A 144,179-nucleotide genomic window follows, 5' to 3' on the forward strand; every position below is an offset into this window, starting at 1 on the left:
AACCCTAAACAATGGGGTTCAGAGAAGCTGGGTCGCTGACTGCATCTACAAGTGGGAAGGCGGTGCACCCCACCAGAGGGCCCTTCCAGGCTTTCCTGAGGTACCTGTTCATCTCACTGCTCATCTGTATCCTCTATAATATCCTTTATGATAAACAGTAGCCGCAGCAAGTACAGCACTTTTCTGAGTTCCGTGAGCCTTTCTAGCAAGTTATCGAACTTGCTAGAAGTGGGAGCCGCGATTTCTTGCTGCTTGGTCAGAAGAACAGGCAGCGACCAGGGCCTTGCGCCTGGCATCTGAACTGGGGCCGAGCCCTGCGCTGTGGGGTGATACTAACCCTGGATCACAAGCGTCAGAACTGAACTGAATTTCAGCTCAGCGGGCTGCTGTTCAGAGCTGGAGAATTGTTGGTTCGAGAGAAAAAATAACCCCCCTCATTTGATGTGGGACGTGTTGTCAGCAAGAATAGTCCCTCCTGTATCACAAGCCCCTGGGTGAGAGGCTGCCACAAAGTAGGAAACCTCAGCAGCTAGACCAGACCTCACAGAGCCGACTAAGGGGAAAAACAGCCCATTAAAGGGGCGCAGCACCCTGAGACAGGAAGACCAGGCACAGTGACATTTTATTTTTTTATTTTTATTTTTTTAAAGATTTATTTTTATTTATTTATTTATTTATTTATGGAAGCATGTTTTATTTATTTATTTATTTTATGTTTGTTTGTTTTGTTTATACAAGCACTGGGTACAGTCAGAAGCGGGGGAGGGTGAGAGAATTCACCAGAGCCAGAGCGGGGAGCAGAGCAGGCAGAAGGACCGAAGGACACTGCTGAGGGGAGCAGCGGGCGGCAGGAGAGGTCTGCGCGCCATGTGGGACCCTCGCCTGGTGGCCGGGGATCGAACCGGCGCTGCAGAGGCTGCGGGCAGCTTCGCAACCCAGCACTCAACTGCTGCGCCACCGGGGAGGCCCCACAGTGACATTTTAGAGCTAAACTACGTGAGTTGTTTTTCTAAAAATGTTTATTCATTTAGATTTTTATTTATTTATTCATAGAAGAACTGGGGTACAGGCCAGAGGTGAGGGGGTGAAAGGATTCACTAGAGACAGAGTGGGGAGCAGAACAGGTGGATCCACTGAAACACACTGCTGAGAGGAGCAGCGGGGAGGCAGGAGAGGTCTGCTGCAGCCTGTGGGTAGCTCCCTGGCCGGGATCGAACACAGGCCGCAGGAGTGATGGCTCTGAGACTTAACCCCTAGGCCACCAGGGAGCCCCAAATATGTGTGTTTTTTTTTAACTTTGACTCAGTTTATGAGTTAACAGTGAGTAGGGGCTCTACTGAGATCTGTGTGAGCAGCCTGGGAGGTCAAGTGTGAGAACTAACATGGAGCAGAATCAAGAGCTGGCGAGCGGTGGGGGGTGGGGGGGGAGGGTAGGTGAGCTCCTGAGGATGAAGACTCAGAGGAGGGGTTCTTACCTGAGAAAGGCTAACGGGTGAAAAGTCCCCTGAATCTGTAACAGAGTGGTCGCCGGGAAAAGGGGAGCTTCCAGGTTCCCTGCCCCACCCAAGGGAGGGTGGAGCTGAGCAGGGAGGAGAAGCTGGAGAGGAGACAGGAGAGGAAGGAGGAAGGACGCGGAGCCAGGAGACCCGGGGAGGCGCGTGGAGCAGAGGCACGTGAAGAAGCTGCACTTGCTTCTTGGGCCTGGACTGGGCAAGACAGACGCGGGGGAGAGGCCAGAGCAGCGTTTATCTTGATTTTGATTTTGCTCTTTCTGTCCCAGACGTGCTGGGCCCCTTCTGCGCCTTTCCTGTGGGTCCCCACCTGGAGGTGCCTTAGACTGTGACAGGCTTTCGGGCCAACCCTGCTTGGCTGGACATTACCCCATAAGGGGGTGGGTAACTTCCAGTGCTTGCTTTGGAAACTGTTCTTTGTCTTTCCCTTCTTATCTCTTTATTGCACACTAATTGTATTAAAGTTCCTTTTCCATTAAAGGCCTTACGTGCTAAGTATGCTTTGATGTGATGCGTGGCAGAACCTACTTAGAATGAGCAGGTTTGGGGGTTCTGGGGTGCCCCTCACCCTGCCCTGTAACAAACCAGTGTAGGTTAAATGATCTCTGAGTTCCAGATGGGTCTGCTGAGATGAGGTGAACAGATCCTGGTAGAAATTCTGAACCTTAAAGAGAAAGAAAAGCATCTTTCAGAAATGAGAGAAAAACATCCTATTCACAAAGGGAAAACCGCAGAATGGAATCAAGACTCCTCATCTATTGTGCTTCCCGAAGGTGGCGGTGGAGCAGAATCTGCAGAACAGGATCTGTGGCGAAGACACTGGAAGGACTGCCAGCCAGAATCCTCTCTCCAGTTTTCAAAATACATTTCATCTAATGGGCCCAAGGGAATATGGTCAGAGATACCCAAGAACTCAGAGGCTGGAACCCTCAGTACGGCATCTGAGGAAACTAGCTGGGAAAAGACTAACTAAAATACAACTAAGCCCAGAAAGAAAATTCAAGAAGGGCACAAAGAGAGAGAACAGTGTATGCCTGAGACATTTGAAACCTAAATGGATCCAGATAGCTTGGGATTTGGACACACATAAGGATTGTGGAAACCAAATAGACATGCTAGAGGAACATTCTCGCAAGTACTAGATTATCTCAGCTAAACCTCAGAGGTTGGAGAGGGTGGTCGGGAGTAAATGTGTCTCCTGGGTCTCTCCAGGAAACTTGGGGGAAGGAAGGAATAAGGTGAAGAGATAGATGGGGCCTCCCTGGTGGCGCAGGGGTTAAAAGCAATGCTGTCAAGCCATCGCCAGCCACTGTAGCCTGAGTTTGATCCCCAGCCAGTCAGGAAGCTTCCCACGGGGCACAGCAGACCTCTCCTGTCTCCCCACTGCTCCCCTCAGCGGTATATTTCAGTCAATCTGCCTGTTCTGCTCCCCACTCTGTCTCTGGTGAGTCCTCTCACCCCCCACATCTCTGGCCTGCACCCCAGCTCTTGTGTGCATAAATAAATAAATCTTAAAAAAAAAAAAAAGACAAAGAAACAGAACTGGAAAGAAGGGGCACTTCAAATGGCTGGCGAGATGCCTTTGGTTATTGGAATACAGACATTATTCTCCAAGGAGGAAGCGAGCATCTTCTGCTCCAAGCCTGGGAACTCAGATGCTGTAAGAGAAAAAGAAGGATGTAATTGACTATGTAAACATGAAAATGTTTTGTGTGACAAAGGATACCATAAATAAAGCCAGTTTAGACGACGGGGCTGGAAAAATATTTGTAATATAAATAATAGTCACCAGGCACCATCGACCAGCTTGCTGTGTGCCAGGTATATTCTAGTGGCTTTGCACGTATTAACTCGTCTCTGTCTCGAACACCACTGGAAGCAGGAACTCTGATGAGGAAGACTACGGTTTAGATGAGGAAACTGAGGCATCACAAGTTTCAGTGACCGCTGAGGTCCCATGGCCAGGCAGGGACTCAGTTCAGATGTGACCCGGGCGGCTCAATCCAGAGCCGCTGCTCTTAATCATCTGTCAGTGGCCCTGCCGAGGGCCAGATGGACACTATATAAAGAGTTTTTACAAGTTGACCTGAACAAGACAAACAACCATGCAGAAATGGACTTGAATTATTAAAAGACTATTTATGGACGAGCAAAACCAAATGGCTGACATACATGAAAAGACCCCCAAACAGTCAGAAAAACACAAATCCAGGCAGTGAGGACATGTCACTTGCCGTCCACCAGACTGACAAAGCGGACCGAGTCCTGGTGGATGTGCTGGCAGGAATGTGGGGGAAAGAGCTCCCCTCCAGGGAGGCCCTCCCGCCGCTGGGGAAAGCAATCTGGCAGCATCTGCGATCGTTGAAACTAAACATACCCTTTGACCCACTTAGCCCACTCCTGGGAATCTGGCCCAGAGAAATCAAAACACCCATCTTTAGGGACAAGGATGTTTATGGGAGCATTATCTTTATGCCGGAACGCTGGCCACAGGGTGAATGCCCATTGAAAGGGGCATGACCTGGTGAATTGGGTGCACCGCCCTGCGCACATTTTACATTTATTTATTTATACAAGAACCAGGGTACAGGCCAGATGTGCAGGAGGGTGAGAGGACCCACCAGAGACAGAGCGGGGAACAGAACAGCAGACTGACTGAAACAGACTGACTGAAACACACTGCTGAGGGGAGCAGTGGGGTGACAGGAGAGGTCTGCCACGCCATGTGGGTATCTCCACAGCCAGCAGGGACTGAACCGGCACTGCAGAGGCTGCCGACAGCTTCACAGCACTACGCTCAACCCGCTGCGCCACCAGGGAGGCCCCACCTGCGTGCATTTTAATCAAACCAAATCAGCCCAGATCTGCAGCCAGGCAGCCTGCTGGCCTAAGGACTGGCAGATGTGTTTCTGGGGAGCCAGCAGCATTGTTTTTTGTTTTGTTTTGGTTTGGTTTTTAATAGAGTCCTGCGGGCTTCTGAGATGGTGACCCCTAAAATGTTTCCATTACACACAAGAGTCACCCTCCGGAGGACCACAGGGCATAAACAAGCACGGCTAGTCGCAGGCCAGTGAAACTTCATGGTGGGCTGTCGGGTAGGCTGGAGCACTGCTGCGGGCGGGGGGGAGTGTGCAATGGCACAGCTGCTGTGGAAACCAGTCTAGCTGTTCCTCCGTCAGCTGAACAGAGAGTCCCATAGCACCCAGAAATTCCACTCCTACAAATAGACCCCCAAGGACTGAAAATAGGTGTGCAAGCAAACACAGAACACAATATTCCCAGAACACTACTCGCAATTTAGCCAAAGGTCAAGAGATGCATGGCTATACAAACGTGTCACAGCCCGACAAGGGAAAGACAGAGTCCTGCCCCTCACTAAGTGACAGGAGCCAGCTCCAAAGGGACGCACGCTGTGTGACCCCATGGGAGGAAATGCCCCTGTGTCAGGCCAAGCCCTGACAGACAGCCGTTCTGCTGGCCAGGGGCTGGGGAGCGGGGGCGTGGGGAGCCATCGCTAATGAGGCTGTGGTTTCTGTTTGGGGTGATGAACATGTTCTGGAACTAGAGAATGGTGTGATGTAGCTGGTACCACGTTAAAGTGCTTATCACGGTGACTTTTGTGTCATGTGTATGTTATCACAACAAAAAAATTCATGAAGGGGCCTCCCTGGTGGTGCAGGGGTTAAAGTCTCAGCTAGGAAGCTATCTCCAGCCTCTTCAGCATGGGTTTGATCCCTGGCCAGGGAGCTACCCACAGGGTGCAGCAGACCTCTCCTGTCTCCAGCTGCTCCCCTCAGCAGTGGATTTCAGTGGACCCGCCTGTTCTGCTCCCCACTCTGTCTCTGGTGAATCCTCTCACCCCCGCACCTCTGGCCTGTGCCCCAGCTCTTGTATGCATAAATAAATAAAAATAAATCTTTAAAAAAATTTCACAAAGGGGCACAATTTGGGTAAAAAAATGTCCAGGAGGGCAAGGAAAAGGTGGTCATGGGAAATGGGGTTAAGAAACACTGGGATAGGGCCTCCCCGGTGGCGCAGCGGTTGAGCGATGGGTTGCGAAGCTGCCGACGGCCTCAGCGGCGCCCGTTCGATCCCCAGCTGCTCCCCGGCCGCCGGGCGAGGGTCCCACATGGCGCGCAGACCTCTCCTGCCGCCCGCTGCTCCCCTCAGCAGTGTACTTCGGTCCTTCTGCCTGCTCTGCTCCCCGCTCTGGCTCTGGTGAATTCTCTCACCCTCCCGCGCTTCTGACTGTACCCAGTGCATGTATAAACAAAACAAACAAACAAACAAATAAATAAATAAATAAAGCATGCCTCTATAAAAAAAAAAAAATAGTTTAAAAAAAAAAAAAAAAAAAAAAAAAGAAACACTGGGATAAAGACCAGCCTGGAAAGCACCGTAAAGCAAATAGCTAAATGAGTCATCCTTTTTCTTTCTGAACAGTGACAGGGCTTGCTGGCCTTCATGTTAGTCACCCCCAGCCTCTTCCTAACCCGAGAATTGGGGGTGTGTTCTTTCACAGCCCGCAAAGCTTTGACGAATAAACCACTGTTTCAGAGCCAACTTTTGGCCTCAGTCTGTGTTACCCGGAACCTTCGGGGTGATAAGAAACGGAGCATGCGCTCAGGTTACCGGGGGCAACAAAAGTGCTATAGGAATCCCAGCGAAGGGAGAAAATTCAGAATCCATCCCCCCTTCCACACTTTCAGAGCAGAGTATCCTGCACTTTCTCTTTTTTTTTCTTCACAGCATTGATCACAATGTTAATTAAATAATGGCCTGCATAATAATTTATTCATCTCCCCACCACACTGGGAAGTCCGTGAGGACAGGAACTAAGCAGCTCTGGTTTTCTTATCATAGTAGCCGGCACATAGTAGGCGCACAATCAAAATTGACAGAGCAGATGAATAAATACATTCCATGTGCCTCGGTGGAGAGGTCAAGGCCGGTGTGGTACGCAGCCGGAATCCAGAGGACAACCCCTGAAGTGGATGTTCTTTGAATCGCATCCCAGCATCTCTGCAAGGCAGGGGCAGCACAGCCTGGACTTGTCAGGGCCTCCACTCGAGTTTTTAAGAGCTTCCACTTCACAAAGCCTCGATCCTCTCCATGCTGTTAGCCCTGACTGAGCTCCCACACGTCTTGATTAAGAGAGATGCTTACGGAACAAACACACACATGCACGAAGAGAACTACACAATCCCCGAAGAAGAGGCTGCGTGTCATCAGCAACAGACAAGTCCACATCCTTGAGCTCGTCCTAGTAATATGGGGAGGGGCCGTGACCGAGAACTTGCCTACCTGAGCCACGTGTTCACACTCACGGTCACCACCTTCTGACAATGCCCCCCCCCCAGCCCCAGGCACTGGGATGGGCTCCCCGAAGCCGCAGGGGGTGAGTCTTTAGTTTAAGGCCATCAGCTGTGGTGGCCTTGTCCTCCTTGCCAAGACATTGCAGTGGGCATGGAGACGTGACACAGTTCTGGCAGGTGAGATGCCAGGGCAAGTCTTTTAGGGATTTTTTTAGAAAAATTCCCAGCAATTCCATTCCTAGGTATAAGCCTCAAAGGACTGAAAATTGGTCACTCAAACAGATACATGTCCAAGCATATTTATAGCAGTATTATTTTTTAATATTCATTCATTCATTCATTCATTCATTTATTCATATTTATTCATTTATTTATTTATTCATAGACCAGAGGTGCAGGGAGTAAGAGGATTCACCAGAGAGAGTGGGGAGCAGAACAGGCCGATCCACTGAAATCCACTGCTGAGGGAGCAGCGGGGAGACAGGAGAGGGCTGCTGCGCCCTGTGGGTAGCTCCCTGGCCAGGGATCAAACTCAGGGCGCGCTGGGTGGGGTTAGCTTCATAGCGCTGAGACTTAATCCCTGCGCCCCAGGGAGGCCCATAGCAGCATTATTTACAACAGCCAAAAGGTGAAAACAACCCGATGTCCATCGTAGATGAATCAGTAAGCAGCACTTGCCACAGCCACACAACAGAATATCGTAAGCTGAAGCGCTGGCACAGCTCCAATGTGGATAAACCTCAAAAACATCACATTGAGTGAAAAAAGTCACCCAAGAGGCCTGTGTGGTGGGAGCCCAGTCACAGGAAATGTCAGAGCAGGCAACTCCTTTGGGAAGAAAACAGACCAGAGGTGGCCCAGCGGTCAGGCGGGGGGGGGGGGGGGGGGGGGCTCTTCCTGAGGGTGATGACAATGCCCTGGGACTAGATCGAGGTGGTGGTTACACAGCACGGTAAGTGCACTGAAGTGCCACTAAGACGGACCCTTTGAAAGGGTTAACTTTATGTTACATGAATCTCACTTTATATTTAAAAAGCCTCTTTGGAAAGTCTTGCCCGTGGATGCAGCAGGAAAACAAGCTGCAGGCAAAGCAGCAACGGGAAGGAGGCTGAGCCGAGCCGGCCGGAACCGCCCGTGTGAGGAGACGGGCGAGTCCCAGAGCCCCTCTCTGCACACCCACCACGCACGGCCGTCACTGCCGCTTTGCTCAAAGCCATGTCTAGTTGGGTTCTTATTACTGGCACCTAAAGCACGTTGGTTGACAGACTTCAAGAGTCTGAAAAAGCAAGGCAAAGCAAAGGCATTCATTTTATTGAAATGGAAGCAAAAATTGCAAGGGTTCCAGTAACACAATTGGCTTCTCTCACAGGAGAGAAAAGACAAGATGCCTCCCTACAGCTAGAGGAGACACAAACCCTTTCAGCTTGTAAATAAAGTAATGATGAAGAATCCTCCATAATAGGGCCTCCCTGGTGGTGCAAGGGTTAAATCTCAGCACAATGAAGCAGCCTCTGCAGCACGAGTTTGATCCCCGGTCAGGGAGCTACCCACATGGTGCAGCAGACCTCTCCTGCCTCCCTGCTGCTCCCCTCAGCAGTGGATTTCAGTAGATCTGCCTGTTCTGCTCCCCACTCTGCCTCTGGTGAATACTTTCACCCCCATACCTCTGGTCTGCACCCCAGTTCTTGTATGTATAAGTAAATAAAATGAATCTTTAAAAAAAACCCGTAAACATAGGGAAAAAATTTTTTTAAAATTCTCCTTAGTACTTCATTCTCAGGGCTAGGCGAGGGGGCGGTGTGTGTGCGCGTGTGTGTGTGTGTGTGTGTGTGTGTTCTCCTGGGTGCACCCAGGTCTTATACACCTATTGTTTCTTGCCAGTCTCAGTGTTGCAAAAACAGGATGGACTCACTTCACGAGCAATATGTTAACAATGCTGGAGTCGTAATCTCTGAGAACCACAGGCCTTACAGAGCTGGCAGGGCTCAGGGCATGGGCTTCTTGAGTTCCTCTGGAAGAGATGTCAATAGACACTGCCCTGAGCAGCACACAGCAAGTTGATTCAGGAAAAGAGAACAGGGAAAAGAGACGCCCGCATGGACACAGGGCAGGGGGCTGCATCGTGCGGGAGCCAGGGGTGGCTTTATGCGGTGTTCTTTGGGGGGGACGCACTCCTTCCTGGAATTTGTGTCTGGCTTTGTGTCTGCTGGGTTGGTTCTCTGTAACAGATAATCCTTTCTGACACCCGCACCCCCACCTCATATTCATGAAATGACTGTGGAATTTACTGCTTTGGGGTCCAGTGGGGTTGGTTTTCTGCCCTGACCTCAGATTCCTGGAACCTTCATAGCTGGTTTAAGGACTGGTTAATTGTCACTGCTCCCATCTCTGGAAGGTCCTTGTGAGACCTTCCCTCTAAATTTTTCTACTCGAAGCTTCTACCAGACTCCGAAAGTCTGTGTCACTTCTCTCAGGGGATTTGAGAGCTTCGTCGTGAGCACAGAAAGCCTTGAAGCCATGCATTCCCTCGCTGTGGAGATGTCAGTTCTGTGGGTGAAAGGGCCACTGACCTTCCAAGGTCAGGTTGACTTTCCTGCCTCCCCAGCTGTGCTTGAGAGAAAGCAGGGGAAGATCCGGGGGCCCCTTTCCTGGCCTTTCCCTCACTTTTCCACGGTTCTGAAAATCCCGTCATGGCCTACAAGGTTCCTGCTCTCCTCCACGCAGAGGATGGTTGCAGAGAAAGGATGATACAGCCGGGCGGACTTTTGTAAGGGCATCTAAGGGCTAATCGCAGGGCTGGATGCCTGAAGTGTGGCTGGATTGGGTGTTGCTGGTACTGTATTTCTTGGCACTTGGTTCCAAGTCATTGTGTAACGTGTAAACTATGAAAATAAACGACAAATCTCCTACAGTGAAAATCTGATTCACAACAAGTGGATTAAGGGAACTAGGCTCTGTCTATGGTGATGGAGGCAGCCCATTTATCTAGAAAGATCGTAGGAAATTAGCCACGGTGACTACGAATGTAGACGGACCCCTCTGGGAGTACCTCATGGGGATAAGGAAGTAGATTCCTCTCTGTCTCCCCATGCTGATTGGGTTCCCCCCCCACCCCCAACTGGAAATTCATAAACTCAATGGGTCTTGTCTAGAAAGAGGTGAGTTGTTTATTCGAGAAGTCTTGAAGTGCCTGGAATGTGAAGTATTTCCAAAACAATGAGTAAGTGCTTCAAATAAAGGGAAACAAAACAGAAAATCCTGCTGACTTCCCGAGGGCTGCCCAGTGAGGACTCAAAGTCAAGTCTAAGAGACATCCAAGGTCCTGGGGCGGGGCCTGCCAGCCAGCTGCACAGCAAGGACAGGGAAGAGGAATCAAACATTGTTCTTTGACAACTGCCCCTCCGGTCACCTCCTCGCCGTCTGGCATCTGCGACTCCTTAGCTCGCTCTAGATTCAGCAGGCAAGTTCACATGCAAGTGGGGTTGGTTGACAAGGTCAAACCTCAGAAGTCAGAGCAGAGGAAAACAGCAAAGAAGTAAACATGGATGAAAGTTATTAAGTCAGGGATGAAAATCAGGAAAAGCATCAACAGCCATCGGCTCCCGGATCACCTTCCACGAGAAGGCTTCCTCTAGTATTTAACCTTCAAAAAGAGGGAAATTGTGACACACGTGACAACGTGGATGAACCTGGAGACGCGGTGCTAAGTGAAATAAGCCCGTCACGAAAGTAGGACGGCGTGAGCACCGCTGCAGTCAATTTCGTAAAGACGGAAAGTAGGCTGGAGGCGGCCAGGGGCTGGGGGGTGGGGGTGCGGAGAAGGGAGAGTTAGTGTTTGATGGGGACAGAGTTTGAGTTTTGCAAGATGGAAAATCCTGGAGCTGGAGCGGGGGAGAGCGGCACAGCAGCGTGGCTGTGCTTACTGCCAGGGAACCGTGCATTTAGAAATGGTTAAGATGGCAAACTCCGGGGGCCTCCCTGGCGGCCCAGGGGTTAAGGCTCAGCGCTATCACCACTATGCCCTGAGTTTGATCCCCAGCAGGGCTCTAACCTACATATGGCACAGCAGACCTTTCACGTCTCAGTCTCACCCGCTGCTCCCCTCAGCAGGATATCTCAGTAGATCCGCCTGTTCTGCTCCCCACTCTGTCTCTGGTGGATCCTCTGATCCCCCCACACCTCTGGCCTATACGCCAGTTCTTGTATGCATAAATAAATCTTTAAAAAAAAAACCTGTATTATTATATTTTCACTTAGTTAACATTGGCTTACACAACATTTGTTTACAGGTCACACAGAGCCGTTTTTAAAAGACAGAAACAATAGCACGAGTATTTGTATTACTTGATGACGACAGTTTTCCTGGACATTCAGCCTCCATGTGACTGAAGCCACCACACACAGAGGGTATGTGACTTATCGGTGTGGGGAGGAGGGGAGAGATGTGGTAAGTTGCCACTTCTTCTTTTGAGGTTATGAGTAACCCTTTTCAGACTAAAAAAAAAAATCAAATCTATTTAAAGAATATTGGAAAAAATGAGTTGACAAATAATCTTGGTTTTGAAACGATGCCATCCCTCCTGCTCCTTACGTTATCTCTTTGAATAAATTATTTCAATACGTCATATGAGATATTCTCTTAAGTAAGTCAAGTAATTTGGAAACTGAGTAAATATCATTATAAAGAATAAGTGGGCATTAAGTAGGCAATGAGTGATTGAGAGCAAAGACTTGAAACCACATGATAGGTGCAAAGAATTGCCTCCAGAGACAAGGCAGGGAGTGGAAAAAATCTGACCATGGGGTCTCCAGTGACTTTTTTTTTTTTAAGATTTATTTATTTATTTATCCAAGCACTGGGTACAGTCAGAAGCACGGGAGGGTGAGAGAACTCACCAGAGTCAGAGCAGGGAACAAAACAGGCAGACTGAGGAAACACACTGCTGAGGGGAGCAGTGGGCGGGCAGGAGAGGTCTGCACACCATGTGGGACCCCCGCCGGCGGCCGGGGATCGAACAGGTGCTGCAGAGGCTGCAGGCAGCCTCGCAGCCCAGCGCTCAACCGCTGCACCATCAGGGGAGGCCCTCCACTGACTTTTAAGGATGAATAAGTTAATAATCCTTTAAAGTATGAAGATAGTTTAAAAATGATAGGATAGGGCCTCCCTGGTGGTGCAGGCGGTTGAGCGCAGTGCTGTGTAGCTGTCAGCAGACTCAGCAGTACCAGTTTGATCCCTGCCTGCCTCGGAGGAACCCACATGGCGAGCAGACCTCTCCTCTCTCCCCCGCTGCTCCCCTCAGCAGTGTTTTCCGTCTTTCTGCCTGTTCTGTTCCCCACTCTGTCTCTGTTGAATCCTCTTGCCCTCCCACACATCTGGTCTGTACCCTGGTTCTTGTATAAATAAAATAAATCTTTAAAAAAATAAAATAAAATAAAAATGATCGGATAATAGTAATATTTTTCATGATAGCTAAATGGTAGAAACCACCCAAATTTACCTCAATGGACAAATGGATGAACAAAACATGGTCTATCCACACAGCTGAATATTATTCTGCCATAAAAAAGAATGAAGCGTTGATACCTGCTAGAACGTGGAGGAAACTTGAAAACATGATGCTGCATGAAAGCAGTGACACAAAAGGCCACAAATTGTACGATCCTGTTCACAGGAGATGTCCAGAACAGATAAAACCAGAGACAAAAGGGGTTGCTAAGGATGGGGTGGAAACTGAAGGGGGTTGTAGGGGGATGGGAGCTAAAGGGTCTAGGGGTTCTTTTAGAGTAGATGAAATGTTCTAAAATTGACTGTGATGATGTGATGATGGGTATTAAGAACATTGAGTTGTGCACTTTAAGTGGGTGAATGTTATGGTATGTGAACACTAAAAGCTGTTGTTTTTTTTTTTTTAAGTTATATACGTTCTTATCAAGGGTAAGTCAGTTTAGAGATCTGGTTCTTGAGTCTATGGGACACTGGAGGGAGAGTTCAGAGAAAGGAAAAATTGCTCTAGAAATTGACTTATTCCCTGTTGAAAAAGTCCAGCCCTGGTTTTTCTTGTTTCCTATTGCTTTTGAAAATGTAAAAGTGGGGCCTCCTTGGTGGTGCAAGGGGTTAAGCACCACACTATGAAGCGGTCCCCATCAGTACGCAGCCCAGCCAGCCAGGGAGCAGCCCACATGGCGCAGCAGACCTCTCCTGTCTCGCCCGCTGCTCCCTTCAGCAGTGTGTTTCAGTCATTCTGACTGTTCTGTTCCCTGTTCTGTCTCTGGTGAGTCCTCTCACCCCCTGCATCTCTGGCCTGTGCCCTGGCTCTTGTATGCATAAATAAATAAATCTGTAAAAAAAGAAAAAAAAAGAAAATGTAAAAGTGCCTGGAAAAATAATCCACTGTGCATTTCTCTAATTGTTTGAAAAGTGTATGGTAAGACTTAGCTGCTGTGAATTGTTTAGACTCTTCCTGTGTATTCCCCACTGAGGTCATATGTGATGAGCTGGACACATATGACCAGGTGATGGGTGCTGGACTCTGACATGGGCAGGTGCACTGTGGGTTCAACTCATCCAAAAATCTCAAGTGGGAAAAGGGGAGAATGAAGGACAAGGCAAGATTTTTGTTCTTGTATTTTTCTCTTCAAAGTGTTGTCAGGGCTCTCAACAGAAACACTAACATCGAAAGAACTGACAGTTCCAAGTGTCAAGGGTGTGGAGAAAGTACACAGCTGGTGGGACTAAAGAGTGGTACAGCCACTTGGGAAAAGTTTGCCAGTATGTGCGAGGGCATTTCCACTCCTGGAAATGCATCAACACAAACGAGTGCCGTGTCACCAAAAGACATGGACGAGACTATTCATAGCTGTTAAAGACTGGTTATAACTCAAACATCCGTCAAAGTAGAATGGCTAAATTAAGGTAGAGTAATACAATGGAATACTCACAATGGAAAAGAATTAAGTACTACTGTGAATGTTACACAAAATAACATAGAGGTATCGAGTCTCATAATGGTCAAGATTCAGGCTCGAGGGAATATTCTACATTAGTTCTTGTATAGAAAGTTCCAACTAAATAAATAAGCAAAGGCACTCACTATTTGTCACTTCCATGACTCGCAGGCATGATTTCATCATCTCTTGATTTGGATGAGGTGGCTAAATCATGCCTTTGACTCGAGTAGATTTCAATTGGTGGGGTGCTGTCCCTCCAGCTCTAGGGATGGAAAACCTAGTCTGATGAAATGTGGGATATCCAGCCTGCTTTCCAGAGTTTCACCACCATAGCACTTGTGAACCATGACCTCAGTCCCTTGTGCCCTTTAGTCCTTTTTTGACCCTTCTCCCAACCCCTCCCCTGCTGGATCCCCTGTGGTTTGCCTGTAAAAAGTTTTATCTTTTTCCTGATCCTTTGTTCGCTTGCCCTGCATTCCACCTGTAAGTAAGACCATTCTGATAGTTTTGTTTTTCCTTCTGATTTCTCTGAGCATCATCCCTTCCAGCTCCACTGGGTAGGATTATACAGATGTATAATATGTAAAAAGGACTCCAGCTTCACACTTAAGATTTGTGTGTTGTATCATATGCAAATTATACCTCAACATTCAGAGTATTGTAAGGAGAAGCATGCACAGGACCACCCGCAGGGCATGGGAAGATTAGAATTTTGACTTTTCATTTCTTCTTTCTACAATTTTGACTGAAGGCATATATATTGGGAGAATGCACCCAAAAGTTCATCTGAGGGAATGCAATAAAAAGTTGGGGGGCCACTGGCCTGTCCACCTAGGACACCAGCAACGAAAAAGAACCCACTCTTTATTCCAAGCAAGCTATATACTCACCTGGCCACTCCCATCTGGATAGACGTGCTCGCCAGAAGGATGCCGTCTTACTGTCTTGCTCAAGGATAGCTGTCAAAAACTACCCCAGGAAGGACCCAATGGATTCCAACTCTCTGAACCCCAGAAGAAACACTGAAAATTAGACGGAACATCCCACATCTCGTCAGAGGTTTTCCATCCCTAGAACTGCAAAGAGCCCCCCACCAGCTGAAATCTCTACTCCAAGTAGAGGTATGAGTTAGCCTCCTCATCCAAATCAAGTCATGACCTCCCTGGTGGCCTATGGGTTAAGTCTCAGTGCTATCACCTCTATGGCCTGAGTTTGACCCCCAGCTGGGGAGCTACCCACATGACACAGCAGACCTCTTCTGTCTCCCTGCTGCTCCCCTCAGCAGTGGATTTCAATCTGCCTGTTCTCTCTGGTGAATCCTCTCATCCCCTGCACCTCTGGCCTATGACCGAGTTCTACACAAATAAAAAACAAAACAAAAACAAATCAAAAGATGATGAAACCATGCATGTGAGTCATGCAAATGACAAAATAGAGCTTTAACTTAGATGCTGCTAACTTCCCTTTTCCCTTATTCACATGATTGTTGTGCCAAGGAAGGCGTTTTTCCTCTGAACACGGCTGGCTAAGACTCACTTATTTCACACATATTTATTAATAGTGTGCACAAGGAGCACTGTCCTCAGGTCTGAGGATGAAGGATGAATAGTGAGAGAGTGAACAAGTCAACTAAGACTACTTCGTGCAGGAGGAGGCGGAGGATGTGCTAATCTGCTAACAAGTGACTGGGGCTGGGTGGTAACTACCTGGCTGGCCAGGAAAGGCTGGTTGGAGAAAGGGCACCGGTAGGAAGGTAGGGAGGGCGGGTCCTGCGGGACCTTCTAAGTCATGGTGTGGACCAGCAGGTCGCACTCGGCTGTAACCGGCTAGTGCTTTTTTGAAATGGGGACCCTCCTCTGGGGGTGCCTGTTTATATTAGATCTAGGGAAAGGAGAACCTTTTTCTAATTCATCTTCGTGGGGTGGGCCCGGTTTCAAGTTCAACAAGGGTGTCGTCATGGCGAGCCGGGGTTATGCTCAGTGAAAGGAGAGCTAGCGGAAGGCGGGAGGCGGCTTGTTCTCTCTCAGGGACAGCATGAGGAAGGGCTACAATTAAAATAAAGCACATAAAATATACCAGCCAGAAGGATCCTGGGTAATTGTCTAACACCTTAAGACAAGTTCACATATTTATGTTCCCAGAAAGTGCTTCTCTGGCGTACCAAAAACTAAACTTTCACCTATCAGAATTTTACTCTGAACAGACACCAGAGTTAAAAGAACTCCAGGTCAATTTAGTGGGAATCCCTCCAGCGCGCAGATTCATCCCCATTTGTTACGTTCTAGCGCCCCCCTTTGGCCCCTGCATTCCTTGCACATTCAGGCCCAAGAACACAAGAGCCGGCCCTACCGGTAATTCCAGCCGTAGCCTGACTTTGTGAAAGAAATACAAGCATGAAGAGTGAGATCACCATTTTCACTTATCAAATTAACAGGAAGGCTTTAAAAGTAAGGCTGCTCGACGTTGGGTTTTGGTGGGTTTTTTTGGCTTGTTTTATATAATTTTTGGGTTCTCGATGCTGGAGCGAAGGCAGGACAGCTGACCGTCACTGAGCTGGCAGGAATGGGGATGTGAAGATTTGAAATGCATCTTGTATTTGAGCATTCAAGATGTTCTTCATTCCCTATTACTGGCAAATCCATTCCTTTACATGTATCTTAAGGAAATAATTCCAAATGTATAGACACGTAACATCTTCCGGGGACCGCATCCCTGGGCTGGCAGGCAGGAGAGCAAAGCAGCCTTCACAGGCTCCCTCCCGTGCGAAGGAATCTGCTGCCAAGATTGTAGAGCAAAGGGAGACCTGTCAGTGGGAATGTGGCCTGGTGCAGCCCGTATGGAGAGCAGCATGGAGGCGTCTCAAAAGTATGAAAGACACACCCACTGTATGATCCAGCAACTACACGCCTAGATGTTTATCTAAAGAATGCAAAACCACTAATTTGAGGGGTTACACGCTCTTCTGTGTTCGCTGCAGCACTACTTACAACAGCCAAGATACCAAAATAGCCTAAGTGCCCAGCAACAGATGAGTGGCCGTGGTCTGGACACACAATGGAATGCCACTCAGCTCACAGAACACAGGAAATCTTGCCATTCTTGACAACATGGACAGAACTGGAGGGGATGATGTACGTGAAGTCTGGAGGAGAAAGGCAAATACAGGGTGATTTCACGCATGTGGAATATGGAGAAACAAAGCAAGGAAAAGATGAAATTAAACCAAAACAAACTCTTGAAACCTGGCTGCAGAACTGAGGCGACCAGATGGGGAGAGCGAGAGGGAGCAGGAGAAAGGCCTCGAGCAGTCACATAAGGTCAAGACATGAGTGCCAAGATTAACCTCCAGGCTTGTTCTACTCGAAAACCCATGTTGGTCTTTTTCCCCCTTACATCACTGTAGCCCCCCCCAGCTCTCCCACCACCACAGCCCCTGTGAGCCATCACCACTGTCCCTTGCGCGCGTCCCTCCCGTTCTGACGCCCCTCCCTCCCCTACCCGGCTGTATGCCTGCTCTGAGGTTAGCTTGCAGGTTCTTTTTCTTGAACTTTGTTTGCTTTCTCTATATTCCGCCTCTTAAGGGGAAATCAGCCGCTATTTTTCTTTTTCCTTGTGACATTTCACTGAGCACAATCCCTTCCAGCTCCATCCATGTGGCTGCAAATGGCATGAGCTTGTCTTTTTTGCTGGCTGAGTAGTGTTCTATTGTGTATAGAGACCACATCTTCCTGATCCATTCACCTATTTTTGGGCATTTAAGTTAATTCCATGTCTTGGCTGTTGTAAATAGTGCTGGAATGAACATAGAAGTGCAGGTTTCCTTTTGAATGAATGTTTTTGTGTCCTTTGGGTGGAAATCTCTGGGTCATACAGTAGATCCATTTTTAGCAGTTTGAGGGCCCTCCACATAGCTTTCCAGAGTGGCTGGACCAGTTTGCATTCCCATCAGCAGCTTAAGAGGTTCCTTTCTCTCCAAATCCTCATAAGCATTTATTGTTTCTAGCTTTATTTATTTAAAGATTTATTTATTTTTATACAAGAGCTGGGGTACAGGCCAGAGGTGCAGGAGGCTGAGAGGATTCACCACAGACACAGCTGAGAGCAGAACAGGTGGATGACTGAAATACACGGCTGAGGGGAGCAGTGGGCGCGACAGGAGAGGTCTGCTGCTCCACATAGGACCCTTACCAGCCGGCCGGGAACGAACCTTGAGGCTGCCGAGAGCTTCACAGCGCTCAACCTGCTGCACCACCGGGGAGGCCCTCTAGTATTTTTTTTAATGTGGGATATTCTCACTGGAGTGAGATGGTATCTCATTGTGGTTTTGATTTGAATTTCCCTGATAATTAGTGATGCTGAATATTTTTTCATATGCTTGTTGGCCATTTGCACTTCTTCTTTGTTTTTGTTTTTTTTTTTAAAGATTTATTTATTTATTTATTTATACAAGCACTGGGTACAGTCAGAAGCGCGGGAGGGTGAGAGAATTCACCAGAGCCAGAGCGGGGAGCAGAGCAGGCAGGAGGACCGAAGTACACTGCTGAGGGGAGCAGCGGGCGGCAGGAGAGGTCTGCGCGTCATGTGGGACCCTCCTCTGGTGGCCAGGGAGCAGCCGGGGATCGAACCGGCGCGTCTTTAGTTCTTCTGCCCATTTCTTGATTGGGCTGTTTGCTTGGTTTTTGTTGAGTTGTGTGAGCTCTTGTAGATCTTTGATATCAGTCCCTTATCCATCACGTGGTGCACAAATATTTTCTCCCATTCAGCAGGACCTCTCTTCATCCTGGTTATTCTTTCTTGCTGTGCAGAAGCCTTTAGCCTGATGTGGCCCCAGCTGTTTATCTCCTTGGTTTTCCTTGCTTCTGGAGAAGACTCCTCAAAGGTGTTTCTGAAGTTTGTGTCAGAGTGTAAAACCCATGTTTTTAATCACAAAGCTACCCTGCATTTTCTGTATAGAAACACTTTTTCTCAACTGGCAAATAAAGGAAAATGAAATCGAGCTTTAACAGATTCAGTTTATTCTTGTTAGTCACAAGCATAATGGAAGATGGTAAATGTCAGTAAGAGGGAGCTGTCATTTCTCATCAGTGGCATAAGACTGAGGAGGTGGGACAAAGGCGGTGGCCTGGCAGAGGCCGAGGGAGCTGAGGTGAAGAGGGCAATGGGGTGGCAGAGAACTAAGTTTTCAGCAGCGTTGGTGGGGGTGCTCAGCATTTCTGGTGGCAGGGCAGCTCCAACAGCTCTGGCCAACAAGGGTTCAGGGCTCCAACTGAGGGTTAGGACTAGCAGCTTCCTGATCAGCAGCTAACAAGCCCTGTCCCCTTGGGCTTTTGGTGCCCCCACTGCATCCCCCCCCATCTCTCTAATGACTTCAGGCCTTTTAACACCTTTGTAACCAATGCCTACCATTAAACCTTTCTGGCCTGAAATACCTAGAGTGGTTTCTCTTTTTTTGGCTGGCCACTGAGTGGTACATCCTGCAGCAAAAATTATATACACAGTCCCTGGAATACATTTAAAAGGCTGATGTTCTTACTTGCATATGTGAACGAAGTAGGTTGTTTTTCTTGTGGGAGTGGCACAAAATATTTTTGCATGTTGCTTCCTTCATATTTGCAGCAGAAAATCGACAGCCTCGCTACATGATACAAGTAACAGGCAAAGATTTATAATTCAGAAATGAGTTCTTTATGGCATCATTGTGCTGCTATAAAGAATCTTCATTATTGGTTGGCTGACAGCCGTAACTTGTAGCTCACACAATTTAAAAAGCTTAATAAACATGGTCAGTTAATAGCAGACTGCAAACTTCTTGTTCTTCTTGAATAAAGGTTTGATGATTTACAATGACCCATTAAGAAACATCTAAATGGGAAAAAACACAGAAGCATTTTTTTAATGAGTGCCATTTAGCTTTTTAAGTAGAGAACAGTCAGGTCAACTACAGAACTTAACTGTATTGCTAAAAATCCACATAGAAAATTATTTGGCATTTTATTTAAAGATTTTATTTATTTTTGCATAGAACTGGGGTGTAGGCCAGAGGTGCGGAGGTGGGGGGTGTGAGTGTGTGAAAGGATTCACCAGAGACAGTAGGGAGCAGAACAGGCAGATCTACTGAAATACACTACTGAGGGGAGCAGTGGGGAGGCAGGAGAGGTCTGCTGAACCATGTGGGTAGCTCCCCGGCTGGGGATTGAACTCCTGCCATTGTAGTGATAGCCTGAGACTTAACCCCTAGGCTACCAGGGAGGCCCTATTGGGCATTTTAGACAGAAATGACTACAGTAAAACATTTTAAAGGCTATAATTTGTCTCCTGAATCAATATTCTCCCTTTTCCCAAAAAAGTAATGTCATATCATAGAGCAAAACAGACTGCAAGTAACAACTGAAGTTCAAAGGAGACGCCTACACAGTGTGAATTCATTTTAACATGCGTGATCGGGACCAGCAGCATAAACACCACCACTGAGGTCTGCTGAGACTACCAATCCACCATCAAGGTGAAAGAATTACCTTATATTTAAGTTCCGAAAAGTAATTTATGTGCAGAAAATATGACAAAGTGTGAACACTGACCCCACCTACAGGCAGTGAGATTTCAGCAGATTAGCTGGGGTTTTCTTCCTTCCATATATGTATGTATATATGTATGTATGTGTGTGTGTGTGTGTATATATGGTAATTAAAGACAAATGACTACAGTAATTAAAAAATAAATAAAAGCAACTAATACCCAAGCACAACATTAACCAATGCCTTTTAAAATTCAGCTTTTCACTTGCTTCAACATGAACAAGACTCTCTGAGGACTCCAAATGCCGGGAGCACCCAGAGACCACGCGAGGCCACGCCTGGCCAGGGAGACCCTGCTGCTGGTGGAGAGGAGGCAAGGCCTCCTGATTTCTGGTCTTGGACTCTCATATGCAAAAAGCAAAACAAGAAAGCATACACAATCATGCATAAAAAGCACATTGCTCCCCAGAACACTGAGTAAACATGCTGCCTTTACCTTCAGAACCTCACAGGGAACAGAGTCAGGTGGTATCAGCTTCCCGTGATGCTTTGAGTACTCGGTGATAAAGGCAGATGCTTCCTCCAAACTATGGACAGAAAAAGAGGGGCACGAGAAAGCTTTTGGGGGTGATAAATGTGCTCATTATCTGGACTGTGATGCCTTCACAGGTTATACGTCAGTCAAAACGTACCCAATTGCACACCTGAAACGTGAGTTTTATTGTACCTCAACAAATAACACTTGTTCACAAACCAGATGGCTCGGGATTATGCTCGGTCACAGGTGGTGGGGGAGCAGAGGGATTCTTGGCGAGGCTGTGGGGGCGTCTCCCAGGCCACCAGGTAGTCACACCAAACGTCAGGAGCAGCCGCTCACATCTCAGTGTGGACTGAGCTTGCCCACTTCTTCCTTCTCCTTTTCACCTCCCATCTCCGTCCCCAGCCCAGCCCAAGCAGCTTACTGTTTTTGAACTTTTGTGTGCTGGACCGTTCGATAACCAGGCTCAGCAAAAATTATGTTCCACCAAGTCATCAATTCTCTGAGCAAGTGCCTATCTCAGGAATAAAGTTTGTAACTTAGCATGACTGTGAGACACCTTTTTTGGGGTGCAGACTACCTGTTTAATTGTATGGTTCTAGGTTCATGTTCCAAGGAGTGGGGGTTACAAGACAGCTCACCTCTGAGGATGTGCAGTAAGGCTACTGCTAAACACTCAGAATCTTTAATTATAAGCCAATACCCTGACAACTGTTTGATATTGTCCTCCAAAATAGACAAAGGTTTATGAAATTCTAGAGTAAGGTTTTTTTTGTTTTGTTTTGCTTTTGATTAACTTACCTTAAGTCATTTGCCAAATAGTTCACTAGGTCAGCGACGCTGCTGGAATTCACCATGTGTGATTTCAACACCGAAAAATATTTTGTCTTGGCCAAAATTCCAAATTCCTTTTTATTTATGATATCATTCAGAACCAGACTTCTAATCTATAGAAAGACAGGTTTCGTCAGTCAAATGGGTTCAATTTCAAGTCCTTATTTAATAAAGAAACATTTCTGATATTAGAAGTTAAATTATCACTGCATGGTGACTAGGCCTCCCTTTTGCTCGAGATGGGAGGGTGGGGATGGGGTGGCGTGTGAGGGGTGGACCCCCCACCTTGGCCCAATTCAGTAGTTTATGGACAGCAATTAAGTACTGTTAAGCACTTTGGGGTCTTTTATGAGGAACATAAATTTATGTTTACAATTACAAGCATCTAAGGCTACAAAGACAATTTACTGATGTTTTAATGAAAGCAATTTAGATATTAATAAAAAGAGTTTTTAGCTTAATCTTGGTTTTAGGGACAATTACTATTTTCTAATATCAAATTTTTCATAGCAAAATGGAGAGAAATTGCCTCTTACTTGATGTGAAAATCCTGCTAACTGGCCAGTATTCATGTGCTCTTCTAACTGTTGTAAAATGATCTGAGGATTGCATGAGCCCAGAAAGTTCTAGAGAAAAAAAATAAAACATAATTAATGAAAAAGCATAATTACTGGTAATTATGGAAATCTGGAAAGTTTTCCTTTTCAAATCTGAACTATCTTAAAGAATTTCCATTATAGGAAAAAAATCCCCCTCTCAATGACAAGAGACTGAAATAAGGAAAAAGCATTTTTTTTATAAATATCTATCCCTCCAGCGAGAGCTGTTTAGCAAGCATTCTGTCATTTTAAGTGCCAAAAGGAATCTATTTAAATACTAAACCTTGAGAAACATCAGCAGATAAGTTGATGAATAAGTCAAGAAAGACAAAAGTCAAACACAGATGGCTTGGGAAAAAAATGCAGTGAATAGACCAAAGGACCCATAAAAAAGATACTCCCTCATTGGTGCAGCTGCCGACTGGCCTGTCTACCTGTGGGGAAATGACAGGAACCTCCCCAAATGCTTTGTTCTGTGTGTTCTAGATTATAAAGGGAATGCAAGTTATTTTAAAAAGTTCTGTCCTTGAAATGCTGAGGTACCCACACACGGATGCCAGCTCTTCCCTCTTCCATCGCCCACACCCAGTCGCTAAGTCAGGCCACCGCCTTCCTCCTCGTAGTTTTCACCACCAAGCTCCTGTTCATTGCCACCACCCTCTTTGGGGGCTAACCCCATGGAGCTTTCCTGGCCTGTTACAGGTTACCTGTGCGTGCAGGGGCATGGAACCCTATCCCGAGGTGTCCCTTCTTGCCTCCTCCCTCCTCTGGACCAAGCCTATATGGGTCATGCCTTCTAAAATGCTCTACTCTTGTTAGAAAAGCCACTGTCTCCACTGGTAGAGAACAAGGCCACACCCCTCTCAAGGCTCCCCTCAGACTTCCTGAATCTGGTTTTCGGCCTTAGTTCCCACTCAACCCCACACCCATGACGCCCCGGCCCTGACGGGCTCAGGTTCTTCTGCCTGGTGAAGGAAAAAGGCCACTTATGGCAAGGTACGTGCCAGGCGAGGCCCCTGTTTCTACGGCAGCCCCAGAGGAATGCTTTGCGGCCACCTTAATTTGCTGGTGTCTTCTCTCCGAGTGGGGCATGAGCATCAGGCAGGCGACCGCGAAGGCTGGCAGCCCCAGCTGGGCATACAGCCTGGCAACGCCAACCATGTCGAGGTCGCCGGAGACAGGACACCTTCGAGAGAGCATAGCCATGGTTAACAGCCCGTCAGACGCCTCAGACTCCACTGGCCTGCCCACCTCTCCCAGGGATCACCCATCTGTGCTTTCGCTCATTTACCACACGAAAGTGCTGGAGCGTCACCCCCACTAGTCTTTTAGAGCTTCTCCAATGAATGAGAGTCTATTCCCAGGTACATCAGTTACTGGGGGTGGCTGAGATCACATCTAAACGCCTACATGTGTCTAAAAAGAAGACTCAGAATTTATGAGACAACACTACCTGACTGGGGACACTCACATGAGATACCCTGTTCTGACACTGAAACTGGGGACTGACTTTAGACCAGTTAGCTGCATGTGGAAAACAGACATTGTGAAACAACAGATGCTTTCTTAGAAGTGGATGCCTGACTTCCCCAGGAGAAGGAACTGCTTCGAAGGGGATGCTTATTAGAAAGGGGTTGGATCAACAACACGATGAATTTCTGTGGCAGGAAAGCAAGTATTTTACTTACTCCAGCACAGCGATGAGACTCTCGCAACACTCTGACAATTGACTGGGGCTTAAGGGACATGAGGCTGAAAATAAGAGACAACAGTGACACAGCCGCACGCACACACCTATTAAATGCTACGGCCAGCGCTTGGAGGAGGCGCCTACCTGAGAGAAGTGGTATCTGCACCACGTGCTGCCAGGCCTTGCTGAAGTAGGGAACCTGGGGAGGGAAACACACAGGAGAGCTCACAGCCGGGACACTGAATGTTCTTTAACGCCCTGTGCTCACAGCTGACATTATGTGATTGCATTTACATGTGCAAAATGTATTGATACACACGTGCATATTTTTATACTAACAGGAAAGCTCTAGGAAAAAAATATGAAATTGTAAACAGCTTTTACCTCCCAGAGATAATTATCAAGGGGAACAGTAAAGGAGAATATCCTAGTTTTAGCTGGCATATTTTCTAGAATGTTTTAATTTAATAAACTAAGAGCAAGTTAGAGATTTCTCTATATATTATATTAAAATGGCTATGTGGGCACACAACTTGGGTATTTAGAAAAGAGTAAGATCCGGTCTCTGACTTTAAAGTTAAGACGGGCAGTCGGATGTGTGTTAGAGAATTACACTGGCAGACATTTCAGTAGAACAAGTGTCTGAAGCGCGTAAATGAGATGTGACTCTTGAGCCCAGAGAACTGGGGACAGGAAAGTCCTGGAGGAGGCTATGCCTGGGTGAGTGCTGCGGGCCCAGGCACACATTAAGGGAACCCCCTCCTGCAGCAGATGGTTCTGTTCTCCCCCATGTGCCCAGCAGACACAAGGTCGCTGAGTACAAAGGTGAAATTCTAACAAGCTGAATTTTAAAATACCACTTACCTGCCACAGAGAATGGACACTGGAAATGGTTGTTAAAACTTTCCTTAGGTAAGGAATCTGTAAAACAGGTAAAATAAAGGTTTTGGGGACCACCAAAATGGAAAATTTTGAGATGAAATATTAAGCCTGCACGTTCTTTGGTCCACCACCAAGTTCTTTATGCTGGCGGCACAATCACAATTACAAACCCCTGCCTGACGATTGGGATGAGCTGGGGTGGGTGGAGCAGCTGGGCCAAGGCGTTGGGCCCCACTGCTGGCTCGTGAGGACGCCGAGTCTCACTCACCATATGAAAGCCAAGAAGTTTTTGCAAGAGTCCGTTCCAAAGCTGCAGGTCAAAGATCTTGTATTCCAGACAAAGTTCCGTCACCAACCTTACCGCCTATCGGAGACAAAAATAACACTGCTTCAAGACACCAGGAAATCAAACCACCTTGGGAAAAGGTGGGGCAGCTTCCTCACAAACTTATCATCTCAGTATGCGGCTGCCCAGGCGCTGTCAACACCCCCAACTTTCTAAGAAAAAGGGGCAAAAAGAGGTTAAGATTATTCTTTTTCTTTCTTGCTGTCATGGATCACCAATATTACGTCAGGCTCCTGCCCCCCTTTCTTCCTTCTGTCCAAGAACTGTTTGCCTGCAGAGCCCAAGCCCTTCCTTCCCTGGGCTCCAACTGCCTCAGAGTCTGAATTCCCAAAGGGAAGCTGGGTTGGGGGATTGGGCAGACAGGCCTTGGGAAGGTATGGCTCTCTCTCGGGAGGGGTGCTTTAGGCCGTGGGCTTTAGGGGGGAGCGCAAGGGCGCTCCCAGGTTGCACTGACACCTGGCAGATGGGGCAGGGAAGGGTCAGAGGCAGAAGAGCGTCTCTGCGTCTGTCTTCCAGGTGACTGAGTGAGGACGCTGTGCAGATGGGGGCGACCCGGCACTTACCATGGCTTCGTGGCTGTGGTTCTTCCACAGACCCTTAATCATTCCTTCCTTAGGACTGTTGCAAAATAATTCATATGTGATGGGGATGTTCAAAGCCTCAAAGGATGCCAGGAAAGTTATACATTTCATGTACGATCTGGAAAACAGGTAGGTGGGGGATCGTTCTCAAGGGCCACATTCCCAGGGAGAGCAAAAGCACCAGGTGGGACGCGAGGCAGTGCGTTTCCAGGGCTCTCTCTTCGGCTTCAGAATACATTCACCAGAGGTAACGTTAGAGAGAAAGCAGTTTGAGCAGGATGAAGAAAACATTCAGTTTCTCAGCGTCTCCGAGACAGGAGCCCAACAAGCTCTTCTCCAAGGTCTGCCCTCTGCTACGAGGTCAAGGACATTCAGGGCAAGGACTGGCGTCTGCGGCCACTCCAGGAACTTCCACAAAGGGAGAGCTTGGATGTTCTCAAAAAGCCCTCTGTCCCCTATTGCTTAAAACAATTTCAAAAATTCTACCTGCTAGAATGAAGAAAGTTAAAAATAACGGTAGTTTGAAGGTAGTGCGGTGTAGAGAAGCGAACTGGGCAGTGAGCCACGAGAGACGCAGGTGATGGAATTTGCTGATGGCGCCCCCCGCCCCCACCGAGGGACCACCACCGTGCGTGCGTGCGTGTGGCCATTCTCAGGATGGCACCTGTGACGCACGTCGTGAAGTACATGAGGCTACGGGGCAACGTGACTTCAATAAATACATTTAAAAGTCCACTTACTTCACTTTCTCAAGGGGCTTTTTGAAGAGGGATTCTACTGTTTCCTTGTCAGCCAAAGAGAGGAGGCACTGAAGAGCTCGCGTCCTGTGGGCAAAGGTCAACTGGCACGTACCCAGCGTCTGCAAGACCAAAGAGGGCATGGGTCGCACTCCTTCTTTTCAAAAATGTTTAAAAAATTAGTTGATAAAAATGCAATAAACAATTATTGTTATATATTTAAACAAAAACAAAGACAAAAACAAAAACAAACTAGAGTCGATCGCTGCCCTTTGAGAACCCAGAGCTTGGAACAGTGATTCTCCAAGTGTGGTCCATGGACGCTGGCGTGGACCTCAGACTCTCGGGAGGGAAAGGGTCAAAACTGTTTTCCTGATAATACAAAGAAGCTCCGCCCTAGACGCGGTGCTGCTCTCTATGTTGGCCGCTGAGTGCCCCAGGCCACCAGAGGCTTCTGTCTCTGCCACGCTGGAACCAGGCCACCAGAGGCTTCTGTCTCTGCCACGCTGGAACCAGGCGACTTTCACTCAAGGAAGCTCTTGATGAAGTGGTGAAATTTAATTTTATTAAACCCCACCCCTGACACTGACTGAATTCACACTGATCCCACACTGGGAGTAGTCAGAGCGGGTTCCCCATTCTCCTGGGCTGTCTCTGTGGCTTCTCAAGGAAATCACTTGTGCGACTGGGGGTGAGCTGAAGAGCCAGTTTTCAGGGAACATCATTTTTACTAAAAAAAAAAGGGGGGGGATCCCTCCCTGGTGGCACAAGGGGCTAAGCACAGCACTGTGAAACTATCTGCAGCCTCTGCAACACAAGTTCTATCCCCGGCCAACCCTGAGCCCCACATGGTGCAGCAGACCTCTCCTGTCTCCCCGCTGCTCCCCTCAGCAGTGTATTTCAATCAGTCTGCCTGTTCTGTTCCCCACTCTGTCTCTGGTGAATCTTCTCAACCCCCCCATACCTCTGGCTTACACACTAAGTATTGTGTACATAATACATAAAGTATTGTGTACATAAATAAATAAATCTTTAAGAAAAGGGGGGGCCTCCCCGGTGGCGCAGCGGTTGAGCGCTGGGCTACGAAGCTGCCCGCAGCCTCTGCAGCGCCGGTTCGATCCCGGCCGCTCCCCAGCTCCGGAGGAGGGTCCCGCATGGCGTGCAGACCTCTCTTGCCACCCACTGCTCCCCTCAGCAGTGTGCTTCGGTCCTTCTGCCTGTTCCGCTCCCCGCTCTGGCTCTGGTGAAATCTCTCCCCCTCCTGCGCTTCTGACTGTACCCAGTGCTCGTATAAATAAATAAATAAATCTTTTTAAAAAAAAAGGCTGTTTAAAAGAAATGGATGCCTTTTAAAAAGAAAAAAAAGAAAAGGGGGGTGGTGGCTGTCAGATAAACTAATATGCAAAGAATAAGGAGAGGAGTCCCCCGGCCCCTTGCTGTCAAGGACATACAGTTGGCATCGCAGATTTTACTTTCCCCCTTCTTCCTAGGCCCATTTGCCTCTTGGCTGCAGCCCTTCCACTTCCTGCTCCAAGGCCCAGGCTCCTATTGCTCAAGCCTGAAGGATGTGTTGACTTCATGGGGAGGGAGTCTGAGTTCAGGGGGAGGGAGAAGGGGAGCTGCTGACTGGAGAGAGAGACCAGGTCACGCAGAGCTGCCGGCTGGAGTGGGGTCTTCTCCCTGGGCGGATGGGTTTGACCCTGGTCCTTGAATGGCGACTAACCCACTAAGCTGGGAGTAACTGTGAAGTGGGGGAGCTGCGGGACGGCCCCCCGTGCACAGTGGACTAGCCCACAAGCAGGATGTGACAGGCCACTGGCAGTGGAGCGTGCCAGGCATTACCATCCTGGTGTGTGAGGGATGTGAGGGATCATTATCTTAGTCATCTGTTAATAAGGGCAAGCGTGGTGAAGAGGCAGGAAAAGATGTTAAGCTGAGATGCAAAGATGAGCCTTGACCACAGTTTCTGGACTTACAGTCGTAGCTGATGTGGCCAGAAGAAAGAGAATCCTTGAACTGTGATCCATCGGCCAAGACTGGAGGAGATACAGGACTCTGGAAACAAAACACAGGTACACGCGTCAGAAGGTAGCGACCAGCCCTGTCTCAGTGTCCACAGGAAGTCATGAGCCACCCCAAACTGGAGGGCGATGGCACAAGGGAATGTTTGCTTCCCCCTTTAAAGGCTGCTTAGCCGTCCCCAACAACTCATGCCCAAAAGCGGGTGATAAACACCAGCAACCAGCAACGCTCAGTCGCATCCCCTCATCTAAGAAAGGCTTGCGAGCTCTGATTAAATTCTATTTAAGAAATTCATACACACCACAGCTGCTAAGGATGCAGAACCCTATGCACGCAGGATCCCCGTTCCCAGGACCTCAAGATCAGCCTACGGGCCCCCACAGAGATGGGCACCCAACGGGCCCAGCAAGGCAGGTGGAGCTCTTGTGGGAAAGGCAGGAAGTCACAACACTGGCATGGGATACCCTTGGGGGTTTCTATCTTGGTGTTGGGGGGGAAAGGATGTCCTGAGCAAACTCCATACAGGCTTGTGGACTCCACCCCCACGACACTGGGAACTACAAATCCCATGATCACCAAAGGGAAGGCTGCAAGGACCTGAGGGCGGAGTTAAGCAACCAGGCTCTCCATTTGAGTATTTAACCGGCCATGTGGCCAGGGTGGGGGTTCGCCCTCTTGGCCACATGGCATGCTAGGTTTTTCGTGAGCTCGGTGGGTCACTGGGATTCCAGGTCAGCGGAACAGGTAGGGATACATTTACAAACTCATCTCCCTCTTTTCTCCCTGAGTTATTCATTTCTCCATTTCCCCTTCCCTTGTAAATAAACCTTTTATCAACCTTTTGTGTGTGTCTGCAGTTTAGCATTAATAAGTCCCCTTTAAGGACTTATTAATGCGGGTGAGGACCCACTCAGGCAACCCATTTTATATCAGGGTGTGCCCTGTAACATTGGCATTTTCTCTCTCTCTTTAAATTGTTCCTCTCTGAGGCTTTCCATTTGGCCGGCACAGTAGATACAGAAGGCAACTCCTTTAAGAGACTAAGCAAGAACGGGGTGGGAGGAGGAAAGGAAGGGCAGAGTGGGTGGGGCCGGCTCTGCCCCAAACCAGGAGGACTTCTTTTCTGGGGGTTGTCTTCCTGCATTCTTTCTCGCTATCAGATCTGCAGGGTTGATGTATGGTGCAGGGCTTCACGGGTGGCTTGTCCTGCTCTGGGTCTGGCCAGGACTGGCACAGCACTGGCTTGCATGCCGCCACTCCCTCTGCCAGTGTCATGAATGCATCACCACATTCTTTTTGATTTGGGCCCAGATATGGTCTTCTTGAAAGGGCAAGCGCGACCAGCCAGGTCAAGCACAGCCGAGGAAACCAGCTTGCCTCTCTTGGTTTCATTGTGAGGTCAGAAGGGGAAAGGGGTGTGGAGGCCCACTCTGAAGCAGCCCAGTTCACCAGGATGAGCGAGCAGACAGGGCCCAGGGCCAGAGTCCCAGCTAATAACAGGGCTTCCTTCTGCCACAGAGGTTCCAGGAACCCAAGGCATTCTAGATCCTGGCTGTTTCTTATTTATTCTCTGGAGATAGTGGGACAGACCCATAGCCAACTGTCCATGAATCCATTCTCAGAGGTTCTGACTCAAGTTATAATAAGAGTCTTTTTAAAAAACCAACTTCTGATAAATTGTTAAGATGTCTACCAGGGCTACGCAGACAAAAGTCAAGTAAAGGAAGAATACCTCTGTAGTGCTTCATCTTCTTGAAGTTCAAATAGTTCTGACAATTTCTTTGAAAAAAGTAAAAAAGAAATAAATTGAGGAATTGTTAGTTTTGTAAGTTTATGAAAACCTATTAGATGAACACCCAACATACAAAATTATGAAATACCAAAGAAATCACAGTGTAATTAATCACAGTATGTAGCGATTTTTGCCTAAGGATGGGTTTGCTCACATTCAAGTATTTCCTGAGCACTTACTATGTACCAGTCATGAGGCGGCCTAAGTGAACAAAACAAATGTCCTTATCTTCCTGGACCTTAAATTCATTGGACATTTTAAAAAAAGATAGATTTATTTATTTATTTATTTATTTGTACAGACCAGAGGTGCAGGGGGTGAGAGGATTCACCAGACAGAATGGGGAACAGACCAGGCAGATTGAACAAAGTATACTGCTGAGGGGAGCAGTTGGCAAGAAGGAGAGGTCTGCTGGCCAGGGATCAAACTCATGATAGCATGGAGACTTAACCCCTATGCCACCAGGGAAGCCCCCATCAGATAATTTTTTTTTTAATTTTTTTGGTAAATTTTTTAAAAGATTTATTTATTTATACAAGCACTGGGTACAGTCAGAAGCATGGGGGGGGGGGGTGAGAGAATTCACCAGAGCCAGAGGGGAGAGCAGAACAGGCAGACAGACGGAGGACACTGCTGAGGGGAGCAGTGGGCGGCAGATGTCTGCATACCATGTGGGACCCTCGCCGGTGGCCGGGGATCGAACTGATGCTGCAGAAGCTGTGGGCAGCTTCGCAACCCAGCGCTCAACTGCTGCGCCACCGGGGAGGCCCGATCAGATAATTTTTAAAAGAGAAGGTCTCCCTTGATTTTACATGAGTCATTCATGAATTCTGTATACATTTACGGAGATATGCACAGCAATGCGCCAGATGCAGGCACAGCATCTTACCTCAAAAAACTCTCTTTATACCCCAGACTTACATACAAGTTAAATACACTGGCTCTGAGTGAATCACAGATTCCACATGGCTGAGATGTGCTTCTGATGCCTCAGTTTCCATTCAAGCACCATCCCTGCACTTGGTAGATACGTAAAAAATGCTTTTTTAAATTTAATGCCAAGTGATATAAAAACTAATTAAAAAATCTAACATCAAGTAAGTTTTACTATTATAAAAACAATTACAAAAATTTTTATCAAGGCCATTGATGGGCCTAAGTGGATAAAGGAATTATGGATCACCCTAATTAAGTTCTACAGAAAATGCAGATAAAACAATGCAGAAAACTCTGTCATCGGATTGCTGAGTTGCATTTAAGTTTAGATGTTAATGATACTATTTTTTTTTTTTTTTTTTTTAGAGGCATGCTTTATTTATTTATTTGTTTGTTTGTTTTTGTTTATACATGCACTGGGCACAGTCAGAAGCGCGGGAGGGTGAGAGAATTCACCAGAGCCAGAGCGGGGAGCAGAGCAGGCAGAAGGACCGAAGTACACTGCTGAGGGGAGCAGCGGGCGGCAGGAGAGGTCTGCGAGCCATGTGGGACCCTCCTCCGGTGGCCGGGGTGCAGCCGGGGATCGAATCGGCGCCGCAGAGGTCGCGGGCAGCTTCGCAACCCAGCGCTCAACCACTGCGCCACCAGGGAGGCCCATTGATACTATTTTTAAAGTCTCCCATCACTGAAAAGAACTTATCACCTATATAAAATTCTTATCAAAAACACATAACCGGTGGTCTAGGGGTTAAGTCTCAGTGCTATCACCCCAACGGCCTGAGTTCAATCCCTGGCCAGGGAGCTGACCCACAGGGCACAGTAGACCTCTCCTGTTTCGCCCGTTGCTCCCCTCAGCAGTGCATTTCGGTAGATCCACCTGTTCTGTTCCCCGCTCTGTCTCCGGTGAATCCTCTCACCCCTAGGGCCTCCCCGGTGGCGCAGCGGTTGAGCGCTGGGTTGCGAAGCTGCCCGCAGCCTCTGCGGCGCCGGTTCGATCCCCGGCTGCTCCCCGGCCACCAGAGGAGGGTCCCGCATGGCGCGCAGACCTCTCCTACTGCCCGCTGCTCCCCTCAGCAGTGTACTTCGGTCCTTCTGCCTGTTCTGTTCCCTGCTCTGGCTCTGGTGAATTCTCTCACCCTCCCGCGCTTCTGACTGTACCCAGTGCTTGTATAAATAAATAAATAAAAATAAAATAAAATAAATCTTGGGGAAAAAAAAGAGTTTTCAGTAAAAAAAAAAAAAAAATTGAATCCTCTCACCCCTTCACCCCCTGCACATCTGACCTATACCTCAGTTCTTCTGTGCAAAAACAAATAATCTTAAAAAAAAAAGTCATAAAAGACAAGGAAAAGTCAGAGTGTTTCCAGATCAAGAGATTAGAGACCCTGATCCCAGGGACCAGGAGGAAGTTGCTGTGAATAGCGTCAGGATAACTGTAACGTTACATGTTAAATAATAACATTTTCACCAGTTTGTACTGGTTACAATACAGGTGCCAGGCTGCCTTTGTATTGTATCAACATTAAAGGATCCAACTTTGATAAACATACTGTGGTTAAGTAAGAGAAAAACCTTGTTTTTAGGACATACACACTTAATGGGTAAAAGGATGCAACTGACTCTCAAATGGTTCAGAAAAATATGAGTATGTATATATAGGGATAATGATAAAGTCTAGGGATAATGATAAAGCAAATATGGAGGGATCTGGGTAAAGGATAGGCAGAATTTCTCTGATATTACCGCTACTTTTCTGTACATTAAAAATTATTTTAAAATAAAGACATGAATCTGAATCTAAGCACAGGCCACTTCTGTTATGCAAGAATTCATCTGGAATCAATTAAAAGGTGAGAAAATTGCAAAACAATATTCAAACAAAAAGGTAAGCCACCCCATTAGACCTTGTCAGGTAACAGCACGCATTAAAATGAACAAAGGATCCTTTTCAAGATTCTGAGCTGTGTCCAGAAGGGGCACAGATGTGGACTAATTACCAGCCTCTGAGGCGAGGCCATCAGCTCAGACTCCACAGACAGCCTGGGCAACACGGACTCACTTCAGGGTTCAGGGACGGGCACAGCCACCTCTCCAGCAACATGTCCCAGATTTTCTCCAAGTTAATGTCGTTCACGTCAGCTATTTCCTTAGCTGCTGCATGAATATCTGAGATAGTCAAGACGAAGAATTAAGAGAAGAAAAATCCAAACTCTCCACAAAAAAGATAACAAGATCAAAATGATCCCTTTCCTGGCACAGAAAGGTAAAGGGTCTTGTGCTCACCGGGATAGTCTCTGCCAGACGAATTCTGGATCCTCTGGCTGATGCTGCGGTGCTCGTACAGGCTGACAATGAGGTGCGCTGGCTTCCCGATGGCTTGTAGGTACTCGGTGGTGTTCAGCTTGTGGGCGATGAGCACAGCCTCGGTGCCCGACCGCCGGTACTGGATGTGAAGCTTCTTCAGCAAAGCCTCCGCCTTCTCGTGCTTCTCACCCTGATAAGAAATTCCAAGAGAAACTCTCATTTTCTAAAATCTCCAGGCTGAGATGAGGCAAGCAGCCATCTGTGTCCATCAAGGGCCTCCCTGTCTGGTTACATCCCTCAGCATCTACACAAAGCCTCGTGGTTCTTCATTTTGGACATCTAGCCCCTGGAAGGGGGCGTCGCAGAGGGCAGCGAGGTTTGCTAGGAGAATGCAGTGGACATGGAGAAGGAAGCGGAGCCTCCAGTCTCAGGCTCATACACACCTGAGGTGGGACATTCTGTAGCCACCGCTTGGCCAAGTACAGGCAGAATTTCAGACTGGACATCTTGAAGGAACCTAAGAAGAGAAAGAAAAGATTAACAAGCAAATTCTAGTCAAATTAGGTAAGCCACCTCGATCATTTTTTAAAATGATAGAGCTGTAAAGTCATAGTAAAAAGCAATTTAGGCCGGATGGGTGGAGACCAAGTAAGACGTGGAAGTCCAGCAGCTCCTGTAGTGTCTGTTCCTCTACTGGAGATTCCATGGACTCCTGGAAGGTCCCACCTGTGTGTGTCATAACTGGGTGGGACCCCTTGTGCTGTGGGACGACCTGCTGCTCTCACAGAGCATACACCTTGGATACCTTTGCAGATCAACTGCTCACACTCTAGTCTACGAATATGCTCTATTTTTAAAGACCAGTTCCTGGGCCTCCTTGGTGTTGCAAGGGGTCAAGTCTCAGCACTACAAAGCTACCCGCAGCCACTGTAGCACGAGTTCAATCTCCAGCCAGGGAGCTGACCCACAGGGTGCAGCAGATCTCTCCTGTCTCCCCGCTGCTCTCCTCAACAATGGATTTCAGTTGATCCTCCTGTTCTGCTCCCCACTGTTTCTGGTGAATCCTTTCATCCCTTGCACCTTGGCTTGTACTCCAATTCTTCTATGCATAAATAAATAAATCTTTAAAAAAAAAAAAAAACCAGCTCCTGGCCAAAGGTGATTTTTAAGTTATTTTCATTTTGCTAACCCCAACCTAGGGCAATCAGTGTCTGTGTTTGCACCTGCTTGATAATGTGGGAAGAGTGAGGGGCTCACTTCTGAGTGCTTGCTTGGCTGTTAGGCAGTAGTTGCTGATGTGCATTCCCACTGATGGGTGGATTGTGGGCATCCCTGTGGGGTGCTGGCGTCCCTGCAGGCTGATCAGCCAGCAAGGGGATTCGCTTAGTTGGCCTGAGCCTTTTCAACCCTTAGCAATGCCACAAGCGCAGAGACAGCACCCACGCTTCATACCCACTTGGAGACAAGTTCAAAGAATAACAAGCCCGCCACCTTTAAGCCCAATTATAGGAAGGATCCATACCTTCTGGGATTTCTTGGGCCAGGCTGATGGCAATAGCAACAGCCCACTCTGGGTTAACGATAGACAGTAAGTAGGACTCAATGGTTTGTGTGATCTTGGTTAATTCCTTGTTCATCAGGAGTGAGGGTTTAGCTTGTGTTAACTTCAGGAGTTTGGGCTTCAGCTTTTTTTCAAACACATGTTTGGCTATGGACACATACAAAGTATCCAAAGAGAACTTTAAAGAGAAGGAGAGAAAAGTTAAGGCTTCTTTGGATGCTTACTTTTCAGGGCTTTACACAAAAGCTTTCAATAACCCTTCTAGCCAGGGTCTGAGTTAGAGGATCAAGATAAGTCTTGCAAAGTTTTAAACCATTACCTTCATTAATTTAGAAATTAAGAGCAAGGTGGGGAAGGATTCTTCGCCGAGTTCTGTGGCTAGAAAGGAAACAAGGAAAGTCATGATTTGGTTAAGAAAAAGTTTTGAGGGCCTCCCTGGTGGCGCAAGGGATTTAGATGCAACCTATGAAACTATCCACAGCCACTGCAGCCCGAGTTCGATCCCTGGTCAGGGAGCTACCCACATGGTGCAGTAGACCTCTCTTGACTCCCCGCTGCTCTCCTCAGTAATGTATTTCAGTGGATGTGCCTGTTCTGTTCCCCACTCTGTCTCTGGTGAATCCTCTCACCCCCCACACCTCTGGCCTGTACCCCAGTTCTTGTATACATAAATTAAATAAATCTTTAAAAAAAAGAAGTTTTGACTATTCAGTAAAATGTGTAAGAAGTTCATGAACATACAGAGAATTTTCCAGAAGTTCTGTGCTGTGCCAAAGAATATCAGGTGAAAAGGCAGTCTAGTTTGGGCAGCTGCAGGCAGTGTTATCATGTGTTCCAACATATACTGGTATTCTAGGTCCACTGGGGGGGAGATTCTTCTGTACGACTTCAAATGCTTCAGAAGACTCAATGCCTACAAGAAAAAAAAAACAGTATGTTCCTGTTTTAAACAGCGATTAATCCAATCCACCTAGTTTTATGCCACGGTCGGTCTCCATTGTGAGAAGGTTTCATTTTCACCAAAATGATCTAAAGTTTTTCTAGTTTTACTTGGTGCTTTTCTTCTAATGCATAATTTCTGTGATTGTTAAAAAGACACAAGGAGAAAACCAAACCAATCTTGTTGGTGGGACGTTTGTAAGCAAGAGTTTGGCAACAGTTCTCTGTACTCTCTTCAAACAGCTTGAGATATACCTTAAAAAACTTGTTTATTTTCTTAATATGACTTTTTACTTTCCCATACAGTACAAATTTATGTAAAATTGTATGACATGTGACATGCCTAATCTCCGTAATGTTACCTAGCATAAAAATCTTAATATATTTTTCACTAGTGTAGGAGTACATTATAATTTAAAAGACCAAGAATTAAAGAACATTATCTTCAGAGATGTTTTTCCCATCCAGACAGGAATGAGTATCTAAAACAAGAGATAACATACACATTGAACTGAATATTATGAATAGTCTCAATCCCTTAGCTTTGAAGTTATTTTTACTCTTTTTTTTTTTAAATTAATTAATTATTTATTTATACAAGCACTGGGTATAGTCAGAAGCGCGGGTGGGTGAGAGAATTCACCAGAGCCAGACTGGGGAGCAGAGCAGGCAGAAGGACCGAAGCACACTGCTGAGGGGAGCAGCGGGCGGCAGGAGAGGTCTGCGCGCCATGTGGGACCCTCCCTCAGGTGGCCGGGGAGCAGCCGGGGATCAAACCGGCGCTGCAGAGGCTGCAGGCAGCTTCACAGCCCAGCGCTCAACCGCTGCGCCACCAGGGGAGGCCCTATTTTTACTCTTTATTACCTAATTAGTACATGTGGTTTTAATTAGGAAACACTTGAAACAAAACTACTGATATTTGGAATGTAACTCCAGAAGTTTTTTAAATTTGTATACTAATATAAATACATTCTTTTCAAAATATTAATTTCATTTTAAATACACAGGCAGTAGATCTAAAATTTATCATCTGTATCCCTTATCTTAAGTTAAATCTTACATTTTCAACCATTTTCATTTAATTTTTAATATCCCATTAAAAGATATAAAAGCTACTAGAGCCAAAATTCAGAAAAGACTAAAAAGTTCCTCAAAGTACTAAAGTGCAAGTGACACACTCCTGGATTTACCTACAACACAGGAAGCTAAATCTAACCTTGCTTTTTAGAAACTGTCCTTTCCCAGATGACAGATAATTTTGCCTTAATTCTTACAAATCAGTCTTTTGATGGCTTCATACCCTTGGGCAGATTTAAATTGCTTCAGGAAAGCAAAAATAGGACTAAGATAAATGATAAAACAGAGAACATGAACAATCTTTACTTTTCCTTTTTTAAAGAAAAGAAACTAGATAGGAGCTAATATTCAAAATCTACAAAGAATTCATAAGACTCAACAAAAAGAAAACCAATAACCCAATCAAAAAATGGGCTAAAGAGCTAAACAGATACTTCTCTAAAGAAGGCATACAGACGGTCCCCAGGCACATGAAAAAAATGCTCGCCACTCATCATCAAGGAGATGCAAATCAAAGCTCCAATGAGACACCACTTCATATCTCTGTGGCTCTGAGATGTCCCACATCAAATAAGACCAGAAGCCACAAGTGCCGTTGAGGGTGTAGAGGAAAGGAGCCCTTGTACACAGTTGGGAACATAGACTAGTCCAGTCCAGACAGTATGGAATTTTCTCAAAATATTAAAAACAGATCTCAAAATATTAAAACCAGAAAGTCCACTCTAGGTATCTACCCAAGGAATACAAAACACTAGTTTGAATGGATATATGTACTCCTATGTTTATTACAGCACTACTCACAATAGCCAAGCTATGGAAATAAACTAAGTACCCAACAGAAGATGGGTAGATTAAGAAAATGTGGTACATATACATAAAGGACTACTACACAGCTATTAAAAAGATGAACTCTTGCCATTTTCCACAACACTGATAGAACTGGAAGAGATTATACTAAACGAAGTAAGTCTGAAGGAAGAAGATAGGAGAAAGAAGAAGGATGATTTCATTCACAGGTAGAACAAAGAAATAAAGCAAAAAGAACAGACAAATAAAACCAAAACAGATTCTTGAAATTTGACAGCAGAAATGAGGCTACCTGAAGGGGAAGGTAGGTATTTGGAGCAAAGTGGGGATGGGGTTCAGTGGACTATGGTGAAGGATTACTGGGGCTTTGGTGGTGGGTGCAGAGGTGTGACTTGGTACTCCTAAAACATATACAGTCCTATAATCCAACACTACCTCACTAAACATAATTATAAAAATAATGAAAAGGAAACAGAATAAAATGTGGAATTTAAAGGGAGCTCAAATATCATCCAGAAAGACATTAGATTTTTCCAATAAAAATATAATTTTAAAGTATAAAATATGGGGCTTCCCCAGTGGCGCAGTGGTTGAGCGCTGGGTTGCGAAGCTGCCTAGCCGCCGGGCGAGGGTCCCACATGGCGCTCAGACCTCTCCTGCTGCCCGCTGCTCCCCTAAGCAGTGTACTTTGTCAGTCTGCCTGTTCTGCTCTCCGCTCTGGCTCTAGTGAATTCTCTCACCCTCCCGTGCTTCCGACTGTACCCAGTGCTTGTATAAATAAATAAATCTTAAAAAAAAAGAAGTATAAAATATGTTTTACCTGATTAATATTAATGTTGGTTATCTTTTCATCGGCTCTTTCTATAACTTTCAGGACAACTTCAATCATTTCATAATCATAGGGATTCAACTGTATAAAGACAAAAAATCAAAACTTGAGATGATGCAATTCTGATAGGATTTATTCAGTTATGTTCATCAGCACAGATTACAATATAAAATCTTAGTGTATTACAATATTAAACTAGACTGTTCTTTAAAAATGAATGGACATTTTCTGATCTCTAAAATTAGCTCAATTAGGTAAAAACACATGCTTTAGAATGTCTCAAAAACTACCAGGCAATATTGTTTTAACAAAGAACTGTTCTCAGGGCACTGAAAACAAAGAGTAATCGTCCGATTTTCATAATTCCTTAAGATTTTTACATTAAAATTCTATTTCTCCCATTTATGATGTGAAAACCAGAATAGGAAGAAATTGACCTTTTCTTGGAAATGACATAACCCAAAGTGTGGGTCTCCAAGCAAAAACTTCTAGAAGGATTTCATTCCAGCCCTAACCATATAGTAACATGTGAGGATTAATAGTGTGGCATCTAGACATGCTTAAAAAGAAACGAAGTATTCTCTTTGGTCTTTGTTTCTTTCTACACATCATTACTTTCCCCCCATTTTTTAAAATGCCAACTAAAGTTCACAAGAATAATGCTAAGTAAAAGAATGATTGAAGGTGATCTCTATGGCTCCTAGAAATCTTGAGCAAGTTAGAATTTTTTATAGAATTATATACAGGATATAAAATGGAGTATTTCTTGGGATCTGATTTTTTTTCAATATTTTATTTTATATAATTCTTACATCATTTTTCATTTTTGCACAATGTATGCATTTTCATTTTGGTTATATTCCCCATACAATTGCACCCCCCTTATTTTGACCCTAATCCTTCCTCTCCCCGCCTACCCCCAACCCCTGGAAGTGTGTCTCTGGTGGCTCTGGTGGGTCTGATCATTTTATTTCTCCTCCCACCCACCTAATTCCCTACCACACCACCCTTAAAGGTTGTAGTTCTCAGGTCTCCCAAAAAATATAATCAGACAAGAGGGCAGATATGTATGTATGGAGATATTCATTGTAATGATTTATAAGAAAATTAACAAAATAAGTGCCCATCTAAAAAGGCCGGATGATGCATAGTCGAGTCCATCTATTTAATGGAATCATAAATATGCACGTCACACCTGAGACAGATGCGTATGCACTTACGTGTGATGACAATGGAAGTGAAAAGCGAGGACAACAGGATAGCATGGTTGTCTGGACAGTCACCAAACTGCTGACATTTTTATGTATGGGGAGTGGGGTGATAAGAAAATTTCACTCCAATTTACACTTTTCTCTCTAGTTTGACCTTCTCCAAAGCAAGTGTGCGTGTCTCAAATATCTGAGGAAAACGGGGCTATTTCTATTTTTTAGAAAAAGGTAAGTATGGACAGAGAAAATTACTTCAAAATTAAAAATGTATGAGCAGTGCGGGCCTTACATTCTCAATATGTCACTACTACCAAGGGCAGGAGGGAGACGTGACCAACAGGTGCATCCCACCACGCCTACCTTACACAGGATCCCACTCAGGCTGATGACCAGATCTTTCGTGCTCATCAGCAAAGGCACCATCTCCACCGCTTTGGCCAGGAGTTTGGGATGCTGCTGCTCTGTGGCTTCCCTGCTGGCGTCTCCCTGGCCCTGGCTGGCGTTTGAGTTGCGAAGCAGCGTCTCGATGAACAGCTGGAGAGCCGCGTCACAGTCCAGCTGAAAGGTGCTAAAAAGGGGTGTGCAAGGTCAGGCTGGCGTCCACAGGGGCAACCACACAGACTTGGTCCTGCTCCATTGCTGCACCTCATCCTCCCACTGTGCTGTCTCTCCCTCCATCATCTACCGTCAGCAGACGACTGCTTTGAGACAGCAAATGTTCCTAGTGGGCTCGAGGCTGGGGTGGTTTGTAATAAACTGGAAAACTTTATGCCCTTCAGTAGAGCACTTCCATGTTCACACCTTTCACACAGCAGCCAGGACACACATGAGGCAGCGCTTGCAGTCACTGCCGGGGACAGCTGGATGGCCAGTGATGCCACCCTCCTCTGCAGGAACTGGGGAATAGCTCATCCACACAGAGGAACACCAGGCGGGAAATGGGGGGGTCAAGGGCGCTCATCTCAGAGGGAGCATTAGGAAATGCATGATGTAAGCGCCCAAATGGGGTGTGAAATATGATGGCATTTTGATAAATTAAAAAAAAACCAACACATCACGACCATAGAACTGAGGCATACAGCAAAGACAGGGTGGGGGGAGAAGGGTCAAAACAGGGACGGGAAGAACACAAGGGAACATGTGATGTTCGTGGGTGATAAGGCGACGGGACAACTATGGGGACTAAAATGATGTAATAAAAAACAAAACACATGTCAGTATACATGCAGGGAAAAACCATGAACAATGTAGATCAAACTCTTTCAACAGGGATTACTCCCTAAAAGGGGTGGGGAGCATGTGGGTTTTAATATGTTCGACCTGGATCAGCAAAAATGATAGATTTTACAATTAAAAATCAGGCTAGTAGAGACCCACTGATAATGGAAATGCCTTTCCACTTTTCTATTAAGATAGTGATGGTGTGATTTACTATAAAGTGACTGACATGTCAGTCATTAAATATTAAAATCATTCACTGAAAACCTAAAGGTCATCTAAAATTATTCCAATGGGCCCCTTGAGGCAAGGATGACACCCCCCTGGGAACACAGCCGGGACCCCGGGACTACAGCCTGGCTATCTGCAGCTCAGAAAAGGGGCCAGTAGCACTAAAACAACAAACACCTGCACAGAGATCAAAGAGACAGCGTCAGCGCCCACTTTGGGTCTGCAGCAGCCCCATGTGAAGGACCTATTTTTGTTATTGCAGAATGGTCAGTGTCTGGGTGTCATCACTAAATTTATTATTTTTTTTTTTTGGCAAAGAGTTATTTTATTTACTTATTTATTTAAACAAGCACTGGGTACAGGCAGAAGCGCGGGAGGGTGAGAGAATTCACCAGAGCAGGGAGCAGAGCAGGCAGAAGGACCAAAGTACACTGCTGAGGGGAGCAGCGGGCGGCAGGAGAGGTCTGCGCGCCATGTGGGACCCTCCTCCGGGATCAAACCAGCACCGCAGAGGCTGCGGGCAGCTTCGCAACCCAGCGCTCAACCGCTGCGCCACCGGGGAGGCCCTCATCACTAAATTTAAAAGCTAATTCCCCATTTCCTGCCCAGCAGGAAAGTCTGGGAGGCCTGAATGGGTAAGGGAGTAGACGGGACTGCCCTAGGCACCTGGACATTAAGCTGATGACCCGAAGAGCTGGAGCTCCTTTATGCTAATTCACATCATCAGTCAGGACATGCCCAACAGTAGTCACCCCAACTGATCAGTGATGCCTGGAGTATAAATAAAGCCTCTGTCCAGCAGACCCTCTTGTCTCGCCCACTGTTCTCCTTAGCAGTGTATTTTAATAAATCTACCTGTTCTGCTCCCCAAGCTGTCTCTGGTGAATTCTTTCACTCCGTCCCTCTGGCCTACCACCCGATTCTCCTCTAGAGGGCCACCTCTGGTCCCTGAAACAAGCCAAGAAGCCTCATTATCAGTGACTTCTATTTCACTGACCTGTCAACAGTTGGCTGAGGCCCTCATACCCTTAGTATTTTGGAAGTGGTCACTTCCTGTTGGACCTGGAGCAGGTCAAACACATGGGTTGTTTCCTCATGCACATATTGGTGATAATATGGACAGAAATTATAAGAGTAAAATGATGTGCGTGAAGGCACTTTGAAATTCACAATGTGTCAGCAAACCGGTTATCCTATTTACTAGAAACATCTGAGATAGACATTGAAAATCAATTATTCCTCCTCATCACGGTAAACTGTACCTGTAAGTTGCACACTCAGCCCTAATTGTTTTAATTCACTAACGATTTTTAAAAATTCTCCCTAAATTGTATTTTCCACTAATTTTTACTTTAAGATGACCTGGCTATAAGTTGATCTGATTTAGAAGTTTAATTGCTCATGAGAATCAGCTGGAGCTTGCAGTAAGGCTTTCTACACAATGTCTCCATCCAGACCTGGTGTAACCACCAGGGAGGGGCCCAGGAACCTCTATTTTTAACCTAGTGCCCAGGTGATGCCTATCATGAGGCAAGTTTGGGAAACACTAAACAGAGAATTAAAGCAGAGGGTTTAATCTGTTTTGGATTTATTCGTTGGGGGTAAGCAAAAGGAAGCAGCAGCATCTATGGAACCCAGGCAATTATCCTTCTAACACTGTGTTCTTGCAAGATAGGATTCTTCACAGTCAGCTAGCAGCAGAAACACCATAAAAATTTAGGGAACTTACTTGCAATATTCTAGAATGAGGCTTGTGTCCATATCTACATTCTCCACAAGAGCTTTAATGAGGTTTTTCTTGGTGAGAAAATGTTGTCTGAAAACTGGTTGAAAAGAAATCTAGGAATAAAAAGAGCAAAACACAAAAGCCCACTAAGCCAAAAGATAACAGGAGACTCCTTCGTCACTGGCCTGTGTACTGGCTTTTTTTTTTTTTTTTTTTTTTATGATTTGTTTATTTATACAAGAACCGGAGTACAGGCCAGATGTGTGGGAAGGTGAGAGGATTCACCAGAGACAGCTGGGAGCAGAACAGGCAGACCTTTTTGACTGAAATACACTGCTGAGGGGAGCAGTGGGTGAAACAGGAGAGGTCTGCTGCACCATGTGGGTATCTCCCTGGCTGGCCAGGATCGAACCTGTGCTGCAGAGGCTGCGGACAGCTTCACAGCGCAGCGCTCACCCGCCTGTACCACCAGGGAGGCCCTGGCTTTTTTTTTTTATAGCTCAATATTGTATCCCAGCTCCTCCAACTTTAATTTTTTTTTAAAAGATTTATTTATTTATTTATACAAGCACTGGGTACAGACAGAAGCACGGGAGGGTGACAGAATTCACTAGAGCCAGAGGGGAGAGCAGAGCAGGCAGATTGACTAAGTACATTGCTGAGGGGAGCAGCAGGCGGCAGGAGAGGTCTGCGCGCCATGTGGGACCCTCGCCAGCGGTTGGGGATCGAATCGGCGCTGCAGAGGCTGTGGGCAGCTTTGCAACCCAGCGCTCAACCGCTGCGCCACCGGGGAGGCCCTCCAACTTTAATTTTTATAACACTCCTCAAATTGTTCTGAGATTCCAGGTATATCTGGCTGAGGGTCCAAACACCGCTCTTAGTCACACCAACGTCTCCCTGGCTTTTCATCAATAAACGTGGTTGTTAGGCACGAGGGAATACCAGTCCCGTTCCTGCAGTGGGAAGAGGCTAGAAAACATACACCATTTTTTGAAAAATTATATTCCTGATGAGCCAACTCTTCGCAAAGAATACAGGAGTGTCTGTGTTTGTTTTTGCGAAGTGAAAAATGAGGACCACTCACACTTTTCTAGTAGTTCTTAAAGCTTGGTGCAGCTGGATGTCCATTTTAACATTGATATTTAACCAAATATAGTAGAACAAAACAAAAATATGAGGCTAAGAAAAAAGTTAGGCCTAAAATAGTATAGATGTCAATAAATACTTGATATATCCCTAGAACTGAAAAAGCTAAGCAGATGAAAATGTCAAACCTCCTTGGATTTCCTTAAAAATACAGAAAAAAGGAGCCTCCCTGGTGGCGCAAGGGGTTAAGTCGCAGCACTATAAAGCTATCAGCAGCCACTGCAGAATGAGTTCAATCCCCGCGACCTCTCCTGTCTCCCCGAGGCTCCCCTCAACAGTGTATATCAGTAGATCTGCCTGTTCTGCTCCCTACTCTGTCTCTGGTGAATCTTCTCACCCCTTGCACCTCTGGCCTGTACCACAGTTTTTGTATTCATAAAAAAATAAATCTTTGAAAAAAGGAAACACAGCAAAAGGTCCTTATTTGAGAGAGCCAATGTGTGCACTTAATACGACTCAAATGTTTAAGTCAGTTTACAGACATCTACTCTCCCAAAGTAAAGGACAATGAGACCTTTGTTTTCAATTTTCCAGCTGGGTGATCATCAGATTGGCTGAAACCAAGAATACTCACACCAAGTTTACCGAGACGGATACCCCACAGAGCATCGGTACTGAGCTCACGGAACTTCAGCTCCATTTCTATGTCCTGACAGAGACTGGCCAGCTGAGCGCCCACCAGAGATATTGCCTGAAAAATTAAAATAGAATTAAAATTCAATTGCAAGCAGAATACATCCTAACCTTTTAGATGAAACCCAGCACAAGAGCCGTCCCTTTCTGAGTGGTAGGCGTGTTACGTATTGCTCTGTGCACCGTCACAGCATATAACAGAGGTCATTCTGCTTTTCCTCGGATGCTATAAATTTAGAACAACTTTCCTTCTTAAAAAAAGGTCACATCTTAGCTAGCCTGCTAGCAAAACCCCCACAAAAGGCGTATTTTAAAACAAACAACATCAGAGAGTTTTGTATTCAATAAACACCCTACAGGAAAGAACTGGCTGGCAGGTCTAAGGTGTCAAGCACACAAGCCTAAGTGCAAGGAGGGAGGATCTATGGCTGCACGTGGATCGTAAGGAGTGAAAAATACTGTGACTCTTTGGGTTGAAGAATGCTGTTGACCTGCACGTACATTCACCCGCATGTCACTGGCCACAGAAGAGCCGGCAGAACACGAGTGGGTGAGCTCGCCACTTCCTCTGCTAAACCTTTAAGGTCTGGCAGCAGAGTCAACTTCATTTCTTCCCTAAATCTTTAAATCTTTGACAATGGAAGGTGTGTCCTTGGGTCATACCAAAATTTTGTCGTAATTCTGCCAAGCTTTATCGATGAGCTTCCAGAGATTTTCGAACACTTCTTTTTGGGGTAGGAGAGTGCAGTAACCCAATGCCAAGTCAAGGTCCACCAGGCGGCAGTTAAATACCTGTAGGAAGAGAGCACCGAGAGAGGCCAATTCTTTACCAACGGAGCAGAATTAAATCTCTAACAGCTTGTCACTAAGCTTGATCACAAACCCACCAGGGACCAGCCTTTCCATGAAGTTACTTGGAGTAACAGTTTCAACTGGTCTGCTTAGTTTCAATGTCCTTTATTGCTTTTGTTGTAAATTTAAGCAAAGTGGCTGACAAGTTCTATAGGCAGAGAACCACCATTAATGTTTCCCTCTTTGTTGAATGCCTAGGAGTTCCCACCTCTTGAAAGTAAAAAGGGAATTTCTCCTGTTATGATCCTATTTCTCTGTTCCCCTTCAGAGAAAATGACTGTGGAAGACTATCTCCTGTCCAAGAGGCTCAAAAATTATTTGTTGATGACTCACACTTAGTGACTTTAAGAGACTAATGTACTACCTACTGCGCTGATAAGGCACCTACACTTCGATTTTAAAACATTACAAAAAACTATAATAATCAAAACAGTGTAGTAGCGGCATAGAGACAAATAGGCCAATAGAATTGAATAGAGCACCCAGGGATAATACATATATGATCAAATGATGGTCAACAATGGCACCAAGATCACTTAATGGGTAGCTAAGTCTCTTCAACCAATAGCGATGAGAAAACTAGATATCCACATGCCACAAAAAATGACATTGGACTCTTCCTTATCTGACAACACTTAAAAATTAACTCAAAACAGACTAAAAATAGAACCATGATCTTGTTTGGCACAAGATTCATTAGTAAGGACAGTTTTACTTCATCATGAATGAGCATCAGAAGGCAAAATGTGATGTCGCAAAGTCAGACCTGCTAGGCACTGAAAATGCACAAAACAGAAATTCTAGAAAATAAGCATGCTGAATAAGTATTTCCCATGAAGTCACAGGGAAAAGATTCAGGAAATGCAACAAGAAATGATCGTTGTTACTGTCAGACCCTGTCCTCACTCCGTAACCTGAAGAGGAAAGACTTGCAGATTAAAGGAGACTAAGAGATGGTTGCGAAACAGAACACACATTTATGTTTCCACGCGTATCTATCTCATGGGTGCGTATGCTAGGCTCATTGGAAGGCTTTTATCCTTCAAATGAGAAGCTAAAATGGGGACAGACGTGGGAAAAATTGGCTATCATTTCATAAGTGGTCAACGGATTATCAACGATTATAGTTAAAAAACCCGCCAGCAACAATGAGCAATGAAGGTTTTGAAGTTTTGAACGGAATGCTATGGGACTAAAGCACATGCACTGCTGACTGAGACAAAAGCAAAACACAAAAGAGCAGGTGTCAAGAACGCACTCACCTTGTGCAGCAGTCTCGTAGCGTTTCCCCTGATAAATGTGACCGCCTTTTCTTTCAAGTCCATCACAACACGCCTTGAAGTGATCAAGGTGGCCTCTCCAAATAACTTTTAGAAAAGAACAAAAAAGAATCTTTAGGTATTTCTAGGTATCAGTCTGAAAACTCTTCTTAAAGCTCAAGAAACTTTGAGAAGTCATCAATATATGCAAAAAGTCCAATCTACCAATCTGCAAGGACAAGAAGCTGGGGCTGAGGGAGAATTGACAGGGAAAAGGCAAAAAGAACCTTCTTAAGTCTTGATTGTGGTGCTGATGGGCACTGAATATATTGGTTGACACACTTAAAATATGTGCATTTTATTTTTGAAAGCTATCCTTTCAATAAAGTTGACTAAATAAAATGTTCAGGCATTCAATAAATATTAATAGAGTAGTAGAAATGAACATAATGCCTCTGAGACCAGTTTCATAAGACAGTCATCAACAGGCAGGTTGTATTCTAGAATCCTCTCAAGGATACTGTCAGGTATCAGACAGTAGACAGAGTTGTGACCCAGTGTGGTCACCCAGGGTGGACTGGGGGGAACTCACAACAGAAAACTGCAAGTGACTTAATGCACTCCCTGAATCATTATCCTCACTTGAGAAATGGAGATTCGGGGTTGTTGTAAAGATCGGGCGTGAAAACATGGCCAAGCACCTTGAACTACACCTGAATCTCAGTAGAGGCTCAACAGATGTTTCTTAAATTGGACGCAAGACTGATTTCCTTGCTAGCAATTTGCAAGTAGGAGACTGTGGGCTCTAATTTCTCTGTTTGGCAATGCCTTTGTGTCTCTCTCTTCACCCAGAATGAAAGCATTTTTCCTCGAAACTATACCTTTTCACTCAAACTGGCATTCATGAAGTTTGACACCGAGTGCTGCAGACAGATACCAAAAGAGCACACTAAAAATCCCAGGGCCAGCTCCCACTGGCTGGATTCCTGAAGGTTCTGAAGCAGGGCGGAGATGGAACTTATAATAGGTAAGATAAGGTTGTCTCCTGTAAGATGATGAAAATGTATCAATTAGTGCTCAGATTTCTTAAAGAAAGATCTTATTGGAAACTTTTTAAGGACAGCCTACTACTTCAAAGAACGGTCATAGCATTTGGACTTAAAGTTAGCAAATGAGAGCATTCACCTGAGGCTTGAATTACATCAGATCATAACTTAAGTCGAGTAGATAATGAGTCATTTGGATGGTAACTTGTCTATTCTTACTGAGATGCTTCCACCATTTGTTGAGGAAGATCATCTCTCCCTTTGGAAGACCAAAGCTTAAGGACAGATTCACAAACCTTAAGGTTGTAAGAGAAAGGACATAATTTCCTGACCCTCTGGAAGATAACAATGTAATAGTAATAAGCAGTAAGTACACTTGGACTTTAAGTTAGGCTGATGTTCAGGATTCATATTCACACTTAGGAATTTACAAAATCTTAACACAATGCTTTACATTTCCGTTGTCAAATACCTTCACTGATGGAGCAGTATGGCAAACTTGTGGAATTCAGGGGATGTCGCTTGCCTTCTGCAGTTGAGAACAAATAAATAAATAATACAAAGTAAAATAACTTTTCTCAGATGCATGTTCCTGGAGATATTTAAATTTTGTGCTATTATTAATATTCTAAAGCAAAGTGCTACTGAAAGGTCAAATACAGAACACAGTTAAAAGTGCAACTTGATCCAGCTCTGTAAATGGAACACATCCGTGCAATGGCATCCTAATCAGAAAACCGAACATTAGCAGCATCCCTGGAGTCCCCTCATATCCTCCTGCAGACATCACCCACCCCAAGTCGTTACCCAGCACCCCGACTTTCACCACGGCTTCATTCATTCTCCCCTGTCCTTATGCCTTCTGGCACTGAACCCTACGTGAGGCCTGCTTTATGTCTGCATTTTTGGTCAACCTTATGCCTGTGGGATTCTTCCACATCACTGTGTGTATTGCAAGTTCCAAACCTCTGGCGCTTAAACTTGTAAAAGGCAAATTACGATACAGATGAGAGTTACCAGCTGCAGGCGTGAGTGATGAAATCAATTCATAAATGACAGGCAGCACCACGTGGGACTCGAGAACGATCCCATCCTCGCTGAAGAAGTCATTGTAGGACCACTCCTCATAGGGGTCTTTCTGAGTTCCCAACGCAGTCTAAATACCAAGCCATGCAGAGAAGAGACAAATGAGGGCACTCCAAGGCACACAGATCAGCAGCTTGGGGCAAGAGCCAATGTACTAGAGCCAAACACAGTCTGTATGGTGACATACAGCTGTGTAGTCTGTTTCTTCCGGTCAATGGCTTGTCGCCAGGCCAGTTTAAATGAAATTGCTAGGGGGGCTCCCGGGTGGCCTAGGGGTTAAGTCTCAGCACTACCACCTCGAAGGCCTGTGTTTGATCCCTGGCCAGGGAGCAGACCCACATGGCGCAGCAGACCTTTCCTGTCTCCCCGCTGCTTCCCTCAGCAGTGGATTTCAGTAAATCCCCTTGTTCTGCTCCCCACACTGTCTCCGATGAATACTCTCACGCCCCTACACCCTAGTTCTACACAAAAACAAATAAAAGTCTTTTTAAAAAAATAAATACAGGGCCTCCCCGGTGGCACAGCGGGTTGAGCGCAGTGCTATGGAGCTGTCTGCAGCCTCTGCGGTGCAGGTTCGATTCCCAGTCAGCCAGGGAGATACCCACATGGTGTGACAGACCTCTCCTGTCTCGCCTGCTGCTCCCCTCAGCAGTGTTTTTAGTTGTCTGCCTGTTCTGCTTCCCGCTCTGTCTCTGGTGAAGTCTCTCACCCTCCTGTGCCTCGGCCTATACCCCGCTTCTTGTATAAATAAATAAATCTTTAAAATATATATATATATATATATATATATATATATATAAAAATACATAAATGAAACTGCTACTCTGGGGTGATGACAACATCAGGAAAGGCCTTGTTTGAGGCCCACTGTTACAAAAGATGGTGTAAACTGAAGCCAATAATGCCAATAACATGACTGGGAAAGAGAAATGGACTTGTGCCCTTAAGCTGCTTTTTAGCATAAGAAAGCACAAGGGGTGGAGTTGGTGTTTTGTAAGTTATGCAGGAGATATGAAGCATAATGGATTTGGGGCTGGGGGGTTGGGTTGTTTAAGGAAAAGAAATTCGAGGGCAACTTACTTTCATCAGAATGCCACAGTCATCCATCTGGCACTGCTGGGAAAGCTGGACAGCCGTCAAGGTGTATTTACACAGTTCTAGAGCATCGAGTAACATATCTGAAGGAAAGAGGAAAAACTGAACTAACACTGTTTTCGATTAATAAAAAAAACCTTTTAATTATTGTTAACAATTCTAAGGAAGGCCACAGAGAAAGGCCCGTAGCTTTAACTGCCCTACACAGCACGACTCGATTCTCCACCAGCAACTGGCTAGAAAGTGAGATGGGTCATGGCATCACAAATTCACAGTCCCCTGAAAAATCATCCACCGTCAGAAATGACACTGGCGGTTTCAGAAACACTGCCGAACAATAATCCCCACTGAGAACGTGTGACAACGGTCCCTTTGTAAGCCTGAGGTGATGCCTCCAGTCCTCCAGTCACTGCCGTGTCCTGCCATCACAGACAGGCATTTGGGAGAAGCCTGCGATGAGGCATGCACACGAAGCCGTGCCCAGGGGACCCGCACCTGGACTGCAGATGGTGGCGGCCTGGCATGCCAGGTCATGGATCTCGGAAGGGAGATTCAGTCCCACTGGGGTCACCATCGGGATGTCATTGGCCAACATGTGACACAGTTTCTGACACGTCAGGAACAGCCACCTCCCGGTGTTGGCGACGCAGTGATACTGAAACAGGTCCCTGCAGGGAGGAAAGCGCCAGAAGTCAGAACACCCGGAACAAAAGCAGGTGCAGCCGCCTTTCTTGGACTTAAATCAAATCCCTATCAGTATTTAAAATGCTTCTAGAATGTTCTCGCTTCCTGTATACAGTGCACTTTTTGGACTCACTGGACACCATGCAGGCCAGGGTGCACGGCATGGCCATGTCAGTGGTTCTGCTGCCCACGGCACCCTGGTCACTACTTGCCTCCTGTCTGTCGCTTTCTGGCCCATACGTGCAGAAGCACTTTCATGACAACGCAAGTGTCCGGGACCCTCCCCTCATCACCGTGGGAGTAAAGGAAGTTAAGGTTACTTTTGGACGGACGAGCTATGAGGCAGAGTCTGCAAGGTCACCTGCATTTTTCCAGCACCGTTTTGACATTCCCATCCTTCAAGGCCCTCCAGGCCAGCTCGGCCTCCAGCTCGGGTGTGGACACCTGCAGGGCCAGCGCCTGTCTGTGCAGCCTTGCCCAGGCGCTCGGGCCACTCCCTGCCATGGCCCCGGGCTCGGAGGTGCTGCTGGGTTTGTGTTCAGCCCGCACCACCTGGTGAGCTTTTATGTGCCGTTCTCGGAGCTCGGCCACCAGGGAGCTGCTGCTGTAGTCTCCAAATGCCAGGAAGACCTCAAAGTTCTCCTGCGCAAGGCAACGGGACAGAGGAGCAAGGGCGTTGGAAGAAGCATCCATGTGTGTCTTAAACTGCCCCTACCTCTCCCTCAAAGACCCACTATGAAAAGGCTGGAAAATAGAACTAAGAAAGAACCAAAAACAAAAAATAGAACCAAAAACGCTCTTGACAAGCACTGTGAACACAAGGTAATGGTAAAAGGCAGAAGTGAAATCTCTGATGATGTCAGTTACCTTCTGGAGAAAAGTGACTGCGCAGTAAGTCTTTCAACTAAGTGTTGAACTCTCAGAGTTGGAAGAAGTTTTCTTAGAACAGACAAGAAAATGAAAAACCCATCACTTTAACCCACTTGAGGTGATGGAAAGCAGGGTGATGGGGATGGCTGCGTGAAACTGCAATTATAATGAACGCTGCTGAATTACACACTGAAAAACAGGTAACAGCAAATTTCATGGAGCGTATATTTTGCCACCATTTAAAATAGTAATGCAGTACACCAACAGCCACTGAATTACACACTTTAAATGGATGAAATGTATGGTGTGTGAATTTCATCTCAAGAGTTGTTTTAAAAGAGAGACAGAGAAGGAACACCAGCCTATCTAAAGCACTCCAAGGCTAGCACAGAAAATTTTAAGGAGGGACTGATCACTATGTCAAGTGCACGTAGCCAAGAGATTACGGCCACTGCAGCTGAACATCTTTACCTGTAGGCTAGCAATCGTTTTAAGCAGTTTTAAGTTGTCTTCACATTCATCCTTCTTCTGCAGATTGTCTATAAGTGAATTTTTAAAAGTTACATCAGACATCAAATTCCCACATACACAGAATTCCTAAAAGCCAAGATTTTAATTAGTTTTGGTTTTCTGAAGTTTCCACTAGTTCTTTTCAGTTGCTGATATAAGACAATTTTAACACAAAATGAAATCTGATTATTTTTTCTGTGGGTAAAAAAGAGACGTGTTTGGGATACAAGAGAAATGGCAAATTTTCTGAAATAAAGTGTGGCTTTTCTTTTTCCAAGAGAGTTACCTTGTTGATTGTTTAAGTTCAAGTTAAATGAGCTTTTTCCACAGGTCACTCAGAAATGAGAAGTGACCAAATGAGAGGTGAAATTTGAGTCATAAATGCAAGGTACCCGGAGGGAGCTAGCCCACATTAAACAGCTTCCAGAGCATACCAACAAGGGATAGGCTATCTTTAGAGGCTTCTGTTCTTATACTGGGGATCAAAATGATAAGGGAAGCCCTTCCTACCTGCAGGGAAGACTTTTCCTGCTAGAAAACAGGTGAAATGAATAAGAACCATTGGAGCCACAAAAGCCGTGGGCGAGGATAGACAGTCACTGACGCCCCTTCTGAAAAGATTTACTTCCTACCCGAGAAGAGGAAACAGGCAGAACCTACCTTTTTGGCTGTCACACAGCATTTTAAGAATGTCCACCGCTGTCTTTGCTACAGACATCCTCCAGGCCTTGTCCTAAAAAGTACAAAATGAAACCGACTCTTCATTCGCCATTTCCGTGGAAGCACACACACAGAAAATCCAGAGAACCAGAAAAAAAAATAATAAAAATGGCTGCAAAATGAAAGGTCCATGTTAGAGAGGGTTGGACAGCTGAGAAGTGGCTCATAATTGAAAAAAATATATAAGCTGAACATGAAAAACGCCAGGATGGACTCTTAGATGTGTGACTTAGGACAAGGACAGAATAGGCAAATCTCCCAAAAGTCCTTCAAGCTACACTATAATCAACAGGCACTTGGGTAACTTCTTTTTGTTGTTTTTTTTTAACAGTTGTATTTATTATTTGAGAAAACATTTTGGGGGGGCCTCCCTGGTGGCTCAAGCGATTAAGAATACAACCTATGAACTCATCCACAGCCTCTGCAGTACGAGTTCGATCCCCCGGCCAGGGAGCTACCCACATGGCACAACAGAACCTCTCCTGTCTCGCCCGCTGCTCCCCTCAACAGGGTATTTCAGTTAATCTACCTGTTCTGTTCCCCACTCTGTCTCTAGTGAATCCTCTCACCCCCCTGCACCTCTGGCCTATACCCCGGTTCTTGTATGCATAAATAAATCTTAAAAAAAACAAAAAACATTTTGGAAGTTCTCTGGAAAAGTCAAAAAGAACTGAACTTGTTGAGTCTAGAGAATAGAAGTCTTTGAAACCACCATTATTTATCTCCAAGACAAAGATTTAAAAAAGAGAGAAGAAAAACCAAAGACGGAAAGGCTGTCATTAAAACACAGGAGGTGTATAAAATCCTTGTCAGGGTCAGGACCGTACAAAGCTCTCAAACGTTTGCACATGGGATGCAGTTCACGCTGGCGGTGGAAACAGACTCTGCTGCCCCACTGATTAGAGCTGAGATTCTCCTCCTTTCTGAGAACCTTGGGAAAGTCACTTACCTTCAGATTTTAGTTTCTGAACTTAATCTATAAGGATCTAATAGTACATAGTCCACTTAGAGTATTTAACCTAATACCTACCACATAACAATAAAAACATAGTGTTAGAAGTTGGAGAAAAACCTCATTTCTCTAGAGGTTAAAAAAATGACCAAATTGAACCACTGAGAAAAGTGAGGGGATACCTGAAAGAATTAAAAAAAAAACTCAACTGTCCTGAATAATTTAGGTGTGGCTCATCTCTACAAAGAAGTGAGTTGGGGCCTCTTTGGTAGCACAGGGGTTAAGTCTCAGCGCTATCAAGCTATTGCCAGCCACTGTGGCCTAAATTCAATCCTGAGCCAGAGAGCTGACCCACATGGTGCAGCAGACCACTCCTGTCTCCCCGCTGCTCCCCTCAGCAGTGTATTTCAGCCAATCTGCCCATTCTGCTCCATACTCTGTCTCTGATGAATCCTCATACCCCAACCCCACGCACCTCTGGCCTGCACCCCAGTTCTTATATGCATAAATAAATAAAATAAAATAAACATTAAAAAAAAGTCGGCTCTCTGGAAACCATTTCTCAGTTTCAAGGCTCTAACTCCTTTAGATTTACTTGGTTCTGGGGCTGACTGCCTGGTAGTAATGACGATGTCCTATGCCATGTGAAACATGCTTATACAGCAAGGGAGTATTGAAAATCCTTTCTGGGCAGCAAGTCCAATTAGTCCTTCCGATTTGCAGATCTTGAGTTATTCAGGGCAGACACAGCCACTGCTCCAAAGCAGCTGTATTTGTTTTTTCCTATGTAGCAAATTTACACAGGAGTTTTTACACGAGGACATTCTAGCAGTGCCCATCTTTTCTGTCCTACTGATGAATATCCATAAAAATTAGATCTGTCGACATTTATTCAGTGAAAATCTCACCTCTTCAGAATTATCTGGTTCTTCTTGTAATGCCAGTCGTGCCCAGATGATGACTCTTTCTGCAGTTTTCTCAGCCTGGGCAGGAGGCAGAGACCTCAACAGAGATATACAGTCTTCACCCTACAGGATTAGAAAGGAAGAAAGTGCAGCTGGCGCCTGCAAGGACAGTTTCTTTTCTACCTAAGAAGATCAGAAAGATCGTTCTGAAAATAAATAGGAAAAAAAGAAAAGGAAAATGGTACATTTTAAAAATGTGAAAATTGGGTTTTAATGATGGCAAGCTGAAAAAATATAATAAAAATACCACCCTTTGTGCAAAAGAGAGGCTGATTTCCTAAGCATGCCTATGGTTACAGTAATACATAAAATAAAGACACTTAAGAAACACCAAAAGAAAACCACTAACCATTCTGGAATCAAAGGGTCCTACTGTATTTACAAAACATAAGCCTGAGTTTGTTAATTGCCAGAGCACAAAAGTGTGTGAGCTTCACAAGATACTGTCAGAAAAACCCATGGCCAATCTAACACCTGATGTTTTCATCTTGGTATAACTTTACTTTTTGGCTGATCTATTTGAATAATTTGATTGTTTTAAGTTCTTCGGACTTTAATTAACACAGAAGCCATGAGAAAGGAAAGTATAAAGCTTCCATACCTGCTCTCTGTCCATCAGGTCAATCATCCTCAGACTGTAGATTTCATCATCAGGCAACATATAGGCCTGGGCCACCTTTAAAGCATCTTCCAACGAAGATGGGATGTCTTGTTTGAGAATGTAGCGGACCACCCTCTGAAACAGAAGCAAAAATATGTGTATATACATTTCTGTTATGAAATCTCAAAGAACCCAGAAATCATGTTCATAAGGGCAAAGTACTCATTAAAATAATGCAGAAAAAAACTATAAGCTGTATGAAAATGAAAACATGATTTATGTTTCAAAATTTTGACCATCCTATCCAAATCTCTCCCCCTCATTTTATTAAGGTGTAAAAAATAACAAATATAGATATTTAAGGTACGCAACATGATTTGATATACTTCTTTGGCTTCTGAGTCCACAATTTTTTATCCTTATTGCTCTAAACAACCAGTGACCCTACTTACATTCTGAGGTAGAATAACAGAGACACTAGCTCCGTTAACCTTTAAGCACATAAAGTCCTCATGGAAATTCCCATGTTGCCTCAGAGAAGGAACAGAGGGTTTACAGAGCACAAGTGGTGTCCTCACCATTATATCCTTGTTTAAGAGATTCACCTCCCTTATTCCATAGCCGCGTAAAAGTTTTTTCATCTCCATTAGTTTGTAACTTTCCTGCAATAATTTGACTCTGAAAATAAAGTTATTATTATTAACATAGATTGTCTTTTTTTTTTTTTTTAGAGGCATGTTTTATTTATTTATTTTATTTGTTTGTTTGTTTTATTTATACAAGCACTGGGTACAGTCAGAAGCGCGGGAGGGTGAGAGAATTCACCATAGCCAGAGCGGGGAGCAGAGAAGGCAGAAGGACCGAAGTACACTGCTGAGGGGAGCAGCGGGCGGCAGGAGAGGTCTGTGCGCCATGTGGGATCCTCCTCCGGTGGCTGGGGAGCAGCCGGGGATTGAACCGGTACTGCAGAGGCCGCGGGCAGCTTTGCAACCCAGCGCTCAACCGCTGCGCCACCGGGGAGGCCCAACATAGATTGTCTTTTTATAAAATACTAAGGGGCAGGGTGAAGGCTATAAAACCATCAATGTTTTCTTTTTGTGTAGAGAACTGGGGTGTAGGCCAGAGGTGTTGGGGGGGGTGAGAGGATTTACCAGAGACAGAGTGGGGAGCAGAACAGACAGATCTACTGAAATCCACTGCTGAGGGGAGCAGCAGGGAGACAGGAGAGGTCTGCTGCACCATGAGGGTCAGCTCCCTGGCCAGGGACTAAACCAGGCCTCAGTGGTATTAGCTTGAAGACTCAACCGCTAGAGCACCAGGGAATCCCTTAAACCATCATCACCCTTGCCAGAGAGTGCTCTTACTTGGGATGGTCCATTTCTAAGTGCTGCTTCACCAGCTGCTCCACAGCTGCACTCCAGGGCACCACAGCTGCGTACATGATCTTCAGCACAGCATCGAATATGAGCTGCAATGACACACAGTCACCACGAACGGCCCTCAGAGTCACGCTTCATGGGAATGCACAACACCGCCTCGTCTACACCAGAGATCTCACACCTATCTTGGTAGCTTGGGAATATTTTCTTCTATCTGCAGAAGCAGCTATTCCTTGTAATTCTCACAAATATCAGTAAGTTCACCACCAATGCTATCCTTCACCCCTCTTTTCCCAAAAAGAGTCATTTTACCATTTAACAAAATTTAGAAAAGTATTTCCTCTGCTGAAAGCTAAGTCATATAGCTCTAGTTCCACTGTCTCTGTGTTTGAAAACATATTTCATGATTTTATTCACATTTTAAAATGGTAGCTAATAACAGTGTGGTCATAATAAACGTTTTTAAATGTTTCAGGGCTTGTCGAGCTATAGAAAAGACTGGAAATATAGGCACCCGAATGTCTGTGGTGGTCTTTTTAGGAGCGCAAGTGAGATTTTTTATTTTCATAATTAACAAATTAGGGTTTTTCTTTCTTTTTCTTCCTTTTTCACATTATACAGATTCTCCTTAACAAATAAACTATGTATAGTGATCAGAAAAAAGGCTTTAAGAAAAGCAGAGGGCAGCAGTCACTCCACACTTGGTTACTCTGCACTCACATCTGTGTCTGACAAACACCCAATGACCGCCATGGCCTTCGCTTCCCACGCTGTCTCAAAGAGCGATGTGGACTTGGAGCTACATCTCTTCAGCAAATCCTAAGGAGGCACAGTCACTTTTTGAAACTGAAACTCTCACGAAAACAAAGTAAACACACAAACAGACACCAACAAACAGCTCTTCTGGGTGGGTAAAATAAACAAAAACTCCTACTTAGCGGTGACAGTTGAACAGCAGTCAAAAACTGCAAAATTGCCAAAATTTGGTATTCTGTCTCATGTGGTACAGAAAACTTAAAAAGGAAACATTCTTGGAGAGTTTGCGAATAAGACGATCACAGTTTATTCAAGTTGGCAAGGAAAGAACTGCTACTATGCACTGAGTTCATGCTCCTCCTATCTCACAATAACAGTTTGGACAAAATCCTAATTATTACCCCATTTTGCTCAGGGTTGCCAGTCAATTACCAGCAGTGCTAACCAGCATTCTCCACCAATACCATATGCCCCATAAGTCCTAATGGCAAAGCATTGTATTCCACAAAGACGTACACTTAATACAACATACTGAAGAGAAACAAGAAAAGACTTGGTCTAGAAAACACGTCACCTCTATGTACAGTAAGAGAAGTTCTTCCTCTTGCAAGTCATGTTCCCTCATGTAAACTCTTATAAACTTCTCCAGGACAGAAGGGATGAGCTCTGGGGCCAGCACTTTATCAAACATTCGGAACACAATGGTGGTCGTGTTCTCCTGGATGCCGAAAAGAAAAGGCACAAGGGCAACTTTGAGCCACATGGCCGTGATTAAAAAAAAAAAAAAAAAGGTCTGGGCTTCCCCGGTGGTGCAGCAGTTGAACACTGGGCTGCGAAGCTGCCCGCAGCCTCTACAGTGTCGGTTCGATCCCGGGCCACCGGCGAGGGTCCCACATGTCTCTTCTGCAGACCTCTCCTGCCGCGCCCGCTGCTCCCCTCAACAGTGTACTTCATCAGTCTGCCTGTTCTGTTCCCTGCTCTAGCTCTGATGGATTCTCACCCTCCCGTGCTTCTGACCGTACCCAGGGCTCGTATAAATAAATAAATAAATCTTTAAATTAAAAAAAAAAAAAAATTTCTAAGAAATCTCGACTTTTACCTTCTCAAAATCAGAGAGAGCCAGTTTGCAGTTGTATTTCCTGTGCAAGGTGATCAACTCCCGCATGTTATTCACCAAAGTCCGTAACTGACAAACTTCCTCTGTGTTTTGATAATCCTTCTAAAACAAAAGCAAGGGTTGCAGTTGCTAATGATGATCTAGGGTGAAGGGTGATGGGGCCTTTGTGGGTTAGGTCACATGCATCTGCAGAGGTGTGACCTATTCCCCTGAGTCATGTAACCAAATTCAGGATTATAAACCAATTTTACCTCAGTTGAAAAAAACAAACAGGAACTTACAGGAAAATAAAAAAAGAAAAAAACTTGATTGATATGCCTTTGAGAACCAATCCCAGGGCCGTGCTGCTAGTGCAGAAAATCCCACTGATGCTATTTAGGAGTATGGTGATAGGCTGTTTTCCTTTGGATAGGTGATAGAGACAAGCAGTGCATTGTAACAAGTTGAAGTGGTAACAGAAGTTTCACTACTAAAAATTCATTTTGCATATCATACCAAGGAAATCCAGTGCCAAGAGGATGCCAATCCCAACTCATTTGGTTTTTCTGCTGTAAAAAATATCTCTGTCAACTGAAGCCCATTTTCTGGCCAGTTTGCCTTTAAAGAAATAATAGAATCCATTAAAAGTAATGTTTTATGCCCTTGGGAATTTTCAAGATAGCTTTTCAGTGCTGTTATTACCTTATCAGTTAATTCAAGGTTCCTGGCTGCCTGCTCCAACCATTTTGCAAGAATTTTCTGAAATAGATAAATCATGTGAAAATAAGATAATCCATAGTGATTTAAATCACCTAAGCGATTTAAAACCTCTATGATAACCTTTCAAAAGATCATGACAATGAACTAACTAACGTTAATGTGACTTCATCTTCACTGAGACAAAGCAGACAATCAAACCGAATCACTGAGAGAGGAAATAGTGAAGGTGTCTTACCTGTCCTTCAGGTATAGTCCTTCTCACAAATGGGATCACATCATTTTTAAGCCAGGGACAAAGCTTTTGCAAAGAGACTGGTGTAGAAATTGAGTTGAGCAAGTGCTCAAGCATTTTCACATCAAATCGGCTTTCAAAGTTTGCCTAGATTACACAGAGAGGGAAATCAAGATTTATCCAACAAATTCAAGCTGACAATCCCCCAGAAGGGACAAGACCTGTTAGAATGTCATTTCAAGAAAGGATTTTCTCATTTAATGAGTCCTAAGGGTGATTTACTCTATGCAAATGATCCAAGTCGGAAGCCACCTAGGAAAGCCCATTAATAAACCACTTAATAAAATGTTGCCATTTGAGCTAAGTTTAGGTTTAGACACTGTTGAGATAAAACACATTTTTATTCTACTTTTTACAGCATTCCCTCTAATTTAATGACATCGGAGGATAATTTTCTCTGGGTTTGGCTCTGTTTTAATGGACCATCTGAAAACCTCCCATTACCCAGTCACATTTCCACCCTGCTAGGTCCCACCGCTAATCCGATCACCTTCTCAGGAGCTATGGAGACATTCAGGGAGAAAAAAAAAAAAAGCAGAATGTCTTACCCGATTTCTAAGCCAAAGGTACTGTGCACAAACCAGGTTCCCTTCTCTCAGCTGCAGGAAGATATCCCTCAGATCATCTTCATTATTCAGAAATTCAATCCAAGAACTACCACTGGGAAGGCAAAGAGCAAAAAAAGTTAGTAATTTAAAAAATTTTCAGGTTTTATATCACAACTGGATATCGTTATGCATTTCAACTAATTTTTTTCCCCTCAAAATGTAAAAAAATCTCAACAATTATATATTGAAAAGTAAGTTTCTTTTTATCCCAGACCTGTAGAATTACTGCTTTCCCCAGAAGTCATGCTCTATTTCTAGGTCCTTTCTGAGATAGTCACTACATATACAAAAACCATCTTTAATTTTCAACAAATGGGAGTTTTCTCCCTATATACTTAAAAAACTCATTTTATGTTACTTTAGAGCCTGCACCAAATAAGCACATGTAAACCTTTCTTTTTAAGGACTACACAATATTCCCTGAAGTGGGTTTACTATTATTTATTTACTTAGTCCCTGATATATTGAATTTTAGTTTTTTGCTATGCAAGTACCAATTCCATAGATGCAGGAAGTGCCCAAAGTTTAGGCACATTTAGGAAAATCATTTTTCATCAGTCAAGTTCCCAGAAACATGAATTCAATCAGTACGATATTCTTTTATGAATATCCAAACATTTGTTTCGTAGTCTAAAAATTAGAGATGAGAAATGCAAACACCTGAATTTTTCTGGTCCAAATGCTCCATAAAAAGTGGTCAACTTTGCTTGAGCTTTTAGTACCTAAAAAGAAAGAACTTGATAATGTGAAGGTTGTGTGCAATAATATTAAAATTAAAAGCACAAAAAATTAGGAATCCTGTTTCAGCAGTTTTGCACACATTCTCATTCTATTTCATATTACAGATCAATTTCCATAAACATGACTGCTTTTATTTAACACAACACAAAACACTTGGAATAATGAAAACATGCCTCATCATATTCAACCAAAAAAAAGTGTAAGAGAAGAAGGCATTTTCCTATTAGTTGCAGGTGCCCTTCAGATCATTTATAAAGCACTGATTTATAAATGCCTTTATGGTAAAGGATAGCTGGATTATACCAAACAATTACTTTGAGAGATGTTAAGAAATACACACGCACAAGTGTGTGTCTGTGGCACTATCATAGCCATCATCACAGTTTACATTTATTTGAGCCACTATGCAGTTTATAGAAATTATTTGCCCTCAGAACAATCCTATAAAATACCACTACTATTCTTGTTTTACAGATAAGGAAACAAGTATTAAAACAAATTGTTCTTATTATGTCAGGCACTCAGATGCCTGAAAAATGATTTTCAAATGCTGCCTGTGTTGCAGGTGGTGTGAGTCCACGAAGAATGAAATGACAGATGGCCTGCTGACAAATGAGACATTACTGAATCCAGTCTCCCTTTTTGCTACCAGGTCTGCCAAATTTCTTCCTCTTAAAAGAGGAGCCTTTATCAGTGTTCAACGCCATCCTCTGAATACCCCACCAACTTACAGTTTTAGAAACTGTTTCCTCATCTGTACCTTCCATTTCTTTTCAAAGGCTCTCCAAAAATCCCTTGAAAGCACTTCACATAATTATTGCTATACCACTGCTCATTTTTTAGTAAAATATAGACACCATAATATGTTTTAAATTTTTTTAATTAAAAATAAAAACCATAGGAAAAAAAAAAACAAAAACAAATTGTTCTTCTAAATGACACTTGTCCAAAAACAACACACACACACACACACACAGCGCACAGGCACATGGAAAAGGCTCGAAAAAGGCTCATCATCATTTATGAGGGAGATGCCCATCAAAACTACAATGAGGGGCCTCACTGGTGGCGCAGTGGTTGAGCACTGGGTTGCAAAGCTGCCCGTCAGTCTCTGCAGCGCAGGTTCGATACCCGGCCACCGGAGGAGGGTCCCACATGGCGCGCAGACCTCTCCTGCCGCCCGCTGCTCCCCTCAGCAGTGTGTTTCATCAGTCTGCCTGCTCTGCCCTCCGCTCTGACTCCGGTGAATTCTCTCACCCTCCCGCGCTTCTGACTGTACCCAGTGCTTGTATAAATAAATAAATAAATCCAAAAAAAAAAAAAAAAAAAAAAAAACCCCACAATGAGAATGCACCTCATATCTCAGTGTCACTAAGATGGCCCAAATGAGTAAGAGCAGTAACAAGTGCTGGCGAGGGTGCGGAGGAAAAGGAAACACATACTCTGAGAATACAGACCAGTGCAGCCCCTACAAAAAGAGTATGGAAGTTCCTCAAAATATTACAAATAGCTCTACCCGATGATCCAGCAAGCCTAATCCTAGGTATCTACCCAAAGAATACTAAGACATAGATTTGAACGAACAGACATACTCCTGCGTTCATCGCAGCACTAGTTACAGCAGTCAAGCTATGGAAACAGCCTCAGTATCCAGCAACAGAGGAGTGGATTAAGATTGGTACATATACAAAATGGAATACTACTCAGCAACAAAAAAAGGTAAAATTTTGTCCTTTGCAACAAGATGGATGGAACTGGAGGTGATAACTTTGGATAAAGTAGGTCAGAAGGAGAAAGGCAAATACCAGATGATCTCACACATAAGTGGGATTTTAAAAAACAAAGCAAAGGAACAGATCAAAACAAATGCTTAAAATTCACAGCCAAACTGATGCTACAGGGGCAAGGAGAGGGGAGAGTGATGCGATGGGATTAAAGGAGGAAAGAGGTTGAGTGGACGACAGTGGAAGATTTTTGGAGCTTCAGTGATGGGAACAACACGAGAATATACATTTGCAGAGGCACGAACCTGTGCCCAACACATACAATGTTATAAACCAACACTACCTCCATAAACATAAGCAAATAAATAACTTGCTCTAGGAAAAAGGAGACTTATCTTGAATGGGAGAACATATTGTAAAGGCACATTCTCACCCAAAATAACCTGTAAACTGAATGCAATTACCTCTTTTAAGCCATCAGAATAGACAGGAACAGTTTTATCTTCTTTCTTCAAAAGCTACGATGAACAATAAGAAACAAGGTTAGAACATTACTGTATTAGGATGTTCATAAAAGATGGATTTTTCTGTGACTTTAAAAGGAAAAAACTATCTTTAGAAATGAAACTGCATTGGGCCTCCCCTGGTGGCACAGGCAGTTGAGCGCCGCACCCTGTATCTATCCGCAGCCTCCACAGCGCCGGTTCAATTCCAGCCAGCCGGCGAGGGTCCCACATGGCGTGGCGGACCTCTCCTGTCGTGCCTGCTGCTCCCCTCAGCAGTGTATTTCGTCAGTCTGTCTGTTCTGTTCCCCGCTCTGTCTCCGGTGAATCCTCTCACCCTCCCGCACATCTGGCCTGTACCCTGGTTCTTGTATAAATAAATAAATAAATCTTTAAAAAAAAAAATGAAAGTGTATTGCTCTCTGAGATAAAAACTGAACACTATATCTTTTTAAAAATCAACATATCTTTAAAGATAGTGCATTTTATAAACAGCTCACAACATTCTGTGCATGTTACTGCCTGTAAACAGGACTCTAACTAGCAATGGCATCAAAGGTCATGGCCAGGAACACACAGCAAAACTGGCATTATTGGGGCCTCCCCAGTGGCGCAGCAGGTTGAGCACAGTGCTGTGAAATCTGTCTGCAACCTCTGCAGCGCAGGTTCGATTCCTGGCTGGCCAGGGAGATACCCACATGGTGCGGCAGACCTCTTCTGTCTCGCCTGCTGCTCCCATCAGCAGTGCTTTCAGTCTGTCTTCCTGTTCTGCTCCCTGCGCTGTCTCTGGAGAATCTTCTTGCCCTCCCATGCCTCTGGCCTGTACCCCAGCTCTTGTATGGATAAATAAATCTTTAAAAAAAAAAAAAGGCATTCTTTGTAATAGCTACAAAAAAAAAAAAGCACCTTCTAAAAGGTTTATGATGGAAAAAGTTCATTTCTTTTTTTATTTTTTATTTTTTTATTTTATTTTTTTTTATAGAGGCATGTTTTATTTATTTATTTATTTGTTTGTTTGTTTTGTTTATACATGCACTGGGTACAGTCAGAAGCGCGGGAGGGTGAGAGAATCCACCAGAGCCAGAGCGGGGAGCAGAGCAGGCAGAAGGACCGAAGTACACTGCTGAGGGGAGCAGCGGGCGGCAGGAGAGGTCTGCACACCATGTGGGACCCTCCTCCGGTGGCCGGGGAGCAGCCGGGGATCAAACCGGCGCCGCAGAGGCCGGGCAGCTTCGCAACCCAGCGCTCAACCGCTGCGCCACCGGGGAGGCCCTCATTTCTTTTTTTAAAAGCAGTCATTTCTTTTGTGCAAGACAAACCAAAATGTAGAGATGTTAAGAAAACTTACCCTGGCTTTGGCATAACTGAGCATTTCCTGGGTCGTTTCATAGGTTACCCACTGAGCCTCCAGACAGTAGTTCACCACGAACTCATCATCCTGTTTCACAAATGCCAGACACAGTGAGAAGCCTGAATGTGGCCCAATCCAGCAGCCCCAGCACTCTCTACATGGGGGGGAACACACACCTGGATCTTACATAGGTTTTCCTTAGCTTCATCTACAAGGTCCTGCCACCTGCACTGCTCGCTGGTGTCCACAGAAGTCAAAGCTAATTTCTCCAGGATATCATTTGCTTTTACCTTGTAAACAAGCTGGAACATGAACACACCACATCAAGCAACGTAAGGCACAATAATGCTTGTGGATGATTTCCCGGACTGCATGCAACAAACTGATATGAAAAGTGAATCCTCATGTATCAGAGACTGTTGAGGAGGTAACATGTAGGTAACTGAAAGGTAATCCAGGTGATGAAGAGTGATTTCTATTGAGTACTTATTAAATGTGTCAAGCAGTATACTAAGAGCTTTAAGCTTATGTAATTCTCATAAAAACCTAAGTGAGGATGTACATGCCATCCTAACCCAAGGGGTCAGCACTAAAACCCCCACTTTGCAATCAGGGACATTGACACTAGAGAGTAAGTAATGTGTGACATGACACAGTTCCAAAGCAGTGGCACTGGTGTCAAAAGATGACCATACAATGGACTCCAGTCAGGCTCCCCCCGTCATTACTCCCCAGGATTTTTCAAGGGATGCCCTTGACCTAGCAGACAAATCCAGCATCTTTCTGGTTCTATATTTGACTTTGTCTGTAGAACCTGAAGCTGCTGCTTGCACCCCACTGACCTGGCAAGTTTCTCCCTCTTTGGTTTCTATGATTGTACATTCCTGTGCTTTCCTTCCTCTGCTTCTTCCCAAACATATTTTTAGTCTATTTTCCTCTAGCCCCCACATGCTGGTGCCCCTTGATCTCATCTACGGCTCTTTTCTCACCCTACACATGGCCTGAGTCATTTCCCCAGTGTCAGCTGTCTAGATTTAGCTCACCTCACAAGATCCCTTACGGCTTCTGCCGTGTAAAAGAAGCATCTTTTACTCCTCACCAGCTCTCCCCCTTTCAGGGGATGCCATCCAGCTAAAATGCCAAGCCAGCCGCGCTTGTCTGTTCCCTGCACGCATCCCTGCCCTGACTGGATCACCACACCCGACCGCATCCCCTCCCGCCTGCCCCTCTCACCAGCTCTTGCTCGCACAGCACGCCTCACTGCTCTTGGTCCAGTCACCCAGACAGAGTCTCCCAGCTGGTCTTTGCATGCCCAGATTTGCCCTTCTCTAAACAATTCTCCCTCTTTATGAAAAATGACAGCTGAATCAAGACATTCTCCTGCCTAAAATGCTCAGTAGCTCCCCAACACCAGCAAATAAAATCTAAATCCTCTGCGAAGCATTGAGGAACCTCCAGGCATTGACCCTCAACTTCATCATCACCTCCACTCATGCCTTCACATATATAACCCACCTCCAGTCCCACCTGAGTACTAGGAATTCCTGGAAGCACCACAGACCTCCCCGTCCTTTATTTATGCTGTCCTTATCCCTCGAATTCCCTTCCTCTCTTTCTGGACTATCCAGAACATCTTCAAGATCTGAGATAAAAATTTACCTCCTCAGTGGAATCTCCCCACCCCACCATGGGACAATGTTCCCTCTGAATCCCTGCTCTACCTTGGCCTTATCTTAGTCATGGGCTGGTCGCACTAAATTGCAATTGTTTTGTGTGTTCGTCTCCCCAGCCTCTTATACCCAAGGAGACATTTGTGCGATGGGAAGTGAATCCATGAATAATTACCTCCACATCTAGTCCAAACTGAATGGCAAAGCTCTCAGCTTCCGCAAATCTGTGTTTGTGCAGTAACCGACTCAACCTGTTGAGGAGAAAAAGAGATTTGGGTAAAAGCTTCAATTATCAGGGAATTTGAGTTTTTCATTAATGGGTAAGGCTTAAAAAAATGGGAAGCTGGTTACCTATTTTCTGGTAAAGCTTCTGTAAGACATCTGAGGACTAAAACAGACACTGAGTCTTCAGATGGTCTGAAAAAAAAATTTTCTGAAGTTTATCTGTCACTTAACAAGTAAATGGAACAAAGCTATTACTTAACAACTTATCTGATAAAGTAAAACATGACCTACTGTGGATCACTTTTGTAAATTCCTTCCAGAAGGTATATGGTATCCTACAACAACAGCAAAAGCATATTTAAAATTGGAATAAAAAAATAATTCATCATATAGTTACCAGAGCAGGAATTGTCCATTAGTGGATTCTAAAAAACAGTGGGAGAAACTATTGGGCAAATAGTCTATTAGTCTCAAGAAAGCATGACAGAAACACCTTACTAGTTACAAAAGGGCTGATGCACCTGTACCATGGAGAAATTGGGCAAAAGCGCCATATCCCGCTGATCAAATTTTTTTTTAAAGATTTATTTATTTATGCATACAATAATGGGGGTACAGGCCAGAAGTGTGAGGGGTGAGAGGATTCACCAGAGCCAGAAGAGAACAGAACAGGCAGATTGACTGAAATACACTGCTGAGGGGAGCAGTGGGAAAGTCAGGATAGGTCTGCTGCGCCATGTGGGTTGCTCCCTGGCCGGGGATCGAACTCGTGCTGCAGTGGCTGCGGTAAGCTTCATAGGTTGCATCTTAACCTCTTGTGCCACCAAGGAGGCCCCCGCAAATCAAATTTACCACCACCAATAACGGGGCAAATGGACATTAGCCCCTTAACTCAATGCAGTTAGGACAGTTTTTTGTACTCAGTGTTCTTGCCCCCAAAAAGCCTGGCGTGAATCTGATTGTGAAACAGTCAAACAAATCCAAATAGATTCTACTCCACACAGACTAGGACTTGCGAAAAATGTCAACGTCGTAGGAGACAAAAACTGCTCTAGCCTAAAGGAGTCGACCGTGTGACACGCCAACTAAAGTTGAGGCTGGATTCTGGATCAGGCAAAGAAATAGCTTTAAGGTAAAGAGAGAGCTTTAAGATTTAAATGTGGATGGTGTAATTCATATCAGTGTTGTATTCCTCTTAAAATTTTCTGAGTTCGATTATTGTGGTGTAGAATGATATCCTTCTTAAGTGGGTTGTTTGGGGTGAAGAGAATAGGGGTGCCAAGTAATTTCCAAATGGTTTGGAAAAACTGCATGTGCACATGTGCGTGTGTATAAAGAGCTGAAACAAATGTAGTAGTGTTTTTTACAAATTTGATTAATTTGCTTTTCTCTGTCTCTTATTTTAATATGAAGACTGACCTTGAGGAAGCATACCTGAGGAGCTCTGATTATAACAAATACAGTGATCAAGCTGGATCTACCCAGGTATTCCACTAGGTTTCACTCATGCTTAACTTAAACACTAATTTCTTTTTTTGTTATAAAGTACTTCAAAATATAATGAAACTTACTGTGCTAATTCCTGTTTGGACCAGAGAAGAAACACCAGATACTTCCAAAGAATAGAGGATTTCCATTGTAGGTAATGAATAAACCATGAAGTTTTTCACCTAAGAAAAAACAGTAAAGCAATTTAATTCAGCAGTCAGTATAAACCTCCGAGCACAAGACAGCACTTCATAAATCAAGGACACAGATTAAAATACTTGGTACAAAGCTAAATGCAGAACACAACTTTGTAAGTAAATCTGTTACATGAGATTATGTTGTACTCCACCTTTCAAATCTTTTGAAGGAAAACCCAGATACCCAAGGTCCATTTTATAATTAGTATTTAAGGTGAATGTAATTCCTTAGAACCAGAACTATATAAGATTACTCTTAAGAAAAGTTTTCTTGGTGATATCTCTATTCTTGAAATGCTACTTAAAATGGGAAGCTGAGATTTATATCCTTTTTTAAAAAAGATTTTTATTTATTTACTTATTTTTGCATAGAAGAACTGGGGTGTAGGCAGAGGTGTGGGGGGGTGAGAGGATTCACCAGAGACAGAGTGGGAAGATCTACTGAAATACACTGCTGAGGGGAGCAGTGGGCGAGATAGGAGACATCTGCTGCACCACATGGGTCAGATCCCTGGCGAGGGATCAAACTCAGGTTGCAGTGGCTGGACATAGCTTGATAGCACTGAGACTTTAACCCCTGTGCCACCAGGGAAGCCCAATCCTTTTTTTTTAAATAGATAAAAGGGCCTGCAGGATTCTTTCTGCTTTGTCAATTATCTGTGTGGCTAAAGAGCTAATTTGCTGTGAATACTTTTGTATTAGTTAATGAATTTCTTTTTACATTTTTGAGATACAGTTGACATATAACATTTTAGTTTCAGTAATTCATGCTCTTTTATCACATATGGACAAACATGAAAAAAAAATTTTAATACCTTCTTATTAGTAGTAGTTGTCAGAGCTACTAATTTGAGATTTGTAATTCCTTGCCTAAAAGAGAAAAGAGGTTTAAGTGTATTAGATAAGCTTTGCCGACTGTTAGACAAAAGCTAAAACAAAGTGATTCTTGTATAAAAGTTAAAATTGATTCACATAGTGACAATAAACTTGATTTCTGCATGTTCATGGCCCGAGTGGACACTCTTTCTTTTTTTAAAAAAGATTTATTTACTTATGCATACAAGAGCTGGAATACAGGCCAGAGGTGCAGGGGTTGAGAGGATTCACCAGAAACAGAGTGGGAAATAGAACAGGCAGATCTACTGAAATACACCGCTGAGGGCAGCAGCGGGGAAATAGGAGAGGTCTGCTGTGCCATGTGGGCAGCTCCCTGGCCAGCAGGGGATTGAACTTGTGCTGCAGAGGATGCGGATAGCGTCACAGTGCTGTGCTTAACCCACTGAGCTACCAGGGAGGCCCAGACACTCTAATACAATTGCTGGGAGGTTTGTATTGCCTGTTTGTTCTCGATGAATTGGAGCAACAATGAAATTGTGATTTGCCACTAGTGTGCTCAGTGTTATTCAAAACACGATACCTAATGAGCAAACAGAGCCAGGCAAGAAACCTGTACCTAACAGTAGGGATATCACTCCAGCATCATAACGTACCAGGTAACTGATGAAGGTGAATCTGCTTCCGTGGTGAGAAGAAACTCTTCCACGGAAAGAGAGGGCCAGTTCCATATGGGAGTCAGAGTGTAAACATCCCATAAGCTCAGCACATTCTGCAAAAAACACATTTCCTTTAGTCTGGATGACTAAGAATTTACATTTCAGGATATGTTTTTTGAAATGCATATGGAAATAAACCACAGGATGCAGAATTTGTAAACCACCCTGGCTAAAGCCTATGTGTTTGCACAATGTTGGACTATTGACATAATACCAAGTAAAAACATTGAAGGAAAATTAACAGAAACATACATCGGTATCAAGAACAAAAAGTAGATTGTCTATCAGCTGGAACTTCTTTGCACCTGCAAAAGAGAGTAGGAGGTGTGAGGTTACATTTCTGTATTACACAGAGCCACATATCAACAGTAAACCAAGGTATTTATGGAACGGCAGAACTATATTTAAGCAAAAAGCTGCCATCTCATTAAATCCTGCTTCTATATCTTAAAATTTTTTTTTTAATTTTTTAAAGACTTATTTATTTATTTATTTATACAAGCACTAGGTACAGTCAGAAGAGAGTGGGGAGCAGAACAGGCAGACTGATGAAATACACTGCTGAGGGGAGCAGCGGGTGCGGCAGGAGAGGTCTGTCGCGCCATGTGGGACCCTCGCCGGTGGCCGGGGATTGAACTGGCGCTGCAGAGGCCGCGGGCAGCTTCACAGCCCAGTGCTCAATCGCTGCGCCACCAGGGGAGGCCCCTATATCTTAAAATTTTTTAGGTGACACTAAAAGCTAAACCCCATCCCCTCATGGAGAGTAATTACAGTAACATATCAACAACAACAATGGTGATGTAAGGGGGCAATTATCAGATTCATCTGGCTTATTCCAAAGAATGATCTAGTAAATTAGGTCAAATGCCAGACTTAATATATTGACATGAAAATTACAATTCACCAATAATGATCAAAAGTGGGTTCATTAACTTATTTTACCTTTAATAATCTCTGCATCAATAACATTCTTAACTGTCATTCCTTTTCTGGAAGAAACCGGTTCCCATTTTGAGAATGCACAATTGCCAGTTCCCTACAGAAGTGAAAAGGGAACATCAAATGCAAATTTGGTTCTTAACGTTTGTATCCTCCTCCAAGTAGAAACACCTAAGTTGTACTTATTACTCCAAAACATATTTATGTATTCAAGTCCAACAAGCTTTTACCAGTTCCTCTCTTAGCTTGTTTTAAGCAGAACAGAATGGCAAGAATATAGAACTGGTGCTATTTGTTACTGTCACGTGAGTAGTTAATAAGGAGTAGGCACATTCAGGCAATGTGCCCTTAAGACTTAGGGTAGGGTCTCCCTGTTGTCAGCCAGAGAGCTGACCCACATGACGCAGCAGACCTCTCCTGTCTCGCCCACTACTCCCTTTAGCAGTGTATTTCAGTAGATCAGCCTGTTTTGCTCCCCACTCTGTTTCTGGTGGAACTTCTCACCCCCTCCCCCCACCTCTGGCTCACACCCCAGTTTTTTTATGCAATAAATAAATAAATAAATAAATAAATAAATCTTTAAAAAAAAGACACAGGGTAAACTCTAGACCCCTTCCAGGATATAATATATATATGTGTAGAGGGAACAAGCCTCTGATGAAAATTATTCATTAAAATAATCACAAATATTTGGGCAAAATATAGTTCTAATTATCTGAGACCTTGATGAAATATTAAACTACATATAGAAAATGGGGAAAGGTGACTGTTTAATATATAATACAAATTCAGCAAGTCAAAATGCTGTAATGATACTAAATTTTTTGTCAGCTCCTTGAATAAAATATTACTTGTTTTACTCCCAAATCCGAAGAAATTATGACTAAAGTAATCCCAAGTTACACATAAATAATAAAATGCCACTTTTAAAAAAATTATTTATTTATTTTTATGTAGAAGAACTGGGGTGTAGGCCAGAGCTACAGTGAGTGAGAAAAATCACCAGAGAGAGTGGGGAGCAGAACAGGTGAATCTATTGATACACTGCTGAGTGGAACAGTTGGTGAGACAGGAGAGGTCTGCTGCGCCATGGGGGTCAGCTCCCTGGATGGGGATTAAACTCAGGCCTTCATGGTGACAGTGCTAAGACAACGCACAGGCCACGAGGGAGGCCCAAATGCTACTTTTCATATATAACATTAGACATCCCACAGAGTTCTTTCTGACAGCAGTGGGTGAAGGATGCTTCTCGATGCCTTCCTATACAGTTTTCCACTTTACTAATAACATGTACTTGCAAGATGTGAGCTAGTCCACACTAAGAATAATGCAGGATCATTTATCAAAGAGAGCTTAAACTAAAGCCCTTTTCCTCCTTAGGACTCTTCTCTAATATAGAGGATATTAACATGGTTTGTCTCAGGGTTCAAGGAACCCATGACCTCAGACAGGAAAAAAAATTACAGCTTTATTTTCACTACTCTCTATCTGAAATTTAACATTTCTTTTAACTATGAATGTGGGCAAAATGACACAGATCAGTAGTACTTCTGACTTTGTCACTGATGGTCATCACACCTCCTGCCACGTGTGTTGTAAAAAAAAGCAGTGGGACATAAACAATATTTCAAGACAGCTGCAATGATGTGATTTTTATTACTTTATTTATCTTCGACATTTAATACTGAAAAATCGCATTACTGCCAAAACTGCAAGGGTTTTGTTTTTGCTAGTTTTGCCTACCCTTGTAATTAAAAGAAATTCTAAATTTCGGGTGGGGATTACTAAAAATAAAGACAAGATCTTTTTTCCAATACAGAAACTTAGGTTTACTTTCTGTGTTAACCTGAGCTTAACTTTATGATTTCTTTGTTTCTGTTAAATATTACAAATGAGTTCATAATTCAACCAAAACTGCTTTAATGAAGGAACTTTGCAGACAACAAAAAAGTGAAATGTCAGAAAAAGAATTACCCCAATTATCACAGGAATTTCACTAGTTAAATCGCCAGCCACAAGATTGAGACAACCAAGAGGATGATACTTTTCAGTGGAAATAAAACTGGACTTGATTTCTCCTTGTAACTACAAAATTAAAAAAAAAAAAAATCAAGAATGTTACAGCTATACACCACAGTCCAAATTCCTGGGGAAGGTTGACAAAAAACAGTTTATATCAATCAGTTATAGATTTTTAAATAGCAATACTAAAATGTTATCTGCTGGTAAATTCCCAAAATACCAATCAAGACCATTGCGATTCAGAAACACTCTCTTCAACTCACATTCGATGTTTAAGCTTCAAGAAGACAACATGTTTTCTTACCTTCTTTGCGGCATTGAAGTCAGCATTCTCGATTGCTGCATTGGAAAAAGAGAGCAGGCTACAGTATATAGTATTGACCTATAAAATATACAAGTCACCCCTTCTGGGTTAAGGTGAAATTATATACAATCTAGCGAAAAGAACGCTGGTCAGAAATTGAGGCAGCGGTGACTTTCCAGGTTTGCCCTTGACCACAGGCTGTGCTCAGGACAACTCCAAGGCTGCCCTCTAGGGCGCAGAATTTCCCCTGACTTTCCCTTACCACGGTTCTTCCTACCAAGAGGGCATTCTCCCAGCTCCTACTCTCCTACTGCTGTTCAAGCTCAGAAGTTCAAGACCTGCGGAGCCATCATCACTTGCTCTCGTCTTGCAGTGTTCCTTCGTGAAACTACGGAGAACTATGTATCTGAAATCTTGTGTCGCCCCAGAATCTTGCATATTCTTGGCATGTAGCAAATTAATTCTTTTGTTGTTGTTGAATATATTCCCTGCTCCCACTCCTCAATCTCTCTCAGCTCAGAGGGACATAAAGTCACAGCACTCACTCAGCACAAGCGCAGATTTTTGCTCTGTTCCCTTAGCGCTCAATCACTTGGGTTTCCAGGTTCATTCCCTCAAAACACAGCTGTTTATTACTGTACTAGGTTTGTCTTGTTTTCCCAACTGAGCTATAAACTCCCCGAAGGCTATGAACAAACTAGATTTCTTTGGATTCTCTAGCAGCCTGAACAGCACAGAAGTAGATGACAAATACTCAAAATTATACTGAGTATCATAGAACGTAATAAAGAGAAATATTCTTAAAGAAAATACTTTAAAGTTAACCTAGAAAAATAAGAAATATAGCTTCAAATCAATAACAATGATGCATTACTTACCTTGTTGAATTCCTACAAGCTGGAGGTTTGTAATATAAAAAAATCCACTGTTTGTCAGAAGCAGCATGGAATAGGAACCTATTAAAATAAAATTGAACCCAGTTTTTCTAAATGGATACAAAATGGAGCCCAGTATCTGGAATTAGCTTAACAGTATGTCAATTTGCTCACTTAAATTCTTTTTTTTTTTTTAATTTTTTTTTTTTAGAGGCATGTTTATTTATTTATTTATTTGTTTGTTTGTTTGTTTGTTTGTTTATACATGCACTGGGTACAGTCAGAAGCGCAGGAGGGTGAGAGAATTCACCAGAGCCAGAGCGGGGAGCAGAGCAGGCAGAAGGACCGAAGTACACTGCTGAGGGGAGCAGCGGGCGGCAGGAGAGGTCTGCGCGCCATGTGGGACCCTCCTCCGGTGGCCGGGGAGCAGCCGGGGATTGAACCGGCGCCGCAGAGGCCGCGGGCAGCTTCGCAACCCAGCGCTCAACCGCTGCGCCACTGGGGAGGCCCTTGCTCACTTAAATTCTAATTATCAGTAATATAGTAGTGATATAGTTAAGGCTTATTTATAAAGAATTGGTAAGTTACTTGCAAAAACAATGTTAACTTCTTTGAGATTTTTATTAAAAAAACTTTTTTTTCCAAGAAAATAATCTTAAGATGTATCAAAATAAATTAAGGTTTGGCTAACATTGCTGAAGTAAAAATGTGACAAAAATGTCAAAACCCACAAAGGCATTTTTAAAAAATTTAAGATCTCCTTGATGATCTACAGAACTCACAAAAACATAAAAATTAGTTTAGAATAATACATGTAGGAAAAGCGTATTTTAACCCCTGAAAAGAGTTAAAAAACATGTTACAGTGATGTTAATTGCATCAGTAGAAAACTTAATATTGTATAAGTAGTACAATAATGAATTTATACAATGTATTAACTATAACCCGATTTTTCAATCAAGTATCAAGCAGAAGCCATTCCAAAAAATTTACCTTCACTTGAATCATCTTTCTCAATAACAAGACTCTGGTAAGTGCGTTGCTTCTCATCATCAGTCTTCTGAACAAATGCCTAATTGCAAAATAATTTCAAGTGATAAAATTAAACCCCCAAAAAATATAATCAAGTCTTATATTCTTCAAGCCCAAGGGTTATCAACTAAATTAGCAATAATTCCACCTATATACCAAACATTTTAATTTTAAAGTGGACAATCCTACTATTTATATCTTTGAAGCTCAATTTATCAGTTATGCATTTACCCCCTGCGTCTCTAAGGTACGATTCTTCAATGTAAAGAAACATCCTTTTAACTGAAAGCAAAGTAACGGTTTTTCTGGAGTTTTAGGTGTTTTCAGAGATCATTAGAATTGAAGAGAAAATGAAAAACATAGCAGGGTCTTACGGTAGTGAGTAAGGTTTGCTTTGAGGTTACATGAACGAGATGTAAGTTGCCACTTCTTTCCCCAACCAAAAGAAACTTTCCTTCTTGACAAAGGCCAACTACATCCACTGCAGTATCTGAAAATTTAAAGTCAAAGTTACAAGCTTACTTCGAAAGTGTTTCTTTCAATACAAAAAAATCACAAATTTTGTCATTAAAAATCAACTACTTAAGCTTCTTTTAAATATTTCAAAAATGTGGGGATTGAGGTAAAAAAGATGCCACTGACTCTCATTCAGTCAACAAATATTTACTGAGTGCTTATTATTTGCTAAGTATTGTTCCAGGCTTTTTGCATAAATTGAGAGTAATAAAAGATTTCATGGAACTCACATTCTAAGGCAGAAACAGATGATAAACAATTCACATGATAAATTATATGACATGTAAGAAAACAAAGGAAAAGTAAAGCCCGGTAAGAGCTCAGAAGAGGCATACAAATCACTGAGGACAGTGCTCTTCCCAAGGTGCAGAAGTTACCGTTTACGCAATAGCAAAAAGGCTAAGGGGAGTGAAATGGAAGCAGAGGGGGAAAAGTAAGAAACAAGGGAATTATTGTGATGGAATACTACGCAGCTATAAAAAATGATAAACTCTTGCCATATGCGACAACATAGGCAGAACTGGAAGGGAAGAAAATACTAAGCAAAATAAGTCAGAAGAAGAAAGAAAAATACTGGTTTCACTCATTTGTGAAATACAGAGAAACAACAAAGGGTCAAATTCAAACCAAGAACAAACCCTAGAAATCTGCAGAATTGAGGCAACTAGAGAGGGAATGGGGAGGTAGGGAGCCCAATGGACTATAGTAGAGGACTATGGGTCTTCTTGGTGGTGGGTGTGGTGTGGTAACATACATCTGAAGAGATGTGAACCTGTACCTCTGAATCATATACTGGGTTGTAAACCATTGTTAGTTCAATCAAAAAAAAAGTGTAAATGGCTTCTGAAGGAGAATTATTCAGCAGTAAATATTTTTTACAAATGTACTACATACTAACACACTACGATTTCTTAGTGAAAACGTGAGTCTTATGACTGATCCATAGATACAACAAATTCCACAAAACATGAGTTTCTTGCCTCCATATATCCATCAAGACTTGTGTTCTCAAAAGCATGCCTTCTGATTCCTTGTCATTTGTTTCAGTTCTCATGAAAACACCTCAACAATCAGCCTTTCTCAAAATTTCTACTCAAGGCAGAAAAGGTTTTTGCAATATTTTCACCTGTTTCTCAGCACAATCACTGACCTGTCCCCACATTTATCCTCCCGAGATTAGATGAGGTTGGCCACATTCAGAGTAGTGTGGCTGCCGACTAATTTACTCATATCCATGTTGGCATAAACTTGAAGCCCTCTAACTCAATGAATTCCTAACTATTGGGGCCTCCCCGGTGGCGCAGCAGTTGAGCGCTGGTTTGTGAAGCTGCCCGCAGCCTCTGCAGCGCCTGTTTGAGCCCCGGCTGCTCCCCAGCCACCGGAGGAGGGTCCCACATGGCGCGCAGACCTCTCCTGCCACCCGCTGCTCCCCTCAGCAGTGTACCTCGGTCCTTCTGCCTGCTCTGCTCCCCGCTCTGCCTCTGGTGAATTCTCTCACCCTCCCACGCTTCTGACTGTACCCAGTGCTTGTATAAATAAATAAATCTTTGAAAAAAAAAAAAAAACTTAAAAAAAGAATTCAAATATCTGTTGATTTCAAAATTATGTACAAGATTCAGGACTGTTTTCTACAGTCTTATAACACAAAACCATGCAATTCAAGTGTATGTCTCGCCTGAGACTTATAGAGAGAAGGGTTCATCTCAGCATCTTTTGTGTCTGGCACTCAACACAAAAAGGGCACTCAAGATCAACTTCTTTAAATTAGTTCAGTCTCAAGTCTTAAAAATAATGGGGCAAAGAAAAGACAAAGTGATAGAAACTGGTAGCAAAATACATTTGACTTCCAATTAATTTTATTGCTTGACATTCGACTTACCAAATATAAGATGCAACTGAAGTGACCTACAAGTGCTGTCCAGCAATATCACCGACTGGTCGGCTACAACAATAAACCCATCATTTAAGCTGCTCGCTTGTATTTTTGGATTGAAAGAGGCCTGTGAGAGGGAAAAGCATGAGGGAAACAAAACATTTTTGGTAGGCCCTTAACTGAGTCTCAACAGCTAGCCTACATGGTGTGTACTAAACATGTACAGAGCCTTTCCTTGTCATTGATCCCTAGACAATACAGTGTAATGACTCTCTATAGGAGATACATTGTGTTGGGTCTGATAGCTGGTCTAGACATGACTTAAGTATGTGAGAGGTTGTGCAGAGCTGACATGCAAATACTATGCCACTGTATATAAGGGTCTTAAGTATTTGAGGATCTGGTATCACCGGGTGTCCTGGAACCAATCTCCTGCTGACACAGAGGGTTGGCTGTACTTATCAATAGTGTCATCATACTCCAGAGCATCCATCTTAAGCCCGTATTTTATTTCTAATTTCTCTTTGTAAGGTATATCCTGAACGCATCTAGGGCCCAAGATAAGAGTCGAAGATTGCGAGGGATAGGTGAAGGATCCCAGTGTACAAGCCTGGGGCCAGCAGGCCTCCTGCAGGAATGAGCCAATGCTGGCATAAAGTCTGTGTCTGGGATGCAACAGGGAAGTCATGTGGGTCACTGTGAGCCAGAAGGGACACCCCTGCACAAATTAAAGAGAGCAGAACCCACCAGGATACTGTGGGAGACTCGAGCAGTGGGAATGCCTGCCTGCCGTGGTCACACCTTCCAAAGTATCAAGAAAACCTGGATCTTTATGGGAAATGTTCGAACTTTAAAATATTGGCAGGTAAGTCAACATTTTTCAAAACACTGTACAAGCCCATGAGTCTCCAGAGCTTCAGCTCCCGTAGCTTAGATCTTCCCACACACACTTCTGCCTTGAAGTAGCCGGGCAGCGCAGTGGTTGCGAATGCCCATTCGCTAGCTAAGTAACTTTGGGCAAATGCCTCAGGATTTCCCCGTAAACAATGGTGACAATAACAAGACCCACCACACCAACTTGGATGGAGAAGAAATGGATGCACGGAAAAGGCGCAGAGGAGAGCCTCGCACCGGGATAGCACTGTAAATGTTGGCTGCACTTACTCTTCCCTGACAAACTAAGCCAATCACCTCATTGTGTGCCCATGTCAGTGGTCCTTTTCTCCAGGTGTAATTCTGGAAAAGTCTACATTCTGATCCCTCTTAGAAGTTTTTTTAAAAGATTTATTTTTATTTATGCATACAAGAACTGGGGGGTAGGCCAGAGGTGTGAGGAGTGAGAGGATTCACCAGAGACAGAGTGGGGAGCAGAACAGGCAGATCTACTGAAATACACTGCTGAGGGGAGCAGCGGGTGAGTCAGGAGAGGTCTGCTGCGCCATGTGGGTCAGCTCCCTGGCCGGGGATCGAACTCACGCTGTACTGGATGCGGACAGCTCCATAGTGCAGAGACTTAACTAACCCTGTGCCACCAGGGAGGACCGCTCTCAGACATTTTAAAATTGCTTCCCTGACTAATGATAAGTCACAACACGCACTGCAAAAGAACTATGCTATCCCTCCCAGGAACTGACTGGCTGTTCTCTCTGCCTGGATCGCTCTCCCCTGCCCCTCTCCATTATCATCATCCATTATCATCATCATCTCTGCACAGTCTCCTAACCAGCACAGTCTAAACAGCCACATGTTGTCATTTAATTTTCTTTGACTCTTCTCCCTTCTGTGTTTGGAAAAATTCCTATCTTCAAATCCATCTCAAATGCTTCCTGGTCTGTGAAGTCTTCCCTGCAGCCACCCCAGGGAGTTATAGAAGCCCTCCCCCGGTTCACAGCTTCTCAAGATGTGGCTCTTAGGCCTACTTGATGATAATTTTCTGAAAATTACTTGACTATCCGCTCACTTTCAAAATGAAACTCAGTTATTTAATATCAGGACGAGACTATCTTTAAAAATGTGGCTTTATGTCCATGGCTGACATTGATAAAGGCCAGAGGACACTGCTTCTTACCATCCAAGTCCCTGCTTGGATGGGGTGGCCCCCAGGGAAAGGGGAGCTTCCAGGTTCCCTGCCCCACCCAAGGAAAGGTGGAGCTGAGCAGGGAGAAGCTGGAGAGAAGGAAGAAGGAAGAAGAACAAGGAGGAGGCCTGGAGGAGGCGCAGAGAGACATGAAGAAACTGCACTTGTGTCTCAGCCATGGACTTGGAAGATGGAAGGAGACAGTTGAAACGGACGGGGCGGGGTGGGGTAAACAATGCCAGTGTTTATCTTGAATTCGATTTTAATTTTTCTTATCCGGCTCCTTCTGCCCCTTTCCTACGTGTCCCCACCAGAACGCGCTTTAGAGAATTAAATGCTATATTGTCTTACTAGGGTCCCTGGGTTCTATTACTGTGACTGAAGATCATTTGTACAGAAACCTTTACTTACCAAGATCATCAATACATTATCAGAAACAATTACTAAAAAGGAAAATCTAAGACAAAAAAAAATCTTAACAGCACTACTTTCTATAAGAGGCAAAAAATAAGGTTTCAAGGAAAATAGTGGAATTTTTTTTTTTTTTTTTTAATTAAAATGGGGCCTCGGTGGCACAAGGGGTTGGGGCAACCTATGAAGCTATCTGTGGCCACTGTGGCACGAGTTTGATCCCTGGCAAGGGGTCTACCCATATGGTGCAGCAGACCTCTCCTGCCTCTCCGCTGCTCCTTCCCCTCAGCAGTGTGTTCCATTCAATCCACCTGTTCTGCTCCCCAATCCGTCTCTGGTGAAACCTCTCACCCCCTGCACTTCTGGCCTGTACCCAGTTCTTGTTTATATAAATAAATCTTTAAAAAATACTAATAATTAATTAATTAATTAAAACGGAGAAAGAAATGCATGGAAAGGATAAAACTCAACTCTAGCAGAGTCCTTACCATGGGGGTGGTGTGGGGGAAGAGCCTGTGATCAGGAAAGGCCCCCAGGGGTTATTATAAAGTTTTATTTCCTAAACCTATGGTAGATATTCTTTGTATCATTTTATTTTTTTTTTCCTTCAGGTGCTTTATCCTTATTTTATAATTTAATTTAATTTTATATATATTTTACATCATTCTTCCTTTTTATACAATGCATGCTTTCTCCTCTCAGGCATAGTCCCTCCAAAATTTCTATCACCAACTCACCAGTGCACCATCATAGTCCCCTGCATAAGAACACATTCCCTCCCCTGTTTTGATTCCTCTTCCTCCTCCACCCCTGCAGAGTATCTCTGATTGATAGTTAGTTGCCTGTTTATTTTGTTTTTTAATTTTTTTTTTTCCTGGCCCCTTATTTGATTCCCCTGTACATTCTGCATGTCCAAAATGTCAACAGGAGCTATGAAAAATCCTACTTTGGAAATAGCAAATGGAAATTTCAAGTAATTTGAGAGTAAAACTTGACTTCTTTAGAAAGTGCTATATTCAGGCCTCCCCGGTGGCGCAAGGGGTTGAACGCAGCACTGTGAAGCTGTCCGCAGCCTCTGCAGCACAGGTTCGATTCCCGGCCAGCCAGGGAGAGTCCCACATGGCACAGCAGACTTCTCCTGCCCCGCCCGCTTCTCCCCTCAGCAGTGTTTTTGGTCCGTCTGCCTGTTCTGCTCCCTGCTCTGTCTCTGGTGAATTCTCTCACCCTCCAGTGCTTCTGGCCTGTACCCCAGTTCTTGTATAAATAAATAAATCTTTAAAAAACAAAAAAATGCTATATTCATTCACAAAACATGGGTCATCCAGCTACTTGCCCCCCCCCCCCCCCCCCCGAAGCACTTAGTACCCATTATGTGAATAAAAACAGCAGCATAATTGTTACCTTTTCAGAGCCTCCCTGGTGGCACAGGGGTTGAGATGCAAAGCAATCAGCAGCCACTGCAGCCCAAGTTCAATTCCCGGCCAGCAGGGGAGCAACCCACATGGTGCAGCAGACCTCTCCTGACTCCCCCGCTGCTCCCCTCAGCTGTGTACTTCAGTCAATCTGCCTGTTCTGTTCCCCACTCTGTCTCTAGTGAATCCTCTCACCACCCACACCTCTGGCCTGTACCCCAGCTCTTGTATGCATAAATAAATAAATCTTTAAAAAAAAAATCGTTACCTTTTCCGAGGAGATCTTCGCTAGTAAATCTACTTGATATAAAGCAGTTCCGTGTTCTTTTCTTGAACCAACACTGAGGTACCCACTTCCTGTATCATCACTAGTTAGCAGCTCAATATCGTTCCACATGTTCCTCAGATTGTGTTCCTAAATCAGGAACCACTGCCTTCCCTGTGACAAAAACAAAATTACAGACCAAATCATACTGCTGCAGAGTGCAGCTCCTTGAGAAATAAAATGACTTATGCAAAAATAATAAGTATTTATTGTGGAGGTATGATTTAATAGTTAAAACTTAGTGTCTCTGCACTTTGCTAAGTTAAACAATGCTGGGAGACACAAGATAGCTAAGGAAGGGAAACTATAGAATCTCCACGGGAACCTGGCCATGGGGCCACATGACCAATGGGGGCCATCTAGATTCCCAGCAAACGAATCCAGCAGGACACCTCCAAAGCAGAAGGCCCAGCAAAACCTGATGTCCTAGAGCAACTGGCAGAGACCATTCCCCAGTCATGAAAAACCGTAAAAGGGAACCCCCAAATCCTCCATGACATGCAGACTTCTCCCACCTCACCCACTCCTTCTCTTAGCAGTGTATTTCAGAAAATCCACCTTTTCGGTTCTCTGTCTCTGGTGAATTCTTTCACCCTCACACCTCTACCTTATCCCTGATATCCTTCCCACAACATGTATCAATAAAGTCTTGTTTGTCTTCATGTTATTTCTGCAGTCACAAGAAACTAGACACATTGGTTTAAGAATATAAACTATAATGACCTTACCAGGTATCTTGGAGCACTTTGTATTGTGTGTGCCTAGCTTGAATTTATAACAAGTTTTCATTTGAAATAAACTTTTAATCATGGTAGCAATTAATAGTGAAGGCTCTGAAGTCAGACTGGAATATTTTAGGATGGTAGGTTCCAGTTGAGCTTTAAAAAAAAAAAAGTCCAATAATGTGTCCATAGAATAGTTGTTACACTAAATGAAACTGATCAGGGGAGTAGAAAAAAAAAACTGGATTAGGGATCTGATTGGAACAAGAGGATAAAAACATGTAACCTTAGGAGATGTAACCATTTTCTCAGCAAAGATCTATGTAACTCATTTTGGGTATGTTATTTTGGTGGTAGTAGAATAATAAAATGAAAAGCAATCGCTGGACCAAGACTAGGGGAGAAACACTAACCAAATAATTTCAATTGTTTTTGAGGAGGAAGGGCTGGTTTTTGATTTAGAACTCTTTCACATTTACTAGTCTGTTATCCTTGAGCAAGAAACTTAATCTTTGTGTTCCTCAATTCTCCAGTCCATAAAAAAGGAATTTAGTTGTACTATAAAAAAAAAAAAGCAGTTATGAGTTTCAGAAGTTCATAAAACAATGCTTGGTTCATGGCAATCACTCATTGTAAAATTATTTATTATTATTATTGGTGGAAGCAGATAACACTTGGGTTAGGAATTTGGGGTCACAGTGAGGCAGAGCAGGAATTTAGCACAATGGTTGCAACCCACTTCCACCTCCCCCCATGTAGCATTTCTAAAAAACAGCCATGCACATTCCAAAACCAAGTAGATTTAAATCCTATTAGTTTATCTCACAACAGGTGCCACTAGTTGTAAATATGTCTCCTATCTTATCTTACTAACAGGAGGTTAGGGTCCAGTGGTTCTTTTTTTTTAAAGATTTATTTATTTATTATTTATTTATACAAGCACTGGGTACAGCCAGAAGCGCGGGAGGGTGAGAGAATTCACCAGAGCCAGAGCGGGGAGCAGAGCAGGCAGAAGGACCGAAGTACAATGCTGAGGGGAGCAGCGGGCGGTAGGAGAGGTCTGCGTGCCATGTGGGACCCCCCTCCAGTGGCCGGGGAGCAGCGGGGGATCGAACCGGCGCTGCAGAGGCTGTGGGCAGCTTCACAACCCAGCGTTCAACCCAGCATTCAACCGCTGCGCCACCGGGAAGGCCCTCCAGTGGTTCTTAAACAAACTGACCAAATCTCATCCCATCTGTAACATCTCCCTTCAACCTCAAGGTGCAAATTTCTCCATTGAAACCTGCCTGCACTATCTTGAGTGTGTACTAGCCCTACAAAAAGCGTCACTTCTAACTCAACTACACTGATTCCCATATGAATTCTTTACTGCAAAGAAGAATCTCAGGAGGGACCTCTCAACACCCCTGAGCCTCATCAATAGGAGCTTTAAAATGTAAGGGGAAAAGTTCTTTCTAAGAGTGTAAGTAAAGATGCAGAAACAAAGCATTTCAGGAGGATAGAAAATAGTTTTAGTGGCTGGTTTTGGGGTGGGAATTGGGACATTAAGACAGGAGGGACTGGATGGAGTGAACACTTCAATGGGTCTCAGTGTTTCTCATCTGTAAAAAGAGGAAAATATCAGCCTTCAGGGCTGCCACGCCCAACTCTTTCAACAAATGCCTACTGAATGTCACCATGTGACAGGCACTAGTCCAGGAGCTGTGAACCAGACAGAGGTCTTTGCCATTGTGAAGTTTATATTCTTGCAGTAAGGACAAAAATAACAGCCCGTATTGGGTGTTGTTTCTTGGGTGTCTAGCAATTTTCAATGCTTTACTCATTTAATCTACTCAACCCATTTTACAGTGAAGGACAGGAGTCAGGGATCAAACAAACACCGAGGCCACCTAAAGCGAGTTAAGTGATGTAACTAGACACCGCCTCCTACGAAAAAAAATGAGCAAACACACAAATCATTACAAGCGGGGCTCAAATGGACGGGAGGGGTGGGGGTCGCCGAAGAAGGAACTGTTTGGAAGGAACAGGTTACACCTGAGCTGAGAGCCAAAGAAACCAGTTATGCAAAACTCGGGGGTTGCGGGGGGAGGGTTCGCAACGCCGGCAAAGGTTGGAAGGAGTCTAGGGGGGCTCCCGGGCACCGCAAGGGTGGAGTCCAATAATGCGTCCATAGAATAGTTGTTACAGTAAATGAAACTGATCAGGGGAGTAGAAAAACAACTGGATTAGGGGTCTGATTGGAACAAGAGGATAAAAACGTGTAACCTTAGGAGAGGTAACCATCTCCTCAGCTAAGATCTAGGTAACTCATTTTGGGTATGTTATTTTGGTGGTAGTAGGATCCTAAAATGAAAAGCAATCCCTGGACCAAGAGGATTGGGGAGGCAGACGGGGCTAAAGGAAGCCTCGACGTCAAAGGACGGGTTTATTCTCGGCGCCAGGGAGGAGAACACCAAGCAGGCGAGGGACGTGACGTGATTCATAACCTTCTGAAACCACTCAGGCCGGGAAGCGAACGTGCGCCCACGGGCGAGAAGAGAAGCGTCAGGCCCCCGAGCACCCACGGCCCGAGCCGACCCCGGCCAGAGCCGGACTGTCCGGGGGGAAACACCCGACGGGGCCGAGGCCGCTGCCGCCTCGACCCGAACCCACCCCCAGCTCCTCAGGGCAGCGCGGCTCCCCCTTCTCACCTGCAGCTGAAGAAACTAAAGAGGAACGGGGGTCGCGCCCCTCTTCCTGACTCCCCAAACCGCCACTAATCTCATTACATTCCAAGCCACGATTTGAATTGGCGGGAGAACACCAAGCCCAACCCCTTTGACGGCGGCCGGAGCGGGCCAAGATGGCTTGAGACGCGAAGCAGGAAGTCGCCCCACCCCTTCGGTTCTCTACGCTTTCGAGCGTCCTCTCGACCCCGCCCTCTTCCCTGGCGTTACACGCCCCTTCGGAACAACAACCAATCACCGCCTCTAACAGCGTTACTATAGAAACCCTTATCCCCACCCCCTTTCCTCCCAGCAAGCTGTGCGACGCGCCGGGCCTCAGCCCCTTTGTGCCATCCGGGTCTCTTGTGCGAGCGATTTAGTCTGTGGCGAAGCTTCGGAGCGGCCGGTACTGTTGAAAAACGGCGAGTGGAGGCGCCGCCCTAGCGGCCGGAACTCTGGACGATGGCGGTAGGTGCTGAATCTGTGTTCAAAGTCAGGGATGTTTTTCTGCTCCTCTCCAAAGAGCGAGTGAACGGCTCCCGAAGCTGTTGTCGGCGCGCGTGTGTGGACAAAATGGCGCCGCGGCCTTCTTCTGCGCCCGCCATCATGGCTGCCTGCTGGAGGGAGGGGGCCTAGGCGGTGTCGGTGGGGGCGGGGAGCTGCCGGGAGTCTCTTTTCTAGAACTTTCCTCATCTCTTACCCAGGCTGATTTCCTTTCTGCCCACTGAACTGTCTCTCTCTTTAGCCGACTCCGTCTGGGTAGCGTTTTAGATTAAGCCTCTTTAGGTTTGGGGGATGTGTGCTGGCAGTGGAGGAGGGATGGGGAGGAGGGAAGAGAGATCGGGGGTCGCCTTTGAAGAGTGTTGGCTCTAAAAGGCGGTGTTTGTAGGGTTAGAATGTGAGAAGATGGCAGTTCTTCACACTTTTTTTTTAACCTGCACGCAGTGAGATGATAGTGTTTAATTTCGATCATGACCCGCCTGTGTAAACCTTGTTTTATGAAATCCCAGTGAGGAGCTGGAGAAGGTATTGCTGAAGAGGAGTAAAAATCGGCTTAATGAGGGGAAAGCTTTGGAATTACGAATTCTGATGGATGCTTGGTTTCCAAGCGATTCGTGATGTAATCATCTTGAAGACTTCGGAAAGCAGCATCACATCGTATCCTTAGCGATGTTCCTTTAAATTTAAGGACTCCCCCCCCCCTTTGACCTATTTAATTTTTTAACAAAAATTAGTTCCTGAATTCTCTCTTCTAAGCAATAAGCTTGCCATCCTGATGGATCCAGTTGTGTGGTTACTTTATTTTTACTTAATCTCTTCGAAAGAAACACAAACATTTTGCATTCCTTCCACTGACTAAAAAGTTATGTATTTTCGAAGATAAATAGAAGTATTAAACAGTGAAATTTTTATAGTTTACTCTTCCTAAGAATTGCGATATTAGAATTATAAAGAATGGTTTCTCTCCCCAGCTACCCCCTGCACGCACCTCATTGATTGAATTTAGAAGTAGCTTTCAAACAGCCAGCAAGCTATTTGGTATGTGTGCAGCTCATCCATTTAGCATTTTCCTTTAAGTATTGTTTTGATCTCAATATAAATATATGGGAGGGTATCGTTTTACTTGGGCTGAAATGATCATTTGTTTCTGCAGTACCTACTTCAGTGAAAAGACAGTCCCCTAGAGAAGTGACCTAGTATTAAACCCAGTACCTTCTTTGTTCTGGGAAAGGTTTATATAATGTGTCTTGAGTGTTAGATTTTTTTAAAGGTTGCAAAGTTTAAGGTACCCTGTTAGAGCAAATGCTAGAGTAAAGGAGTTTTGCTTTGGTGTTTTAAGTTTCATATGTACATTCCTACTAAATTGAAAGTTTAGCAATTTTTCGAGAAATTTCAATATTCTCTTGAAATTTTTTTGATACTTTATCATTATGCCATTATAAAATTATCCTCATGGAAATAGTTTTGCTTGGGCTAACTGACTACCTATTGTTGTTCATAGCTGTTTCGTGACAGCTTAGTTTTTACAGATGAAAGTGACCGTTTGGTGCAAGTAACTATCCTGGATCAGGGTTGCCTTCCTTAAGCCACGGACTTCCCTATATCCCAGGCTACTGTGGCATTAAACCATTAACAGAAAAATATATGACTAATGTTTAGTCAACTAGTGTTGACTAAAGTCACCTAAATTCTGACTTTTCCATGGACATTGTTTTCAATTCTAATCATGATCTCTGTGAAAGGACTATCTTGTCAGTGGTTCAGAAATGCTGTATAGCAGAAATGTGGCAGAAGATGGCGTAGGCTAAGAGAAGTGAGAGCAGTGCTTTAAGTTTGTGCAGTTGCTTTTATTCAGACAAATCTGATATAGTCGTGGATAATGATGAGAACATGAGTTAAAATGATCAATGTTATTTGTGAAAATCAGAATCCTTAATTGTATGATATATGGGTTCATTTATTAATAGTTGGCACAGCAGAGTGATGGAGACATGGCCTGTTGTCCTAGATGAGTTCAGTTATGTTGCTGGATCTCATTTGTAAAGCGAGATATGGAATGAGTATCTTTGAGCGCAAAAATGTTGTGATGGCAGAAATCACCAGTGCACAGAAAACCAGAGAAGCCATGTATGTTTGAGCTAGAGCCTCTCCAGTAATTAGTTGTATCACTCATTGCTGCAGGCTTAACAGATAATACATCTTTCATCCCCAACTGAATTGTTTAATTTATCATTTTATTACTGGAAGAGTTTGGCACATTTGGGACCCTGTTTAAATAGTTGTTGAAATAATGTAACCTCTCCCAACATTTGTTAAAATATTCCCCAATCTACTTGGTATTTGCTTTCTGGACTAATCTTCCTAAGGGAAAAAGAAATGCCTGTTTTCATGTGATGTATTCTTCCCGCTGAATATGTGTATGATTCCTTATTTATCCAATCCCAATTTCTTCTGATAGCCTGTGTCAGAAGTTAATAAAGTAGTGTAAATATTTTAGACTCTGGACTACAATACAAGCAGCCGTTGCTTGCTTGATGTAACAACTCTTTTGTAAATGTAAAAACATTTCTTAGATCAAAGGTCATAGTTTGCCTAAGTAATCAGCTCATTTCCTGCTGAGATAACAGCACTGAACACCTTCCCTGCATTACTAAATCTTTCCCTTACCTTTTATCAACATATGACTGAAAATGTTCAGGTTATGGTGTCTTCTTGAATTTTTTTTTTTTCATGCTATTGTAGTTTGGATCACACAGGTCAGATCCATAAAAACACTTTCATAGGGCCTCCCTGGTGGCGCAAAGTGTTAAGCACCACACTGTGAAACAATCTGCAGCCTCTCCAGACAGCCAGGGAGCAACCCACATGGCGCAGCAGACCTTTCCTGTCTGCCTGCTTCTCCCCTCAGTGTGTTTCAGTCAGTCAACCTGTTCTGTTCCCGCCTCTGTCTCTGATGAATCCTCTCAACCCCCTGCATCTCTGGCCTGTACCCCAGCTCTTACATGCATAAGTAAATAAATCTTTTAAAAAAAAACACACACACCTTTATAAATGGAAAACAAGTAATAACCAGAACTCATTTCTTCATTTGATTGATTTCAGTACTGAGTATATTATAAAGAAGGCAGGTGAAATTGCTTTCTCTAAAATGCAAAGCTGGGCCTCCCTGGTGGCCTAGGGATTTAGTCTTAGTGCTAGCACCTCAACGACCAGAGTTTGATTCCTGACCAAGGATCTAACCTACCTATGGTGCAGCAGACATCTCCTGTCCAGCCTGCTCTTCTCCCCACTCTGTCTCTGTGACCCCTCTCTCCCCTCCACACCTCTGCCCTATACCCCAGTTCTACACAAAACTAAATAAATAAAATCTTGTTTAAAAATGAAGTGCAAATCAGAATTAAGACGAAGGAACCGACCTTTTTAGATAAATCATGTCTCTGGGAAAGTGTGTGTGTACACTTGGCTATTGTTTAGACTTATAAATTTTCATATTGTAATAACTTATAAAATGATTTAAAGCAGAAACATCTTGATATTTCCATAGCCCAGAGTAAATTGGGGAGAGGCAGATCATATTTTGCAGCACCATTGTGCCAAGGGTTAAGAGGGTTAGTGAAATTAAGATTGGGTTCTCAGGTAAGTTAATTTATTTCACAATATTTTAGAAGATGCTTTGTATTGTTTTAAGGCTTTATAGTCTTGAGTCTCTAACCTTTGACAGTTGATGAAATTATTTTTACGTAATTTAAGATAAAAATATTGGTTAAGTCAGTTAAATGAGTTCACAAATCTAAAATGAACTATAGTTTCTCTTCTACATTTATTGGAAATACTTGGTGCTCTAACTTCATTGTTTTGAAAGTTATAAAAATAATGATTTTGAACATTAGAGACATGTCGGTCTAGTTACATATTAATCGTAATTACATATGTCTCTTTGTATTGGGTTAGTTATTTCAATTTATTCAAGCCTATTTTGGTTATGAAGTACATTTACTTGGAGATCAGCCATTCGGATTTATTGGGTTCTTTATTATTTTGTAAAACTCAAGGATTTTTTTTCTTTTTTTTTAAGATTTATTTCTTATTTATGCAATAGCTGGGGTACAGGCCAGAGGCACGGGAGGGTGAGAGGATTCACCAGAGACAGAGTGGGATGCAGAACAGGCAGACAGACCGAAAGCACTGCTGAGGGGAGCAGCGGGTGAGACAAGAGAGGTCTGCCCCGCCATGTGGGAATTTCCCTTGCCGGCTGGGAATCGAACCTGCACTGCAGAGGCTGTGGACAGCTTCGCAGCACTACTCAACCCGCTGCGTTGCGTAAGGGTGATATTCTTACATCCCTTATTGACTCACTACTAAGAAGGGGGGGGGATTTATTTATTTATGCATACAAGCCCTGGGGTGTACGCCAGACGTGCAGGGAGTGAGAGGACTCACCAGAGACAAAGTGGGGAACAGATGATTGCCTGAAATACGCAACTGAGGGGAGCAGCAGGGACACAGGAGAGGTCTGCTGTATCATGAGGGTTGTTCCCTGGCTGGCCAGGAATCGAACTCTTGATGCAGTGGCTGGTGAGAGCTTCACAGTGCTGTCTTTAGCCCCTGCACTGCCAGGGAGGCCCGAAGTTGGAAACTTTTTAAATGTAAATTAATTACTATAATTATTTTTCTTTGAACTTTTAGGCTAGTGATACAGAACGAGATGGACTAGCCCCAGAAAAGACATCCCCAGATAGAGATAAGAAAAAAGAGCAGTCAGATGTATCTGTTTCTCCTAGAACCTCAAAACATCATTATTCAAGATCCCGATCAAGGTCAAGAGAAAGAAAACGAAAGTCAGGTATGAATTGATGAAAATGATCATTACTATTAGCATTTGTTAGTCTGTGTCAATGTGTAAGACATTTTTTGAACATGTGCAAAGTAATATTTTGAAAGCTAGGCAGTGGTATATTGTAAACTTAAACATCCTTGGACATAAGTTGCAAGAGCATTTTTAGAAAATTTTCTAAACTATAACATCCTTTTGACCATTTATAATCTACCAAAAATAATGAAACTTGTTTATTTTCTCTTGGGCCCCATTATGTCAATGTCATAGTTTGCGTTTGAGATGTGCCTTTGTTTATGGTGCATTTTTTGTATGTGTTTTCAGATAATGAAGGAAGAAAACACAGGAGCCGGAGCAGAAGCAAAGAGGTAATTAGCACTTTGTAGTGAATAGGTACTTTAAAATACTTATAAAGTATCTGGTAGAAATGTTTGTGTGAATATGATATTGTAAAGGTAAGTACCAAAACTTGAAATTTAAAAGGTTAATTGGGTTATAAAATAAGCATGATTTGGATTCATCCTTTTTTTTTTTCAAGAAGATATTTATATGAAAAGTTCATTCGAAAACTATTAATTTTATTGTGTTGTGAAAATATTCACAATAGAGATTTCATATGAAGAATATAATTGGTTTTTTTAGGCCTGTCACACAGAGCTTCCATTAATCTGAGGTCCCGGGTCTCCTTATTCCTGATAACCGCTCAGGATTTTTAAATAGCAGTCACTTTCAAGTACAATACCCCTAGATATCTGTGGGCTACTTTTTCTTTATGGAAGATAACCTGAATCCTCTTTTCATTAATAAACTAGTTTGATTTCCCTAATGGTACTGTTGAATTTTGAAATAGAAATGGTCAGTGAGGAACAGTTGGAAAGGTGGTGGCAAAAAACCCCCAAAAACTTGAGGAAAAAACAACTGTATTGCAGAGAAGTTAACTTGCTCACCCCACCTGAGAAGACAAGGAATGAGCCATCGAGGAAGAGCAGAAGTAGCAGCCAAAAAGGGAGGAGAGGAGTCTTGTGGGGGCTGGGCAAGGGACTCCTAAACCTAATGTGGGCAGGGACTTCACCTCTTCCCCTAATGGAAGCTCTGTTAAATTTTTAATTTAGGAGAGTTTTTGTGAAAATGACTATTTTGTTTAGCTCACATGATAACATTTCTATAATAAATCATACTCAGCGTGCTAATGCGCGAAGAGACTGAACTGAAGACGCTGCAGACTCAGATAGCAAAATAATAAGCCTACTTCATGATAAGGTAACTATTAGTCATTCAAACTCCTATTTCCCTTAAGTATATCTTAAATCAGTTAAGGGTTTTAATGGCTTGGTTTTTTTTTTTCTTTTTTTTTTTAAATAGTAATGTTATGTTTGGAAACTGGTTTGAAATAAACTCTTAAAACCTTTGAAACTTGAAACACTTAAAAGTTTTCCCGGTTTGCCACTACATGGCAAAATCAAGGACATTTCTTTTATAAGCGCATATTGTAGAGAACTGGCAATGAAACAAAAATCTTGCTGTTTTTCCATTTCTCTTTTCTGCAAAATACTTTCATATTATGAGTCTTTTCAGATAGATCGTCATGCATGTTCCCAAATGTTGGGCAAGCTTTTATTTTTAAAAAAAGTTAATCTTGAGTGGAAAGAAATACTAGGCCATTTTGGGAAACATTAGATAAAAGTCCTATCCTGGTGGGAAAGCCTGGGCATCAGAAGAACATGGGATATGGGTTCGACTGCTACTGTGTAGCTCTGTGACTGGGTGCTAGTTTAGTTATACGTTAACGAGGGGATTGAATTCAAAGGTCTGAGTTTCCTTCCAGCTTTATAATTGTGATTCTGAAATGTCCAGGATTTTAAGCTTCTACAACAAGATGAATTTGGCAGATATCAATATGGGGAAATCTAATGTTTAACACTTCAAATTTGGTATGTAAATGATAGGATGGAGACTTGATCATACCGTTAATTTCACCTGAGTCTCTGCATATATTGTGAAAGTGAAAGCCTTGGTTTTTAATTTTTCAGAGTATGGGGGAGGTGTGTATTTTATAATGATAATAGAAATTGTATCTAGTTTGAGTTCATAAAAATTTGAAACAGATATGGTTGCCATTCTCTACCCTAGGTATATGAAATGTAATAGACCTCCAAGCTACTGTGCTCATAGAATGAAAAGTGATTGCTTCACAGTTTAAACATTGTAGGGGGCAAAGTCAGGCGCCATCTTTTGGAAATATTCAGCTATAAAACAGACACTTAAACTCGGTGTGAAGTAATTTAAAGTTGTAGAAAATATTACTTACATCAGGTTTACTTAGCTACCTTATTTGAAATGCATTTTTTAGTGCATTTATTTGTGCCTTTGTTATCTTCATTATTAACATTTTAAACTTACTATTATATACTCTGAAGTTAGAAGTTACTGAATATACTTTGTTTCTCTATAAAAAGTTTGTTGAAAGAATTTGAAAGTTTCATGTACATTCTTATTTTAGAAAAAAAAAATCAGGGATTCCTCATTTTCTGACATGGTTTTTCAGTATTTCAACATTGAAAATCATTGTTTTAATTGTGGTAATGAAAATATTTGGGGGAGGGTACTACCGGGGGTTTTATAAAGGAAAAATAAAATTAGTAATAGACATCCTCAACATTTGGGTGACGTGAAATAGATCATTATTTGCTGCACACTCCTAAGGTTACTAATGTTGCATCACAACATTTTTGTCTACTGTTACCCATACTAACTCTCTTTGTTGCACTATTTTCCTGAAAGAACCAACTTCTTCTTAAAACAGGCAAGAAGACACGAATCCAAAGATAAATCCTCTAAGAAACACAAGTCTGAGGAACATAATGACAAAGAACATTCTTCTGACAAAGGAAGAGAGCGACTGAATTCATCTGAAAATGGTGAGGACAGACACAAACGCAAAGAAAGAAAGTCATCAAGAGGCAGAAGTCACTCAAGATCTAGGTCTCGTGAAAGGTAAGTAGCTTCTGTGTTTATAAGAATGCCTTTTAAAGAGCTTCTAAATTAAATAAAAACATCATTAATTATAAATGCCCATAAAATCCTAGAAAATTGATAGTTTTTACTTAGTTTACCCATGCTTTTGCCTGCTAGTGTTCATTAGCAGCTGGAGTCTTTTGTACTTTATTTTCTGGCGAAGGCAAAAAAACAAAATGTGATTGGGAGATAAATTAAGAACTTTATTAAGAACTTATTAATTTATGTCTTGCAATGAGAAAAATACTGTTAACTATGTTTATATATTTTCAGTCAACGTAACAGTTCTTTTACATTTCTTATATAGAATGTTCGCTGTTAAATTCTAGATTTTCCTTCAGAGTACACATTAAAGATTTTTGAGAAACCGGGTCTAGCTCAGAATTGTGAAATTTTTCTTTTGTACTATGAAGCCAGTGTTTAATGATCCTTTGGAGAAATCTGAGGCATATATGTATGCTGTCAGATTTCAGTGAAAATTTTTTTAAGTAGTAGAGTAACGATACTGAGTTTCCTTAAATTTCATACGTTTATATATTGTACTAAAATAATTACTGAATACTTTTTTATTTGGCAGATAAACTTTTTGCCAAGTAATACAAGCAGAAACTTAAATTTAGTCAGATGGTATTGCATTTTTGACAAGCTAGAGCTTTACTTTGTTCCCTAGGGGAGGTTATCATCAAACAAGAACAGAGGACCATTTTTGGTTCTAACTCCTCCATTCAAAAAGAAGTCAATGTTACAAAAAAAAAAGGCCTATCCTCCTTGCCCCAGGCCCTCCCCCCACCAAAAAAAAGGGCCATTTGTTTTTTCTGTACACAATACAGAGTAGTGTATTTGTGTTATCTTTCTTGACAGTGTGTACTATAGGTAGCTAACTCATGATGTCTTCAATTGAAAAGACAACTACCAATTTGTGTGCTATAATTCCAGGCGTCATCGTAGTAGAAGCAGGGAGCGGAAGAAGTCTCGGTCTAGGAGTAGGGAACGAAAGAAGTCAAGATCCAGAAGCAGAGAGAGGAAGAAATCACGATCCAGAAGCAGGGAAAGAAAACGTAGGATCCGGTCTCGTTCCCGCTCAAGGTCAAGACACAGGCATAGGAGTAGAAGCAGGAGTAGGACTCGGAGTAGAAGTCGGTACGTAGTCTTCATCTTAAATGAAAGCAAACAGGCCACTCATATGGTCTGTTTAGCTTCTGTCAACCCAAGAATGTTGATTAATGAATCAATTTTATTTGGAGATTATAACCTACTTTAAGTATATCCTAACAAGTAAAGAACAAACCTAAATACTTGCATAGCACTTATACATATTCTTATTTGGTCGATAGATCTGTGAAATGCAGGTTTGACTACCCCTGTTAAAATTGGTTGTTTTAAACACTGACATCACTGTTAATTTTATGATCATGCTAGTTAATGTTTGCTGTCTACCACGTCATATATGTTATGCCAAAGTTCTTTGTGTTAATTCATCTCATTCTCAGAACGGCACTTTTTTTTTTTTAAACATTATAAGAACGTTTTTTATTATTATTATTATTTTTTAAATTATTATTTTTTTTAAGATCTTCATTTATTTATTTATACAAGCACTGGGTACGGTCAGAAGCTCGGGAGGGTGAGAGAATTCACCAGAGCCAGAGCGGGGAGCAGAGCAGGCAGAAGGACCGAAGTACACTGCTGAGGGGAGCAGCGGGCGGCAGGAGAGGTCTGCGCGTCATGTGGGACCCCCCTCCGGTGGCCGGGGAGCAGCCGGGGATTGAACCGGCGCTGCAGAGGCTGCGGGCAGCTTAGCAACCCAGCGCCCAACCACTGCGCCACCGGGGAGGCCCTCAGAACGGCACTTTTGCAAGCAAGGTTCTTCAGGTTTAGAAAAGTTAAATAACTTGCCTAAGAAGCCCAAAACCATAGTTAATAAATGGTAAAGCCAGGGCTGGGTCCCAGATACGTCTGAATGCAAAGTCGGTCATGTATTGACCCTGTTGTGCTGTTGGTGCACTCTCAGATACTCACACAGATGAACTTCATTCAAACCTGTCTTGACTGGGAAGAGCTTTAACTTTTTGCAATAGTAGTAGAGTAAAGAACACAGGAGAGCATTTTGTAAATACTCAGAGAACACATTCTCTATAAAGACAATAACTATGTCTTCACAAAAACCGATGATAAAAGTTATGGAGAAGCTCTTTTTGTTAATTGATTACTTAAGTCCAACTATAAAAGACTAAAATGTGCGTAAGGATGGACTTAACTAACTTAGCGTACTGCTGTTGGGTCACTTTAGCAGTTTTTTTTTTTTTTTTAAAGATTTATTTATTTATACAAGAGCTGAGGTGTAGGCATAGGCCAGAGGCGCGGGAGAGTAAGAGGTTTCACCAGAAACAGCGGGGAACAGAAGAGGCAGACGGACCAAAAGCACTGCTGAGGGTAGCAGTGGGTGAGACAGGAGAGGTCTGCCACGCCATGTGGATATCTCCCTGGCCGGCTGGGAATCACACCTATGTTGCAGAGGCTGTAGACAGCTTCACAGCGGTGCGGTCAACCTGCTGTGCCACTGGGGAGGCCCTTAGCAGTTCTCCATTGGTGGTTTCAATTTGTAGTACTGTACTAATTTGAACTTTACATTGTGAGAGTTAATCTAAAATAAGTGAAAATTTTCTCATTAATTACCATAATTCTGTCATTACTTTTGGGACAATTCAGGTCATTATTTCTAGTTGGAACATTGATAGTTTCTATTCTAACCAATACCTGTCACTTTATCTTTTACTTTTTTAATTCCTTTGTTTTAGTGATTCATACTTTGTATTTTTTTTAAACATTACAAACTTGTAGATTTAAATACTGGAAACAGTTTACCAATTGATCACACTGCTAGGAATTTATCCTACACGTTGATCTACCAAGTGTGAAATAACTGATAAATGAGATTAGTCTTGGAACATGAGGTTTAACACCAAAGGATTGGAAACAACATAAACATCTGCCTGTAATGGAGATGCTTAAATAAACTTACTGGAAAACTGACAACATACACAAAGAACTTGTGGTACCTATGGAAGCTGTGGCAGAGGTGAAAGGGGGATTCAAAATACATTTCCTGTGCTGTTTTTTATTTTGTTGAACTGTGTAAATGTAGATTATTATTCAATAACATTATTTTGGCAATACTGACACGTAAAATATAATTTATTACAGAGATAGAAAGAAGAGAATCGAAAAACCAAGAAGATTTAGCAGAAGTTTAAGCCGAACTCCTAGTCCACCTCCCTTCAGAGGCAGAAACACAGCAATGGATGCACAAGAAGCTTTAGCTAGGAGGTGTGTGCACTTACTGTTCATTGTGGTGTTCCCTTTTTGTGGCAAATGTGTGCCTTTTTAAAAAAAAAAAAAAAATCGACTCCAATTATAACTGTTAACTTTTCCTTTTAAATTGCTTTGTCTTTTCTTACTCAAGATAACAATATCTGAAGCATTAAGTAGAATTCTAATTGTTTTCTTACTTTGAAGTGGCAAATAATATCTCTTACAGGCCAGTTTATTTGATCTTGCAAATTTTACTGCCATTAGCAGAGGAAAATCATTGTATTTTTTAATTTTCTGAATTTACCAAGATGGGTGATTGTGGGACCACACGCAGCAGGACTAATCTGACTGAAATCTGCAAAACTTTTGAAAGAACTGCGTCATGTAGAGAGTCATGAATTAAAGTAAAATCCAAACAATTGCTTGCAGGTTTTCCCATATTCTGAAATTATACTCTTGAATTTTTCTTTATGAAATTGAGTTTGTATTTTTTTTTCATTGCAAAAATACAGTTATCACAATGTAACCTGATGGGCTGCTGCCCTGTGAACCCAGCCTGGCAGAAACTCCAGCTGAACAGCAGCAGCAGCAAAGGTGTGAGCTCACCCCTTCTTCATTCCATTCACCTTAGTGAATGGTGTTAATTCCAAACCTGCACTGGCCATTTTAATGCAACCGGTAGAATAGTAATCAATCATATTTTCTTGCTGAAACTAAAATCAGCAGAATTAGGGAACAATTTCCTGCAGTATCTTAACTAATTAATAAAGAACGGTCTGTTAACTCTTGACAGGTGCTTTTTAAAGCTTTAAAAGTCTATTATATGGTTTATATGTTTATTGTGTTTTAATTTTTTGGGTTTTATTAAAGTTGAAGCTGTTACTAGCATCTAACACTTGATTAAAAAAAGTAAGTCTACTTAGTAATTTCCAGATGACAAGTTTATATGAAATGCTCTAATTTCAGAATACCAGATTACTCCTTGGCTACCTTGAAATTTGAAGGGGGAGGTTTGTTAATAAGAAACTACAGTATGTAGAACTTTTTTTGTTTGTTCTGGCCTTTTTTGTATTGAAGTGTGAACAGAATTTTAAAACTACTTTGGAAATATTTTTTCTATCTGTGAGCCCACATTTTAATGTTACTCTTAATCAAAAAATTTTATTTCCAAGGACAAATTCAAGTCTGTTTTGTGTGTGTTTCTTGCTTATGTGCTTAATGAAATAACTTGTATTCCTTTTATGTAAATTTCAATAATTGTTATATACCAATTTGCTACCACTGTATTTTACTTCCCATAGTGCCCCCCAGCAAAATCCTTTTCCTCAATCCTTGCTCCTTTAAGAATACCATTAAAGGAGGAAGGATGGTGGTTATTGGTAGATAGATCAAGTAAATCTTAAGAAAGGGGACCTTCTTTTGCAGGAACTCACTGTGGAGATGATATTGGTTATTATTTGCTACATAGGAAATACATAACTGACTTGACAGCACATTGCATATTTAATTAGTAAAATTATTTGAGTTAATCACTAGTGAATTTATTGTGAACTAGAATTTGGTTTTTCTTTTGGGATAAATCTGTTTTTCCTGTTTCCAGCTCCTTCGTTAATGATAAATTTTTTGAGCTGCTAAAAGTAATTTCCAGGTATAGCGGTTTTCTCATTTTATTAGATGTTAAAGAAGGGCAGTTAAAGCTGGCTTGCTTTTTAGTTTGCGTTAACTTGAAGACTAATAAAGTCTTTCAGAAATCTTCTGCATGTCTTAATTGATCTTATTCTGTGTCACCTTCACCCAAGAAGTATTTAGGTATTACTGTGTACATTGTTTACTGCCTAACGTGCCCTAAGGGTTATTTAGCTCTCAATAAATTATTTGTAAGGTTTAATGTTATCGCTACTCCTGAGCAGCCAGCGGTTATTAAAGATTTGATAATTTTCTTTTTTTTTACCATTCTCTATGGAAACTTAAATATTGTTTCAGCCTTTGATTAACCAGTAAATTCATAAATATTTAAAACCAGAATTGGGGTATTATTTGTAATAGATAACATCTTAAGAATAATTACTTCCTTTCCCCCTCACCCCCCATACAGATACCAGTTTGGGGAGGGTATTAAATAAGAACTTAATTTAAAATTCTAAGTGTTTAATGTCTATACATATATACATGTAGAAAAATACAAAGATGCATATTGATTTTTATATTGCTACTTTTAAATAAATCTAAATTGTCTTTGACAGGTTGGAAAGGGCAAAGAAATTACAAGAACAGCGAGAAAAGGAAATGGTTGAAAAACAAAAACAACAAGAAATGGCTGCAGGTAATTTGTTTCTTGATTATATCATATTTGTTGAAAATTGGCAAAGCACAGAAAAGTAATAAAATTACCTATAATCTCTACAACCCATCAGTATGCTGTGAACATCTTAATTTTCAGATTAACTTTCCCATCATAAAACCTTTATCTTTCTGTCTCTAGTTTTTGGTTGGTGCAGAGAAATTTTTTTTTTTTTTTTTTAAGATTTAGTTATTTTTATACAAGAAGCGGGGTATAGGCCAGATGTGCGGGAGGGTAAGAGGATTCACCAGGGACAGAGTGGGGAACAAAACAGGCAGACTAAAGAAATACACTGCTGAGGGGAGCAGTGGGCAAGACAGGAGAGGTCTGCTATACCATGTGGAACTCTCGCCGGCCAGCCGGGATCAAACCCATGCTGCAGAGGCTACGGACAGCTTCACAGTGCAGCGCTCAACCGCCTGTGCCACCAGGGAGGCCCTGGTACAGATAATTTGACAAGTCACTAGATTATTCTTCAACCATCACTGCACATGTCTCTTCATTATGAATTTGGAAATAAAGTTTATTAAAGATGATGAAGTGGAATGTGTATATGTATTATGTCTTGATGTTTAAAAACTTAAATTTCCCAGTCTCTGGATAATTGAAGATGGTGAGAATTTACAGTTAGGGGCCTCCCTGATAGTACAAAGGGTTAAGTCTCAGCACTATGAAGCTGTCAGGGAGCTGACCCACATAGGACGAAGCAGACCTCTCTTGCCTCACCTGCTGATCCCCTCAGCAGTGTATTTCAGTGGATCTGCCTCTTCTGCTCCCCACTCTGTCTCTGGTGAATCCTCTTACCCCCCCCCCCCCCACACACACACACACCTCTGGCCTACATCCCAGCTCCTGTATGCATAAATAAATCTTTTTTAAAAAAAGAATTTACTGTTACACTGTATGTAGTGTAATTAGGTGTTGTTTCTGTTTCCTGCTATTCCTAGTTAATAGTAGAACTTTGTGAAGAAAAATCTAGAACTTGACAAACTGCCAATTTGTTTTATCACATAATTTTCGCAAACTTTTCAGAAATGTGTTCCCATAATGGTAGTAATTTAAGAACTTTCAAAGTTTATCTCTGGACTAACAAAAATCATTCACCAGAATAGCATTTTAGTTTACAGAAGATTGACTCAATTCCTGACTCACCCACTTAAAGTGGAAACATCAGGTGTGCTACTTTATAGGACTTCTGTTTAGTGTCTACTAAATATGCATAATACCTATACGTTATCTTAAATATTTGTTGTGCATTTCAAATGAAGTGCCTGTAATTTCATAAACTATAAAGAACCATAAAAATACAAGTTATAATTTTTTTGTTTAGCTACAGGCACCTTAGTTCACTATTATTGAAATCACGTTATTTTTTTTGTTGTTGTTAAAGATTTATTTATGCATACAAGAACTGAGGTGTAGGCCATCAGTGCAGGGAGTGAGAGAATTCACCAAAGAGAGTGGAGAGCACAGCAGGCAGAATACTGAAATACACTGATGAGGGGAGCAGTGGGCAAGGCAGAACAGGTCTGCTGCACCATGTAGGTTGCTCCCTGGCAGGCTGGGAATCGAACTCGTGCTGCAGTGGCTGGCGATAGCTTGATAGTGCTGTCTTTAATCCCTGCGCCACCAGGAAGGACCTGAAATCACCTTTTTATTGTTTATAGAATTCTTTTCATCCTCAGAGAAGTAAATGAAGTTGTAATATATATGAAATCATATACCGAAATGTGTCTGTAGGTGAATACATCCAGTAATTGCTGAAACATTGCGGCTTTATAAATTATCATCGCCTTCTAGTTAGTGAAAAAGTCCTGCCTTTTTGCATGTTTCTAGCTCATGTATAAGTGATGTTTGTTTAGTCTTAAAATCCATGTTCATCTCTTCAGCAGCTGCAGCTTCTGGAGGTTCTGTTCTCAATGTTGCTGCTCTGTTGGCATCAGGAACGCAAGTAACTCCTCAGATAGCCATGGCCGCTCAGATGGCAGCCCTGCAGGCTAAAGCTTTGGCAGAGACCGGAATAGCTGTACCAAGCTACTACAACCCAGCAGCTGTGAATCCAATGAAATTTGCTGAGCAAGAGAAAAAAAGGAAAATGCTTTGGCAAGGCAAGAAAGAAGGGGTAAGTTCCTTCATTTGCCTTATTCTGTCATTTATTCCCAATTAGCAGTTATTTTTTAAAAAAGCATATTTGGATTAGAAAAGATTGGTTTGGGTAATTATAAACTCCACTGAGAAACACTGTTTTACTTAAGCTATGTATGGAGATTGAATATCCTAACGATAATTTAACTTTTTACAAAATTCTAAAAGTTCACTATTCCTAACAGGACAAATCCCAGTCTGCTGAAATATGGGAAAAGTTGAATTTTGGAAACAAGGACCAAAATGTCAAATTTAGGAAGTTAATGGGTATTAAGGTGAGTGTTTTGTATTAAAATGCATTAATATTTTCAGGTTAACAATTCTCAACTTAAAAGGAACTTCAGTGATATATCAACTTTAGGTACATTCTGGTGTTTTTAAATGTTCTCCAGATAAAGTTCACAATTAACTAAACCAGAGTGTTGTCACTATTTGACAGTATAAATTATTTTACTTAACACATTTGTCTTTTGACTGCTACAGAGTATACCAATAGGTAAACCTTGTTTGAGCTCATAAACTTGTCCTAGTAAATAAAAAGGAAAGTGCATAAAAGAATGAATTTGCTTTAAAAAATTCTGGTGTGATAGGAACTTCAAGTTTTAAAGTTTCAAGATGTCTTTTTTTCTTTAAGATTTGCCGGAGCCTTTGCATTTGCTGTTAGATTAGCCCTCCCTACACCAGTCATTCCTTCAGCTGCCTGCTTGATTTTTTTTTTCTTTTTAAAGATTTGTTCATGTATACAAGAGCTGGCATGCAGGCCAGAGGTACAGGGTTGGGTGGGGATGGGGGGGTGAGAGGATTTATTAGAGTCAGTGGGGAGCAGAACGGGCAGATCTGAAAACTGCTGAGGGGAGCAGTGGGTGAGACAGGAGAGGTCTGCTGCGGTGTGGGTCCTCTCCCTGGCCGGGGATCGAACTCATACTGCAGTGGCTGCAGATAGCTTCATAGTGCTGTGACTTAACCCTTTGTGTCACCAGGGAGGCCCCTGGTACATTTTTTTTTATGGCTGGTCTCTGTTCACAGGTCACCTTGTTTTAACTTATCTTTTGTAAAATAAATACTCCATCGTGTTTTCTACTTCATTTTTCTCCATGGCATTTATTTATATACTTTGTAGCATATTCTACAAGTTCTTTTTTTGCCCACTAAAATAAAATTGATTTTTGATACTTGCTATTCTAACCCATTACCTAGAAAGAATATTGCCTTGAACTCCATGGGTGCTTAAGTGAATTGAATGTAAACAAAGTTAACTGAAGTAAAATTTGTACCCTAAAAATTGGCTGCTACTGTCAAGTGAAAACAGCACTTTTTATTTCTACCTGAATTCATCCTGATTTTATATCTGATGTTTAGAGCGAAGATGAAGCTGGATGTAGCTCAGTTGATGAAGAAAGTTATAAGACTTTGAAGCAACAGGAAGAAGTATTTAGAAATCTGGATGCCCAGTATGAAATGGCAAGATCGCAGACCCACACGCAGAGAGGAATGGGGCTGGGGTTCACGTCATCAATGCGAGGAATGGACACAGTTTGAAAAGAGATCACACTTGCCATTTGGGACTTTATAGACTTCTGATTCTGATGGCAGGTCCTTGTTCACCAAACAGCTAGCATTCTAGCTTGCATGGGTGTTGCATTGACTTTAATTTATTGAAAAATACGATTTTTTTGTAAATATCAGATCAGTGATACTGGTGTTAGTGTTGTAATCAGGTTAAACCCACTTCCATTAAACTTGACAGAACTATATAGAAGGACAATATTTTTTAGTTCATGAATTCTACTTTTCAAATATATAAAAGCTGCAGGTGGGATAAAATGTCATACATGGATTTTTTGTGTCCGCTGTCTTGTGTACTTTTGTACTTAACCTTGTACAGTTATTTTCATCTCTTGAAACATGAAAGAAATGTTATGTAGATGTTCTTTAGAAGATCTGGCCATTTGGTACATAATCCAGCACAAATATGCTGGGTGGTGATAATAAAAATGGTTTTCTCAAAACTGGTGTTAATTTAAGTTACCTGGAATTCTTGATTGAATTTGTTTTATGGTTTCTGTAGCATTTTGCAATTGCTATTGGAAAACACTGGCCTAGAAATTTTTTTTAGGAACAATTAACGTTGCTATAAAGGCAATACCATGGTGAGCAAAAATGTAAAAGTGAGGTGGGAGGTATATACAAACTTACTAAATAATACTGTTTTCCTACTATTATAAGGGATAGAATCGGTGTACAGTATTTGTTAAATATTCCTTGTTATTCAGGAAATAGATTAATACATTAAAGGGATGTAAGCACTTTTATTTTAATAAAGTGCCTTATAACAAGTTCTTTGTATGCCCTTTGCTCATTATCCCTTTGAAATCTTCTAACATTAACTAGACTACAGTGTTGAAGCTTGAGAAAACCTGTGTCACTAAACCGAAGAGGGCGTGAATTTGGCAGAGGGGATGGGGCTATAGAAGCTGTAGTTATTTGCTTTCATTACAGCAGTCATGAGTTTCAACTTTGCCTAGAAAAACTCTTTGGAAAACATCTTCACAGTGTAGCAGCACAAGTGGGAACGCTGCTTAGAGTGATAAAACTTCCCATGTTTCTAAAACTGGTTATGAAGTCTTGTCAACTTGCTTGTTAGGCATGTTTTTTTCAAAATGAAAAATATATTTAAGACTTTCAATGTATTTGATAAAATGCAAATGTTTCTCAAGACATTTTGGTAATTTTGTAGGTGCTTTAGTAACATAGCCAATTTTGGGGGAAATGACACTGAATTTTCATTATCACAATCCACACTCCAGCTCTACCTTATAAATCAGTTGCATTTCTTTTCTTTTTTTTTTTTAAACTCTGAATTTTTTTTTTAATTTTATTTATTTGCTTGCTTGTTTGTTTTGTTTTTGTTTTTTTTTATACATGCACTGGGTACAGTCAGAAGTGCGGGAGGGTGAGAGAATTCACCAGAGCCAGAGCAGGGAGCAGAACAGGCAGAAGGACTGAAGTACACTGCTGAGGGGAGCAGCGGGCGGCAGGAGAGGTCTGCGCGCCATGTGGGACCCTCCGCCGGGGAGCAGCTGGGCATCGAACCGGCGCTGCAGAGACTGCGGGCAGCTTCGCAACCCAGCTTCGCAACCCACTACGCCACCGGGGAGGCCCAGTTGCATTTATTTTCAAGGGCTTGTGTAGGTATGAAAGCACACATTAAGTGCTTCCTATGTCTTAGCTTTCAGGAGCTGGCCATATGCGAATGAATATAATGCATGTTACACTCTTCTAGAGCAGTAGTGTCACCAAAAATAAACACAAGTTAGAGATTTTTAAAAATTTGGTAGCCAGATATAAACATGAAATTTTGACAGTATATCAAAAATAAAGATTTATTTATGCATACAAGAACTGGAGTACAGGCCAGAAGTGTGTGTGTCGGGGTGGGGTGGGGTGAGGATTTACCAGAGACAGTGGGGAACAGAACAGGCAGACTGAAATACACTGCTGAGGGGAGCAGCAGACGAGTCAGGAGAGATCTGCACCATGTGGGTAGCTCCCTAGCCTGGGATCAAACTTGTGCTGCAGTGGCTGCAGCGGCTGCAGATAGCTTCATAGGTTTCTTCTTAAACCCTTGTGCCACCAGGAGGGCCCTCATAATTTTAAAACTCATTTTGTATTTTGTATTTTAACATCTCAGAACTAGCCATATTTAAATACCAATAGCCACCATGCAGCTAAGGACAACCACATTGGACAATGCAGATCTAGAGGGAGGCACATAAGTAATTCTAAGTTGTTTGATTAAACTAAGAATTACTGGAATTCTCCGGAAAAAAGTTAACTGGCTCAATTTGGGAACAAGTAGGGGGAATGTTTTTATTTGCTTAAAACCTTGTTATCCCCTTAGGCTGTTATTATGCTGCTTTTCAGTTCAAAATCTTGCACTACATGATCGTTTTCCATATTACCCTTGTAAACAATCACCATAATGCATAGGCAGTGCAATAAGGCTAGAATATTTAAAGCAAGATAAGTGTCGGAGCAATAGCTTTGAGGACAATTTAGAAGGTAGAATAGGATTTGGTAGCTGTGTTTACATGTTGACAAAAAATGCAAATTGAAAAATGAGGTTTCCTTTTGGCTTGGGTGATGGTGTGTTTTGATTTGTTAAACTTAGAAAATAAATCGGCTTTCTAAGAAGATTGGTGGGAGGAAATGGAAGCAAAGTCAATTTCACAAGCCAAAAGATGATTCAAATATATATAAATTCTAGGGACCCACTCCCAGATCTCCCATTCTGGCTATTCAATATCTGTAGTTGTCCAAGCCTTCTCAATGTCTCAACATCCTTCTCAAAACCCTTTGTGTTTTTCAAAATGGACTCTTCTTCCTTATGCAATCTCAACTATCAGTTAAGTTACTTTCCATAAAAACTCAGACTACACAAATGTTAACCTATTTAGTTCAGAACTTTACCCAAAATCCAACTGCCTAAACTATCTCCACTGGGGCTTCAAGTTTTACCTTCAGCATAGCAGTGATATCTAACAAAAATGTTTCAGAAATTTCTTCCCCATGTCCAGTTACTTCCCTATAAAGTTACCTACAAGAATAAGATTGTCTCACGGTACCACATGACCAAAATGGAGCTCCCTCTGTACTCCCAAGCCCTGTCCACATCTATTGTCTATCTCAAATGATAACCAGTTTCTTAAGTCAGAACCTGGCAAATATTCACAACCCCTTTTTTATCATTCCTCATAGCCAATACTTCAACTAGCCCTGTTGTTTATCTTTCAAATATTCTCCACAGGGCCTCCCCTGGTGGCACAGTGGTTGAGCGCTGGTCTGCAAAGCTGCCCGCAGCCTCTGCAGCGCCGGTTCCATCCCCAGGCCATCAGCGAGGGTCCCACATGGTGCAACAGACCTCTCCTGCCACGCCCGCTGCTCCCCTCAGTAGTGTATTTCGCCAGTCTGCCTGTTCTGTTCCCTGCGCTGGCTCTGGTGAATTCTCTCACCCTCCCGCACTTCTGACTATCCAGTGCTTGTATAAATAAATAAATTTAAATAAATATTCTCCACGTCTATAATTATCGACCCCACTAGCACTTCTGTAATCCAAACATTTATTGGTTTGAATACTATGAAAATGTATCACTATGTCTACCGAGTCAAAATTCTAGTTTGGCACCATCTCCAGTGCTTTTTATGTCATGCAATCAACACTATCTTTGACAAAGTGAAAGTGTGTGGGTCAAAAACCTGCTTAAAATAACTTCCCGATTTGGTGGGTGGAAACAGGAAACCTAACAGGTCCGTGAGCACTGAGCTAAGTTCCAGGCTCTTCTTGCTTCACTCTGCCTTTTCACAAGAGGGTTCCTGAGCCTGGAGGACTCTGAATCCCATCCTCCCCCATACTCACCGCCAACTTTGCCCTGCTAACACTTCATGTTTCAGCTCAAACCTCAATGCCTTAAATAACTCCCCAAAGTATACAAAATTTATTGCCTGTAACTTGTCCGTAACTTACTGTTTTCACATATTTCCTGTAATGAATGTCCATCAACATCCACCTCGCCTCAAGAGTAAGAAAATTGAGGGGTGCTTTTCTTTACCTCCCTCCTTTCGTCTTTTTCCAAGACTCGGCTGTCATGAGAGCAGGAATTATTTTACTCTTTCGTATCCACAGGTCTTAGAACAGTGCCTGGCACACTGAACGTGGTAATAAATATTACCAAATGAACGAGTAACTGAACGAGAGCAATCCTGAAAGTCACCAGAAACATTTAAAATGCTCTAATGAACTGATTTTTCATTCCCTGGTGGCGCAAGGGGTTAAGCACCCCACTATGAAGCAATCCAGACCCTCAGCAGCACGAGTTTGATCCCCGGCCTGCCAGGGAGATACCCCCGTGGCACAGCAGACCTCTCCTGACTCGCCTACTGCTCCCCTCAGCAGTGTACTTCAGTCAGTCTGCCTGTTCTGCTCCCCACTGTGTCTCTGGTGAATCCTCTCACCACCTGCACCTCTGGCCTAGACCCCAGCTCTTGTATGCTTAAATAAAATAAATCTTTTTTTAAAAAATGATTTTTCATTTCAAAAGACACACAGGTCCAGCAAACCGAAGTCTTCGATACAAAGTAGCCTGTGCAAAATTGGAAAACCTTCCTCTCTGGTTGCTGTTAGCACGCACACCAGAATCTGTGACGAGTCAAGCGGCGGGCTCTGGCTTTCGCGCCTTAGGTGCAGCACCCGCCCGACCCGCAGCTTCAACTCATCTGGTCTAGGCAGCCGGCTTCCCGTGTAAAAAGGACCAATCCCAGTATGCATTGCAAACAATGCGTTAGTTGCGTAAAACCACTTGTCCCAGCATGCCGCGCTCCCCAGGAACCGCGGGAGAGGGCCGGCGACGCGCCGTGCACCCTGGGAATTGTAGTTCCCGGCCCTGGTCCGCCCCTTGTGCCGCTTCAGGGGCCTGCGGAAGGAGAAAAGCCTACCGGGTGGCTCCGCGCGGCCTGGGCCCGGAGAGCGGCGCCGCCCTCCCACCTTCGCCCCCGGCTCCGCCTCTCCGAATCCTCCCCACAGCCCAAAATGGCGGCGGAGGTGGATTTTGGCGACCTAGAGCTGTTCGAGGCGTTCGACCCCCCGGAGGAGTCGCTGCCGAAGCCCGTCCACACCCGCTTCAAGGACGGCGACGGCGACGGCGACGAGGAGGACGGGGACGCGGCGGGCGACGCCGAGCTGCGGGAGCGGCTCCGGCAGTGCGAGGAGACCGTCGAGCAGCTCCGCGCGGAAAATATCCTTCCCGCCGCCGGGCCCTGCGGCCGGGCCTGGGTCGCTGCGAGCCCGGGAGGCGCGGGCCGACGTTCCGCCGGGGCCCGAGTTCCGAGGCCGGCCGCCCGCCCCGCCGGGGAGTCGGGGCTGGGGTGGCGGGGCGGCCCGCGGAGTCCCGGGGACCCCGGGCTCTGCGCCCCGCGATCCGCGCTGGCTTCCGGGGTCTTCCCGGCCCTTCTCGGGTCAGTCGCCGGCGGGCCCGCGGGCGCCGGATCCGCTCCCTGGCGGGCCCCAGGAGGTGGGGTCCGGGCCTCGAGGAGGAGGGGCCCCTGCTCCCTGCGGTCGGGGGTCCTGGGGAAGCCCCTCCTCCCTGAAGGCGCGTCGGTGGACGAGGCGTCGCCCGGCTTTAGGAAAACGCGCCCAGAAAGTTTCCCCCTGACCTAAGTTGCGGGGTGCAGCCTTCCCGCGGGGCTGCTCCGGCCGTGCCCACAGGGCCTTGGCTTCAGGCGTTTGCCTCGTGAGACGTGATCCCTGAAAAGGGCTGGTCAATGATTTAAGGTTTTCGAAATCTGTTTTTGTTTTTTTCGTGATGCCCTTTTCCCCGACGCTTTATTATGAGAAATTTCCAAATACAGGCAGGTTGGCGGGATGGTGCGGTGGCGTCGGAACTCCTCGCCGAGGTTCTTCCGTCTTCGTTTGTTTTACTGCGTTAACTTGTTCAAAAGTTTTTTTTTTAAAGATTTGTTTATGCGTACAAGACCAGGGGTAGAGGCCAGAGGGGTGTGTGTGGGGTGGGGTGAGAGGATTCACCAGAGACAGAGTGGGGAGCAGAACTTGTTCGAAAGTCTTAATACTTTTGACTAGGAAATTTTTTCCTAAGCCAACGGCTCTTTAACTTTGATGGGCCACCGTTGTTTGAATAACATTTTTTGGTTGTCTGTTAGTCTCTTTGGAACGACGTGACTGTGTCACAAGTAATTTAAAAGTCTGAAAACTCTTACGTTTTTTTCATCAATATGCCTAGCCCAGCAACAAAACAGGAGCCCAGGGGGTCATCCTCAAAATATTGGTGTTAAAGTTTGCCATGTGCTGACAGCAGAAGTGAGAGGAGTTGAATTTTATGATCCTTGTGATTCTGTTTAATGACAGCTTACATTCCTTAACAAGTAATAACATCAAGAACTTAAAAGAAAATTGAACATTCTGACTCGACCAAGGTATGAGCTGGGACCATCGGTGTCCTGTATTTTTTAATAGAGAACCACAACTTATTGGTAAAAAGTGTGTTTAAGATCTTTGTGTTTTTGTTCAGTGTACTCAAGGAGTCAGAATAATGAATGACCTTTAATTTGTGAAGGTGAAATTTGAATTCTCATAACTACATTAACCTTTCAAACCTGAGTCATTAGGTGGGAATATTTGTGAGACACGATATAGAAAATTCTGACTTAATGTTTGGAACATGCAAATTGTCAAGCAGCTGTTCCTATTCAGTAAACATTTATGGGATGTGAGAATTAAAATCATAGTATTCTTTTTTTTTTTTTTTTTTTTTTTTAACTTTATTATTTTTTTTTTTAATAGAGGCATGCTTTATTTATTTGTTTGCTGGTTTGTTTGTTTTGTTTATACATGCACTGGGTACAGTCAGAAGCGCGGGAGGGTGAGAGAATTCACCAGAGCCAGAGCGGGGAGCAGAGCAGGCAGAAGGACCGAAGTACACTGCTGAGGGGAGCAGCGGGCTGCAGGAGAGGTCTGCGCGCCATGTGGGACCCTCCTCCGGTGGCCGGGGAGCAGCCGGGGATCGAACCGGCGCCGCAGAGGCCGTGCGCAGTTTCGCAACCCAGCGCTCAACCGCTGCGCCACCGGGGAGGCCCTAAAATCATAGTATTCTAATGGAAGATTTATTTACAGTTAAGATGTGTTCAGAAGTAGAAATATGTAAGATAAGGCATTTTAGAAGAGAAAGCGGTGTGCTTTTGAAAACATAGATTCGCAGCCAGGCATCTGATTTTAACAGGCAATTGAATGTCGCAAGTCAGTGTAAATGTATTTAACGGGTCACTAAATCTAAAATATTTGTCAAAGTACAAATTTATTATGTGGAATGATATTTTCAAGCTTCCAGAATTTGGGGTGCCATGGTGGCATTTCACATGCACTTTTTTGTCTCTGGTACCAGCTGGAGTTACCAGCTGATCACATTCGTGACCAAAAGTTTAAAATTTTAGAATTTCGATATATTTTAAATAGCCTTTCCATGCCCTGTCTTCCTTCCACTATATGAGCATACTTTGTGACTCTGAACTTATTTTTGGTTAGTTATGAGTATTGAATCTAGCTAAGATTCTTCAAAAATTATAATTTTTATGTATTTAAAGGTATTTAATTCCTAATAGAGTTGATAATTTAACTATTAAATATTTACTTGAAAAAGGGTTATAATCAACTGAGTTCAAAAGGTTAGAATATTGTATGTTTTGCCAGTTTATAAGAAACTAGTGTTGGTGTCATGAAAAATAAATTATTAGTTTTTTTATTAGTGTCCCATGTATTGTCAGACTGCTAAAGAAGTGTTCTACAAAACAACCAATGGAAAAAGAGAAATAAAATCATTAGATAAAATTTGTACCTCAAGTCTCTTGATTTAATCCTTACTCTTGGAACTTTTGTGATCAGAAGTTTCTCTTTTATCCAATGAATATCATGTACTTTTTAAAACTTTATATTATGAAATCGCAAACATACAGAAATTAGAAAGAACACTGTAATTAAAGCTCATATTTTCATCGCTTACATGTAAAATAATATTTTGCCATATTTCCTTCTAATCTCTTTTTCAAAAAGATATTTATTTATACAAGAACTGGGGTACAGGTCAGAGGCGCAGGAGGGTGAGAGAATTCACCAGAGACAGAGCAGGGAGCAGAACAGGCAGACACCAGACACTGCTGAGGGTAGCAGCGGGCAAGGCAGGAGAGGTCTGCTGCACCATGTGGGTTTCTCCCTGGCAGGCTGGGAATCAAACCCGCGCTGCAGAGGCTGCGGACAGTTTCACATTGCGGTGCTCAACCTGCTGCGCCTGTGGGGAGGCCCTCCTAATCTCTTACACACATTTTATCCCAAATATTTCAGCTTGCATTTTTTTTTAATTTTTAAATGTTTTACATCACTTCATTTTTAAACAATGTTTGCTGCCCGCTCCCCGCCCTGCCTCAGGTGTAGTCCCCATAGAATTTCCTTCACCAGTGCATCTATACACCATCATCACAGTCCCCATCAGCCTGCCTTTTTTAAAAAGACTTTTCTTGCACAACCACAATACCCATTATCACAACAAATAACTGGCATGATTTCCTTGATAACATTCCCTATCCAGTAGTCTATCTGAAGTTTTCCCCAACTGGATGTTGTTAGAGCTGATTGTTCAAACTAGATTCCAGTAAAAAAATCATACAATTGGGGCCTCCCCTGGTGGCGCAGGCAGTTGAGCTCAGCGCTGTGAAGCTGTCTGCAGCCTCTGCAGCGCAGGTTCAATCCCAGCTGGAGGGTGAGAATCCCACATGGCACAGCAGGCCTCTTCTGTCCTGCCTGCTGCTCCCCCCAGCGGTGGACCTCAGTCAGCCTGCCTGCTCTGTTCCCCACTCTATCTCTGGTGAATAAATAAATCTTTTTAAAAAAAAATCATTGGTTTTCATTTTTTAAAAGATTTTTTTTTTGTAGAACTGAGGTATAGGCCAGAGGTGGGGGCCTGAGAGGATTTACCAGAGACAGAGTGGGGAGCAGAATAAGAGGATCTACTGAAATACGCTGCTAAGGCGAGCAACAGGGCAAGACAGGAGAGGTCTGCTGCTCCTAGTGGGTCAGCTCCCTGGCTGTGCATTGAGCTTAGGCCATTGCAGCGACAGTGCTGAGACTTAAGCTCTACGCCACCAGGAAGGCCCTGAATGTGGTTTTTAAAAAAAAACATTGTGTGTTTTTAAAAACCGAGATTTATACAAATTGAAACATCCTGAACCTTTTCATGTTTTATTTCTTGATGCCAATAATTCTGAATACAGACTGATTGATTTCACATGCCATACAGGTAGAGCAATATGAGGCAGGTGAGAAGAGAAATCAGCTGTAGCTGGCCCCAGTTTATGGCAGAGAGGCATTGCAGGTTTCCAGGCTGCAATTCAGTTCTATTTTTTGCAGTATTTGGAAGTCAAATCCAGGAACACCACACATTTTATTATTTACTTCAGAGTCTTGAATTGAGATAGTGAAATGTGCTCTACCCGCCAAGAGTCTTATCCATTTATTTATAAAGTGTTAATTTCCCCATATATTTCCAAGTCAAATTCACTATGATTGTCTTAGGAATATATTCCTATAATCTGCTAATTTATAGGTTTATAACCTGCAGCCTCCCAATTTGTATAGAAACTAGCTATTAGATAAGGAAACTTTCTGGCTGAAAACTGTGAAAGAATAACAGTGGTTTTAAATTTCTTCATGTAATGTTTTTTAAAATATTTAATGTAAGGGATATTTATATGTAAACATTCAAGTAGGCTAAATTGATGAAAGCTTAGGTTTTTCTTAAAACAAGAGTTCTTGATAGCTCCGGCTTTTATTTCTAAAATATAGAGTCTTTGCTATTTAAGAATTACAAAAGTATGTTTTCATATGCAGTTTTACTTTAATATTTTCTAAGAATGTTTTAACTTCTGTTTTAGTGGAATATTGGTGGACAATACTAAGTTAGATGGACCTTTATTGCAGATTCTTTTTATGAACAATGTTATTTCAAAGTAAGTAATTCCTTTTCCTAAATATGAGTTAATATGTTTATAAAACAATGCCTCCTGTTAATAATGCTGTTGGATTTTTTTTTTAATTTATTTATTTATGCATACAAGAACTGGGGTACAGGCCGGAGGTGTGGGGGGTGAGAGGATTCACCAGAGACAGAGTGGGGAGCAGAACAGGCAGATCTACTGAAATACACTGCTGAGGGGAGCAGCGGGGAGACAGGAGAGGTCTGCTGCGCCATGTGGGTCAGCTTCCTGGCCAGGGATTGAACTCGTGCCTGCAGTGGCCGCGGACAGCTTCATAGTGCTGAGACTTAACCCCTTGGGCCACCAGGGAGGCCCTGATTTTCATGTGTACTTTTTTACTTAAAATTATGGGATCATGATTAAAAGCAAGGACATCAGAATCTCATAAACCTGAACTTGTACCCAGATTCCTAATCTCCACACACATGTGATCCCAGGCAGGTTATGGACCCCCTCTCTGCTTATCAGTTTCCTCACTGGATGACAGGATACTGGTAGTAATCACCTCTTAGGAAGCAAAATGAGCATCTGTAAGGACCCAGTCCATAGCCTCTATTAAAAGTAACCACAGTGAATGATGTCACAGATTTCTCCTCCAAAATCAGGTAACTGAGTTTTCCATGTTGGCTCTCTTCAAAACTTACCCACGTACTGTTTTTAATATTAAAACTAGACTTTTGCGAACCTTCCAGCAAGCTTAGGTACAGGTTGGCTTAGGGCTTTCCTGCAGTGCTTTCTAGAGTGTCCTGAAATGGTTTGAGGCCTTGCCCTGTTCTTCAGATGATATAATCGGAGACATCCCAGAAGTTTGCCATCTTCTGTGCTGGCCAAGGAGAAGGAGATAAAGGGAGCTGTGCGGGGTGCTTGCTGTGCGGCGGGGCCCCCCTACTCTGTCTCAGTAGCAGCAGAGCCCAGGGCTGGGTGAGAAGCTGGGTGGTGAATGCAGCAGCAGCAAGGTACTGGGTGGGATGGCCCTAGCAGTGTCACCGACAGTAGATTAGAACCAGCATCTGCTCTAGCTCACGACAGCCTCTTTTTTTGCGGCATTCCCCAGCGTCTCCCTGCAGAAATCTTAGACTGGCAGAGCTAAAGAGAGCTGGAAGACAATCAGTGTAGAGGAAGTTGGCTGTCCAGCTGCAGCCTAACCTTACTTCTTTTGGCACTTCCTGACTCAGGCTTTAAAGAATACATGATGAGTGTGTTTCTTGACCTGGAGAGCTAAAGAAAATAGACTGCAGTGCTTTTTTTTCTTCGGTTGCATTTTGGTGTTTGGGGTTTTTTCTCCTCCCTGGTTTAATATTAACATGGGTGTTTCCTCGTGTGTGTGTAGGGTCTGGGAGGAGGATATGGAGGAGCTGAACACTTTGGTGTCTTTGTGTTGCAGAAATACATGTCTAGGAGACAGGGGAGGAAGGAAGCTTTTCAATGTGTAGATCTTAGTTCTTCTGGATTTTGACCCATCTACTTACAGTATTCAAAAATTAAGTTGGAGGGCCACCCCTGGTGGCGCAGCAGCTGAGAGCTGGGCTACGAAGCTGCCCGCAGCCTCTGCAGCACCGGTTCGATCCCCGGCCGCTGGCGAGGGTCCCACATGGTGCTACAGACCTCTCCTGCTGCCCGCTGCTCCCCTCAGCAGTGTACTTCGTCAGTCTGCCTGTTCTGTTCTCTGCTCTGGCTCTGGTGAATTCTCTCACCCTCCTGTGCTTCTGACTGTACCCAGTGCTTGTATAAATAAATAAATAAATCTTAAAAAAAAAATTAAGTTGGAGAACAAAAAACCCTATATCACAACAGATTTATAGTGATGATTCTGTCAAATCAATGTTGACTGTTTTTTTTTTTTTAATTTATTTATTTATGCATATAAGAACTGGGGTACAAGCCAGAGGTGCGGGGGCAGGGGGTGAGAGGATTCACCAGAAAGACTGGGGAGTGGAACAGGCAGACTGACTGAAATCCACTGCTGAGGGGAGCAGCAGGCAAGTCAGGAGAGGTCTGCTGTGACTTGTGAGTAGCTCCTTTGATGGCCGGGGATCAAACTTGTCCTGCAGTGGCTGGCAGTAGCTTGATAGCACTGTGTTTAACCCCTGCACCACCGGGGAGGCCCTCAATGTCAACTATTATGTGAAATATATTTTGGCCGTTGGGAATGAAAATTGGGGGTAGGGGGAAGATATAAATACATCAGTCCAGATATATTTCTCTGTATAAATGAATTACACTGAATTTTTTAAAATACACACATATTATGTACCTAGCAGGATTAAGTACATAAAATTTGTAAATAAAACCCACACATTTTTGGCATAAATGTTTGCCAGCTGCTATAAGGCCAAGGAGTGTTAGGTTATCATAATGGTTTGGTTAACTTGGCAACAATGTGCATTTTTTTCCAAGAAGTAGTTGAGTGTTACAAAGAAGGTGTTAACAAACAAAATAACAAAATGTCCTGACAACTTGTAGCAATGCTTAAGTTTTCCTAGTGGATGTTTTACTCTGTCTGGATTCTGACTATTTCATCCTCTTATACAGGCAATATCATCAAGAAATAGAGGAATTTGTGTCAAATTTAGTCAGAAGATTTGAGGACCAGCAGAAAAATGATGTGGAAAAGACTTCCTTTAATCTTTTGCCCCAGGTATTTCAAACTTAAAAGACATTAATAGGTCATGTTTTTCACTACCAATCATTAGGTCATGGGGCTACTCTTGAGTCAAATCACAGTGATTGTTAAGATTGCCTGTTCACCTCAAATTCTTCACTGCTTCCTTCTCTGTAGTCTGACGAAAGCAGCCATGGGTTTTTTTTTTTGAATTGTGTTTTTCTCCTACTTTTCTCAGGAGAATCATATTCAGACTTGGCTACACTCGAAATTAAAGACTTTTTTTCCTACCCCCTAACTGAGATGCGTGGTTTTGAGTAGAAAATTAATTTTATGCCAAAAAACAAGTCTATAGTTTTAGAACTTATAAAAGATGTATTCTTTGTATCTAAAACAAACAGGCTCCAGTGCCATTTTTTTTTTCTTCCTCTGTTGGTTAAAAAGAAAAAATAGCCCAAAGAAATCTAGAAATGTCACTGTGTGACTATTAGAATGTGAATTTATATTAAAGGTCAGGAATATGATCTCTGGGCTTTTTCTAAACTAAAAATTGAGGTAGGTAGTGTCTCAGAGATTGGAGAACAGACTATTCTGATTAATTAAAATTTTAGTGTTTCCCTTTTTGTTTTTACCTGTCACATATAATTTCTAAATATAATTTTTAAAGATTTATTTATTTATGCTTACAAGAACTGGGGTACAGGCCAGAGATGTGGGGGGTGAGAGGATTCACCAGAGACAGCGTAGGGAACAGAACAGGCAGACTGACTGCAATACACTGCTGAAGGGAGTAGCAGGCGAGGCAGGAGAGGTCTGCTGCGCCATGTGGGTAGGTCCCTGGCCGGCCGGATAGAACTCATGCTGCAGAGGCTACAAAAACAGCTTCTCAGTGCTGTGCTTAACCCCTTGTGCAATCAAGGAGGCCCCTACAATTTCTAAGTATTTAAGAAACAATATATTTAGCAGTAAAAACAATATTATTTAGGGCCTCCCTGTGGCCCCTCGGGTTGAGCGCCTACTGTGAAGCTGTCCGCAGCCTCTGCAGCATGGGTTTGATTCCTGGCCGGCCAGGGAGAAACCCACACGGCGCAGCAGACCTCTCCTGACTCGCCCTCTGCTCCCCTCAGCAGTGTATTTCGTCAGTCTGCCTGTTCTGTTGCCCGCTCTGTCTCTGGTGAGTCCTCTCACCCTCCCGAGCCTCTGACCTATACCCCAGTTCTTGTATAAATAAATCTTTAAAAATATATATAATTTAATTTTTGATTCAAGGAGCACTTCAAAAACTTCAAAAATTTATAGTAGCTCGAGTGCTGAGTTACATTGTCAATATCAGCCAGTAATATAAAATTATGTTTTTAATCTTTCCTGTTATCTAATTTCAAGATAAAGTCTGCCTCTCTAGAACATTCCATAATATTCATTAATTCAAAGTCATAGCATATGTTAGTGCTTCAGAAAATGCTGTCTTTGTAATTCTTTAGTTTTCCTACTTGTGAAATTTCATTCATTCCCAGCTTGTACACTCATCCTAGCATCACAGTGATGAATTCAAATTTTATACACCTTAATAATGTCTATTAGAAAATAAAGGAGTATGTTTATTCATATTCCTAATACTTGAAATTTAAAGTCACTAATAATTGGTTATCCCTCATAACATGTGTTTTTCTTTGTGTTAGCCTTCCAGTGTTATGTTAGAAGAGGATCATAAAGTAGAAGAGTCCTGTGCTTCTAAAAACAACAAGGAAGCTTTTAGTGTAAGTTTGCATATATTAGCTCTGAATTCTGCAGTTATGTTTCCTATCCTATGTCAATTGGGTGGCGCTGGAATGATAGTGTACAGTCACAGGTTGTCAAGTGTTTGCACAGTTACTGAATTTGTTATGAGCAATAGTGTAGACTTCAGCCTCTACATATTATATTTTGCTTTTTAATAACGATTGTGTTGTGACTTGGAGACACAGTAGGCCCACTTTGGGGAACTTAGTTTTTGTCCTGACCAACCTCTTTGTGTTTTTTTTTTTTTTTTTTCAAGAATTCAGACAAAGATAGAGAAAGCGTAGTTGTGGAGCTTGGAGATGGGTGAAACTGAGAGGAACAAAGAGCTAATATAACAGATTGCAAATATGAAATTAAATATGCTGACAGACTTAAATAGTGGGCAGAAAATAGAAGAAACTCAACAGCTATGAGCCACATTGGCCTTTCCGTACCTGATCACAGTTCAGCAGCTTTGATGCAATGAAGTGGTGTGATTTTTACATCCTATTTTTTTTTTTTAAAGGAAGATAATCCTGAATTCTGTTAAAGAAACATGAGTTTTCATGTTTATGAGGTTGTTGTGTCCAATTTCTGAGGGCAGGGGGGTGCTGGAGTGATGACGAGCCCACAGGCCTTATTGAAAAGACAAGCATGTTACATCTCTGTGAATGTGACTATGGCATTATTTACAAACGGCGCCATTTTGAGTTACCCTGTAGTGTCGAGTGGAAGAATTAGGAACCATAATTGAATTAAGTACAGAAAAGCACATTTCAAACTCAACTTTCAGAAAGCAGAAATCTGTCAGAGATGTGAAAAATGAAATGGTATGTCTCATTAAAAAATGTGAACTCCATGGAACTATAAATAGTCAAAGACCAAGATCCTCTCTTGGATCTTGAAAGAAAAATGTCTGAAATTAACCAGATTATTTTTCATTTTCTTTCTAATGCTAAGTTCTAGGATTTAGAATAGCATCTTTCTGAAAACTGGAAATTTTGTGTATTTATTTTGTTCTTGGGTAGGTACTAATAAATATTTACTGATTGCTCCTTGGGCCAGGGAATATTCTGGGATCTAGGAACACAGCAGTGGTACAAGGGGCAAAGTCCCCACTCTCAGTCAGTTAATTCTAATGGGGTGCACAAGTAAAGCAGGATGGGGAATTAGAGTACCTGGCTGCTCCTTGGTTTGTGTAGTGAGTGGTTAGTGAACCAAGACCTGAACAGCCTGCGGGGCTGAGCCTCACACTGAGCTGGAAGAGCGGGGAAGCTGTGAGGTGGAGGCAAGCACAAATTGCTCACAATCTCCCCAGCCTCAGTCTTAGTGCATTATGAATATACCCGGGAAGGTGCTATGGTTCCTTTTGTCACAGATGAGGAAGCAGACATGGGAAGCCGAGTTGGTCGCCCCTTGGCTAGTAAGCGGCAAAACCAGGTTTGAATCTAGGTCTCCTGTCTCCAGTATATGTTACCGAATCTTTATGTTGTGTTATAGGCCACAATAAGGACTTTGGATTTTACTCTGAGTGAGATGGGAGGCTCTTGGAAGGTTTATGCAGAAATGTGGCATGATATGACTTGAATTCTTAAAAGAACTGGCAGGTAGTCTATAGCTGCTTGCAAGTGGAAGCCGAAGCCCAAGTAGGATATTACTATATTGATGTCAGGTGAGAGAAAATGGCAACTTAGACGAGAGTGAAAGTGGTGTGATGAGAAGTGTTAGAACCTGAATGTGCTTTGAGAGTAGAGTTGATCAAACATTGGTTAGTTGGATGTAGAATATGAAAGCTAGAGTGGTGAGAGTGCTTCAGCAGCTGGAAGAATCTTGTTACCTTTTCTGTGATGGGAAAGATTGGATGGAGGAGCAGGTTTAGGAAGGAGCGAGTAGGAATCCAGTGCAGTCTTCAATGAGTGAGTTTGAAATGTCTGTTACGTGTCGGGCGAGAGCTGTCAAGGCAGTACTTAACATATGCAGGATTGGCGTTCAGGAACCAGAACTGGACATTTGGGGTTTGTCAGCTTATAAATTATAGCTCGTGCCTTGGTTCTGGGTGAGTCACCTGGGAGTGAGAGTAGAGAGGAGGACTGAGCAGTGAGCCTTAGAGAAGGGGATCTAGCAAAGAAGACTGAGAAGGATTGGTCAACAAGGTAGGAAGAAAAACAAAAGTGGGGTGTCCAGGCACCCAAGGGAAGGCTTTCTAGAAGGAAGGAAGGAGTCCGCAGCACCAGTGATTGCTGCTAGGTTAAGATGAAGATGGGAGCCGGTGGTTGAAAATTTGGCTGTGTGTGGCTCCCCGGAGAGCTCCACTGTCAGGAGCTTACTAGTGCCCTGTCAGAAGCCTTCCTGGAGACGTCCTGGGGGGAACACATGCCGTTTAAAAAAAGTGGGGAGGGTGTTCTAGATTAGAAGAGACAAAAAAGGACAACATCTGGATACAACATGAGAATCCTCATCAAATACTGGCTTGGGTTTTTAAAAGAAGCTATGAAAGGCATTTTAAAGTGACCACTAGGGGAAGGCTGAATATAGATTGGAGAGAGGTGATGTTAGGGAGTTATTTCTTAGGTGTGGCAATGGTTCGTAGGAGAAGGTTCTTATTCATCAAAGGCTTCTCAAAGTATGTTAGAGGTAAAGTCCGAGGAAAATAGTCTGTGTGTGGTTATATGCACAAGCTAAAGACCAGTTAGGACGTTTGTATTAACCTCGGACAAGGGAAAATGGTGACTTAGACTAAGGTGATAGGAGTGGGGATGTCTTTCTGCTGGTGGCTCGGTAAGGGGGCGGAACCTCGGACAAGGGAAAATGGTGACTTAGACTAAGGTGATAGGAGTGGGGATGTCTTTCTGCTGGTGGCTCGGTAAGGGGGCAGGGGGAGACATGCACAAAAATGTCAGTTGACAATTGGTGAGTTTAGGTAGAGAGTACATGGTTTTGTTTGTGCCGTTTTTCAACTTTATCATATAAAATTTTCTCCAGCGTTTGAAGGGCAAAGAGGGGAGGAAAGGAAAGGAGACGCGACACAGATAGCTCCCCGGAGGGTCTTGCTGCAGAGAAATGAGGAACGGGGGGTGGGGGTGGAATGCGAGAGTCAAATTTTTTATTTTTTAAGTCTGGAGAGAGTGCAGAAGATAGTGAGGCGCCCCAGAGAGAAAAGTCAGTGAGCTCGGAGACAGCGGGGAGCTTAAAGACGTAGCTTTTATTTGCACATCAAAATCTGGCTCCTTTCACTAAGGAGTTGATTATTTCTGATGATTTTATCCAAACAAAAATTTGTTAAAACAATTAATCTTAGTCTTACATTATTTAATGTCTTTTTTCCTGCATTTTCAAATAGCAATATTTTTGACTTGTTTTCTGCAGGTTGTAGGAAGTGTCCTGTATTTTACTAATTTTTGCCTTGATAAATTGGGGCAACCGCTACTAAATGAAAACCCTCAGCTTACCGAAGGATGGGAAATACCCAAGTATCCTACATAGTGAATGAAGAATCTTTTATGCATCTTGCCAATAAGTTCACCTTTTAAAACATTTACCAAATTTTGCAGACTATGATAACTATTCCTTAATAAAATTTACTAAAGGTACCAGCAAGTCTTCAGCCACATTGTTTCTCTAGAAGGGCAAGAAATACAAGTAAAGGCAAAAAGGTTTGTGTGGGCAGTTGTTTTTGTTTTCTTCTTTTATTTAAAACCAAAATTATAAGCTCCTTTAGCTTCAATAGATATTAGTCTTAATTGCTGGGTTGCTATAAAGTTAATTACAGTTTGAGCTGGCATTTCAATGTATAGACATATATTAAATGTTCAAGTCAGTCATCTATTGATGGGAATTCATTGGTTCATTCCCAAGGTGTCTGGGTGGGTGGAAAGGTATCATTGTTGCTGGCAATTTGATTGCTGTCTTATAACCATTTGCCCCTTCCCGTATTAACCAAAGGAAATCGAATCATCTGTTTGCCTCGATTCTTCTGTTTCGAACCACTGACAAAATTCAAGAGGTAACAGATCAGTCAGGAACATAAGGGTTCTTGGTTAAAAGACAATAAAAGTACTGTTTGTTTATGTCACTAAGTACAGGTGAAAGTGTACTAATTGTGCAGATGTTAATAATCTGCGGTCTCTGTGCCTCCTTGTCTCTCTAATACAGTTTGCTATCATAAAGAATTTTACTGATTTGTTCTTACGATTTCATTACATTGTGAAAATCTTTGTTTTTTGACAAATAGGCCAAAGCCTCACTGTTTCAATTGTGGTTCTGAAGAACATCAGATGAAAGACTGCCCAATGGTAAATTTTTCTCATATAAAAAAAATCTTTGGACCAGAGCTTTCTCATGTTTGTGACATGTTTATGGCCTTGTGTGATATGAAGAATCTCCCTATAGTCCTTGAATGTAAAGTCTTTCCAAATTCTTACCTAACTTTAAGAGGCTCGATTAAAAAAGTATAATTTACAGTGGTCTGTGCTTGAGGTGAATGGAACATAGGATAATTAATTTTTAGAGAGTTGACTGTAAAAACTTGATTTTATGTTATAATGTCAAGGTAATAAGTTAAAGTAACTTCTTTTCCTTGCTTGTTTTTCTGCAGCATCTGCCCTTTTTTATACTTGTGCCTTTTACATGAAAACAGATACTCTGTTTGCTTGACCTTAAACAAAACACCTATATTTCCTTAATTTCTGGATTATTTCTAAATTGCTTGATACCATTCTTTCCAAATACATTACCATTCAGCCCCGTAATGCTGCCCGAATAAGTGAAAAAAGGAAAGAGTATATGGATGCCTGTGGTGAGACGAACAGTCAGAATTTTCAGCAGCGATACCATGCAGAAGAGGTCGAGGAAAGATTTGGAAGATTCAAACCCGGAGTTATTAGGTACCTGTTATTTTACCATAGGGTGCCATTTCTATTTCCCCAGTATTTAGAATGTTTTGTGTATTTGAGGGTATTTTTTTTTTTTAAGTTTATTTATTCACACATACAAGAACCAGGACACAGGCCAGACATGCAGGAGGGTGAGAGGATTCACCAGAGACAGAGTGGGAAACAGAATAGGCAGACAGTTCGAAATACACTGCTGAGGGGAGCAGCAGGCGAGATAGGAGAGATATGCCACACCATGTGGGTTTCTTGCCAGCCCGCCAGAATCAAACCTGCGCTGTAGAGGCTGCGGGCAGCTTCACAGCACTGCGCTCAACTACCTGTGCCACCAGGGGAGTCCCTGGAGTAAAATTAATATTTAAGGGTACACTAGCATGACACTGGATAATGTCCGTCCTTCAGAAACTTTCATTGAAATCTTAACAATTCTATTAGGCACATGCCACATGCTATGTAATATAAGACAGAATTATTTTAATATATTAGAAGTATGGGCCTCCCTGGTGGCGCAGGCAGTTGAGTGCCGCGCTGTGAAGCTGTCCGCAGCCTCTGCAGCGCCGGTTCGATCTCGGCGGCCAGGGAGAAGCCCACATGGCGCAGCAGACCTCTCCTGTCTCCCCGCTGCTCCCCTCAGCAGTGTATTTTGAACTGTCTGCCTGTTCTGTTTCCCACTCTCTCTGGTGGGTCCTCTCACCCTCCTGCACATCTGGCCTATACCCCGGTTCTTATATAAATAAATCTTTAAAAAAAAAATCAGAAGTATGTGTTTTAATTCAAATAACAGTATTTTTCTCTTCCTCTTCTCATTTTACTTAGCGAGGAACTTCAGGATGCTCTGGGGGTGACAGATAAGAGTCTTCCACCTTTTATATATCGAATGCGCCAGCTCGGATACCCGCCCGGGTGGCTCAAAGAGGCAGAGTTGGAGAATTCAGGGCTTGCGCTCTATGATGGAAGAGGTATAGCATATTAGGTTAGATAAGTCAGCTTAAGTATTGTCATTTTTTTCTTTTTTTTCATTGAAGAATCAAAATATGATAGGAATTGTTGGCTTGTTTAGTGTGTGCTTAGTTAACTAAAACAGTTTGATAATGTTTCTTTTGTTTTACAATGTAGGAATAAAACTTCCTTGAAAATTATTAGATGGATATCTGGACTTGCTTGACTACCTAGGGCAAATTACCAACTCGCCAACAAATCCTCATAATCTCTTGCCTTTTTCAGTAATGGTAACAGAAATACATACATAAATGCCCAGAGAGAGACCTGTAGAAGTTAGACTACTCAGACCCTCTTATAGTGTCGAGTTCCTCTTATAGATATCTGCTCTAAAAAGCATTCACACATGCATGAGGAAATGTTTGTATATAATGATGTTTTTATAATGTTGAATATGATCAAGAAATTAGAAACAGGACCTCCCTGGTGGCCTATGGGTTGTCTCATTTCTTAATACCACAGAGGCCTGAGTTCGATCCCCGGCCAGGGAGCTAACCCATATATGGTGTAGCAGACCTCTCCTGTCTTGCCTGCTGCTCCCTTCAGTAGTGTATTTCAGTAGATCCATCTGTTTTGCTTCCCACTCTGTACATGGTGAATCCTCTCACCACCATCGCCCCCCTCCCCATACCTCTGGCCTACACTCCAGTTCTTGTATGCATAAATAAACAAATCTTTTTAAAAAGGAACTACAGTCTAGAATGAAGCAAATCATAAGGTCAGTACAAAACAGACTTTCAAGCAACCCAAGGAATAACCAGTTTCCAAGATTTTAAATACTTATTTTTTTAATCAAAGTACCATGTTGGCATTGTTTTATATTTCTAATCTAATGATTCTGACAAATTATAGTTAAAGCCATTCTCTGAATAATGCTGTTGCCGTATTAACTCTGCTGATGGTCTGTGACAGACGATGCTGATGGGGAAGCAGAAGCGGGGGAGGTGCAGCAGCATCAGAGTGTCACTTACGACCTCTCGAAACTGGTGAACTATCCGGGTTTCAACATATCTACTCCCAAGGGAATCCTGGATGTAAGTATATTGTGGTGGTGGTGGTGTTCTGAGATGTGATATTATCATGTTTAAATATTTTCCGAACATTAGCTCATGTAGCACTATTACACAAAGAACTGCGTTGCTTATGTGTTTAGCATCCTTTATGTTTTTTTAGAATTTTTTTTTTGAAGATTTATTTATTTATGCATACAAGAATGGATACAGGCCAGAGGTGCAGGGGGTGGATGGTGAGAGAATTCACCAGAGACAGAGTGGGGAACAGAACAGGCAGACTGACTGAAATACACTGCTGAGGGGAGCAGTGGGCGAGACAGGAGCAGTCTGCTGAGCCATGTGGGTTGCTTCCTGGCCAACCTGGGATCGAACTCATGCTGCAGAGGCTGTGGATAGCTTCACAGTGCTGTACTTCAACCCTTGGTGCTACCAGGGAGGCCCTGTTTTCTAGAAACTTAAGTGAAACTTTGCATTCATCAAAAAAAAAACAAAACCTTTTTTCTGATTTTATGCCTTAAAAAAAGCTAAGATATAATGGTTTGAGTCTATAAATCTAAAACTGTTCTAAAATTAAGATTATTTTTAAAATATGGAATGGTTCTGAGGTAGTATTTTAAGTTTTACAGAATTACTTGGGAAGTAAAAATTTAAAATCTCTCTTTCTTCCTTACTCCCTGCTGAAAGTAAAATTTTTCATTCTGTATGGGAATGGTATTCTACACTCACTCATCCAGCTTTTGGTTCACAATTCAGCTGTTGTGGTGGTGATGGTAGTGGTGATTTTGTAATAAAAATGCATTTTAGGGCCTCCCTGGTGGTGCAGGGAGTAAGATCTCAGCACTATCAAGCTCTCACCAGCCACTGCAGCATGAGTTCGATCCCCAAACAAGGTGCTGGCCCACATGGCGCAGCAGACCTCTCCTCTCTCCCCACTGCTCCCCTCAGCAGTGTATATCAGTAGATCCGCCTGTTCTGCTCCCCACTCTATCACTGGTGAATTCTCTCACTCCCCTCACCTCCCGCCTGCACCCCAGTCCTTGTATGCATAAATAAATAAAAATAAATCTGAAAAAAATAAAATGGAAATAGAAATGCATTTTTGGTATTCTTAGGAACTGGACATTAGAGAAGAAGTCAAAAGTCTGAACTTAAAAGAGTCTGGTAAACTGGTCAGAGACAAGAGTGTAATTAAGGGCTAAATTGCAAGGCACAAACTATCATTGCTTCTGGAAGTGAGTTCACATCCCAGCCTACACTGGACTCCCCTTCAGGTGCTGGTCAGAAGTACACATTCTCAAATCCCACCTTGCACTTGACTCACCACACCCTGCAATCTAGTGTTAGATTGCAGAGCCCAGAATGATTCTTAGTGAGAACCACTGTTTACTGTACTGTTGCAGATGAGAGAGAAACAAGTGATGTTGAGCCTTAGAGATTAGAAATCAGGTTGGAAAGGAACAGACAGAAGACAGAAGCCTTACTCCAAGATAGCAAGAGGAAATATTAGGAGAAGTGAGCAGTGAGCTGTGCCAGTGCATGATGGGAGATGTTGGGCCATGTACTCCTGGGGGGTCCATATTGTTTCTGCTGTAACTTCTGCTTGTAGTAGGTAGAACCTTTTTTGGCAAAATGGTTTTGTCAAGTAGCCTCTCAGTCTTCAGTGCTGCTCGTTCTACAGCAGTTGTCTTGTTTCCCTACAGGGCACCGTTACTTGCATTAATTCTCCCAAAGAGGAAAGTCACATGCAAAGCAGGAATGGAATTTGAGGCTTCCTCTGTCCCTTTGAGATAAATCTCACAGTACGACACTTTCCAAATGTGTGCCTATTTGTTCCTTCTCTCTTCCTCACTAGGAATGGAGGCTGTTCGGCTCCATACCGATGCAGGCCTGTCAGCGGAAGGACGTGTTTGCCAGCTACCTGACCTCTAACTTCCAAGCTGTGAGTAGATTGTTGGGATGTGGTTTTAAAAAATTGATTACATTTATCTGTGGATTTAGTGACTCTTTTGCATCTTTATTGCCTTTTCTTGCTTTGCATATAAATCGCTTTGTTTTCTGATGACTCTAAAGGGGGAAAGTAGCTAAATACACTGGTTACCTAGCTTCAGTGAAGGGACGCTGTTGATTTCTAGTCCACCCACGTAACCTGTGTTCGGTTTGGCCCCTCCATTAGGCGAGCGTGAGGTCTGGCAGCAGCAAGAGGTCTTCGTCCCAGTCCAGCCCTGGGAGTCCCAAGAAGCAGAAGAAGGACAGCGGCTCGGCAGCCTCACCTGCGGACATGGAGCTCGACTCAGGTAGGTTGCGGCCTGCGCTTCTAATGTCATGAGAAGGTGGATGCACTTGTCTATTCCTGAGTTCCGAAAGAAGGGGGAACCTTTAGGAGCACTAACAAAAGAGTAAATCTTTTATTCTTAGTGATCAGAGCATTTCTGCGACTACTGATAAAAGCTGAGTTGGAAGACAGATCTGGGTGTGAGGGTCAGACAGGCCGGCAGACCCACCCCAGCCTCCCTGCATCCGCACTGCCCCTGCGAGGATCGGGGAACGTGTGTCTGGCGACAGCTGGTCCCAAGAGCAGGCACAGCAGCTGAGCCTCCCTTTCTCGGCTGTTCTTCCCGACTCTGTTACTTCAGTACCTCGCGCCTGGCCTCCTGGAAATCTCCACTGGAGTGAAGGCCTTGCTTGCCTTTTGTTCTCTTAGCACTCTGGGTGTGACCACGGCCTGCAGTCCCTCAGGCCTGGAGGTCCTCAGCAGATCTCCAGTGTCTCAGGACAGTTCTGCTCCCACTTCTTGAGACCTGCCTCCCTTCCTCTACACCAGCCACTGCGCCTCTGCGTTTTCTCGTGGGATTGGGGGGTTAGGGTTAGTAGTTGATGAGTAGTAGCTCAGATTTTGCCCCCAGAAGGTACTGGAATGGATCTGAACTTTGTGTTAATTGGTTAAACTCTTAAGGCTCCTCTGAATTCACTCCTTATTCTATTTTTCATCCCAGATTATATCCAGCTTTTTGATCCTATAAAACAGCAGGTATTCTGAAGTGAGGTTAAATGGCAACATTAAGATAAAATGCATACAGACACTCTAATAGTAAGGAGCCAACAATGGAAATGAATGTACTCGACTTCTATTGAATAAATTTGAATGTAAACCACCTTTCCATTTTCATATTCCCAGGGAGAATTTAAAGGTGACAGATTAAATCCCCTTACAGTCCAGAGGCATTGAAGTCCGAAATTAAATTATTTTACATGAGTGACCTCAGAGTCCCCAAACCATTCCCCCTAATTTTTTAACTCTGTTTAATCTCAGCCAAGGGCATTCTTGATGCCTGAATAGAGTTCACAGCCTGGGCTTCTGGTGCCTACAGTTTTACGTCAGTATCAGCCTCACTTTTGACAGGCTAGAGAGTTATTAGGAAGCATAGAATTAGTACAAACTTTTGCCACATACCTATGAAATTTTGCAAACAATCAATTCCCCGGGCCTCCCCGGTGGCGCAGCAGGTTGACTGCCAGCTGTGAAGCTGTCCGCAGCCTCTGCAGCATGGGTTTGATTCCCGGCCGGCCAGGGAGAAACCCACATGGCACAGCAGAGCTCTCCTGTCTCACCGGTTGCTCCCCTCAGCAGTGCTTTCGGTCTGTCTGCCTGTTCTGCTCCCCACTCTGTCTGTGGTGAATCCTCTCACCTCCTGCGCCTCTGGCCTATACCCCAGCTATTGTATAAATAAAAAATAGGGCCCCCCTGGTGGCACAGCGGTTGAGCGCTGGCTTGCGAGGCTGCCCGCAGCCTCTGCAGCACCAGTTCGATCCCCAGCCACCAGCGAGGGTCCCACCAAAAAAAAAAAAAAAATTAAAAAAAAAAAAATCCTTAAAAAACAAACAAAAAAGCATTCCCAAAGCCCAGGAAGCAGTTGTCCCAGACAAAATTGGGTTTCTTATCCATGTTCTCTTATCCATGTTATCAAAGGCCATAGCCAAGGTTTCTAATGAGGACAAAAATCTTGGTTTCTGTCACTCAAGAATGTTAAGTCACTACCAGATACTTAAAGTTAGTTGGAAGAAATCTCCCTGACAGAAGTAATTTTGGTCTTAGGCACTTAGGTGCCTATGGGGAAAGCCATTTATGCTAGTGCTGTGAGCCGTTTCAGACGTGGGTGCCATCTCTCAGCGGTCAGAGTTGGCGGTGGCGCACCCCTGTCGCTGAGTCCACACACGCTGTGCAGGTATTTTCAGGCCTATGCTGCGGGCTTTTTCTTTTATTTTTAAGTTAGAGGATTGCTAAGGCCTAAAAGACAGGCCTCCCAGGAGAAGTTTATCTCATAAAATTTACCAGTCCTGAACCCTCGTGGTGAAATGAAACTTGACCCCAAGACCACAGGCTAAGGATCCAAGTTTGGTGCCTCCACATTCCTTCCATGGTTCTCAGCCAGACTGGAATTTGGGGCAAAAGATGGCACTTGCCTAACTAACAAGTCTAGGTGAATAGTTGTCTTAGAACCTCACTGGGTCTCTGGGATGCAGACAGAGCACTTGTAGAACAAATTTTCTGTACTCCCCATGCCTACAAGACCTGAAATGACACATTGGCATCCCACCCCTTCAAACTTTTGCCTCAACCACTCTTCCTGCGGAGACACTGTACCTGGCTAGAAGACCATGGTAGCAGCTCTCTGAAACCTTCACTTTAACCCTCCAGCTTGCCTTCCCCCTGCAGCATGGAACTGAATCCTTTCATTGGACACACTTGCTTACCAAATCCTCTGCTGGTGTTTGCTGAGGCAAAGGGCATTCAAATGTCCTAGGCCGCTTACTAAGCACCCTCTGGTCCCAGCCATAAGCAAAGGGAGCTTCTTAACTTGTGCCTCTTGAGATAAAGCCACACCTGTAAACAGAGCCACAATATGATGCACCCACCTGCTGCTGGCAAACACGTGACAAGAGCTCTTGTCCCAGCTGCACACTTTAGAGATGGACCTGCAGGAGCCTCTACAAAGGCCAGGTGCTGTAAAGCGCGAGGCCTTCCTGTGTCTCCCGACCCCCAGTCACTCCATCCTGTTGCTGTTACTCCTCAGTGTTCCCTGTCCATATCTAGGCATCAGGTTTCTGGGGGTGTTAATAGCCACCCTCTTCCCTACCTGAGTTCTTGAATGATCATCAACAATCAAATTATCAAAGCCAGGTACAAGTTTTAGGACTGCTTAGCCAAAGCGCCAAAAGGGCCTGCTGGTTGAACTAGGCTGGCTTATTCACACTCAGGTAAATATCCTTCCCTCCCCAGTGCCACCATGACCCCCCACCAGCTTTTTTCCTGCAGGGCAGAGCTCTGTCAGGAGTAGCAGTGCAGGGGCCTTCTGTGGGCAGATTGTTCCCAGGAAGAGAAACAGTGAGTGGGTCTCCTTGTCATTTTTCCTGTGGAAAATGTTATTAGTAGCTAATAATAAATGTGTTATGAGTGAAGTGGGCCCATCTCACAAGCCTGTGGGGACATGGGCAAATCACTGCAATTGTGAAATATAACTACCTGAATGTCTTTTCCTATTTTTTTTTAAAAAATATTTATGCATCCAAGAACTCAGAGATATGGGGCGGTGGGTAGGATATGGTGACAGGATTCACCAGAGAGAGTGGGGAGCAGAACAGGTGGATCTACTGAAATACACTGCTGAGGGGAGCAGTGGGGAGACAGGAGAGGTCTGCTGCGCCCTGTGGGTTGCTCCCTGGCCGGGCATCGAACTCATGCTGCAGTGGCTGCCGATAGCTTCTCAGTGCTGAGACTGAACCCCTTGTGCCACCTGGGAGGCCCAACTTTTCCTGTTTTGTTTTGACATTTGTATGTTAATAGTATTTATTTTGATATTTAAATGCTTTGGTTATAGTTTATTCTTAAAAGCGTAACATATATTACCAAAAAAAGTAATTGTTATGCTGTGTTCTCTTCCCCTGCCACCTGCTCCTCTTCCTCCTCTTTTTTTTTTTCCCTCTTCCTCCTCTTACGTGCTCCTTTCTGAAGTTAGTACCAACCGTGTCCTTGTCATTACCAAGGCTGAGAGGTCTTGTTCACCGTCAGCACCACCCACCCTTCTCCTGGCCCCCCTTTCTAACCAGCCACCAGAATCCTGACAGCATCTCTGTAATTGCGCCTCAGTTAGACTTTTCTCTCTTTACCATCATTCTTGGTACCCTTACAACTGATTTTTTTTTTTCCAGCCTTTCACTTCTTTATCCATTCTTTTTTCTTAGGAGTTAACTTCCTAAAACCTAAGTGACCAGTATATCACTCTCTTCTTACTGCCAGGACAATAATGGTTTTCCTAACCTACAAGAGTCCATGTTGTTCTGTTGAATTTTCCAAGTTTTTAAAACAAACACTGTGTTTCAGACCCCTCTACACTAGACCCTGAGGGACAGAAGATTAATAAGACAGTTGCTGCCTTCCGTTGCCTCGCTTTGCCGCCGGGGGACTGCACATTGTAACTGCCTCTTTCCTATAAAGGTGGTGGCCGACTGGGACACACGCAGAGTGGTGGCGTCATGTTTTGCTGCCACTGAGCTTATTACAGTCTAACGGTGGCATAAAGGAAAAACTGAGCCCCTGTGTTGGATGACATGGTAGCCCTTATCGAGGACTCTGCGCCGCTCTGATGGGGCTTTCTAGGGAGATGAGCAGCGGTGGGAAATGCGGGTGCCGAAGCAGGAAGCAGCAGTGCTGGGCTGGCCACAGAGTGACGGTGGCTTGTAAACCATGCAGTAAGGAGCGACTTGGGGAAATCAGCCAAGGCCTGGTCATAGAGAACCTTATAAGGCCTACAGGGCTGTATCCTGTCGCTGACGGGGAGGCACTAAAGGTTTCTAATGAGGTGGGAGGGTGAGCAGGACCAGATTTGTGTTTTAGAAAGATGAGTAGTGAGAGGCAGGGATGGCTGCAGTACCCTTTGCCAGCGGGATAGGCCTGAAAATAACCTGACAGTTGTGAGTGTCTACAGGAGAGGCTGGGGCCCAGAGACCCAGGGGCCTGGGGTGTGGCAGTAGGGAAGGGAAAACTAGAGTTTCAGTTTTGAAGACTTTGACCAAATTCCACTGTATTCGTGAGAACAGTGAGTTGGAGAGAAGTCCGGGTTTTAGGGGAAGATCCTTCGTTTTGGGCACATCAGGTCTGTTGTGTCCGTAGGACATGCGGGTCCTGGCGAGTAGCCTAGACGAAGGGACAGACCCAGGAAGGAGACCGCTGTGCCCTGTCTGTGTCCTTGGCTCCATCCCCGGCCTTCCCCGCCTCAGTGATGTAGCCGCCTGCATTTCCGGCCTGGTTTCCTACTGTGTCCTTCCAGGAACCCAACCTGTGCCACCTAGAAGTGACTGTAGACCTCCATGCCCTCGTTCTCTCTAGAATGATCCACACTGCACAGACGCTGGTTTCCCGAGAGGTTTTGTCCTGCCAGCTCCCCTGACAGTCTCTTCAGGTGGAGTGAGGGCCTGGGTGGTGGCCTTGATAACCGGGGCGCCATGGCATTTTCCCCTCTCAAGCCAGTTAGTTTGGGCCTTGAATTCACCCGAGTTCACATGTGTGGCGTGACACCAAATGCCCGACAACTTAAAGTATCTCAACCTTCTCGTTGCAGATGTGGAGCGCCCGCAGGCGTCGCTGACTGGGGAGGCTTTTCAGTTTCAGCCCCCACTGCCCCGGGGCACTCCGCCACCCATCTTCAATCCTCCGCTCCCCAAGGGCACCCCGCCACTGACTCCCAGTGACTCACCCCAGACCAGAACGGCATCTGCAGCCATGGACGAAGACGCGCTGACTCTGGAGGAACTGGAAGAGCAGCAGCGGCGAATATGGGCGGCCCTGGAGCAGGCGGAGAGCGGGAACAGCGATTCCGACATTCCTGTGGACACGCCCCTGACTGGGAATTCGGTCGCCTCTTCCCCTTGTCCAAACGAGCTAGAGCTCCCTGTCCCTGTCCCGGAGGGAAAAGCATGTGAAAAGCAGATGCCAGACGAGCCTGAGTTAATGGACACTTGTGCAGAGAAACCAGAAGTTGAACTGTCCTCGAGTCCGGATCCTGAGGCTGCCGTGCCTTGCGAGAAGGAAGAGGCGGCGTCTGCTCAAGTGGGCGCTAAGGATGTGTGTCTCGGTAACGGCAGCGTCGTGCTGAACTGTGATGTGCAGAACGGAGGCAGCCAGAAAGCCCTTCTTGTGGACACCAGCCCCTCAACAGCCACTAAAATTCATAGTCCTGTACCTGACATGAGCAAGTTTGCAACCGGAATAACACCATTTGAATTTGAGAATATGGCAGAATCTACTGGAATGTACCTGAGAATAAGAAACTTGTTGAAGAACTCTCCCCGAAACCAGCAAAAAAACAAAAAAGCTTCTGAATAACTGCTTGACCTGGCACCAAGGGTTATCTAAGTGTGACTTCGCGTTCTGTTAACTAGTGGACAGACAGACTTGTCTTCTCACTGGCCCTCCCATGTTTAACAATCCTTCCAAGGCCTCATTGTGAACTGAAGTCGGGCCTATTTTGAAGAAACGGAATAACTGGGCTTGCTGGCTTACTGTGTTTTATTGTCACTGATAAAAACTTGGGGGGGTGGTTAAGTACGAGCTGGTTTCAAGATCGTTTCTTGAGGTTTATACTATTTTTGGAGTGTGAGTGTCTGTCAGGAATGATGGTTTTTATCTGTCTTTTGTACATTGTTTTCCCTTTCTACGTTTTGCTAATTATCCTGTACATAAGTTTAATATATCACTTTTTAAAAGAAAAGAATTCTAACCATTTTAAATTCATATTTCAACTCTGGTAACCAAACGAAAATCAGGGATGAGCCGCTTTGCCCCATTCGGGGTATTTTTGTAAGTGATTTACATGCATCAGTTTTAATAACACTTTTACTTTTTTGTAACTTCATTCTTCATATGAGCTTGCTATACAGGTATGTTCATCTTTGTGTACAAAGGTTTAATAAATGAGTTTTCATATACGTAATCTAAGACTTTGAATACAAAAAGTGATTGACAGTGTATACGAACCTTGTAAGTTGGAAGTAAATCATGTGGCTGCAAAATTTAGTGGTAGCAAAAGTAATAGAAGAAATTGCAAGTTTGGGTGTTTTCAGTGGATTCCAGCCTTAAATACAGAAGCAGAAGTGTCTTTATTAGAGTAATTATTTGGGGAAAGATGGAGTGCTGCTAACCTTTGTACAAAAAACTTTTTCAGAGTTGGACCCCTAAGGTAATTAATAGTTGAAAATAAAAAGCAGACAAAAACAAATTGATTTTAATTGTCCACTACACAAGATAGAGGTGAGTCTGTGCTTTCTGTCTGTCTTCTGTAGAATGTCATTACATCTCTGTAGTCAAGGTCACGAAAATAAACATTCCGATGATCTTAAATTCTGACTCAGGAAGTGCTGTCCTGCTCAGGCCAGCAGAGGGCGCCAGTTGCAACCGCCCAATTTGGCTTTCATTTTGAGAACTTGAGTAACCAAATTTACTATTCTATTAATAAAGAGAAAAAAAATCATATGAAAGGAGGAAATTTATTTTCAAGGCACACACAGAACCTGCTAATAAATGTTAAATACTTTCCACTTCTGAGTTTACATAATAAAAGTAATTCTTTACACTAGTTTACATAGTTATTTTACATACATTATCTTACTCCGTTTTACTGTCTGATAGGTTATCGCCACTTTATGTCGCTAATATAAGGAAACTTCAGTGGTATAGAGAGGTTAAAGGGACCTGCCAACATTTAGGAGGTGGTTCCAGTGGCCAGTATCGAGCTAAAGACCTGCTTGTCCCCAAGTCATGGAAGTTATTTGGGTGCCCTCTAGGGGTTGTTCATACAGAGTCTAGTCAACCCCAGACACCTTAAAGTTACCTCTCTAGTATATGTCACAGATCTCATGCTTAGGTATCTGTGTATTCCCCTATTTTCACAATCACCATGTTAGATACTTTTAGAGGGAAACGCTGAGGGCACACAGCAGGCAAGCAGTCTAGTGACCCTGACCTCCACAGCCTTTTTTTTTTTTAAGATTTATTTATGTATAGAACTGGGGTGTGGGCCAGAGGTGCGGAGGTTGAGAGGCTTCACCAGAGACAAAGTGGGGAGAACAGGCAGATCTACTGAAATCCACTGCTGAGGGGAGCAGCGGGCGAGACAGGAGAGGTCTGCTGCGCCATGTGGGTTGCTCCCTGGCTGGCCGGGGATCAAACTCATGCCACAGTGGCTGGTGCTAGCTTGATAGTGCTAAGACTTAACCCCTGTGCCGCCAGGGAGGCCCCATAGCCTGGTTCTTAACCGATGTCCTATCTCCCTGTCAAAAGCCCTATAAAAGCCTTGATTTCTCCAAAAATTGTCTCTTATTTTTTTCATTTGTTTAATTGCTTATTAAGGACACACTTGTAGGACCTCTCTAGTGACCTAGAGGTTGAGTCTCAGTGCTGTCACCACAACAGCACGCATTGATCAATCCCCGGCCAGGGAGCTGACCCACATGGCACAGCAGACCACCTGTCTCGCCTGCTGCTCCCCTCAGCAGTGTATTTCTGTGGACCCGCCTGTTCTGTTCTTTCACACCTCACACCTCTGGCCTGCACCCCCGCTCTATGCATAAGCAAATAATTTTTAAAAAATAAACTGAAGGGCCTCCCCGGTGGTGCAGCGGTTTGAGCGCTGGGTTGCGAAGCTGCCCACAGCCTCTGCAGCACCAGTTTGATCCCCGGCTGCTCCCTGGCCACCGGAGGAGGGTCCCCCATGGCGCGCAGACCTCTCCTGCTGCCCGCTGCTCCCCTCAGCAGTGTCCTTCGGTCCTTCTGCCTGCTCTGCTCCCCGCTCTGGCTCTGGTGAATTCTCTCACCCTCCCGCGCTTCTGACTGTACCCAGTGCTTGTATAAATAAATAAAAAAATAAGTCTTTAAAAAAAAAAACCTATGTTTAAAAATAAACTGAAAAATTTAATGAATTAAAAAAAAAAACACGTGTTAAGTCGTTCTATGTGCTTTGAGGCAATAAAAGAAGAGATGGAATCTATTTTAAGGAACTTATGCCCTGATGGGAGAAAATGGTTCTTTATGAGACTCAGTGAAGTAGCTGTGTGAAGGGGCAGGGTAGTGTGGCCTCTTGGGGTGGTGGGAGAAGCACCTGGGGAGCACCGGCTGCACACTCAGGACAGCTGGTGTAAGTGCCTTTGGAGAGTATTCGAGGCCTAGAGAGAACGCCTGAGCTCATCTTTAAAGGGGACGTAGGCAGATTTCCATAGACAAAACGAGCACTGAAATGTGTGGAAAATAGTGTGAATGAAAAAAGCAGGAATTTTCAGGAACTGTAGATGGGAAAGGGTTGGATGGCTTTGCTGTGGAGTTTGAATTTTACTAGGAAAAAGACCTGCTGGAGATTTCAGCGAAGAGTAACCTCATCCAAGTGGATTTTAAGAAAAGAAACCCTGAAGCAGAATTCGGAATAAAAATGGATAGAAAACACTTAATAGAAGGTGTAGGGTAAGGTAAAAGGTATCAGGCTTTTCTGCCCTCCCGCCATCAGGATAGATGAGGGAACCCTGCGATCCTGACTGCATGCCTGATGGCGGGCGCCTGGAGTGGGTACACCTGCGCTAAGACTGTGCTTTTAAGGGCGGCATCACAGGGACGCAAGAAGCCGAGAAAGCAGCAGCAGAAGCCGAAAGAGAAGCCGAAGAGAAGCCGAGATCACCAGAGAGCCCAGATAGAGTGAGGATTTGCTGGGGGCTGGGAGGACTGCCAGCCTCCCAGCACCTCTGCCTGCCACGTACCCGCTGAACCCCAATAAAAGACCTGCAAAAGCCACTGAGGACTCTGACTCCTCCTTTACCCGGTCTGCATGGGATCCTAGAAAACCTGCACCGTGTCCAGTCCTGACCCTACAGAAGGAATCCCCTAAAAATGGGAGTATTTGCCTTCAGGTATCCGACTTTTTAAACGAATTCTGGCTGCTGCATTTGAGTATTACAAAGAGAGTGCTGGGTGGAGGAGTGAGTTGTTCCAACTTGCCCGAGCTGTGGCTGTCTCCAGGTGTGGAGAGGTGAGCTCATACCAAACACTGCACGTCAACTTGGACGAGGAGCATGGGCGGCACCTGTTTCTAATCTTTGCCTCTCTTTACAATATGAATTGTAATTCAGGTTGCTCAAACAACCAGCTCTTCCACAGCCTCTTGAGCAGCTAAGTGGAAAGAAACAATGTCTCCACCTCATGGATTCCTCTTTTCAAAAAATAGCATTTCCTTAAGCATCCATATGGGGTCTACTGTCTACCAGCAGGAAGCTTCCTGGTCTTCGGTTTTATTCAAGTTCTCTGCAGAATCATTTTGCCCTTCTGTCTCCTACTGGGGAGATCATCATTAGCAGCCACACCCACAAGGGTGTTGTAACAATTGGGAATCCCCAGGTGACTTACAAAGCATGACCCAGTTTCCAAGGGCCCACCGTGTCTTCACATAACCTGTGTTTTCTTCAGCAGTTAGGAAAATTCTTTTTCCTTCAACTTAATATATTCATTGAAATACACTTTAAAATGTACAGCATTAAAGCATTTTGTGTTTGCAAGTAGTTGGTCGTTTCCACATTCTACTAAGGGTCTGAACAAGCATGTTTCCGTAAATCAGTGGCTGTCTAGCTACGATGTTTATATTGAAATGCATTGTATATTTTTTGGTTTCCTAAAAAAGTAATGACTACAGTTGGGGTGGGGTGAGGGAAAGGAGAGAGGCTGGAAGATTAGATTACCCAGCCGACCTCCCTCCCTATTCATATAGTTGAGCTTGTCTGTTACCCGTACTGGGCTACATACTTGAATGTGTGGATTTTATAATTTAGAAAACCTTCTCTGTAAAGTTCACATCCCAAACCTTTCTATTAACTGATGTTCCGTTATCTATGCATTAGCTCCAACTGAGGTACATTCTCACTCGCAATTAAATTATAACCATTTAGGACCTCCCTGGTGGCGCAAGGGGTTAACCACCACACTGTGAAGCTGTCCGCAGCCTCTGTAGCACGAGTTCAATTCCCAGCCAGCCAGGGAGCAACCCATGTGGTGAGGCAGACCTCTCTTGTCTCACCCCGCTGCTCCCCTCAGCAGTGTATAAAAATAAATGAATAACCATTTAAGGAGTAAAGACACTTGAGTTTCCTTTGAGATGTTTTATCTTTAAAATTATAAGCAGAGCTTATAACAAAACCCAAAATTGGAAAGAAAATAGCCCGCAGAGGGAGACGACACCATTTTTCTTCGTATCAGATAGAAATGTATTTTCTCATCAGTTTCTAAATGCAAACTTTTCTCTTTCCCAGAAGGGATTTAATTGCTGATTATAAATATCACAAGTATTTGTTTTGTAAATTCAAACAAAACAGAATAGTATAAACTGAAAGCTCCTTAGAATGACATTCCTAGGAAATCATTGTTCACAACTTGATATACTGTTTTCTTTTTTTTTTTTTTAGAGGCATGTTTTATTTATTTGTTTGTTTGTTTGTTTGTTTGCTTGTTTTGTTTTATACATACACTGGGTACAGTCTGAAGCCGGAAGGGTGAGAGAATTCACCAGAGCCAGAGCGGGGAGCAGAGCAGGCAGAAGGACCGAAGTACACTGCTGAGGGGAGCAGCAGGCGGCAGGAGAGGTCTGCGCGCCATGTGGGACCCTCCTCCGGTGGCTGGGGAGCAGCCGGGGATCGAACTGGCACCGCAGAGGCCGCGGGCAGCTTCGCAACCCAGCGCTCAACCGCTGCGCCACCGGGGAGGCCCTGATATACTGTTTTCTTGAGAAAATATAATAAGAGTTTTTTAAGGTGTGTTTTAACAAATGTGAGATGATACTATCCTTGTCAGTATTTGAAATCTTTTATTAATGACTGCAAGATAACACACCATATTTTATTCAGTATTTATGACTTTTTGTTCATATTTTCAAAGGTAATCTTTGCATATTTGTGGAAACATGTACGTAGGCTGCATTCCTAGACTATAAATCACACCGAATATTATGTGTGCATTGGCAGTTTTTAATTCTTTCATGAATTGTCTTTATATATAGTCTTTGCTCATTGTTCTACTGATTTATTTAATGGTAAATAGTAATTATTAAAAATAGCTACCCTTTGTTGGGTCCACTACAAATCATGTTTTTAATTTGTCATGCATACTTTAACTTGTTGGGTTTTTTTTTAAAGATTTATGCTTGTTTATTTATACATACAAGAACTGGGGTACAGGCCAGAGGTTCAGGGGGTGAGAGGACTCACCAGAGACAGAGTGGGAGCAGAACAGGTGGATCTACTGGAATACACTGCTAAGGGGAGCAGCAGGGAGACAGGAGAGGTCTTCTATGTCTTGTGGGTCAGCTCCCTGGTCAGGGACTGAACTCAGGCCACGTTGGTGGGCTGTCACAGTGATAGCGCTGAGACTTAACCCCTAGGCCACCAGGGAGGCTCAAAGTGCACTTCTTAAACCAAATTTATCATTGATGATCTGCTACCTTTGGAGTTTTTGCAATGCAAGGAATTACTGAAAATGCAAAGGGTGTAACCCTGACACAGCCGTCGACCGTTCCAGACAGCTGAGGGTGCTCTGTAGGGCTGATGTAATAGCAGAGTGAATTCTGAATATTTCCAGTCGTGGAGACTAGTGCATTAGTCATAAGTGAGAATGACAAGTAAAACTGGATTAGGACAGGCTGTGGGATTAGACTCAGGCAAATTTCTCACGAGTTTCTCACAAGCTTCCTTTTGTCCCTGCCACAGACCTTCAAGCCAGTCCCAACCTTTCACTCTCCACACAGATTACAGTCCTGTTGATTTTATCAGTGTGTACCCCACCATGGGAGAGATACTGAGACCCTGCTGTGTTAGATAGTTGAAACCTAATTTCATTACTGAAAGGATCGGGACACACAGAGTCGACTGTGTTACAAACAGAACATGTTGCCTGCGTTCATAATTGAAAGAAATGTTTCCCTCAGTCTATCAAAAAAGTCCATGAACTGCCAGTCAGTGAGCGGTCTCAGACCTCCCTTAGGTCTGTTAATATGTGTAATTAACATGTGGCTCATCTTTTAGCAATGTTTAATCATACGTAAAAGATTATGTCCAGTATCTCTCGCCGTATAATAGAGCATCCCAAAGCTTAGCGATTTAAAAACATCTTAACAATTGATTATTGCTCAGGATGCTGTAGGCAGGTTCTGGGTGGTTCTATTCATTCCACTTAGATTCACTCATCTGGCTGCATTCAAGTGGAGAATCCAAGCTACTTCACTTGCTTATCAGAGGCCTTGGTTGTGTATAGTCTTCTGGGACCCTCTCTTCACGCGGCCTTACATCACTCAGAGGTCCAGACCGTGCTTGTGGATTAGTAGCAAAGCATTCTGAGACATCTTTTTTTTAAGATTTTATTTATTTTTGGGCCTCCCCGGTGGCGTAGCGGTTGATCACTGGTTTGCAAAGCTGCCCACAGCCTCTGCAGCGCCAGTTCGATCCCCGGTCGCCGGGCGAGGGTCCCACGTGGCGCACAGACCTCTCCTGCCGCCCGTTGCTCCCCTCAGCGGTTTACCTCAGTCAGTCTGCCTGTTCTGTTCCTCACTCTGGCTCTGGTTAATTCTCTCACCTCTCACCTACTGCGCTTCTGACTGTACCCAGTGCTTGTATAAATAAATAAATAAATCTAAAAAAAACTTATAAAAAAAGATTTTACTTATTTTTAAATAAAAGAACTGGAGTGTAGGCCAGAGGTTGTGGAGCGTGGAGGGTGAGAGGATTCGCCAGAGACAGAGTGGGGAACAGAACAGGCAGACAGACTGAAACACACTGCTGAGGGGAGCAGCGGGGAGACAGGAGAGGTCTGCTGGGCCATGTGGATCAGCAACCTGGCCGGGGATCAAACTCAGGTCATCTCTGTGAGCTGTCGAGGTGGTAGCGTTGAGACTTAACCCCTACACCACCAGGAAGACCCAAGAATCCAACTCTTTTTTTTTTTTTAAAGATTTATTTATTTATGCAAGCGCTGGGTACAGTCAGAAGTGCCGGAGAGTGAGAGAATTCACCAGAGCAGGAAACAGAAGAGGCAGACTGACGATACACTGCTGAGGGGAGCAGTGGGCGGCGGGAGAGGTCTGCGCGCCATGTGGGACCCTCACCCGGTGGCCGGGGATCGAACCGGTGCTGCAGAGGCTCCAGGCAGCCTCGCAACCCAGCGCTCAACCTCTGCGCCACCAGGGAGGCCTAAGAATCCAACTCTTGATGAGAAAAGCTGCATAATATTGTGGCTAGGGTTTTTATTTTTATCTCCTACCATGTATAGTTAAAGCAAAGTATTGTGAATCTCTTCAGTTCTTTACCTGAAAATCCTCACGTATCAATAACCACTTAGTACAATCTGCACAGTGTAGCAAGTATGTGTTTTGAATTTGTTCTGAAACGCCTATTTTGGAAATATCTCAGATTAAAATTAGGCAACTTCCAGAATAGGAAAAAAAATTAAGTGGGATAAGACAGTGTTCCGAGTCAGAAACTGCTAGGATAACGATGCCAAGCAGTAATATTAACAAACCAAACTAAACTTAGTGCAGTAAAATTTAAAAACATGTTACTCTTGTCCATCTGGCCTGCAAGAACAGGTTGCTCTTCCAAGGAAGAATTTGTCTTATGATTGGCCTAACGTACCACGTTCAAGTCTAAAGTCACATGTCTTTTGTGTCACGAGACCCTGTTAATGAGTAGACATGAGTTTGGTAAAATTCAAAAGTGACCAAACCAAACTACCCAAATAAATAAAGTAGTGGGCAGCACAAATACCTGGGCAGCACCCACCATGAGCAATCACTTTCCTGGGGACCCTTTACACTGAGAGGAATGAGACCGACCCTAGTTCTGGAAGGAACAAGAAAGAACGTGATCATCTACAAGATGAGGCAGAACAAAGTAACATCCAGGCTCGCGACAAAGCCCTGTGGAAAGTTAGGAGCAGGCTGAGAAAAACTACCGCCTGATCAGGACTTATTTGACTTGAGTCCAACAGAGAGGAAAATCCCAAGAGTGATTTTGAAAAAAGAGGAAGCTTCTCGAAGCCATCGGACAGTGGGACTCACTGAAATAAATAACCAACAATTAGAATTGGTCCTAAGTATAGGCTAGAGGCAGCTGATCTCATCAAGAATTGGAATCTCCTATATACCCAATGGAAAACTCTTCAGCCATCAAAAAAATGATAGACTCACGCCACTCACAGCAACATGGATGGAGTTGGAAGGGACTATGCTCAGCGAAATAAGCCAGAAGGAGAAAGAAAAATATCAGATGGTTTCACTTATAGGAGGAATATAGGGTAACGAAAGAAGGGATCAGGAAAAAAATAATAATAAAAAGGCAAAATTAGCAGGCAACTATTCTGCAATGCGGCGGGGGAGGTAGAGGGATCAAAAAAGTGGAGCGAAGAGCACAAGGGACTGTGGTGATGTGCAGGGGTGAATTGGTGGTGGGAATTTTAGGGGGACTACACCTGAGAGGAGAGAGCAAACATTGTACAAAAATGAAGAAGATGTGCTATATATACACACCTTTATAAATATTAAAAGGAGTTGCAATCTCTCCCCTCCCTTGGCTTTGGGCTGGTCTAGCTGACAGAGAATATGGTGGGAGAGGCGCCATATGCATTTCAGGATCTAGACCTCCAGCGGCCCTCAGCTCCTGCTCTTGCCTCCTTGGAATGCTTTGCTGCTAACCCACAAGCACAGCCAGCACTGTTGACTACGGACATACGATAGGTCAGAGGTTACAGGTGCCGAGCTGTGTTCCTGGAGAATACCCTGCAAGGAAACACACACATGTGGGGACAGAATCAGAGCCAGTTTAACTTATATTTGCAGATGCTACTAATGGAAACTCTGGCATTACCCACTGAAGTGGGTGAATAGTGTTGCCCCCAAATTCACGGGGTGCAGAACCTCAGAAGGTGATCTTATCTGGAGATAGGGTCATAGGTAGAGTTAAGATGAGGTCGTACGGTGGGCCTCCCCTGGTGGCACAGGCGGTTGAGTGCTGCGCTGTGAGGATGTCTGCAGCCTCTGCAGCGCCAGTTTGATTTCGGGCCCGCCAGGGAGATTCCCACATGGGGCGCAGACCTCTCCTGACTCGCCTGCTGCTCCCCTCAGCAGGGTAATTCGGTCCTTCTGCCTATTCTGCTCCCTGCTCTGTCTCTGGTGAATCCTCTCACCCTCCTGCGCCTCTGACAAAGAAGAACCCTGGATCCCTGATATTGGGGGTCCTGTACCATCTCCAGACCATGGTGATAGGTTCAAAACAGAGGTTGAAATCCTAACACCAACACTTCAGGATGCAGCCATGGGATGCCAGAGGTAACTGAGTTAGGAGGTCATACGGAGGCCCCTAATTCTGCAGGACTCGGGGCCTTTTCAAAAGGGGAAATTTGAACACAGGAACCCGCAGACAGAGGAAGGACAGTGCATAGGTGGGTGGGAAGAGCATCACGTGGAGACCGAGGGCTGGAGTGACTCATCCCCAAGCCAAGGATCAGAAACTATGACCAGCTGTTCCTTCCCACCTTCGAGAGACCATGGCCTTCCCACACCTGGTCCCAGGTGGGGGCGCCCCGGGGCAGGAGAGGTCTGCTGCACCCTGTGGGTCACCTCCGTGGTCGGGGATTGAACTCAGGCTGCTGTGGCTGCAGATTGCTTCATAGTGCTGCTGCTTAACCCCTTGTACCACCTGGGAGGCCCAACATCAACCTCATTTTCACACGGATGGGATTAAAGGCCTAAACTACTTCCGTATGACCTCATCTTTTTTTTTTTTTTTAAAGATTTATTTATACAAGAACTGGGGTACAGGCCTGGGGTACATCCCCGACCAGGGAGGTTACCCACAGGGTGCAGCAGACCTCTCCTGTCCCGGGGCGCCCCCACCTGGGACCAGGTGTGGGAAGGCCATGGTCTCTCGAAGGTGGGAAGGAACAGCTGGTCATAGTTTCTGATCCTTGGCTTGGGGATGAGTCACTCCAGCCCTCGGTCTCCACGTGATGCTCTTCCCACCCACCTATGCACTGTCCTTCCTCTGTCTGCGGGTTCCTGTGTTCAAATTTCCCCTTTTGAAAAGGCCCCGAGTCCTGCAGAATTAGGGGCCTCCGTATGACCTCCTAACTCAGTTACCTCTGGCATCCCATGGCTGCATCCTGAAGTGTTGGTGTTAGGACTTCAACCTCTCTGTTTTGAACCTATCACCATGGTCTGGAGATGGTACAGGACCCCCAATATCAGGGATCCAGGGTTCTTTGTCAGTGCTCTGACAGTCACGACAGGTGGGAACCCCTTGGGGCCAGCATAACAACCCCGCTCCAGCCATCATGGCCTGCATTCCAGGCAGCAGGAAGGAAAAGGTTGCACACGGTGCTCGGCACGGCCAGAGCTTGGGCTCATGGCCACAGCTAGTGACACAGGAAATTTGGAATGTAGCACTCCTTTGGGACATGCCAGGGAAAATATGTGTAGCAAAAAGGGAAGAATGGCTCGGGTGGGGGGGCGTCTGGTCCTCTCTGCCACAGTCGTTGATGACCAAACTGCAGCAAATGTAGACAACTCAAAACTCACTTCACCGGATCCTGGGGTGTTTAGGATGGTCAGATCCGGGCCAATGAGTCCAATCAGAGGCAAGGCGAGACATGCTGGAGGGTGCGTGCATGAGTGTGTGTTTCTCGGACAATCACCTGGCACACAAACAAGGAGATGTACGACATCCATCACCCTCGCCACGCTCTCAACCAGCCTCGGGACGCGATTCCCTGCCTCACTGCCGACAGCAGGAAAGGAGAAGAGACTCTGGGTGCCTGAGAAGATTATGGAGCTGCTGAATCAAGGAAACCTGAAGTCCAGCCCTGCCCCCAAATTCCTGTCTGGTGAGCTAATAAATGTCCTTATTGTTTAAGCGAGCCTGCGTTGGATCAGGTGCTGAGATCATGCTAACCGATGTACATGCTGCGCAGTTGCAGGAGAGTTTTTGAATAGCAGAACATGAACTTCAGCGTCTAACTCGCCTCAGCAGATTGAA

The 144,179-nt window shown here is 43.6% G+C and overlaps 3 protein-coding genes across 7 annotated transcripts; 2 read left to right on the forward strand and 1 right to left on the reverse strand.

Annotated features, from left to right (window-relative positions):
• Positions 1–21,453: 21,453 nt before the first annotated feature.
• Positions 21,454–81,726, reverse strand: KNTC1 (kinetochore associated 1; the record flags this gene model as incomplete). Its single annotated transcript, XM_084253758.1, has 61 exons — positions 21,454–21,774; positions 22,198–22,287; positions 23,317–23,446; positions 23,949–24,012; positions 24,095–24,149; positions 24,815–24,871; positions 25,101–25,196; positions 25,742–25,877; positions 26,500–26,618; positions 28,473–28,551; positions 30,251–30,297; positions 33,306–33,412; positions 33,530–33,740; positions 33,994–34,067; positions 35,073–35,289; positions 35,431–35,489; positions 35,853–36,024; positions 38,755–38,844; positions 40,332–40,539; positions 43,150–43,259; positions 44,867–44,983; positions 45,589–45,717; positions 47,040–47,144; positions 47,918–48,081; positions 48,555–48,611; positions 49,100–49,238; positions 50,249–50,346; positions 50,759–50,931; positions 51,309–51,589; positions 52,289–52,356; positions 52,988–53,060; positions 54,908–55,027; positions 55,566–55,700; positions 56,144–56,243; positions 56,930–57,033; positions 57,665–57,763; positions 58,275–58,418; positions 58,800–58,919; positions 59,313–59,414; positions 59,499–59,555; positions 59,752–59,895; positions 60,357–60,468; positions 61,077–61,138; positions 63,346–63,399; positions 64,733–64,822; positions 64,912–65,037; positions 66,581–66,656; positions 66,757–66,822; positions 66,922–66,965; positions 68,202–68,300; positions 69,131–69,185; positions 69,806–69,921; positions 70,121–70,173; positions 70,811–70,904; positions 72,782–72,892; positions 73,134–73,168; positions 74,012–74,089; positions 75,002–75,080; positions 75,415–75,530; positions 77,436–77,556; positions 81,598–81,726. 61 exons carry the CDS (start codon positions 81,724–81,726, stop codon positions 21,625–21,627), a joined length of 6,516 nt encoding a protein of 2,171 aa, XP_084109884.1. The 3' UTR covers positions 21,454–21,624.
• An 8,618-nt stretch (positions 81,727–90,344) lies between these two features.
• Positions 90,345–102,768, forward strand: RSRC2 (arginine and serine rich coiled-coil 2; the record flags this gene model as incomplete). Its single annotated transcript, XM_084253452.1, is given in 10 exon segments — positions 90,345–90,402; positions 90,405–90,425; positions 90,741–90,784; positions 93,220–93,410; positions 94,368–94,571; positions 96,636–96,758; positions 98,987–99,066; positions 100,974–101,206; positions 101,415–101,504; positions 102,589–102,768. Coding segments are annotated over 10 exon segments (1,224 nt in total).
• Positions 102,769–107,609: 4,841 nt separating this feature from the next.
• On the forward strand, positions 107,610–132,462 carry ZCCHC8 (zinc finger CCHC-type containing 8; the record flags this gene model as incomplete). 5 transcript variants are annotated; one of them, XM_084253673.1, is made up of 14 exons in its annotated part: positions 107,610–108,026; positions 109,179–109,215; positions 112,720–112,794; positions 115,354–115,459; positions 117,103–117,180; positions 120,548–120,651; positions 120,769–120,834; positions 121,413–121,473; positions 121,922–122,064; positions 122,887–123,029; positions 123,982–124,103; positions 125,935–126,021; positions 126,256–126,376; positions 131,699–132,462. In XM_084253673.1, the coding sequence occupies exons 1-14, from the start codon at positions 107,816–107,818 to the stop codon at positions 132,460–132,462; spliced, it is 2,118 nt and encodes a 705-aa protein (XP_084109799.1). In that variant the 5' UTR covers positions 107,610–107,815. The 5 variants fall into 5 exon arrangements, with proteins under 5 accessions (XP_084109799.1, XP_084109797.1, XP_084109798.1 ...); XM_084253671.1 differs by having other exon boundaries at positions 107,610–108,020; positions 109,173–109,215; positions 120,769–120,840; XM_084253672.1 differs by having other exon boundaries at positions 107,610–108,020; positions 109,173–109,215.
• Between the last annotated feature and the right edge of the window lie 11,717 nt (positions 132,463–144,179).

Source organism: Talpa europaea (assembly GCF_964194135.1).
Source record: "Talpa europaea genome assembly, chromosome: 14".
NCBI lineage: Eukaryota > Metazoa > Chordata > Mammalia > Eulipotyphla > Talpidae > Talpa > Talpa europaea.